General features: G+C 41.6%; 1 protein-coding gene across 12 annotated transcripts; it reads right to left on the bottom strand.

Annotated features, from left to right (window-relative positions):
- Positions 1 to 49,024: 49,024 nt before the first annotated feature.
- On the bottom strand, positions 49,025 to 131,904 carry ZNF438 (zinc finger protein 438). Of its 12 annotated transcripts, none has more exons than XM_030550229.1 (7): positions 131,250 to 131,904; positions 128,062 to 128,146; positions 127,482 to 127,551; positions 58,362 to 58,666; positions 56,362 to 56,718; positions 54,558 to 56,217; positions 49,025 to 51,658 (listed from the first exon to the last, which is right to left on the bottom strand). In XM_030550229.1, the coding sequence occupies exons 4-7, from the start codon at positions 58,408 to 58,410 to the stop codon at positions 51,049 to 51,051; spliced, it is 2,676 nt and encodes an 891-aa protein (XP_030406089.1). In that variant the 5' UTR covers positions 58,411 to 58,666; positions 127,482 to 127,551; positions 128,062 to 128,146; positions 131,250 to 131,904; the 3' UTR covers positions 49,025 to 51,048. The 12 variants fall into 12 exon arrangements, with proteins under 12 accessions (XP_030406089.1, XP_030406084.1, XP_030406083.1 ...); XM_030550224.1 differs by lacking the exon at positions 58,362 to 58,666 and adding exons at positions 107,944 to 108,063; positions 108,281 to 108,393 and having other exon boundaries at positions 54,558 to 56,718; positions 131,250 to 131,902; XM_030550223.1 differs by lacking the exon at positions 58,362 to 58,666 and adding exons at positions 107,944 to 108,063; positions 108,288 to 108,393 and having other exon boundaries at positions 54,558 to 56,718; positions 131,250 to 131,902.
- Positions 131,905 to 144,179: the final 12,275 nt, after the last annotated feature.

Here is a 144,179-nt window from a genome sequence, read left to right as displayed (position 1 = left end):
ATGTTGGGACAATGTTCAGTATAGGAGCCCCTGGCAGTTTTTGGCTCTCCCCAAGGCACAGAAACCCAGAAGACAGCACAGGCGTGAAACAATCAGTCCCCCTTGACCCTGTGCTTACTCACCATTTTGGGGCTCCCATGGGTTATGTGCGCTCGCTTTGGGATGCGCAAATTATGTTATTGTGTAGACTGTACTTGCCCTCCTTAAGTACGGGGGAATCATTGCTCTGTCTGGTGTGAACAATGCTGCCTCTGTTAAGTGTTGTGTTTTACCTTCACAGATGCAACCTTGAGATTTCAGCTGTCCGTGTTATCACCAGCCAAGAGACTGCAAAGAATCAGGAAGAGGCCACGTAGAAGCAAAGAGGACATGCTGCATGAAGTAATGCAGCAGTCACTTAACGAGAATCTAAAAGTGCAGGAGTGGAGGGAGCATGAAAGTAGGATCTGCCAACAGAATGCGTATCGCCAGCACAAAAGTGCGGAGCTCCGGCAGCAAAGCACAGATCGGCTGATAAGCATCATGGAGTGCCAAGCAGACTCAATCCAGGCACTCATAGCCATGCAGGTGGAACACTACCGCGACCCCCCCGCTTGCAGCCCTTGTCCCAAAACTCTTTCCCTTGTCCCTCCATGTCACTTCCAACCCACTTTCCCCAACATCCGGGTTCTTATTGCCATCAGCTGCCTCCAACACCTGTAGCTTCACCACCCAGCCCTAAAAACTATGACCCGTAACCGCTGCACTCATCCCCCATCCTGAAGTGCAGCACTCATTGCACAGTACTCCAGACAGGAAGGCTGGGCATGATAACAGGACATACGCAAATCTGTGATTGTACTGTTTCTCACCGCAGGCCCTTGCCCTTTCTGATTTCCAAACAATTGTGTTTCTTTCAATAAATAAATTTTCTTTTCAATAAATGGATTTTTTGGCTTTGAAAACATTCTTTATTATTGCATAAAGTAAAAGATACTTTAGCCCAGGAAAGAAACAGGCACTGCAAATCAGTTTAGCAAAACACAGATTCCTACTAAAATTGAAACCACTGCACTTCACTCCCGTGCAGAGCACCAGACATTACTGGTGGCTTTCAGCCTCAAATTGCTCCCTCAAGGCATCCCTAATCCTTGCAGCCCCACACTGGGCCCCTCTAATAGCCCTGCTCTCTGGCTGTTCAAATTCAGCCTCCAGATGTTGAACCTCCAAGGTCCATGCCTGAGTGAAGCTTTCATCTTTCTCTTCACAAATGTTATAGAGGGTACAGCACGCAGATATAACTGTGGGGATGTTGTGATTGGCCAGGTCCAGCTTCCTATACAAAGAGCACCAACGGCCCTTTAAATGGCCAAAAGCACACTCCACGGTCATTCTGCACTGGCTCAGCCTGTTGTTGAACCGCTCCTTGCTGCTGTCAAGGCTCCTTGTGTAGGGTTTCATGAACCACAGCATTAAAGGGTAAGCGGGGTCTCCAAGGATCACAATGGGCATTTCGACTTTCCTGTGATGATCTTCTGGTCTGGGAAAAAAGTCCCAGCTTGCAGCTTCCTGAACAGGCCAGTGTTCCAAAAGATGCGCGCATCATGCACCTTTCTGGGCCAGCCTGCGTTAATGTCAATGAAACACCCACAAGTGCCTGGAGAATCATAGACGAATACCTCTTCTGATTAACGTACTCGGAGGCTAGGTAGGCTGGTGCCAGAACTGGAATATGAATCCCATCTATCGCCCCTCCAATTAGGGAAACCCATTTGTGCAAAGCCAGCCACAATGTCATGCATATTACCCAGAGTCATGGTTCTTCTGAGCAGGATGCGATTAATGGCCCTGCAAACTTGCATCAACACGATTCCAATGATCGACTTTCCCACTCCATTCCCGCAGACCGAAAGGGAAGACAGAGCGCACAGCACAAAAAACATTGAAAGATGGCGGCAAATGTGGACGGAAGCAGAGGGATTGCTGGGATGTGTACTGATGCATCACTGGGTGTTGGGACAAGACTCAGAATGCCCTACACCCCTCGCCCCCTTCCCATAAGCCACAGAGCCAGAATGGGAAGAAGTGATCTGTGGGATAGCTGCCTATAATGCACTGCTCCCAATGCCGCTGCAAGTGCCGCAAATGTGGCCACACCAGTGCGCTTGCAGCTGTCAGTGTGGACAGACTGCAGCACTTTCCCTACTGTCCTCTACGAAGGCTGGTTTAACTCAAAGCGCTCTACATCTGCAAGTGTAGCCATGCCCTACATCTCACAATGAGTTGCCTAAAGCAGGATGCAAATCGCTCTACACTGTCCCTTATTCAGCCATTGGCAGCGATCCTTCAGTAGTTCATGGCAAGGACTTTGCCTTTATTAAGCTAGAAAACAGAGGTAAGTCTTGCATCCTGCTCTTTACAACATAGCAAGACTCAGGACCAGTCTGCACTAGGAAATTAGGTCAGTATAACTACATCGCACAAGGGTATGAAAAATCCACATCCCTCAGCAACGCAGATAAACTGACCAAACCCCAGTGTAGACAGCGGTAGGTTGACAGGAGAATTCTCCAGTGGATCTATCCACCATCTGTTGGGGAGGTGGATTAAGTAAGCTGACTAGAGAAGTGCTCCTATAAGCATAGCTAGCCCCTACACTGAAGTGCTGTAGCTGCGCTACTGCAGTGTTTTAAGTGTAGACAAGCCCTCAGGCTCATCCTGATCTCTTCCATCTTGCTTTTCAAATTCAAAGGCTTGACTCTCACTCCAAGGAAGGAAATAAAACACTGTGGAATTGGGGCTGTCGATTAATCACAATTAACTCATGCAATTAACGCAAAAAATTAATCGTGATTAAAAAAATTGTGATCATTCGCAGTTTTAATCACCCTGTTAAACAATAGAGTACCAATTTAAATGTATTAACTATTTTTGGATGTTTCTCTACATTTTCAAATATATTGATTTCAATTACAACACAGTGCTCACTTTATATTATTATTTTTATTACAAATATTTGCATTGTTTAACAGAGCAATTAATCACGAGATTAATTTTTTTAATCACTTGACAGCCTTATATGGAATATCAGCAAAATAAAGTGGGTGAAATCCTGGCCCCACTGAAATAAAAGCAAGATGCCACTGGACCATAATTTCACCCTTATAGTCTGCTCCTGCTTTAATGGGAGAAGAATGGGGGCTTCCAATGTGTCAGCTGACATGAAAAAGAACCTGAAATGTAAAAAATAAAAGCGTACAAATACCCACAAGTTAAACGTGTTAAACTCCTGAAAAAGCAAATAGCAGTAGCACCATGCAAAAGCAATTAATGATATTCTAAGGAAGGTTTTTGTTTGTCCCCAACAGTAAATGTCAGTATAGTTACAACACGTAAGCAAGCATTCTACAAATGTCAGTGATATTTTATAGATTCATAGATATTAAAGTCTGAAGGACCCATTTACGATAATCCGATCTGAGTATCACAAGCTATAACATTTCAACCAATAATTCCTGTATCATATTCATCTGAATAGGGAGAAAAAGTGGATCATTGACAAAAAGGGACAGGAGAATCCAAAACTGAGTACTTTCAGCATTTCAACTCTAAAGTATTTTCCAGAAATAACTCACATCTACTTACGCTATTAATGAAATTCTACTGATCTGAATCATAACCCTAATTTGACTGGGTTTTTAAGTCGAATTCTACTTGTGCCATCTATATATGCAGGCATATACATACACATGTGTGCATATATCTCTAGACATGTGTGTATAGATACACATATTCACATATATCATCAGTAGTTTGTCATGTTAAGAAAATTATTATAGATATAATTCTGGATCTGATTTTAAGACATGATATGCACACACACACACACACAGCATTGGAATTAATGATGCAGAGATAGGCAAATACAACTTTTTATCTGTAGCTCCCTAAGACATGACGTTGAAGAACAGGATGCATCTTTATTTACCAGACTTTAAAACTAGTAGGTTTCAGTTCATTATTTTTTAAAAAAATCAGCTCCCAAAAATCACTAGGACACACTGGGGCATCCATTTTAGAATCAATGCATAATTTGAGATGACTTTCCCCAAAATTCGCCAACTTGATTACTAAAAGATTAGACCTAGACCATAGTTTTGACTTTAAAAAAAAAGCCATATAAGTTACCATTTAAATGAGCAGTAGCATATCCACAATATCCTTTTTAAACATAACTTTTCAAAATCGGATTCTGGATTATATCCTCCAACATTTGTCACATCTCCAAACTACAGAGTGACTTGATATATTGGAACAGACCCAGTCATGACAAAGTTTTGCGTCAAAGATTCACTTATTAAAGTGTTTGTGTGCCTGACAGCTCTGTTACAATCTTATGTTTTCATTACATCTCTGCATTATGAGGTAGACCTGATAAATCTTAGCTGCTGTTAAGAATCTGTTCTGATGTTTTTTGTCAGTGTTTTTTGTTACTTTCACTTGCAACTATCTCCATTTTAATTCATGCTGCCATGTTTGGAGGATGCATTATTTTGCACCAAAGCTTGGCATCATTGTCGGAGTTTAAACTAGGGTGCTTGAAACTTTCTTTGCAGCTAACATGTAATAATGTTAAAAATTAATCAGTTGTTTGTAACTAACAAGAAATACGTGAAACCAATAATGTGTATGATTGGCACTATGCAAGATATCTTTTCTTCCCAAAGAACAGTATCCTTCTTCCATTGCCTGTTAGCCACCCTTAACTTTCATCAGTTTTGATATGTTTGAAGTTTGTTATGTAAAATTTTCAGGACTAGGACATTATCTTTATACTTGCCTGTAAAGCATCATGGACATCTACTGTGCTCAATACACAACAATAAGACTAATAACAAACAGCCAGGTTACAATTCTTTCACATTATACTGTTAAAAGTAAAACACTGCCTCATACTTTACTATGGACCCATTATCAGTGCTGCCATAATACAACTGGGCCCAATTCCAATCTCTCAGTGACAGAAGAACACATGGAAATAAAGGCAAAATAACAATAAGACCAACAAATAAGAATTAGGTCTGCTAGGTTTAAGGCAGCATGCGCAAGTTTTGGTGCTTGTGGGGATTTCCTCTTTTAATTAAAAATAATGATTTATAGGCTCTGAGTTATTTAACAAATAGTTGAGTGTAACCAATGTCCTAGAATAACTTCATCTATGCCACTATTGTCTTCTCACACGTCTCTGGAGGTCAAAGAAGAGAAGGGGGATAATGATTTAATCAAAGCAAACTCAAATGACAGTTATCCTGTGCAGACATAAACAGAATTTTGGATATCTTTTTTCATGTGTCCTTTTTAGAAACCGTGAAGAAAATACAGCACTTAAGAAAGCTGAGTTAATGCATACTTTTACCAAGTACTTTTATATTTGAATGAAGGACTAAAATCTAATAGGTTATTGGATGGATCTTAACCTATTTATGACATTGTGAAAACAAAGTTTTTATTCTGCATTTGATTCTCACATTTCACAGAGTAAAATCAAATAATTAGTGCTAGCTCAACATTTGCTGCTGTAAAATGGTCCCTCAATCACATATACAAATAGAAAATTACTAAAATAACATATGGACCTAAGAGACTGGATCTTAATCAAATAGAACAGTATAGTAGGTACTAACTAAAAGTCTAATTTTTCTCAGTTCAAACTGAACAGGAGTACTTGTGGCACCTTAGAGACTAACAAATTTATTTCAGCATAAGCTTTCATGGGCTACAGCCCACTTCATTGGAACATTCAGCAAGAAGATATTTATACATACAGAGAACATGAAAAGGTGGAAATAGCCATACCAACTGAAAGAGGCCAATCAACTGAGATGAGCTATCATCTGCTACTCTGAAATCAGTTGAAACTGTTATTGAAATTAAAAAATAGCCAATATGTTCATGCAGCTTCTGGACCATAACTACCACAGGGCACTGGTGTTTTCAAACTGGATTTCCTACATGCCCATCTCCCACAAAGGAAAATTATATGACCAAAGCTACTGTACTAGGGGTATATAACATCAGGCATTTGTTTGTATATCATCATTGACTTGGACAAGTTTGTTTCAAAACCCTTTTCGTACTAATTCTTATGGAGTTAATTTAAATTTATTACAGTTCTTCTAAGTGTAAATTTGTTCCCAATTGTTGAAGACTGCTAAGTTGAAAGGTGTTTTTAGAGTAAAAAATAGTATAAGCAGCTTAAAGGCTTATAACTATAGATGAAAGATTATATTCTGCTACAGAAATTTCACAGGGCGATTCAAGCAGAAAGTGCTCAACGCCACTGACAAACTCATCTTTTTCCATCACAAATATACACACTTCCAAGTTGAGAAATGTAAGCATAAGGATGGAAATGTCACAGGCTGGGTAGCGTGTAACCTTAACTCCATAACATTCTGCAAGTATTTTGATTTTCTTTTAAGTAAAGAAAAACCTGATAGTGGCACTTAATAGCAGGAAGAACATCAGTCTGCTCTGCCTGCTAGATCAGGATCAAACACTCCAGATCAAAAAGAATATAAATTTACCTGATAGTCCAACTTCTCCAGAAATAATCTGCATGCATTGGGAGGGGTGGAGGGAAAGAGATTTTATTTCCAAGTGTTCTTTCACAGTTACGGGATTACCTTGACCTTCATCCCTTCTTTATTCATTCAGTTCTTGACTCCTTTATCCTCTGCTGGCAAATTGAAGGTCTGCCTGGTGGTCATAGGTCACTGAATTAATCACTTTAAATAAGAGCTTTGCTGATGTTCCAGAATTTCTAGTGTGACCTACTTCTCCCTTTCTATTTTTCATAACTTTCCCATTTTCCTCTGTTGTTTATAAAGGAAAATACATGGAATAAGATCACGAGACAGACCATACCAAGGAACAAGAAAGACAGCAAGAGCCTACTGATAGCAAAGTAATGGAATTGGCAACTGAATATGAATACACAAAGCTGGAATAGCTGACTGATTAATGAGCTCCAACTAGAATTGAATTGAACCAAAGTACCATGTAGCGACTCATAAATATTATCAATGTGGCATTTGGGGAGACCAGAAGGCTAAATGATTAAGGCTACAGTGCTAAACCCCAGCCCACAAGTCTCTTCCTAATGTTGACAGTGACATCCCCACTTTGAATCATGGGAAGCAGAGATGAAAAAGCCTTATTAGATTATTCAGCCCATCTCTCTGCAAATGCAAGATTGTTTCCTAATGTTTTGCCCAGTATAGTTTTTGAATTTCCATGGTGATACCGTTTCAATTCCTTATGAATTATGCTTTATTAGGCACCAACAATAGACTCTGTAGTGAACAAGTCACAAAAATAAGCACAGTCCTGGGACCAAAAGCTTAAAAAGGCAAAAGAGCAATAAAATAAGATGCATTGGGGGTGACCCAGGACCAGTCTGTAACACTGGCAAACCAGGTGCACTAATATAGATCCAAGTGATTGTTAAATGTGTAAGAGTATATTTGGTGTTTAAACTTCATAAAAACTAGGGAGTTGTTACTTGCAATATTTTCACTTATCAATATCCCATTATAATGTAGTAGCAAATATTTAAATTGTATATACCCCTGTAACTAATTAAGCCACCAAATAAGCCATCAAATGAGAAAAAGACCTTGTGGAATGAAAAATGAAGAACTTTAACATGAAAGTGCTAATTTGAAAGCAAGTGGTCATTGTGTGTGATGATCTGAGGTCAAAGACTCAAAATGCATTCCTCGCTCTCCCTCATCAAAGGAAAAACCCTTGTGGGTAGTGCCACTGTCAGGAAGGCATTTAGCAAATGCTTAATTTGCATTGATTTACACACCCTTCCTGAATAGGGATGCTTTCCTGTATGGGGGCCAGTCTTCTCTCATGTAATATTGGGAATGGCGTGACTACTGACATTAATTAATGTGTGTATGCATCACAAGAGGAGAAAATCTTTTAGAAGATTAGAAGAGCACTTTACAGACACTTCCTTCTGAGAGGTTATTCCACGGCACAGCCAAAGATGTGGCTGGGATATAAACACTGTAACAACTGTACATTGACTAGTTGACATATTGTAATGGGGAACCTGGTTCAGTAGGGTACTTGCATCAGTGCTTAAATCCATTGGCTCTAATGGGATTTAAGCAAGTGTGTAAGTGCTTTGCTGAATCACGGCTACGGTAAGGAGAGTGATGAGTTCAGCTGAATTGTTGGGTGTTTAGTCTCTCTCATATGTGCAGCTAACACCAAAAATCCCACACCTCACTCACATGCCTGGTCCCAATAAAGTCAGCATCAGGGAAATTAGGGAATTGCAAAAAACATGCACTTTTCTATTACGCTTTATAACCCAGCGGCACTTATCACACCCTCTGACTTCCTTCTTGCGGACACTTCAGTAGAACATTTTCTTGATCAGATTAACTTAACATTATCTGCTCCTTAGATTTAAAGTACACCTTGAGAGATTGCATTTATAATGTGAAATAAAAAGGAACTAATTACTCATAGACTCATAGACTCATAGACTAATAGGTCAGAAGGGACCAATCTGATCATCTAGTCTGACCTCCTGCACAAGGCAGGCCACAGAACCCCACCCATCCAATTTTATAACAACCCCTATCCCAGGATCGAGTTATTGAAATCTTCAAAACTGGTTTGAAGACCTCAAGCTGCAGAGAAACCACCAGCAAGCGACCAGTGCCCCATGCTGCAGGGGAAGGCGAAAAACCTCCAGGGCCCCTGCCAATCCGCCCTGGAGGAAAATTCCTTCCCGACCCCAAATATGGCGATCAGCTAAACCCTGAGCATGTGGGCAAGACTCACCAGCCAGCGCCCAAGAAGGAATTCTCTGCAGTAACTCAGTTCCCATGTCATCCAACATCTCCCCGCAGATCATTGAGCAGACCTATCTGGTGGTAATCCAAGATCAATTGCCCAAATTAACAATCCTATCATAACATCCCCTCCATATACTTATCAAGCTTTGTCTTAAAGCCAGGAAAGTCTTTTGCCCCGACTACTTCCCTCGGAAGGCTGTTCCAGAACTTCACTCCCCTAATGGTTAGAAACCTTCGTCTAATTTCAAGTCTAAACTTCCTAATGTCCAGTTTATACCCATTCGTCCTCGTGCCTACATTAGTACTAAACTTAAATAATTCCTCTCCCTCCCTAACGTTAACCCCCCTGATATATTTATATAGAGCAAGCATATCCCCCCGCAGCCTTCTTTTGGCCAGGCTAAACAAGCCAAGCTCTTTGAGTCTCCTTTCATAAGGCAGTTTTTCCATTCCTCGGATCATCCTTGTAGCCCGTCTCTGAACCTGTTCCAGTTTGAATTCATCCTTCTTGTACATGGGACACCAGAACTGCACACAGTATTCCAGATGGGGTCTCACCAATGCCTTGTATAATGGTACTAACACCTCCTTATCCTTGCAGGACATACCCCGCCTGATGCATCCCAAAATCGCATTCGCTTTTTTAACAGCCGTATCACATTGGCGACTCATAGTCATCCTGCTATCAACCAGCACCCCAAGGTCCTTCTCCTCCTCCGTCGCTTCCAACTGATGCGCCCCCAACGTATATCCAAAATTCTTATTATTAGTTCCTAAATGCATAACCTTGCACTTTTCACTATTGTATTTCATCCTGTTCCTATTACTCCAGTTAACAAGGTGGTTCAGATCTTCCTGAATAGTATCCCTGTCCTTCTCCGTGTTAGCAATACCCCCCAGCTTCGTGTCATCCGCAAACTTTATTAGCACATTCCCGCTCTTTGTGCCAAGGTCAGTAATAAAAAGGTTAAATAAGATCGGTCCCAAAACCGATCCTTGAGGGACTCCACTAGTGACCTCCTTCCAGCCTGACAATTCACCTTTCAATACGACCCTCTGGAGTCTCCCCTTTAACCAGTTCCTTATCCAACTAACAACTTTCGTATTCATTCCCATCTTTTGCAATTTGACTAACAGTTCCCCGTGCGGAACCGTGTCGAACGCCTTACTGAAATCTAGGTAAATTATATCTACCGCATTTCCTTTATCTAAGTAATCCGTCACCTTCTCAAAGAAGGAGATCAGATTGGTTTGGCACGATCTACCTTTAGTAAATCCATGTTGCAATTTGTCCCAATTACCATTGACCTCTATGTCCTTGACTACTTTCTCCCTTAAAATTTTTTCCAAGACCTTGCATACTACAGACGTCAAGCTAACAGGCCTATAATTACCCGGATCACTTTTATTCCCTTTCTTAAAAATAGGAACTACATTAGCAATCCTCCAATCATACGGCACAACCCCCGAGTTTACCGACTGCTTAAAAATTTTCGCTAACGGGCTCGCAATTTCACGCGCCAGTTCCTTTAATATCCTCGGATGGAGATTGTCCGGGCCCTCCGACTTCGTCCCATCGAGCTGTTCAAGTACGGCCTCTACCTCAGTTGCGGTAATATCCACTTCCATATCCACATTCCCGTTTATCATCCCTCCATCATCCCAAGGTTCACTAGTCTTATTAAAAACTGAAGCAAAGTACTTGTTTAGATGTTGGGCCATGCCTAGGTTATCCTTGATCTCCATTCCATCCTCAGTGTATAGCGGCCCCACTTCTTCTTTCTTTGTTTTCTTCTTATTTATGTGGCTGTAGAACCTTTTACTATTGGTTTTGATTCCCTTTGCAAGGTCCAGTTCAATGCGGCTTTTAGCCTTCCTCACTTTATCCCTACACGTTCTGACCTCACCAAGGTAGCTTTCCTTGCTGATCCTGCCTTTCTTCCACTCCCTGTAAGCTGTCTGCTTTTGTCTAATCCCCTCTCTGAGTTGTTTGCTCATCCAGTTTGGCCTACGACTCCTGCCCATGGTTTTTTTCCCCTTTCTCGGGATGCAGGCTTCCGACAGTCTCCGCAGCTGCGACTTAAAATAATTCCAGGCCTCCTCCGCATTCAAATCCACTAATTCCTCCGTCCAATCCACTTCCCTAACTAATTTCCTTAACTCTTTAAAATTAGCCCTCGAGAAGTCAAAAACCCTAATCCCAGATCTACATTTGTTTATCCTTCCGTCTAGTTTGAACTGAATCAGCTCATGATCACTCGAACCAAGGTTGTCCCCTACCACCATTTCTTCTATGAGGTCCTCACTGCTCACCAACACCAAATCTAAAATGGCATCTCCTCTCGTAGGTACTTCAACTACTTGATGAAGAAATCCATCCGCTATCACATCCAGAAAAATCTGACCCCTATTATTCTTGCAAGTACTCGTCCTCCAGTCTATATCCGGAAAGTTGAAGTCCCCCATAATCACACATTTCCCCTTTGTGTTTACTTCATTAAAGACATTAAAGAGGTCTCTATCCATATCCCAATCAGATCCCGGCGGTCTGTAGCACACGCCAAGCACTATCTCAGGGGAAGCTCTAGTTGCTTTTTTACCCAATGTGATTTTCGCCCAGACAGACTCCGTCTTATCCATTCCATCGCTTCTTATTTCGCTACAGTTAATGTCATCATTGATGTACAAGGCTACTCCACCACCTTTGCCTTTCTTTCTGTCTTTCCTAAACAGCACATAGCCTTCAATACCCGTGCTCCAGTCATGAGTACTATTCCACCAGGTTTCAGTTATCCCTATAATATCCGGTTTCACTTCCTGCACTAGTAACCCCAGTTCCTCCATCTTGTTACCTAGACTCCTCGCATTAGTGTACAGGCCTTTTAATTTTAGGCGTTTTGCGTCAGTGACATTCTTTCCCCCGTCGTGCAGAGACCTTTTACCACCAGCATCACCCGCTACTCTGGTTTCTCCACTATTCCTCCTTGGATCAAATCTTGGGACCACAAGGGTATCCCCTCTCACTTTGTTTACTTTCCTTTCCAGGTTACATTCCGGCGTGGAGATCTCCCGAACATCTCCCAACCATCTCCCCCAACTTCCTAGTTTAAAGCTCTCTTGATGAGGTCGGCGAGCCTCCATCCTAGAATTCTATTTCCCTCCTTGCTTAGATGAAGTCCATCCTGAGCGAACAGTCGTCTATCCGTAAACGCTTCCCAGTGACCGTACATCCCAAAGCCCTCCTTATAACACCACTCCCTAAGCCATCTGTTGATCGCCATAATCTTGTCACTCCTTCGTCGCCCCGCTCTAGGAACCGGCAGAATCCCACTGAAGATCACCTGAGCCTCGATGTCTTTGAGCCTCTTCCCCAGTCTGGCATAGTCCTCCTTGATACAGTCCAGCGAGTAACTAGCCGTATCATTCGTTCCCACATGAAGGATAATCATTCCATTAACTCAAAGTAGGTCGCTAATTGACCTTTCAATACAGTGTATTTAACATGACACTATGCCATTTTAATATGCAAAGAGGCTGATCCTTAATAATTTAATACTTTTTATTTCCTCCCTACAGAACATGTCTTCCAAGTGACTCAGGGAAAGAAGCTGTGAATTTGCTTCAGTTATTACTATACCACAGGAGCGAGATTGCCTAATATACCATCCTTTAAACATATCCTCCTGTTAATTACTTTTACAATGTCACATGACAAAAAACACTGTGTGGTTATTAATAAACCCACATGAATACACATACACACACCATAATCTACTTTTCCCCCTTTTCACCAATACAATGGTTCTTCATACCCCACATTCTATACACAGACAATGATCACTTCCAACTGCAGAGCTCAGCTGGAATTCGCTAATTCTCTGATCAATAAATTCATATGTAGTAAAATGTGTTACAGTGATTATTTGTGTGTGCCCATGTGTATCTTCCCCCCCACACACACAGAAAACACAGGGATATATTCCCATTTAATCTGGTCTACACTACACATTTATGTTGGTATAACTACGATGCTCAGGGGGTGGAAAATCCACACACCTGAATGATATAGTTACACTGACCTAACTTCTGTTGTAGACAGAGCTATGTAGACAGGAAGGTTTCTCCCATCAGCCTAGCTGCTGCCTCCTGGGGAGGTGGAGTGCCTATACCGACAGGAGCAGCTTTCCCCTCAGCATAGGTAGCGTCTTCTCTAAGCACTACAGAGGTGCAGCTGCATTGGTACAACTGTGCCGCTGCAGCGCTGTAAGGGCAGACTAGCCCTAAGACTCCTTTATATTGCTCAGGCATGTCATTTACTCCCACGTTACAGCTCATTCACTCTGAAAAAGTGGTGTGAAGGGGCCTTTGTGTGAATAAGAATGTTTTGTAATGGGAATCACGTGTTGTATTGTCTGATATCTTATTATCATTTGGTAGATTCAAATATATAAACTGAGAACAACTCACAACTGTTTGTTGTGTAAGAGATATGTTATATTTCTGCCATCTGTGTTTTCAAGAATCTGACACTAAAAGCCATGTCTACACTACCACTTATATTGGCAAAACTTATGTTGCTTTTGGGGTGGGAGGGTGTGAAAAAAACACACCCCTGAGTGACAATAAGTTTCACCAGCATAAGACATAGTGTGCACAGTGCTATATCGGCAGGAAGGCTTCTGTCAGCATAGAGCGGCTACATGAGCAAACTTACAATGGTGCAGCTGCATCAGTTCAGCTATGCCATTGTAAGCTCGCCAGCATAGACATGGCCTAAGACAATTATCAAATGGTAGTTTAAGAAATCATCTCCTTTGCTTTCTGTACATCTTAATATAAAAATAAAGAAACAAATCAATATCCTTTACGCAAGTGAGCACATTTAAAGTGTCCCCATATTTGCTACATTTTTAAAATTCTTTCATCCACTAGCATTTCTTTTTAGGGTGCATAACAGCACAAATGGGGGATAACAGATGATGAAAGCTGGATATATCTTTAGAATTCAAATGTCAACTACAGTTAAGATAAGCTGCTGCATTTTAAGACCTAGCTAGTTAACTTGTGGTTCACTGGAAAACTCAGCAACAGTACGAGTAAGGAAACTGGAAAGAATGTTGGTCTTCACTGGGATTGAGTCTGACAGGTTTCTGGCTACAGTTACTCTGGCACGATTAATTCCCCATTTTGAAATACTATGAAATAGCAGCTTTGTTATAGAACATGCAATTTAAAGCACCAATGTCAGATTTGCAGCATTTCCTCTTTTCACAGATTTTGTATTTTACACAATTGATAGAATGTATGTTACAGTCCTGTCTTCACAGAAGTGCCAGGAGAACATACTGTAAATTGTCAGATCAGATCACATAATTTCTTAGCCATAGGCCTCCAACATATGCTGCACACTTGTTGCATGGCTGAAACGTTAACAGAGCTTTTAATTTTGCTTTTTGAAATTTTCATTCATATTTTTGATGCTGATTGTGTAATTCATGCCTTGCAAGTTCACAAAGATTTCTTAAAAGAGAACCTCTTTTTAAATTTAAATTCTCTAGAGTTCTCTTTTGGCTTCATATTTTTCCTCCCTCCCCCTTCCCCAAAGCTAATTTATTGTCATCTGACAAATTGGATACATTCTTCCTTTCCAGTAAGTTATTTGCCCATGAATTTGTAGCAATGTTTTTACTAACAGCACAGCCTTAAGATAATTTCATTGCTTCTTTATGTGCCAGATGTGGTTGTTCCACACAGCTGGAGCATTAAGGGAATGTTGTATAACACTCATTTCAAATAGAAATTAAAATCTTCAATTAAAAGCAACTGTGTCTCTGAATCACTTCTAGAGTTCAATACTGGTCTATTTCACTTTTCTGTTTATTCTGCAATAAATTCAGGCTTGAAATCTCATGTCTGCCAAAACACAAGTTCATTTCTCATTTTCACTGTCTCTTGGCATCCTCAAGCAATTTGGTCCTATATCTTTAATTGACTGCCTTAGAGCCAATGTATTTATGGACCAAATTTTGGAACATTGCAAAAACCAATTTTAATGTAAACCCTTAATGCAACTGAGCCCATTAAACATTCCTTAGATTGCTCTTCATTGATTAGTAACATCCTGTTAACAGATTTGTGTTTAATAAGCAGAATTTAATTAATAGCTTTGATGTGCTCCAAAGTTTATTCACATATTACCTCTTTTTAGTTGCTTCTTTAGGGACCTATTACACAAAGTGGTAGACAATGTATTTAACTTATTACAAAGGGCTCTGAATGAACTAGCTTCTCAGTGCTGCATATTAACACATGAACCATTGCTGAATGTATTACAGATGTCTGGCAAATGGTTGTGGCTTATGCTGCCAAACATAGCTGGTATATCCTAACCTATTCGTATAAAGTTGGGAAGCAGCAGAGGGGTTGAGATTAGCAATGGGAAGGTTAAAAGCAAACACCAAACTTCCACCTGGAAAGCTATCAGAGATGGACAGAGGAGCCTTGATTTAGCGTTTCATCTGAAGGAGTGCACCTCTCATAGTGTGGCACCCACATACCATAGCAGAACTTACATTTGTGTGAGACTAGAATCCAGAGCTTTCAGGCTCAGAGGTGACAGTGGTGTCAGGTGAGCCATACTCAGCCTTACTCACTCAAATACCAGAAGCTACTGTTTAGGTGCCCTACCCCGGGGTAAGAAAAATGACAGTTTACAGAATTGCTAGATATGATCCTTAGTTCTGAGGCTGACATTCTGCAAAACTATTAAAAAAAGAGAGAGAGAATTAGTGCATGAAACCCACAAAGATTACTTTGGAGTGAGTTTGTGATCAGCTAATGATTCATTATTACAAATAGCTCAAGAAGAAAAATGTTAAATACTTTGCACTCCCGTAAGAAATTTAATCTGTGGTGCTCAAGATGTTACAAAAAATCATTTTAGAGACAGCCCAGAGGGCACTGAAAAATTAAGTGTTTTAACTAGTTTAGGATTTTTAAACCATCATTTCAAAACCTCACAGGGTTACCAAATAATGGGGATTACTACACTAGTACAACAATTGTTACTTCCTGCTAATAATCCAACACTACAACTAATCATGTGAGGAACGATAGTATTACCTGAATGCTTCTTTAATAGCATTGTGCAAAGGCACTTCAGAGATGACCTGTATCTATCTGTACTGCCATAAATTCAGAGACACTGTTGAGATTCATATTACTGAGCTACAATCATACTGGTCAATAAATTATTTGATTTTGATGCTAAACTTTACAATATTCCTCTTGAAAATATTATCATAAGCATTAACTTGTAGTTGAGTATTAAACAAGTGCTGCTATGTGCTACCCAAATCTTTCTAAATTAAAATCGCTTGAAAAAATGTTATATTAAGGAGTTCAGACAAACTAGAGGATTCAAGAATAGAAATGATTATAAGTAGCTTCTCTGATTCAAATCCTATCCAGTATTTTGCAATCAAATATAAAATCTTGCTCTTGGTCCTGAACATGCCATTTGCACAATATATATGGCAAACATTTATTTTAAAGAAAGGTTCCACTGGATGCTGAACTAGTATGTGCCTCATAGTCTGCTATAAATTTAAAGAATGAAGAAGCCAGGGGAAATAATTGCATAACCACTGAGAAATGATACATAAAGCATGAATATAAAAGAGCGGAACATTCTGAGTGTACATATTTAAATGTTCCCTAGTTACCACTGATTACAGCTTGCCACACTGACAAAACATCTGGTCTGATATTTTTTACATTGAAATCTCCTGGCAGAGAAGAAATCTTTATCTTAAAACTAACTGAGACCTTTGTTTATTACCTAATATTAAATACTGACACACTCTTATACTGAGGATCTTGCCTTTAACGATACGCTTGATAGAAGAGAACAGTCAACGTTCACTAGCTTTCACCTTAAGTATTTAATAACAGTACTGTTCCTATCTGAAATGTCTTTGATAATTGTGTAATTACACACCTCATTTATCCAATTGTTAAGCCAAGAGTCTGATTAAATATTAACAACTGCTTGGTTCTTCTAGTGTCATTAGTTGGAAAGCAACCCTGTAATCTCAGGTAACACATGATGGTAATTATCCTTCACAGTCACACTTAGCTGAAAATCCAGTACAATCAGTGCAGATAAGGTTGCTAGTAGAAAACACATTACCTTTATATTCTTTGTTATCTTAGTGCCCAAGCAATGTACATTTCATGCAGACTACCCAAGAATATAAAGTAAACCATAATATGCTTATAGCATGGGAGAATTTTAATAAGCAGCTCATTCTCTCTTACGCCTACTTGCCAAAATCCACAGCTGAAAATTGCATCTTGGCTTCAAAAGTCATAATGGAATTTTTACATAAAGAAATGGCCAGTTTGTTTTTGTCCACATATCCTTCCAGAAAACAAGCTGGAATTCTCAGCAGCTTGGATGACTTTTGCAATGGAAAAGCCTGGAACTATGATCTGGTTCTCTAGGACTAGGACAATGAAGAGTGTACCCTGTGCATTCTATGAATTACACAAATGTAGCTGAGTTATATAAAAGAGAGATGACCCTAAACTAGAACCAGTGCATTACGTAGCAGTGTGTATGGGGATGTCGCATGGTGATTTCCAAAAAAACATTGCTAAGGAGAGCATTCAAATGTTATAAACAATCCATAGCAATGGCAAACAGATGTTTCTTTAGTTGAGTAACAGCATGGGCCCGATGAATAGAAACAGGAAGTGAGACTCTGAGCATAGTTTCTAAAGGCTCTCTCCCTCCCAGAGAACTCAACTTGTAACACAGGACCCATTCTGACTTCAGTGAGGTGCCTAGGATCAGACGCAGATTAAGGCAATCTAGGGCCCTAGCCACAACGCAACCTGGGGCCTTTGTGGCTCCACTTTCCTTGGGGTGCGAAAATCAACCCATGTTGGGGTGGGAAAATCAACCATCTGCTAGGCTGGTAGGAGTCTTGCCTCCACTTCTGTTTGAGTATGTTGACTCCCCCACCCCCACTTCCCTGGTCTGTCCTGGAGCAGACAAGACTCAGTTCTCACCCACATAAGCAGAAAAGTTTGTATGAGGTCCTTGCTGACACCAGCATAGCAGAGCCATAATGGTAGGGCAGCAACATCCCCTTTTGCTCCCAAGTTGCTGGCAAGGTGCTGATGTGAGCAGTGGTTTCTCTGTTAACCTCTCATTATGACAAATGGTGCAGTTTACCCCTCTTGTAGCTATGTGCTTCCAGGCTGTCTCAAAAGTCAGGTTGGCATCACTGGATCCACTGCATCCAGTTCATGTTTTCAAGCTTTTCTTTGCAATCATGCAGGCTAGAAACATAATTTTTTTTAAAGGAAAGCTGAGATGTTTGCTAACTTGTAGAACTCTAAGGTGCATCCTGGGACCCACTTACAAATCCTCTGGGAGGATATGACTTGCCCACCCAACCTCTCTGCTTTGGCGATAAAGAATCTGTGCTTGATTCTTTGCAGGTAGAACACCAGGGTACACTGGACATTGAGAGAGTGAAATTTCTTGTCTTCAGAGGACGCATGGGGTTTCAGGAAAAATACAGGTAAGTGTGGAACTCAGAAACAATCCTAAGGAGAAACCTACAGTATAATAAAAGAGAAACCTTTTCTTTGTGAAGCACTGTATAAGGAGGGTTTGCCATGATGGCTCCTTGTTCGCTGACCATCCTAGCTGAGTTGATAGTGAATGTTGGTGTAGTTGTGCCCAGGCTGAAAAGTATCTCCATTTACCTTGATAGCAGGTTCTAGTAGACTCTTTTCTACTGTGGTTAAGGATCACCTGAGGAGAGGCTGAATATTTTCTTTGTAACCAATTCTGACTTTTATGCCTCATTACTTGTAATCACTTAAAATCTATATTTCCATAGTTAATAAACTTGTTTTATTGTTTTATCTAAACCAGTATTGTTTGCATTGAAGTGTATGAGTAACTTTTGAGATAACAAGGTTTGTGCATATCATTCTCTATTTATGAAATGACAAACTTTATATGAGCTTGTATTATTCAGGAGGGTGCTGGGCAATGCAAGACACACATTTCCAGGGGGAAGTCTGGGACTGGGAGTTTGCTGGTGTTCCCTGTAATGGAATTCATTCAATGTAGCTGGGACTGATTTACATGCTCGAGGCTGCGCGTGAGCAGGCTAGGAGTGGTTGCTCTCATAGCAAAGCAGTGCAAGAGGCACTCCAGGCTGGAAAATTGAGGGACACAGCTGGCCATCTGTCCAGATTTTACCCTGGGAAATGTCACACACTATAGGATTGCCTCTGATGTTTCCTCCTGAGGGCCAGAGTAAAAATCCTCAGGGAACACAGAGTTGAACTTGAGTCTTAGTGAATGTAGGGACTTGCCCGTTTTCTCACTGAAAAGATTTGGCTCATCAAAAGAGAGGTCCTGGGTGGTGTTTTGGACCTCCCTAGGAAGCCCCAATGAATGCCGTCAGGAATACCTCCTCTCAACTAATCCAGTGGCCAAATTTCTGGAAGCCCTGTCCACCAAGTCCATTGCAGTCTGGAGAGCTATTTTTGCCACTAACTGAAAGAGACTGAAACTGGGCCCTGTCTTCTGTGGAAAGCTTGTCTGTGAAGTCTGCAAGCCTGGAATAGGTATTAAAATAATATTTTGTTATCACCAGTTGGTAGTCAGTGACAATTGCAGGCCTGTGGAGACCTTCCTCCCCAGAAGGTCCAGTCTCTTAGAACCTTTATCTGCTGCAGTGGCCCTTTGGTAGTGCAACCGAGCCCTTTCAGCAGCTGTCTGAACCACCAGCTAGTTGGGGGTGGGATGGGAGAACAAGAATTCCACCCCGTAGCAGAAACAAAATACTGTCTTTCTGCCCTTTTTAGTGTAGGGGATCAGGTTGCTGGAGTGTGCCAGCTCTAGCCAGTTCTAGTATGGCCTCATTGATGGGCAGGGCCACTATTCCATGGTCTCTGTGGCTGCAAGATGTCTGGAGCTGGTGTTGAGTGTCCTAGATCTCATCTAATGGGATCTGTAGATCACTGGCAACTCTTTGTAACAGCTTCTGGTATTGGCGGTGGCCATTCAGCGGAGAAAGCAAAGCTGGAGTGACCGCCTTATCCAGGGATGACGAAGAGGAACTCGTTGGAACTGTCAGTACCTGTGAATCTGGTTCCAACTCTATCCCCTCGTACACTGATGGAACCAGCTAGCGAGAGAGAGAGAAGTGGTATGACTTTAGAGAGGGGCCTGGATACTTGCCATAAGGATCCTATGGACCCTAATAAGGTCAGAAAGAGGGATCAATTGGTTGTGGGGGACCCCAAGGAAATTGGTACCAGGGAAACGCTGAGCATAACTTCTTAACTGTCTATCAGAGCAGTTCTCAACGTGGAGTCCACAGCCCCCTAGCAGTCCACGAGCCTTCTGAGGGGGTCAGCGGGGCCCCGCAACTGAAACCTGATGCCCCAAGCCCCAATGGCCCTCCTGGGGCTGAAGTCTGGAGTCCCGGTGCTCACCTGCAGGGCTGAAGCTGGGAGTGGCGCAGGGCTGAAACCAACAAACCCCCTTTCAACCCCTGCCCCTCCCCCAAAGCAGCCCAGGGGTGAAGCCAGGAGCTGCATGGGACTGAAGCCTTGAGCCCTGGTGCTCCCCGCAGGTAGAAGCCCTCAGCCCATGGCTAGAGATTGGGGGCACAAGGGTGTTGCCACTCTCAACTGCAGCACCTTACCCAGAGTGGGGCAGCTCCAAACCCCCACCACTCCCAGCCTCCCTCAGACCCAGCCCTATGGCCAGACTGTAGGTGGGAACCCAGGGCCAGGCAGTGCAGGGATGCTGCTCCTCCGGCTGGTGGTGCCATTGAGCCGGCAGCCTTGGCATTCCCCCGTCTGCTGCTGGTGTCCGGAGTTGCATCTGCACCTCAGCTCCCAGCCCCCTTTGTCTGCTCACGCAGCCAGTAAGAGCCACGCATGTGGGGGGACCCGGCTCTGGGTCCAGCAGAGCCCTCGGGGAGTAGCCACCATGAAGGGAGCCCTCCTGGCACACATCCCATAGCTATCCTTCTCCCAGAAACCTGAGTTAGCCCCCTGCCCACACATAGCCCCTAGCTACCGCCTGCCTGCACCTTGAGCTACCCCCCATTCCCGCACACAGCCCTAGCCTCCCCCCTAGCTGCACCCTGAATGGTTTTCAAACTTTTTGATCTGAGTCCCCACTTTGAGTTATATTTTTTGGTTGCAGCCCCCCATAACCCAGACAGGCTGGGTGGTCTGTTGAGGTGAGTCAGGGAGGAGGTGGTGCTCCCACCCTGGACCCCACTATGTGGAGTTGGCACAAGCCCCACCAGCCCTTGACTCCTCAAAAGAGAAGTCAAACTACATGTATGCCCAACAGTCTCTCCCCCTGCCCAGCCTGGAGCCCTGAGTCTCCCTCCCACCCCTGCTGGGCACTGGAGTTTTTATAGAATGTTGAGGGGGGCCTCAACAAGAACAAGGTTGAGAAACCCTGGTCTATTGGATCTCAACTGCCTCTGCAGAGATATCAGTGTGGCCATCTCCTCCGAGTCCAGAAACTGCTCCACTGCCCTTGGCACTGGGGCACTCTTGCCAGATGCTTGGAGGTGAGATGGCTTCTGGGACAGTCATGTAGACTCCTCCTCTGGAGTAGGGACATCCCTCAGGAAGGCCAGGCTGGAAAGAAGTGTAGACTATGGATAAGGAAGGAATATATTTGCTGCTGTTATGTAAGTCTCAGTATGACCTGGTATCCAAGGGATTGGAATCATAGAAGATTAGGGTTGGAAGGGACCTCAGAAGGTCATTTAGTCCAATCCCCTGCTCAAAGCAGGACCAATCCCCAGACAGATTTTTACCCCAGTTCCCTAAATGGCCCCCTCAAGGATTGAACTCACAAACCTGGGTTTAGGAGGCCAATACTCAAACCACTGAGCTATTCCCTCCCCTTCCACAAAGAAAATTCCCACAATTAAGTCTGATGGATCCGGTGCATCTACAGTGACCAGACAATCTTTAGATAGATGAGGTGATATCAACAATGAGACCAGACCAGCACTCGTAGATGGAACCAGCGAACATCTATCCTGATGCTTCAGTACCAAGGTAACCATTAGAATCAGCAGATCTTTCTTTTTAAGCATCTTGCCCTCTGATTTGGGGATCCTTATCAGAACCAGTTCCTTAGGTTCCATAGGCAAGATCTCACCATACCAGGACAGACTCAAAGAGGAAGTCTGTTTCTTATGGACAGTCCTCAGTGGGATCTGTCCTGCTCATAAGTGTGTCCCCTACTCCCATGGGGAGTCCTAGAACAGGGTTTAGATGCTGAGGGCTCCACTCCAAAGCATGTGCTTGGAGGGGCACTGCTGGTCAGCTGGAGCTAATGTACAGGGGTAACCTGGCCCAGATTGAAAAGAGGCCTGACAACCTTCTCCATCAGATGCTTCTGCAGGCAAATCGCCTGGGCTTCTCAAGTTCTAAGTGGGAAGGAGCCACAGATATTGCACTTTGCAGAGAGATGTGCCTCTTCCAGACAGTACAGATCATGTTGATTTTCATCACTGGGGTGGAGAAGGATTGAGGGCCGACTTCTGTGAAGCATTTGACATGGTACTGCATGACATTTTGATTAAAAAATGAGAATGATATCCATTCAACATAAGACAAGGTGGGTGAGGTAGTATCTTCTATTGGACCAGCTACTGTTAGTGAAAGAGACATGCTTTCAAGCTACACAGAGCTCTTCTTCAGGTCTGGGAAAGGTACTCAGAATGTCAGAGCTAAATACTAGGTGGAATAGGTTGTTTACCATAAATAGTTAACACATATTGTAAGAGGCCATTCAAGGTGAAGTGGCCAGTTAATAACGCTGCAGTCACAGGGCAAAAAAGGGGGGTTAGTGGATTACAGATTTCTGTAATAATGAAGACACTGGTTTTGTGGTTTAAGATCATGATTTTCAGTATCTAGCAAAGTTATGACTTTGTGCTCCCAGGCTTGTCTTTTGAAGGTGTTATGCAGGTTTTCTTTGAGGAAAAGGACTGAGAGGACAGATATAGAGTGATTGTTTGTGAAAAGTGTTTGCCCACCTGTCATAAACAGATAGCTAAGGGTTAATGTCTCTTTCACCTGGAAAGGAGTAACCTGAAATACCTGACCAGAGGACCAATCAGGAAACAAGACTTTTTCAAATCTGGGTGGATGGAAGTTTTGGGTGTGAATTCTTTGTCTTGTGTCTGACCCTCTCGGCTATGAGAGTGATTTTTCTGTCTCCAGCTTTCTAATCTTCTGTTTCCAAGTTGTAAGTACAAAAATAGGAAGACCATAGGTTTATATTGTTTTCTTTTGTATTTACATGTGTATAGTTGCTGGAATGTGTTAAATTGTATTGTTTTTGGATAAGGCTGTTTATTCATTTTTTTCTTTTAAGCAAATGACCCTGTATTTGTCACCTTAATACAGAGAGACCATTTTTATGTCCTTTTCTTTCTTTTTATATAAAGCTTTCTTTTTAAGACCTGTTGGAGTTTTTCTTTAGTGGGGACTCCAGGGAATTGAGTCTGCAACTCACCAGAGAATTGGTGGAAGGAAGAAGTCAGAGGGGAAAATCTCTTTTGTTAGATTTATTAACCTGACTTTGCATACCCTCTGGGTGAGGGAGGAAGAGGAGAGATTAGCTCTCTCTCGGTACTTATGTTTTCCAGGACTGGAAATAGGGAGGGTGGAGTCCCTCTGTTTAGATTCACGGAGCTTTCTTCTGTATCTCTCTCCAGGAACCCAAGGAGGGAACACCTGGAGGGGGGAAGGGAAATGGTTTATTCCCCTTTATTGTGAGACTCAAGGAATTTGGGTCATGGGGTCCCCAGGGAAGGTTGTTGGGGGGACCAAAGTGCCCCAAAACACTCTAATTTTTTGGGTGGTGGCAGCTTTACCAGGTCCAAGCCGGTAACTAAGCTTGGAGGTTTTCATGCTAACACCCATATTTTGGACGCTAAGGTCCAAATCTGGGAAATATGTTATGACATGGTGTGCAGCTTTGTGGGAAAGATAGAATCCAGAAGCCAGAAGGAATATTATATTTTTCTTTTCTCTGCTAGGGGTTTTTAAGCAGAGAGAAATAGCTTGGTTTCAAAAGGAACCAGAGAGAATTTTTTTTTCCTCTGCTCTCTCTGGCAGTTGTGGCTTGCATATTAAGCAAGGAACCATTAAGGAACTATTAAGGGTCTTTTGTGACAATAGCACTCCCATTGAGAGTCAGTATCCAGCAATACACGTGCAAATACAGTGGTTTTTCTGGTTTACTTTACATTTAAAAGATTAGCTAGAGGAAGAAAGGGAAAAAGGCATTGTTGCTAGGCAGACCGCAGGAGGCAACAGAGAAGCTGCAGTTCAGACAATAAACACCAGAGGGCGCCTCAGCAAAAGAAAGCAGAAAACATGAGTTCCAAGGAAAGCCTTAGGCAGGAGCGAGCACGGCAACAAGCCATAGACAAAGAAAATGAACATAAGAGATGGATAGAAATAATTAATGCAGAACTAGCCAAGGAAGAGGCAGCCCACAAAAGAAAACAAGAAGAAGAAGAGGCGGCTCACAGAGGAAACAAGAAGAAGAAGACATGGCCCACGGCCGAGAAATGGAAAAACAACAAAAAGAAAGTGAAGAGAGGGAAAAACAGAGAAAACATGAACTGGACTTAGCACAGGCTAGGCAGCAGGCTCCAGCCAATCCTAACAACCCTCCGCCAATTATGGTTCCACATCCCAAGAAATTTCCCACCTACAAGGCAGGTGATGACACTGAGGCTTTCTTGGAAAATTTTGAAAGAGCCTGTCTTGGGTACCACATCCCTGAAGACCAGTACATGGTAGAATTGAGGCCACAGCTCAGTGGACCTTTAGCAGAGGTGGCGGCTGAAATGCCTAAGGAGAAAATGAACGACTATAAACTTTTTCAAACCAAGGCCAGATAGAGAATGGGGATAACCCCGGATCATGCCCGTCAGCGTTTCAGAACCCAAAAGTGGAAACTAGATGTGTCATTTCCCAAACACGCCTACTACGTTGGGAAAAATTATAAGGCCTGGATATCAGGACACAATGTTAAATCCTTGGAAGAACTGCACCTCCTCATACAAATGGAGCAGTTCTTGGATGGTGTTCCTGAGGACATAACACGGTACATACAAGATGGAAAACCCAAAAATCTCACCGAGGTGAAGGAGATTGGAGCTAGATGGATGGAAGCGGCAGAAAGCAAGAAAGCTACTGTCAAGGGGAGCGAATACCCCAGAGGGCACACCGACAATAAACCCTACAACCGAGGGCAACCAAAGACCCCACCTACAACCCAAGTAAAGCCACAGATGCCCTATTCTTCTACCTCACCAGTGTCCAGTAACCCACCTCGACCCAGTGACCAGTCAGCTGGAAGATGCTTTAAGTGTAATGAACTGGGACATATAAAGACCAACTGACCAAGGAACACTGAGTGCAGTTCATTACACCACCCTCACACCAAAGATCCCCAGGCCCAGATGCCTCTCAAATACCCTTGGAGTGAAGGGAAATTTTGAGAGTGAGCGGAAAAAAGGTTACTGCGTGGAGAGACACAGGGGCACAAGTGTCAGCTATCCACTAATCCTTCGTCGACCCCAAATTCATCAACCCAAAGGCCCAAGTGACAATTTACCCCTTCATGTCACAAGCTGTAGACTTGCCTACAGCTGAACTGCCTGTCCAGTACAAAGGCTGGTCAGGAATGTGGACTTTTGCAGTCTATGACAACTATCTCATCCCCATGCTACTGGGGGAAGACTTGGCCAACCAGGTGAAGCGGGCCAAGAGAGTGGGAATGGTTACACGCAGCCAAACCAGGCAAGCTTCCAGACCCATTCCTGTTCCTGAGCCGTCCACAGACACCCCGTCTGTGTTATCAGAGACCCAGACAGAGGTAGTGGACCTGGATTCCATGCCAACCACTGAAACAGCCACAGCACCTCCAGTCCCAGGCCCGGAACTGGAACAGCAACCAGCACCAGCAATTGCAACCACATCTTCTAACTCAACGCCAGAGGGCGCCAGCGAGCCAAAACTGGCAGAAGCAACAGACAGCCATACCCAAAAGGCTCAGCCAGAGCCTGAAATACCCTCAGGTGTGCCAGAGGAGAGCGGTTCACCAGCAACGGAAACAACCCCATCACCTACATCGCTTCCAGAGGGACCAAGCCCAAGTCCACAGTCTGAGGAAGAACTGGTGACCCCAGCCTCAAGGGAACAGTTCCAAACTGAGCAGGAAGCAGATGACAGCCTTCAGAAAGCTTGGGCGGCAGCACGGAGCACCCCACCGCCTCCCAGCTCTTCTAATCGATCCCGGTTTGTTATAGACCAAGGACTTTTATACAAGGAGATTCTTTCTGGTGGACACCGGGAAGAATGGCAGCCGCAAAAACAGTTGGTGGTTCCAACTTAGTACCGGGGAAAGCTCTTAAGCTTAGCCCATGATCATCCCAGTGGCCATGCTGGGGTGAACAGAACCAAGGACCGGTTGAGGAAGTCCTTCCACTGGGAGGGGATGGGCAAGGACGTTGCCAAGTATGTCCGGTCTTGTGAGATATGCCAAAGAGTGGGAAAGCCCCAAGACCAGGTCAAGGCCCCTCTCCAGCCACTCCCCATAATTGAGGTCCCATTTCAGCGAGTAGCTATAGATATTCAGGGTCCTTTCCCAAAAAAGACGCCCAGAGGAAAGCAGTACGTACTGATTTTCGTGGACTTTGCAATCCGATGGCCGGAAGCAGTAGCTCTAGGCAACACCAGGGCTAACACTGTGTGCCTGGCCCTAACAGACATTTTTGCCAGGGTAGGTTGTGTCACGGAGTGTGGGGGAGTCCGGCCCTGCACCCCTCTTCCTGGGACCCACAGTGACTCTCAGCCAGCCAGTAAAACAGAAGGTTTATTGGACAACGGGAACACAGGTTACAGCAGAGCTTGCAGGCACAGTCAGGACCCCTCCACCGAGTCCTTCTGGGCTTTCAGGGTGCTTGGATCCTAGCTAGGATACCCTGAATTCCGCCCACACAGCCCCAAGCCCAAACTCAAACTGCTTCCCTCCTGCCACTCCCTTCCTTTGTTCCCCTTCCCGGGCAAAGGTGTTGACCTTTCCCCTCCCTTACCTAGCTCAGGTTACAGGCCCTGGCATCGTCCATCCCCTAAAGTCCTCCCCTGCTCTCCCACTCCCCACACAGACAGTCCCTACTGCATCACATCTCTCCCCCCTTCGAGACTGAACTGAGCAGGGTCACTCTGCCCAGTGACCTGGGGAAGTTCAGGGCCCCCTCTCCGGGACAACGCGTCCACTGTCAGGTTGGCACTTCCCTTCACATGGACCACGTCCATGTCATAGTCCTGCAGGAGCAGGCTCCACCTCAGGAGCTTGGCGTTGGCTCCTTTCATCTGGTGCAGCCAGGTCAGGGGAGAGTGGTCGGTGTACACGGTGAAGTGTCGCCCAAAGAGATATGGCTCTAGCTTCTTAAGGGCCCACACCATGGCCAGGCATTCCTTCTCGATGGCCGCGTAGCTTTGTTCCCGGGGTAGCAGCTTCTTACTCAGGTACACGATGGGGTGTCTCTCCCCCTTTTCATCCTCCTGCATTAACACTGCCCCCAGTCCCGTGTCTGAGGCATCAGTGAACACCATAAAGGGTTTGTCAAAATCTGGATTTGCCAGAACTGGGCCACTAACCAGAGCCTCCTTCAGCGCCCGGAAAGCCTCCTGGCACTGCTCAGTCCAGATCACCTTGTCTGGCTTCCCCTTCTTGCACAGTTCAGTGATGGGGCCGGCTATGGCACTAAAGTGGGGCACGAACCTTCGATAGTACCCCGCCATCCCAATAAAGGCCTGGACCTGCTTTTTGGTTTGGGGAGCAGGCCAGTCTCTGATCACCTCCACCTTGGCTGGTTCCGGCTTCAGGCAGCCGCTCCCCACCCGATGGCCCAGGTAAGATACTTCAGCCATCCCCACCTTGCACTTCTCAGCCTTTACTGTTAACCCAGCCTTTCGGAGTCGGTCCAGGACTTGTTTAACCTGGGACATGTGGTCCTCCCAGGTCTGGCTGAAGACGCAGATGTCGTCAATATACGCCACGGCAAAACTCTCCATCCCCCTCAGTAGCTGATCCACCAGGCGCTGGAAGGTGGCCGGCGCTCCCTTGAGGCCGAAGGGCAGGGTCAGAAACTCATAGAGCCCCAGAGGGGTGATAAAGGCCGATTTCAGCCTGGCATCTGCGTCCAGCGGCACTTGCCAGTAGCCTTTGGTAAGATCCATAGTGGTAAGGTACCGAGCACCTCCCAGCTTGTCTAGGAGCTCGTCAGGCCTGGGCATAGGGTAGGCATCAGATACAGTGATGGCATTGAGCTTTCGATAGTCCACACAGAACCGGATTGACCCATCCTTCTTGGGGACTAGCACCACTGGTGAGGCCCAAGGGCTGGAAGACGGCTGGATCACCCCCAAAGCCAGCATGTCCCTGACCTCTCTTTCAAGATCCTGGGCAGTTTTCCCAGTGACCCGAAAAGGGGAGCATCTTATAGGGGCATGTGACCCGGTCTCCACCCGGTGGACAGTCAAATTAGTGCGTCCAGGCTGGTTGGAAAACAGCTGTCGGTACAGATGCAGCACCCCTCTGATCTCAGCGTGCTGGGCCGGGGTCAATTGATCAGAGAGGGGAATCGCCTCCAGGGGGGAACCAGCTTTTGTCCCAGGGAATAGATCTACTAAGGGGTCATCTCCCTGCCCCTCCCAATGTCCACACACGGCCAACAGCACATTCCCCCTGTCATAGTATGGTTTCATCATGTTCACATGGTACACCCGACGGTGATGTGCCCGGTTTGACAGCTCCACCACATAGTTTACCTCATTCAGTTGCTTGATCACCTTGAAGGGCCCTTCCCAGGCGGCCTGGAGTTTGTTTCTCCTCACGGGGATGAGAACCATCACCTGATCCCCGGTGGCGAAGGCACGGGCTCGTGCTGTGCGGTCATACCAGACCTTCTGCCTCCTCTGGGCTCGGGCCAGATTCTCCCTGGCCAGGCCCATGAGCTCGGCCAGTCTTTCCCGGAAGGTCAGGACATACTCCACCACTGACTCTCCCTCGGGAGCGGCCTTCCCCTCCCATTCGTCCCTCATCAGGTCTAGGGGCCCCCTCACCCGCCTTCCATACAACAGTTCGAAAGGTGAAAACCCGGTAGATTCCTGGGGTACCTCCCTGTACGCAAACAGCAGGTGAGGTAAGTACTTGTCCCAATCTTGCGGGTGCTGGTTCATAAATGTTTTTAGCATCATCTTCAGCGTCCCGTTGAACCTTTCTACCAGCCCGTTGGACTGGGGGTGATACGCTGAGGCCCAGTTGTGCTGGACCCCACATTTCTGCCATAAGGACCGGAGCAGAGCCGACATGAAGTTGGACCCCTGGTCCGTTAAGACCTCCTTGGGGAACCCCACCCGGCTGAAAATTGTCAGCAGCGCATCTGCCACTGTGTCTGCTTCAATAGAGGACAAGGCCACCGCCTCGGGGTAGCGAGTGGCAAAATCCACCACCACCAGGATGTATTTCTTCCCTGACCGGGTCGTCTTGCTGAGGGGTCCCACTATGTCCATGGCCACCTTCTGGAAAGGTTCTTCTATGATGGGTAAAGGCCTCAAAGCTGCTTTCCCCTTGTCCCGGGCCTTCCCCACCCTCTGGCAGGGGTCACAGGATTGGCAGTACTGTCGGACATGGGTAAAGACCCCAGGCCAGTAAAAGTTCTGTAGCAGCCTCTGCCTGGTGCGCCGGATTCCCTGGTGCCCTGCGAGAGGGATGTCATGAGCCAGGTACAGCAGCTTGTGACGAAACTTCTGGGGAACCACCAGCTGCCTCCTGATCCCCCATGACTCTACTTCCCCTGGGGGAGCCCATTCTCGGTACAGGAACCCCTTCTCCCACAGGAACCTCTCCTTGCAACCTCTCCTCATGGTCTGTACCGCACTAAGGTCAGCCCGGTCCCTGTGCTTCCGCAAGGAGGGATCTTTCTGCAACTCGGCCTGGAACTCAGCAGCTGGGACAGGGATGGGGACCGGCTCTCTCTTGCTGGCTGGGTCTGAGGCCGCAGCCTCTCTGAACCGTGCCCCTGGGCGTTCCCCGCTCCCTGGGTTAGGGTCCTGCACCTCGGGTCGAGTACCTTCCCCGTTGTTGGGGAGCAGTGCCCTTTGCCGACTCTGACTACGAGTCACGACCAGGGCACTCTGGGTGTTACTAGGCCAGTCCTCAAGGTCCCCTCCCATTAACACGTCAGTGGGCAAATATTGGTGTACCCCCACATCCTTGGGGCCCTCCATGGCCCCCCATTTCAGGTGTACCCTTGCCACGGGTACCTTGAATGGGGTCCCACCCACGCCCATCAGGGTCAGGTAGGTGTCGGGCACCATCCGATCTGAGGCCACCACCTCGGGCCGGGCCAGCGTCACCTCTGCGCCCGTGTCCCAGTACCCAGTGACCTTCCTCCCATCCACTTCCAGGGAAACAATGCACTCTTTCCGGAGGGGCAGCCCCGCGCCCACCCGGTAAACCAAAAACCCGGAACCTGGAGCATCCGCCGGTGGTATGTTGCCAACCCCCCTTTCCTGGGAATGTAGCCCCTCCTCCGATTGGGTTTTTACCTAGTCCACCCTCTGCGGGTTGGGTCTGCTTGGTCTGTCCCTGAGCTTGGGGCACTGGGCCCGTATGTGACCTCGTTGGCCACAGCGATAGCAGCCCATATCTCGTGGGTCCCCTTGAGTGGGTCGGAGGGACCTGCCACTGGATGTTCCCCTTTTGGGGGGGTTCTCTATAGGCCCCCTTTGGGAGGTCCCATGATGACTCTCTCTCTGCGTTGAGGCAGGCCTGCTCCTTCGAGACTCCTCCCTGCCATCCCCTGCCCGACTGTCCACAAATTGGTCGGCCAGCTGGCCTGCATGCTGCGGGTTCTCCGGCTTCTGGTCCATCAACCACAGCCTCAGGTCGGACGGGCACTGCTCGTACAGGTGCTCCAGTATGAATAGGTCAAGCAGGTCCTCTTTAGTTTGGGCCCCAGCCGTCCACTTGCGGGCATACCCCTGCGCCCGGTTGACCAGTTGTAGGTATGTGACCTCACGGGTTTTACGCTGGCTCCGGAACTTTTTCCGGTACATCTCAGGAGTCAGCCCAAACTCGCGGAGCAGGGCCTGTTTGAACAGTTCGTAGTCCCCTGCCTCCGCCCCTTTCAGTCGGCTGTACACCTCCACGGCTGTGGAGTCCAGTAAGGGGGTGAGAACTGCGATCCTGTCTGCAGGGTCAACCCTGTGCAGCTCGCAGGCATTCTCAAAGGCCGTCAGGAAGGTATCTATGTCCTCCCCCTCCTTACGCCGGGGCAGCAAGTGCTTATCAAAGCTCTTTGTAGGCTTGGGTCCCCCCTCACTCACCGCAGCCGGGGCCTCACTGCTCCTCAGCTGGGCCAGGTCCAGCTCATGTTTACGCTGTTTCTCCTTCTCCTCCCGCTCATGTTTACGCTGTTTCTCCTTCTCCTCCCGCTCATGGTTACGCTGTTTCGCCTTCTCCTCCAGCTCTCGCCTCTTTAACTCGAGCTCCTCCCGTCTCAGCTCCCTTTCATATTCCAGCCGCCTCCGCTCCACGGATGCCGAGCGTTGCCGGGAGGATCCCCTACTGGGGGGTGAGCTTCGCCGTGAGGCTCCCCTGCTGGCCGGGGGTGTCACGGTGCCCTCGGTATACACTGGGCTCCTCCCCGCCCTTCCCCTATGCCTAGGAGGGGGGGGTCTCGGGAAGCCCTCGTCCGCTGGCTGACCACTCCCAGCGGGGACAGACACTGGTGCCTGCGCTGCATCTGCTCGGCTGCTTCCCTCAGAGACAGGGCTCCGTTCATTCGTGCGGTCTCCCTGCTCCAGCTGGGCAATCAGCTGGTCCTTGGTGCATCTCCCTGGGCGCAACCCCCTCTGCTTGCATAGCTCCAGCAGGTCACACTTGCGCCGCTTGGCATACATCTTCCTGCTGGCCACTCACAGGCCGGGGTGCTCGCCGCTCCCCACGGTTTCCAGGGGGACCCCTAGTGCACCAGCCCTTCGTGAGGTCACCACCTCTCTGCCAGGGTCGAGCTGCCGACTCCTCCGCCCCTGGGACCGCTCGCTGCAATCCCCCGGGGGACCCTGTTACTGCAAAGTCCTTCTCACTGGGCACACACTCCCAGGGGTTAATCACCCCTTCGTTTTACTGCTCCCCAGTCACTTACTGCAGGAAGCGCCGTCCACGGGGTGCAGTATCTCCCGCCGCTGCCACCAGTTGTCACGGAGTGTGGGGGAGTCCGGCCCTGCACCCCTCTTCCTGGGACCCACAGTGACTCTCAGCCAGCCAGTAAAACAGAAGGTTTATTGGACAACGGGAACACAGGTTACAGCAGAGCTTGCAGGCACAGTCAGGACCCCTCCCTCAAGTCCTTCTGGGCTTTCGGGGTGCTTGGATCCTAGCTAGGATCCCCTGAATTCCGCCCACACAGCCCCAAGCCCAAACTCAAACTGCTTCCCTCCTGCCACTCCCTTCCTTTGTTCCCCTTCCCGGGCAAAGGTGTTGACCTTTCCCCTCCCTTACCTAGCTCAGGTTACAGGCCCTGGCATCGTCCATCCCCTAAAGTCCTCCCCTGCTCTCCCACTCCCCACACAGACAGTCCCTACTGCATCACAGGTTGGCCTTCCGACATCCTTACAGATTCAGGATCTAATTTCCTGGCAGGGACCATGAAAGAACTGTGGGAAACTCATGGGGTGAACCACTTGGTTGCCACTCCGTACCACTATCAAACCAATGGCCTGGTGGAAAGGTTTAATGGAACTTTGGGGGCCATGATATGTAAATTTGTCAACGAACACTCCAATAATTGGGACCTAGTGTTGCAGCAGTTGCTGTTTGCCTACAGGGCTGTACCACATCCCAGTTTAGGGTTTTCACCGTTTGAACTTGTGTATGGCCACGAGGTTAAGGGGCCATTACAGTTGGTGAAGCAGCAATGGGAGTGGTTTACCTCTTCTCCAGGGACTAACATTCTGGACTTTGTAAGTAACCTACAAAACACCCTCCGACACTCCTTAGCCCTTGCTAAAGAAAACCTAAAGAATGCTCTGGAAGAGCAAAAGGCCTGGTATGACAAACATACCAGAGAACGTTCCTTCAAGGTAGGAGACCAGGTTATGGTCTTGAAGGCGCAACAGGCCCATAAGATGGAAGCATCATGGGAAGGGCCATTCACGGTCCAAGAGCTCCTGGGAACTGTGAACTACCTCATAGCATTTCCCAATTCCTCACTAAAGCCCAGAGTGTACCATGTTAATTCTCTCAAGCCTTTCTATTCCAGAGACTTACAGGTTTGTCAGTTTACAGTCCAGGGAGATGATGCTGAGTGGCCTGAAGGTGTCTACTATGACGGAAAAGAAGACGGTGGCGTGGAAGAGGTGAACCTCTCCACCACCGTGGAACATCTGCAGCAGCGACAAATCAAGGAGCTGTGCACTAGTTTCGCCCCATTGTTCTCAGCCACCCCAGGACGGACTGAACGGGCATACCACTCCATTGACACAGGCAATGCTCACCCAATTAGAACCCCACCCTACCGGGTGTCTCCTCATGCCCAAGCTGCTATAGAACAGGAGATCCAGAACATGCTACAGATGAGTATAATCCGCACATCTACCAGTGCATGGGCACCTCCAGTGGTTCTGGTACCCAAACCAGATGGGGAAATACGCTTTTGCGTGGACTACCATAAGCTAAATGCGGTAACTCGTCCAGAGAACTATCCAATGCCATGCACCGATGAGCTATTGGAGAAGTTGGGACGTGCCCAGTTCATCTCTACAATAGACTTAACCAAGGGGTACAGGCAAGTACTGCTAGATGAACCTGCCAAGGAAAGGTCAGCATTCATCACCCATGCGGGGGTGTATGAATTTAATGTCCTTCCTTTCGGGCTTCGAAATGCACCCGCCACCTTCCAGAGGCTGGTAGATGGTTTACTAGCAGGACTGGGAGAATATGCAGTTGCCTACCTCGATCATGTGGCCATTTTTTCAGACTCCTGGCCCGAACACCTACTACACCTGGAAAAGGTCTTTGAGCGCATCAGGCAGGCAGGACTAATTGTTAAGGCCAAAAAGTGTCAAATAGGCCAAAACAGAGTAACTTACCTGGGACACCAGGTGGGTCGAGGAACCATAAACCCTCTACAGGCCAAGGTGGATGCTATCCCAAAGTGGACTGTCCCAAAGTCAAATAAACAGGTCCAATCCTTCTTAGGCTTGGCCGGGTACTACAGGCGATTTGTACCACACTACAGCCAAATCGCTGCCCCACTGACCGACCTGACCAAAAAGACCCAGCCAAATGCAGTTAAGTGGACTGATGAGTGTCAAAAGGCCTTTACCCAACTTAAGGCGACACTCATGTCTGACCCTGTGCTCAGGGCCCCGGACTTTGACAAGCCATTCCTAGTAACCACGGATACATCTGAGCGTGGTATAGGAGCAGTTCTCATGCAGGAAGCAACGGAACACAACTTCCATCCTGTCGTGTTTCTCAGCAAGAAACTGTCTGAGAGGGAAAGTCACTGGTCAGTGAGTGAAAAGGAATGCTATGCCATTGTGTACGCCCTGGAAAAGCTACGCCCATATGTTTGGGGATGGCGGTTCCAGCTACAAACTGACCATGCTGCGCTAAAATGGCTTCATACTGCCAAGGGGAACAAAAAGAAACTTCTTCGTTGGAGTTTAGCTCTCCAACATTTTGATTTTGAAATTCAGAACATTTCAGGAGCTTCTAACAAAGTAGCTGATGCTCTCTCCCACGAAAGTTTCCCAGAATCCAGTAGTTAAAAAGTGTTCTTAAAATGTACAAGTCTGTTAGTTATATACTTAGTGGTATATGTAAAAGTCCATGTGTGTATTAATCTGTTTATTTTAAAGTTCTAGGAGGAAATCGCCGCCAGTGAGATTCCCCACTGTCTGCAATTTGGGGGGCTTGTCATAAACAGATAGCTAAGGGTTAATGTCTCTTTCATCTGGAAAGGAGTAACCTGAAACACCTGACCAGAGGACCAATCAGGAAACAAGACTTTTTCAAATCTGGGTGGATGGAAGTTTTGGGTGTGAGTTCTTTGTTCTTTGTCTTGTGTCTGACCCTCTCGGCTATGAGAGTGATTTTTCTATCTCCAGCTTTCTAATCTTCTGTTTCCAAGTAGTAAGTACAAAGATAGGAAGACCATAGGTTTATATTGTTTTCTTTTGTATTTACATGTGTATAGTTGCTGGAATGTGTTAAATTGTATTGTTTTTGGATAAGGCTGTTTATTCATTTTTTTCTTTTAAGCAAATGACCCTGTATTTGTCACCTTAATACAGAGAGACCATTTTTATGTCTTTTTCTTTCTTTTTATATAAAGCTTTCTTTTTAAGACCTGTTGGAGTTTTTCTTTAGTAGGGACTCCAGGGAATTGAGTCTGCAACTCACCAGGGAATTGGTGGGAGGAAGAAGTCAGGGGGGAAAAATCTCTTTGTGTTAGATTTATTAACCTGACTTTGCATACCCTCTGGGTGAGGGAGGAAGAGGAGAGATTAGCTCTCTCTCGGTACTTGTGTTTCCAGGACTGGAAATAGGGAGGGTGGAGTCCCTCTGTTTAGATTCACGGAGCTTTCTTCTGTATCTCTCTCCAGGAACCCAGGGAGGGAACACCTGGAGGGGGGAAGTGAAATGGTTTATTCCCCTTTGTTGTGAGACTCAAGGAATTTGGGTCATGGGGTCCCCAGGGAAGGTTGTTGGGGGACCAGAGTGCCCCAAAACACTCTAATTTTTTGGGTGGTGGCAGCTTTACCAGGTCCAAGCCGGTAACTAAGCTTGGAGGTTTTCATGCTAACACCCATATTTTGGACGCTAAGGTCCAAATCTGGGAAATATGTTATGACACCACTGCTGATATGATGCTCGTCTTTTATCATTTTTCTCTGTGTTCATTAGAGACCACATTGATAGTCTAGTTCTACCCATATGTTGTTATTGGGGCATCTAGTGCACTGGATAACATGGCACATATTAAATGGATTAAAAAGTGGCTAACTGATAGGTCTCAAAATATAATTGTAAATGGAGAATCATCATCGTGCATTTCCAGTGTGGTCCCACAGGGATCTGTTCTTGGCCCTAAGCTATTTAATATTTTTATCAATGAACTGAAAAAAAAACAGATCAAAGTTTGCAGATGACACAAAAATTGGGGAAATGATAAGTAATGAAGAGGATAGGTCACTGGTATAGAGCTGTCTTGCTCACTTGGTAAGCTGGACTCAAACAATATGCATTTTAGTATGGTTAAATGAAACATACATCTAGGAATAAAGAACGTAGGCTATACTTACAGGATGGGGGACTCTATTCTTGGAAGCAGTGACTGTGAAAATGATTCATGAATGAGGGTGGATAATCAGCTGAACATGAGTTTCTAGCATAATGTTATGGCCAAAAAGGCTAATGAAATCCTGGGATGCATAAAGAGGAGTATCTTGAATAGGAGTGAAACCGTTACTTACAGTAAACTGTGGTTCTTTGAGACGTAATGCAGATGTATATTCCAAGTGGGTAGTGGAATACACATCTGCAGCTACTCGAAGAAAAAACAGATTATATTAACTCTATAGTTGGCACTGATGCGACTGCTGCTGGAATATTGTTCCAGTTCTAGTGTCCATAGTTCAAGGAGGATGTTGAAAAATTGGACAGGATTCAGAGACAAGCCACAACGATTAAAGGATTAGAAAACATGATATAGTGATAGACTCAAAGTGCTCAATCTAGTTAGCTTAACAAGGAGAAGGTTAAGGAATGACTTGATTACAATCTAGATGTAGCTACTTGGGGAGCAAATATTTGATAATGGGCTATTCGGTCTAGTGGAGAAAGGTATAAAATGTTCCAATGTCTGGAAGTTGAAGCTAGTCAAACTCAGACTGGAAATAAGGTGTAAGTTTTTAAAAGGGTAATTAACCATTGGAACAATTTAACGAGTGTCACAGTGGATTCTCCTTCATTGCAGTTTTAAAATCATGATTAGATTTTTTCTACAAGATATGCTCTAGGAATTATTTTGGGTAAATTCTCTGGCCTATATTACACAGGAGGTCAGACTAGACGATCACAATGGTCCCTTCTGGCCTTGAAAACTTCCAATCTATAATAGTGTCACTGGTAGCCAAAAGCTCCTCAGAGCCTGAAGAAATTGCCCTGGGCCAATCTAGCAATAGCTCAGCCCCAGTGTACAAGACACTTAACTGGAGCCATTTTATGCCCAACAGCAGAACTCCTGGTTTCCTTTGAACTCCCAGTGGCAGACTTCCCGTAGCACTCGCACAGCTGGAGCCAGTTCCCTGGAAGGTGGAGCACTCCTATCAGCAGTTCCACTTCCAGAAGATACGACTGCTTTCACGAGTACTGAAGCAGCACCAACTGGACTCCTCTACACATGGAACAGACTGACACAGGTCCTCCCCTTCGGCAGTGGGTAAGTACATTACACAAAGAAAACAAGAAGCACCTCTGTAACCTCTTGAATTCTAATTCCTGCACTGACTCATGTACTCCTTCTGAGGTAATTACCTTACTGGCTTATTAGTGAATTCCATCTGCTATCATGTTGTCCAAAGTCTTGCTAACCTTTGTAATTTTGTGCCATCTGCAATTGTTGCTATCTCACTGTTCTACCCCTTCTCCAAATTATAAATATATTAAATGCCAGTTCTAATACCTGTCTTAATGGCATCTAACTATTAATTTTCAATAGGGAAAGTTAAGTATTTATTCTTACTCTTTTTTTAGTAGTTCATAATAGAACTTCACCTCTCTTCATACAACTACTTAGTTTCCTGTAAAGTTCACTGGCTGCTCAGAAATTCCCCTTGTTCATTTGGCATTGTAAACTCTTGAGTGGCACAGCTGTGTTGTGTAAATAGTTGCTATGTTCCAGAGGTAGATTAATTTCAGGAGTGAGCGAGAGATTCCATTATATTCCATTGATTTACACTGGACTACTCACAGTGCACAAAGTGAATCAGGGCCATACTTTGTAAAGTCTAGATTTCCAGTTCAGGAATGCACCTCTAACTAGGACAGCACTTACATGTGCTTAATTTTCAATAAATGGGACTGAAAAACCAGTACAATAGTCACATGGTAATGACTCCATCAGTACCCTACTGCATGAGTTGTGGTGTTGAGGCATATCAGCCCTCAGCAGTCTATTAAAACTATATGTTTTAGAAATAATGTTAAATGTTCTACTACTAGAGCTGTGCTCTATCTAGTTGCCAGGGCTGGCTTTAGGCCAATATGCCCAATTCCCCCAAATCAGGCCCCGCGCCTGAAGGGGCCCCGTGCTCGCTGTCTCCCGGAAGCAGCAGTTGTTGCTGCTAGGCAACGAGAGATGCTGGCCGGCACAGGGCTGAGCAGAGGCAGCTGCGTGGGTGTTGCAGGTCAGGAGGGGGAAGGGGGAGGTGGGAGAAGGCACACGTTTTGCAGCCTTCTTTCCCCTCCCCTCCCCCCAGCACTCACCTGGGGGAGACGTTGAGGGAGCTTCTGGTCCAGTGGGAGACAGGAATCTCTGCAGTGGACCTCACCTACCTGAGCAGCTGCTGGGGCTTCCAATGGTGAGTGTTTGACTCTGTGATTCCCCGTAGGTTTGTAATATTGGGTTGGTTTTGTGGTTTTTGTGGTGTTGCTGCTTGAGGGTGAGTTTGTGCCTGCCTGTGTCTGTTTCGAAACTAAAGTTGGGATCATGTAACGTAACCCAGGAAAAAAGCCCCCTGCTGTGAACTCCAGGTGAGAGTGAGAGGGACGTTTGGAGGAGGAAATAAAATACAGTAAGAGAGAAGGCCAAAGGTCTGCAACATGGCACGGCATGGAAAAGGTCTCTTATCTCTCCCCCCCCCACCACGTGGGGGGAACTGAGGCACGGCATGATCTGATTCCCTCTCCAAATTATTTTGCAAAGGAAGGGGAGCCCTAGCTCTTATCCAAACCAGTTCCCTTCCCATCAACTCTGCTTTCCCTGCTGCAAGACCGCTGTAGGGGCTGAATATTTCCATTAAACTATGGCTCCTTCATTTGCCCTGCAACAATAAAATAGACTGGCTTTTCGGGGGGGGTGAATAGCCCCCCCCAAGCTGTGTGGATATTAAGGTTTTTTTGAGGAGGGGCACGATAATATTCTAGATCAATCAAATGCCCAGCTCAGCTTTCTAGCCATCCAGCAGCTCTAGGGCAGGGAAGGAAGGTGCTCTTGGTGCAGAGCGGTCGCAAAACAGGGGTGAATTTAGCAGGAGGTTGGGGGGGGGTCTGCTTGAAATCCCACCCAATGCAGCCACACAGAATCACTGGCAGCGCTGGGAGAGGTCAGGAGTGGAAGCAAGTGGCCTGGGGGTGAGGGGACATTGCCTTCAGTCCCGGGCTCTGGGATGGACTAGGCTGGGCGGTGGGTTCAGTCTAGAGTTCCAGCCTGTTGCTCTCACTGGAGTTTGTGGTTTTCATCTGGCTCCTCTGAAAAGATCAAAAAAGCCCAGTAGAAAAGGGGAGTGAGAGAGGCGGGAAGGAGTTTGTAAGGGGTTTAAGTGACCCATCAGCGAAAGAGCCCACGTCCAGACTAACCCGCGGCATCGGCGGGTTAAAATCGATTGCTCGGGGATCGATATATCGCGTCTAGTCTGGACGCGATGTATCGATCCCCGAGCGCGCTTACATCGATTCTGGAACTCCATCAAACCGAACGGAGTTCCGGAATCGACATGGAGAGCCGCGGACATCGATGCTGCGCCGTCTGGACGGGTGAGTACCTCGATTTTAGAAATTCGACTTCAGCTACGTTATTCACGTAGCTGAAGTTGCGTATCTAAAATCGATTTTAATACCCTAGTCTGGACGTGGCCAGAGTAAAACCAGAGTTTGACTGGGTTTCCCCCCCAGCCACCACTCCTGCAAACACTGGGGAAGGAGCAGCTCCATCCCCCACTGAGGCTATGGTGAGGGGCATCAGGGGAGGAAGGAAGCCACATGGCAGTCCCTTCCCACCTGTACTCCCTCCAGCCCCCAAACTCTGTCCCAAAGCCTGCACTCACCCCTCCACACTCTCTCCCAGAGCCTGCACCCCTCCACCCAAATTCCGTCCCACTCAGCACTGGGCAAAGCTCCTTGGTCTGGCTCCCAGCCCCTCTCCAAGGGTTGCAACTGTTTGGAGGTGCCTGCCTTCCACACCTTCCTCATTCACACCTCATTCATTCAATAGGGCAATTGATTACAAAGTAGAGGAAAGATCTTATTCTACTTCTAGCAAAAAGACATTTTTCTTTTATCTTATATACTACCTTAGGGGCCCGCTATAACATATTACCAAGGTTCAATACAAAGTCATGTAAAAGTTACACAAAAATGCATAATGCAGAGATTTATCTACAACTGCATTGACTGCTGTGTGCAGTAATATAGTGACCCCTGGGTCTCTGAATGAGGCTATATACTTGGGGGAGAGGGGGGCGATGCAGCGGCGAGTCAAGGGCGAGCGGGTGGGCAAGCAGCAGGTGAGCAAAGAGGCAAGCAGTGAGCCAGCAGGGGTTCTAGGGGCAGGCATGGGGGTTTCTGGCAGGGGAGGGAGAAAGTGAAAGGAGATGAGTGGTGGGGGGGGACTGACTAGGAGGAATGCAGCAAGTCAGCGGGGGACTAGGAGGTGAAGAGGGATGTGATGATGGGGCCGAGCAGAGAGGGGGCGGGTCCTATTTTACTGCTGTGATCTGGTCACCGTGTGTGTGCCAGGTTTCAGAGTAGCAGCCGTGTTAGTCTGTATCTGCAAAAAGAACAGGAGTAATAGAGGCACCTTAGAGACTAACACATTTATTTCAACATAAGCTTTCATGGGCTACAGCCCACTTCTTCGGATGAATAGAATGGAATACTTCTTTTTGTCTATGTGTGCCGTTTCTCTCTCCCCCTCAACCTTCCTCTTTGGCCCACAGCTGTTTCGACAGGGTGGTGCTGAGGAAGGAGGATTTGTTTTGCGAGGCGGGCAGTGCTGGGGGGAAGGAGGGGGCATAAAATAAACATTATTGAAGAAAATCAATTGTACAACTATCGAAACAAATTATTTTCCTAATATGAAAATGAAAATCTATAATTAATATTCTTTTAGAATGTGGTGACTTCTATCAATATGGGCAAGAGATCAAGAGATATTGGTAGAAAGTACCCAAGTGGGAGTAAGAAAAGAGCCATATACAATATGATGTAATGTATGTAATATATAATTTTGTTATTATGTATACAGTCATGGAAAGTAAATAATACATGGAAGAAATGAAGGGGTTTGTTTTTTTTAAGTCATCCCTGCCGGGGCCCCGTCGAAACTGTTCGAATTGGGCCCTGCACTTGCTAAAGCCGGCCCTGCTAGTTGCATATTCTACCATCCAGTTAGTATTCTGGTACTTAGTATAGTGAGATATTAAAATTGGGAAGTTTAAAAACAGGAAATGTTGCTTTTACTTTATTTCTTAAAGCTTGGTACTTAAAAATAAACTTGGACAACTAATCACTTCAATTTGAAAGTCAACTAAGTACTGCTATTTGCTATAGTTTCTGCAAGTCTTTGGAAGGATTTGGATACATTTAAAGATTTATTAAAACATTGACGTACTTTGCCTATTACAAAGATAGAGGACGAATGGTAGAAGGCTGTGCAGAAGAGATACCAGAGAGTATTAAATCTAACCTTGATATCCTGAATGGCAGGTAACCTGAAAGGTGAATGACAAGCTACTTAAGACTTCATTATAACTGCAACATTCATGTTTTTTGACTTGATACCTGTCACTGTAAACTGCAGATTCAACTGCTTTGTAGACTTAACAGTGATTAAAATTCTAGCATCTATTTTCCACATCAAAGTCGTACTAGCATATTAGGTCAGGAAAATATGCAAAAAACAAACACTGCATATAGAATAAATGACAATTCCAGATGACAAAATTCATGCTTGCTCTCTTTTCCTTCTCTTTCTACCAATGAGAACAGATCTTCTTAAATTTTCAAAAGCAAAACAATATTCCTCCAACTATTATAAAGACCATTTTGATAGCTCTTAATTATACTGTAGATACTTTGTTACAGCTGCAGGATTATGAAAATCTAAATCAGGCACAATCACAGAGCAATACTTTTATCTGGAGGAAGTGGTCTACATTCACATAGCTTGTAGATATTAGAGAGGATTTTTTTTTAAAGAGACTTCTTTATGCAGTGCTCACAGTTCACTAACTTTTTATTTGGAATTGTACTCACTGTGGGATTCCTCAAAACATTGATTATATGTTTTAGACACTAGCAGAAGATTTTGACCGAAGAAAAAACATCTATATTTTCTTTCTTTATATATTTATAATTTGAGTGAAGTAAACCTGAATTCTCTTAACTTTGAGCTAGAAAGCTTTAAACATTAGAAGAGCTTTCCCATAACTTGTAACAGATCAGCTTCAAAAGGACAAAACCCCGTCCAACACTGAGTAAACTAAACAGTAATACACTTAAAAAAAAACCCTTTAAATCTAGATTGGGGATTTACCATCTTACTTTCCTTGTATGCAACTGTAAAAAGGGAATTATTTTTCACAGCTGACAGTGGGTATGCTGAGCCTAGGAAGCATATAGCTCAAGAGACGTGACAGCGTGCTTGAACTGTGCCTGAAAAATGTGACTCATCTAAATGTTGCACAGAAAGAGAGAGAGGGGATAAGTTTAATTGGTTCTGACTACAGAAGTCAGATCTCAGTTTTCTCTAGAGATGTGCATTGCAGGAAACACTTCCTGAACCTGGATCTTTTATAAAAGGCTTAATTTAATCATGCCTCAAGATCATTTTATAATGCAAAAATGTAGGACACTATTAGAAGATTTAATTATAATATTTTGTAACTAGTAAAAATTATGAAACGTTCATTATTAGAGGCCACAGAGTGAATTATTTGGGAGAAAAATATTATGCAATGGCAAAACACAAAAGCAAAATGCATTCTCTCTTTTTAAAAAAAAAGCTTGAAAACAGACAATTTATGAATAAATTATACTATTATGCTCAAAATGAAAACATAGGAGAAAAATGCATTGAATAAAGTAAGTCTACTTACAATGAAGACTTGGAAACAAATTTGTCTTAGGCGACAGGTGACAAGAGTTCAGTGGTTAAAATATTTTCTTGCTCAGTGGATAACGTTAAACATTTCAAAGTGCAAACAATTAGATACAATTAGCAATCCTTGCTCAACAAAGCCCACAGAACTGCAAACTAAGGAGCTTATATTATCCTCCCATTCTAAGGTTAAACTGCAAACATAGTTCCTGGTTGATATGAATTGGTATAGAAACAGTATGAAATTTGTCCTGTATTCTTTTATCCAGCTACAGATTGCAGATAGATACACTAAGCACTTCAGGCTTCTAATGTTTTCAATCTCTCAACTTACATAAAGACCTAATTTATCAAAAAGAAATAAAAGGGAAAAAAATCCATTCAGTGTTGAAACAGACAGACTGCCACCTGGACTGCTTCCTAACATAAGAAAATCCCAGTGGTAAAATTTAATACCAGATTTTTGTGCTGTACTAATATATCACTATCAGAAATTTTGAGTCCTACATGTGTTGTTAACCAGCCACCTTAATATGCTTTATAAGAAACTCAAACAATTCAATAATTAATCCAGTTTCCTGGAGGAACTCAGATGGCCATTGTCTGTTTCAGGTTTTAGAGCAGCCATAAATATATTGGTACTATGGTAAGCACAGCTTTACATCACTTTAATAAGTCGTAAAGTAAAATAACTGTCCTGGAATACAGTGTGTGTAGTTCGACATATACATTATTTTTACTAACACGGGGAGGTTTAAAAAATGCCATACATTTAACCCTTTTTCTTGATATAAAGACCTGGGAAATTCTGCCCTTGGCAGGCATTAGAATACTTACCTGTGCAGAAATGGTAGTTTGTCTCCTGGTATGCTGGTATCCCAACCATTTATCAGACTAGCTGTCTCACAAGGTAAAAATAAAATGGTGTTTGAATTTAACAGAATGCAATCAATTTACAAAGTATGGGCTTTGGTTTGGTCTAGTCAGAAGAGATAAGAAAAGTGGACTGGAAGAGCATCATGTAAAATAACACAGGAAATAAAGACTTTTCTTCCCTATAATTTTTTTTCATTCTCTCCAACTACACATATTGAAAAATCAAAATACAGATTAAAATGAAGGCATCTCTGGGGGAAAAAAAACAACTTTTTTCTGCTTTATAGTTTACTGCAGTGATGCAATTCATCTTATTTAATATGCCTAACTGAAATGGTCTTCTGGAGACTGCTATATTTAAAATATATTTTCACAAACTTTGATTAACTTGACAGAAAATATGGCAGATGACTTTTAATGGCAGGAAGGTGGATTTATTGGCAACAATGTCAGGGTTGCACTTAGCAAGAAATTGGCAGATAGTAGAAAATGATCTGGACCGGATCCAGACTCCAACAGATGCAAGAGCTAAGGATTGTAAAAGGATTTATTTTAATAGATAAATAGGGTAGAAAATATTTACTTTAAGTTAAAAATAATAAGTGCTTTAAATTAAAACATGTAGAAACTAACTTACAGTGAAAACAGACTGCACTGCTCCTGACATGTGGTCAGATATGTTCCCAAAAAGAATCACATTACCTTTAGCCCTAATCAGGTCATTTATTGCTTCTAGCTTATTGCTTTCCTTGATCAGTTATACATTGAAGGAGTCATATTAAAGGTGAAGCAGAGTAACATTATTTAACATACAGTAAAAGGTACTTCATTTTTATCCTAATTGGCTTAAATGACATTCAGAGCATTCAATATTCCTGAACTGTGACAGGATGGGCTGCTTAAGAGTCAGAAATTGCAGAAAAAGTACAGAACAGTCAGTGGCAGCACAAGCAATTGTACACCAACTGTGCCTAGGAAAGACCACTGTTCAGGCCTTGTTTTTACGCACTAGGGTGGCTTTTTGCCAAAAATTTCTCACTATTGCAGTTCCACCAGTTGTAGCCATGGCAGTTTTGCCAACTCTTGTGGTTTTATTGCCAAATGTTGTGATGCTTAATATTTTTAACCACCCCAGGTCATAAAACATCAGAATATCTACTTTCATTTAAAAAAAAGATTCTCTCTCTCATGGTTGCAAAGAAAACCTGAATGCTTAAAAATCAGAAAGCAAATAAAAGAGAACCCAAACTTCTTGTTATTAAAAAACTGTATATTTTAAGCCAATCTCATGTTTTTGAGGGGCCTGACTCATGATTTTTGAGCAATTGGGGTTGCCACTACTGCAAAAGTGGGAGTGCTAATGTAGACAAAGTTCCAACTAACGTCAGCATTTAAACCACCATTTCATATAGATCTGGTGGTGACTGCAGAATTAGATTTGGTGCTTAAAACATCATATGCTGCAATGGAGCCCTGACTCCACTAGAACTGCCACTACTGGAGCTCAGTTGGTGGTAATAACTTTGGATATTTTTACCAAGAAGCCTAGCATGGCCCATCCCCTAGTGCAAGTAGCTTACATACCTATTCAGGCCTACACTAAAACCGCAAAAAAGGGAGCCATTTGTGATGTCCGCTTTGCTGAGGCAGACATTTGATATTTAATAACTAAATATTTCATGTAGGCCACAGAACAGGCAGTGGGCCCTGTTTTAAAATTCTGTCAGAGTGGATCTGAACTACTGCATTGTACCCTCACATCTAGGTTCCTGAGACAGCTCTAGAGAAATTTAGGATTGTACAGTCCAGCCTGCTTTAAAGGCACACAAAGATTACAGGATCCTAGCTAATTACTGTACCTCCCTCTGTCACAGCTATAGTTCATTTGTGACTCCTCAACTCGTTTTTCCAACTATTTCTTGCTATTTTACCTCCAGGAGTCTTTGAAGGAGCTATTCCAATAATTTGCTACACATAAAAGTAACATTTTACCTTGACAGCAAGAACTAAAAGGTATTTTCCTCAATAAGGGTAAAAATTATATTTCTCAAAAACCTGTACCAATATTAAAGGCTGGACTGTGTGAAGTAGGAAGGTTTAGTTGGAAGGTGCAGAGAACCTCCACCTCCACGGTCTCAGGACTGTGTACAACAGAACTAGTACAATTTATGTCAATCTTCACTCCGACTACTTTATTTCCATGTTTCTTCTCCTATCAGCAATTTTACACCTTTGACTCAGCTCTTTGGAGCAATGACCATCTCTTCCTATATGTTTTTCTAGCATTAGCACAGTGACTCCCTAATCTGGATTCACTGTTACCACAATACAAATATGAATCAACACTCACATAAGAGAAAAACTAAGGGGGATCTGTATTCTGTGTTGGGCTACCAGAAGACTTAAATCTAGCACCATATATGGAACTATTAGCTGAACACTGATCATGTGACTGACATGTGTGTATCTGAAACCCCATGCACAGCCAAAACTGCAAAGTGACATGCCAGCCAGCAGTATTTGGTTTGATTTCCACTGCCCTGTTCATGTAGGGTAGATCACTCACATGTCCCACACAGTAGAATTTTGTCCCAAGTAGTGTAGACCTGGAAATATTTACTACAAATTAATGTGTTATTTTGACTATTTATTTTTAAAACAGTGACAAGTAATTTATAGCAACTGAAGCAATTTTTAATCTCTGTCATCCCAGTATAAACCTGGAGTATCTCCAAGGTAACTTCATGATAATTTCTCTAGATTAACCCCAGGTAAGAGAAATCACAATCACAACCCATTATTTCTAGGAAAAGCGAAGTGACAACACCCACCTGGAAAAGTTGGCCAGAAAAGTAAATGTGCATAGTCAGCCTCTTTCATGCTAAAGTAAACAGCGCTACACCATATCAATTTTCAGAGACTGAAGTCTAAACTAATAAAATTGTCACAGAGGTAAAAAAGCACATTATTGGTATTTACTGCAATTTTTGAAAACAAATATCAGCGAACTATTAGCAGCTTACTTAAATTTCTGAAAAATTTCTTAGTTTAACCACCAAAACCGTGCAATTTATACTTTGGAACCTAGCAGAAGAGTCAGCCATACACAGGCAGTCACATGCTAAGGCCCCAATCCTGCACTGCTCTATGCAGGCAGATACTCATGTAGAGTCTCACTGACTACTACGTGTCTCTATGCAGATGTGTGTATGTGTAGGACAGTGGGGTTTGCCCATGAAGACCAGCTTGCAGGATCAGGCCCCATTCATTATTACTAATAAAGAAAAAAAGAGAACAGTTTAAGAAACAGAGGGGAAACCCCCAAACTGTGATGAATCAGCTGCAAAACTATGCATTAAAATGAGATCAACCTTTGCCACTCTTTTTAAGCCATCATATATACTTTTCTTTAAGAGATCAGTTTTTCTTGTGTCATATTCAGTGCCCAGACATTTTCACACTTCAGAGCTATAGGGAATTTGACAAGTAAACCTATTAAAGTTATAGCATTTTAATCTTTATGTTTGATGAACACAAACCAACGTTACACAGGTCTGATAATGGTAAATTCAACATTAGTTGAATTTATAGTTATAAATGTCCTTCCAAAACAAATGTATATATAGGTGGATGTACTGTAGAAATATAATAAACTACATGGTTGGGCCTAGATAAACCGGTGAGTCTCAAACATCAGTACTATCTGCATAAAGTTAAAACTTAAATCTGCTCTCCTAAATTCCTGTTCATCCTTCTTATGACACGCAGTGAATGGTAGATAAAATAAGTATCTAACAAGGCACGACAGTAGCTCTGATGGAGCTAAAATAGCAGAGACCTACATTCTAATAAATAAATGAAGTTTAGCAATTATTGCCATAAATCATGTCAAGCAGGCCACAGGAAACTGTAGTGGTGCAGCTGGAGAAGGGCAAGATTCTGCAAGCCAGAGAAGGCAATGGAACTCATCCAGCTTTGATTATTTATGACATGCTGATGAAGGAACAATCTTCCATATGAGGAACAGCTTTAAAGTTGAAGAGTGAAGCTGAAACAGTTTTAGTAAGGAAGAAAACAAACAAAAAACAGAGTACCAAAAACTACAGCTACAAAAACAAAGACATTCATTTCAATAATTTAAAAAATCGTTTATGTGCAAAAACAGATGTTAGCTTGTCCAACTTTGAGATAAACAGTAAACTGTATTCATGACAATCACTTTGTTTAGCAGTAAATATGCTCTATTTACTGGTGCTGTAAATAGGTTTCCACATGTTGCTTCCGATTATTATCATATTGGATACAAATTCAAAGCAAAAGCACATGTAAAGCAAAGTATATAACTGTAATTAATACTGAACTACTTTCAAATACCCAAAACTTTGTATTTCCTTGCACAGGCTATCATAATCATAAAACCCTGAAATTTATAAAATATGTCTCAACCTTTTTGTTTTAGTGTCTGATAAGCACTCAAGAGGACACTGAGAAGTTAGAACCATGGTCTCATCTGCCTTTAAACTGATGAAATATGAGGATCTTTTATGGCTCTCTGGCTTTTACTCAGTGTCAAGGGACTGAATGAAGAGGGAGTGAGGATCTCATGGCTTGTGAAGAATTCTAATTCTTACTTTAAAAGAAAAATCACCACAGATACTAATTTTATTATATAAATAAATATAATAAAATTAGTATCTGTGGGGATTTTTCTTTTAAAGAAAAAATATATAATAAGTGTTTGTAATTGTTTGGTGAACAAAAAAAAGGGTAAATGTGTGTGCTTGCCCTTCCATCTTTCCGGCTCTGTTGCAGCAGCATTTTGTCAAATATTTTCTTATGGTTTTTCCAAGAACTGCCCTGACATCACTGATGCTACTCCTGAACACAAGGAAGAGAACAATAAAGCTGCATCTATATAAACTCCTTTAAAAATACATTAGAAGGAAAGAGGATTTTTTGGGGGGTGTGGGGAATTAGTATTTGCAATAAAAAAACATGAGCAGAACAGAAAGGAAGATTTTTTTATTTGCAAGGTTTTGGCTAGATCTTAAAACAAAGGGAGGACAAAAAAATTAAAACCCATGTCCTTTTAAACATGACATGGTTGTAACATCTTTAAATTATTATTTAATGAAAACAGAAAGTGAGTGTTACACAATTTCCTTTGATGTGTTTCAACTATATAACTAGAGGAGGGATTATTCTTATATTCTAGAATTTAATCTCAAAGACACCAGTCTAAGCAGTTTGAATTTGAAAATTAGCAAAGGCTAATTCAGAAGTATCCTTCTCAATGAAAACATGCTAATTCAGGAAAGAATACTTCTTAGTGTAAATATACTGTACTAAATGAAAGATACTCCTTGTTTGAAAAGAAACACTCAACTTTAAAAGTATTCCTTTCTACATGTTCTGCACACGTTTACTTCACCTATTCAGTAAGAGTACATGTGAAAGGTACAATATGGATACACATGTTAGCATCAGAGTATGAACAATTTTTATATCTCCAGGCAGTAGAGATTTACAAGTCATCAAAACAACCGACCAGAACATAAAATAAAGTATTTCAGAACTAGTTTGGCATATGAAAATAGTATCTTTCTGACAAAAGTAAAAGTAATGAAACAACCAAGCATTTGAATCCATGGGAATTTGAAAGAAGTTGTCAAATTCTTCAGGGACTTTTCCCCTTCCTCAAACAACTGCAGTTTCTGTGATATTTTTCCTTTTTGTTTTCTGTTTTATTTGGCTTCAGTCTCATACTTAAACACCAAACAGCATTACAGAATAAGGAATGTCATTCTAAGTTATCAGCTTATCAGACTTTTACTGATATTACAGAAAACAGAAAAATCGTGTAATATCTTCCAGGATCTCACTATGAGAATCCAACACTTTTTAGGCCTTATCTTCCTATGTTCCCATAATCAGGCTAAAGTCTTGGACTTTTCAGAGTTTTAGCAAGTTATGTGCCTACCTCAGACTTTCTCTGGATAATTCTTCCATGACTGCACTACCACAGGTACAGCTTGACAGATGGTAGAAATGGAGGAAACAATAGGGTAAAAGGAGCACCATCATTTTCATCACTGTGTCATCTTACCTCCTTTGAGCACTGTTAGACAACATAGCAGTGAGTATCTACGCCATCTACATTAGTGTCCCCCAAAAAGTCTAGGTGTAGACAAGGTTTTAGCTCATAGTAGCATAACTTTTAGTCAGTGTCTACATTTGCTGGCCAAACAATATGGGAACCCTATTTGGTCACAACAGACTTTAAACAAGGCTTATAATCTTGATTCAAAGAGCCAGCAGTGAGAAGGCTATCTTTACAATCAGAATATCTAACTTTTTTTTTTTTTTTTTTTTTTTTTTTTTTTTTTTTTTTTAAAAGAAAGCTTAAGTTCTGAAGACTTCTAGAGAAATCCATAGGAACTCCTTGGAGTTCATTAATACATTTTCTTGTGGTTTTCTACTGTCCCACTGTACAACTGTGCTCCATATTTATAAGCATAAAAGCATGTACATTGAATCTTAACATGCATCCAGAGAACTGAATGCATATATACATTTCCCATAAAATCTGGAGGCACTGTTAAGACTGAAAATTATATTTTCAATCTGGTTGTCATTCTGTACAAGAACATTTGTACACCATTACTTTACAAAGGGCAACATTAATGTCTCTGAGTACAGCATAATATAATATCAGTTCCTCCCTTTTTCTTCTTAATTTCAATCTCTAACATTCTGCATACTTGTTTCTGTGAAGGTCCTTGTGCATCAATATTAAGTATGGCATTATATAACAGATTTGTGTGTATTATATATATGAAAAGGCCTATGGTGAGAATTGAGAGTTTTGTATTCAGCAAACAAACCTAAACTACATGTAAAACCACTGCAACTGATCATCAAAAAGAGAATGAGTGCATTAATTGTACATTTTTGTGACACTGAAAATCAGACACAAATAAATCAGTAACCTTGGAAATGGAATACTTTTCTAGCTGAATTTTGCCACTGCTTCATTTTTCAGCGTTATTAGAAAGTTCAATAACTCCCTGTTTGGAGAATGAATTAAAAATAGTCCAAAGAACAGAGGGGTCTTCACAATTATGATGATTCTGCCAATGACTGAAAAGCCCCTCTTTTCTTCCAAATATCTGCTTGCATAAAATGCAGTTATAATCAGCTTTACACCAAATTTGAATTTTTTTATTTTGTGTGGCACAGCCAAAATTTTGCAGCTCCTTTCCTGGTTCACTGTTACCTGATGGAATAACCTCATTTTTGGTTAAAGTATTAAAATTATTTTGATGAATATATATTTGCCTTTTCAGTTTTGGAAAAGCATAACACTCTTCCTCACAAGTGCCATGTTTGACTGGATTTCGTCTCTCTTTGCGCTGCTTCCAGAAATGAGCTGCATGTTTCATCAGTTCTTCCTGAGCTCCCTTGCCTGCCTGTAGAATTCCTTCTTTTATTCTTCCTGGGAGCTCCTCGCCATGAAAACACAACAAATGAAACTTCATCTCAGCAAAAGATTGTGCAGTAAACTGGCATCTGCCACATTTGATCTGTAATTTGACTTCTGCTTGACTCTGAAATAAATCTTCAAAATTGCATTTATTTCTCCTAAAACAGGAAAAAAAAAAAAAAAGGAACATGTACGCTACTTCAATACTAGCCATGTTTGGAATTAGAACGGAAATTTCTAATCTTCTAAATTTTAAGAAGTGGAAAAGGCGGAGGAATTTATGGAACATTATATTTACTTTATTAAAACCAGGCATTTTTACTGCAATTAATAAAATATCTGGTTATAAGGACTGAGAAGAAAAATAAAGTGATAAACTAGTGGGCAGTATGGGGTGAACAAAACAAATTATATGAAATTATACAAAAACGGAAACTATCAGGAAAATAATTGTCTCCAAAATCAGGTTTTGTAAAACTTTTACCAACCCCTAGATGAATTTAAATGAAATGTTAAAACACAACACAAACCATATCCCAGCATATTTTGGCAACCCAAATATTACAGCACTGTGCTAATAAGAAGGAAGTGAAAATTACTAGATATTTACTTTCAAAAGAGAAATTCATTAGTCTATTTTCATTTATTGACATGAGAAAAATCCAAGTTGTTTTTTTTTAAAGGCAAAAATAGGAAAAATAAAACAGAGGGCATTCTGCCTGTGGGCATTCTGTGCCAAAAAATTTAAAATTCTGCACAAAATATTTTAAAATTCTGCAAATTTTATTTGTCAAATAAATGTGGAGGCTCCAGTATAGCACTGGGGAGCACAGGCCACTAGCTGCACAGAGGTGGGAGATCACTGTGCAGCGCCCCCAGGACATGGATTTAGCAATGAGGCTGCACCAAACTCTGACAAGTGCAAGGTCCTGGCCTGCCCCTCTGTGTGGGCAGGCAAGCTCAGCAAGGCAGGATCCAAGTGTGGAAGAGCTTACTATGGGGGGAACCAGGTGTGGGTTGAGGGGGTTCTGTGTGGGGCAATCTGGGTGTGGGCGGCTCAGTGGGGATCCGGGTGTAACCTGGATGCAAAGGGGCTTGTTGGGGGTTCTGGGTACAACAGTATGGGACTCTGCAGTGGGGTCCAGATGAAGGTGGTTGGGGCTCGGGGAGGGTAGGAGGGAGGAGCAGAGGAGTATCAGTGTGTGTGTGGGGGACAGAGCTCAGCAGGAAGGTATGGGTGTGGGGTTCCAGATGCTAGGGGAGTGGGGTTCAGTGGGCTGGGAATCCAGGTGCAGCTGATTGGGGCTTGGTGGGGTGGGGGTGGTTCGCCAGGGCAGTCCAGGTGCAGGGGGAGTGGGGCTCATCAAGGAGGAAGAGGGTTCTGAGTGTGGGGGAGGGAGAGGCTCAGCAGAAGGGTCTGCTGAGCAGTATGAGGGGGTCTGGATGCCCGGGGGTTGGGCAGATGGGGGAGCAGCTCCCTGTACAGGGATCCTTCCCCGTGTAGCTGAGGAGCGATGGGTGCAGAAAGCGAGGAGTTTGCAGAGCTTCCTGCAGCCGCGGTAGAAATCTGTGGGTGGGTCCGACCCGGCCCCAGATGCCATGCAGGAGAAGAGAAAGTCCCGTCCCCCACAGCCAAGCTGTGACTAGCAGCTGAGCCTGGAGTAGGAGCAACCAGCCGGGTCTTCATCAGTACTGCCCTCCTGCCCCACCTCTCTCTGGCTGCTCTGAGCACCCGAAACATACTGCTGGGGAGGCTCGCATGACCGCACTTGCAGCTTCCCTTTGCTTCCCTGTCAGAAAGTCATTTTTCTACAGGGAAACAAAGAAATCTGTGGGGGACATAAATTCTGCACATGCGCAGTGGCGTAGAATTACCCCAGGAGTAGTCTATGAAACTGTTGATTACATAGGTACAGATATTTTAAAAATATATAATTTATAACCAGTTAATGCCCTTTCAATTTCTTTCTGTAATTGGATACCAAACATGAAAGATAAAGGAAACAGATGTACAGACAGACAGCATCGCTTTGATTTGAATAAGGTTTTTGACAGGGCTCCACACAACACTTTCCCATAGTAGCTGAAGAAATATGGATTAGATGGAATTTCTATACAGTGATACAAATCTGACTAAAAAATTCAAACTAACAGGGTAACTATAAATGATTCATCGTAAGCTGGATAGTGAAAATGAATGAGGTGTTGCAGTGTCCACTTAGGTCCAATGCTATTAAAACTTTAATTAACAGTTCAGAGGATAAAGAAGTCACTAATCAAACTCACAATAGTATAAAGCAGAGAGGGGTCAAATTAAAACACAGTATAGTATTGACACAGTAGAGAAACAAAATGAACTTAATAAACTACATTTTAATAAATACAAACGCATAGTAATACAAACTAAAAAGTCAGCATTTATCCGACCATGGAAAGATTAGTTCACCACAAATCATAAAGGTAGGAGCAGGAGCATTTTGTACCTTCTATGATAGATAGTAGAAAGCAGTAATCAAATGCATGAATATGGACTAGATAGCAGCACTTCTGAGAAAAAATAGGGTAACAATACATAACATGGTAAACAGAGTACAAGTAAACAATGCAACACCATTTGATGTTTTGAAATGTTGTGTTCAGTTTTGAATACCATTCTTTTTAAAAATATAAACTGGAAAGAATACAGATGAGAACAGGGCTAAAAAGTAAGATTAAATATTAGGAAACACTTTTTAACTGTAAGAAGTCAGGGAATGAAAAAAAATCCCAGCTCCACTATCGGTTATGGTATTATTTTAACAGGAAATATTCAGGACTAGACTAGACACCAATCGGTCAATGATAATTTAGGATTAATAAATCCTGATGGATTATAGGAGGAAAGGGATGGACTAGATGACTGACTAGAGAGGTCTAACAAAATTTGCAAGCAGCTCTGAATCTCACCTTGGAAGAAAAAGTTAATAAAAATAAAAAAACTTTTATAATAGAAGTCCATAAATGACACAAATAATGAAATCATTTTCTTATTGACATTTAACTTGTATATGCACTCACCTCTCTACTGTTTCTTCTGCTCCTTTTACATTTATGTCTCTATTCTTTAAAGCATCTTGCAGTTGCTGTTCGCCTGTGGAGGGCTCGGTGCTGATAACAACCCTGTGTACTTCCTTCAGATGGCCAAAGTATACTCTTGCATGGCCAAATACTTTGGCACAAATCTCACAACACACAAGTTTCTTGAGTCTGCCTTCGTTGTGATGAAGCTTCATGTGAGTGCTTAGGCTTCCTGAATGAACATATGCTTTCTGGCAAATTCGACAGCTATAAGGCCGTCTATTTGTGTGTGTGTTCATGTGGTCCTGAAGATGGTGTTTAAATTGAAAGTTGTGGTTACAGACATGGCACTTATGCCATGGCTTAGATACAGTAGAAAATAAATTTCTACACAGATCACTTTGTTTAGCAGGAGTGCCATCACTCTGCTTACAGCTTAAATATTTATTTGGAAGTGTATCATTTAAGAAAATGTCTTGTTCTGTGCAGTCAGGAGTCTGAGTCTCTATTATAGCTGCAGAAGTCAGTGGAGCTAAAGCCTGCATAACTACAGGTTTTGGTCTGATACTACGGTATTTTTTAACTGACTCAGCCCTACTGCCTTTTGATTCATGGGGATCAACTTTTACTCTCTTTTTACCCTCTCTACATTTATTAATAATGCACTTTCTTCTTTTGGTCTGAAATGCCAATCTATCATCTGGGGTTCTTCGTTTTCTACCTCTTCTTTTAGAGGCTACACCATTCAATTTCTTTAGATTATCAACATCCAGTTTAGTGGCTGGACTGAAGGTATTTTCACAGGGGGCGTGTTTGGAGATTTGTGCAAAAGATATCGCTAGTAGTTTATCATAAACTCTGGTAGAAACGTTAAAGGTTTTTACCAAAGGTGGTATTTTTTCACATTCAGGTCTTCGCCCAGGAGTAGATGCAGCCACAGTGTTAGAATTTTGTTTAGATTTACAGAATATTGCATTTTTCATTCTTGAATATGGCAAAATAGGAAGCTTTCCTTTTGGTGCGGACTGAGTCAATTGAACTTCATTGCCAAATATTGCCGGTGACAGGACAGTGACAGAATTTGCAGAATTCACCAGTTTTTCTTTAAGTTTCTCAGATGTTATGAGTGAGCCTTTTGTGGCTTCAATAGTTGATTTCATGGAATGTAGACTCATTTTCACAGGATTACTTGGATTCACTGGCTTGGACAAACATTCCTTAATGACAGATAGTCCCGAAATACTATCTTCAGCAGTTTCTGTTTTCTTTAATAAAGGAGATCCAGATTCTACACAGTTGTTTTCACTGAGTAAAGTACCAACTGTAATTTCAGTAGAACCATGATCAATTAAAATAACTTGTTCAGATGAATCTGTAGTAGAATGAGCTTCAGGAAGGTCTCCAGTTGAAGTAGTCATTGCTGATGTCTGTGATGAAATTTGTACCTTGCTGGAAATCTTGTTATGTGTTCTTGAAGAAGAGGTTTGAAATGTTTTTTTGTCAATCAACAATTTATCTGTAGTAGAATGAGCGTCAGGAAGGTCTCCAGTTGAAGTAGTCATTGCTGGTGTCTGTGTTGAAGTTTGCATCTTGCTGGAAATCTTGTTATGTGCACTTGAAGAAGAGGTTTGAAATGTTTTTTTGTCAATCAACAATTTATCTGTAGTAGAATGAGCGTCAGGAAGGTCTCCAGTTGAAGTAGTCATTGCTGGTGTCTGTGTTGAAGTTTGCATCTTGCTGGAAATCTTGTTATGTGCACTTGAAGAAGAGGTTTGAAATGTTTTTTTGTCAATCAACAATTTATTTTTTACAGATTGATACCTAGGAATGGGTAGTTTGAGGTTTTCAGGAGGGGGCACATTTGATTGTTGGATTCGTTGTGCTGCCAGTGCAGGAGTGATATGTGGTAAAGCTACAAGAGAAAAAGTTCCCTCATGACCAGCAACTTGCATTAGAGTATAGTTTTGCGCTGGCATTATAAGTGGTTTAGAGCTTGCAGATGAAATAGAATTAGTTTGTTCAGGAAGAACAGGTGGAAGACAAGACACCACCCTTGATGTTATAACTTTAGGTACCATCTTTGGTGCAATTGTCCTAAACTGACTTTTATTCTGAGAACCTTTTCCATTTCTTATTATCCCAGAAGAGGATTTCCATTTATCTGAAATAAAACACACAAACATGTAATATGATGTATAACAACCTTTTTTTTTTTAAGATTACTTTATCAAAAAAGAACTTGTTTAGGAGGGATTCCATTTCACAAAAACTTACTAGAAATATCTAGATATGTAAACCACCACTCATTTATGTATGGAACTGTTCAATTCTCATAGACAAACTGAAAGGCTAATAAACCTGAGAAGATTCAAGTAATGTGTTTGGCTATACTTAAGCCCATCCATTTTCAGTTTAAAAATATTTTTACTGAAAAATTCCTTGGTTTTACAAAAAGTATTATTTTTTTTCTGATTTTTACCCTACTTTTGTATCATTCAAATATATTAAAAATAACTTGTTTTATTAGGAAAATACAATACATTGCATGAAATATATGTATTATGATAAAACATTAGTCTGCGTGTATATGCAAAACTGCCTGTTGAAGTAAGGCTACATATTAGTCTAGAAAATACACACAAACAAGCTCTGAAGTGCATGTGCATCTGAGAGTGGTGACAAATCTCACGCCCACCACGTACACATTTCAAGCTGTTAGCAGATAATGATATAAAGATTTGACACACTAAAATGGGAAGAAAATGAAAGTATATCAGAATACGTTTCAGAACACAAGGAATAAAACAGGAGAAAGGATGAAGTTGACTGTGTGCACTATAAATGGTGTTGCCCAATTATTAAATGTAAATATTTCTAAGCGTAAGTCTACAATAGTAAACTGTTTATTCAAATGAAAAATTTTATTTGGGGATTAGGGATATAATAAACTGAAAAATTCCAAGGAAAAATTAAATAAAAGAACAACTGAAAACGAAGGGCCCTAGCTATACTTAACACCTGCAAACAAAAACGTTAGTTTCTCTTCATCTGATCAATAATTCTAAAACATTTTCCACTCTACGTCATACACTCTCTTTACTTCCAGCACTCATCTTCAGCCTTTTCTACACTAGAAAAAATGGTATTAATATTCCAGCAATAATACTGCTGCACTGGTATTAGGAATGTTGTAAATGCTTGTGTAGACAGGGCTCAGGTCTTTTTGGTGCTGTTGCACGAAAATCTGCTCAGAGCCATTCCAATTGTTGTGGACTCTGTCTACAATAAGAGTAAAAAAAAAACCGGTAATGCAAACACACCTATGTTGAGCATGCCTTTCTACCTGTCATGCCATCCTGCAATTCCTTTTTAACACTTGTGGGTTTTTTTACATATAGACAGAAACTCATCTAACATTTCAAAAATTATGGCTACAAAACTGTAAATGTAACTTGGGATAAAATGTACTGCCAGCAAAAAATTTATAATCACTCTTATTTCTGCCTGTTGAAATGATATGCACTTTGGTTGCATAGCACCGTAGTTCCATTTAAAGCTATGGTTGTAGTTCTAGTCTCTTGTGGGACTCTTTTTTAAAAAGCTTTCCTCAGACTTTTGTAATGTTTTTACATGTTTTTACAATTAAAATCACAGACATTTTAAAAGTGAGTCAACTCCTTTTTTTAAGTGTTAATAGAGGAAGAAAGAAAAACATGTTGACAAAGAATAAAGCTAATAAACAACAGAAGAAAGTTAAAATATACAAAAGGCAATGGACATGGATCAGCAGAGGCATAAGCCTACCTTTCAGATAGTATATGGAAAGATGTGTATTGCACTGCACCACTGCCATTTTCACATTGCCTATCAATAAATAAACTCATCTTCTGACACCTCAAATTAGCACAGCCTGAGGTTATTGCAGAAAAACTACTCTCACTTTCTAGGCAGGAGGATGAACCACGTGTTGCTCTAGATTTCCTGCTTGCTGATTTAAGTCATTTCTGTTTAAATTAATCCATCCTGTAACTTGGGATAGCTCTCGTTCAGATCACTAGATGCTCCCAAAATACAATCTGGTCAGGTCCATCACCTATAAGTTCCTAGGCCTTCAAGTAATATTGGGAAAAGAGCAAGGTGTGGTGTTAGGAAAATTCAGTCTTAAACAGAAGGATGTCAAACAGAAAATGTAAAAAATAAAGTAATACTGAAGGCTACAAGACACCAAAAATGTTCACAGTGAATGACTATGAAGTTGTTTAGTAGAGAAGTTTCTATGTACATCATTACAAATGTGCAAAGACTGAGTGTACCTTTCTTCTAATACTTTTATCCTTAGATAGCATATTCACCACATACACCTCTACCTTGATATAACGCTGTCCTCAGAAGCCAAAAAATCTTACTATGTTATAGGTGAAACAGCATATCAAACTTGCTTTGATCCACCGGAGTGCACAGCCCCACCTCCCCGCAGCACTGCTTTACTGCATTATATCCAAATTCGTGTTATATCAGCTCGCGTTATATCGAGGTAGAGGTGTATGTGGAATACCTTACCAATTCATATTACAAGTTACACACATTTTTAAAAATACATTTCATTTTAATCTCCCCCTAAAGGCAGTAATACAGAGGGATTTTCATTAGAACCCACTGATCTTCCAGAGTCCCTGGGCACAGAATCAAAGTAAAAAACCTATTCTTAGCTCTTAAACCCTAAGCTCTCAGCTGTTAATATTATTGGTAGTATTCAGGCTTTTTGCTTCTTACATACAATTTTTGTTTTTAAGGTAAGATTTTATGTGAGATTTGAGAAGAAGTACAACATGACTATGTGGATTAATGTAATCATTAGCCCAGGCACATAATTCTGAGCTGTAGGCTAGATTCTGAAATTGAAAGTTAACAGTGTAGGTCAAAATGCCTATTTTATTTAATGACAGGAGATTAAAGGACGACTATATTTTTCTTTTATGGTATAGAATCTGCTCTTATTTACTATGTTACCTTCACCATGTATAACAAGGAGTCTGGTGGCACTTTTAAGACTAACGGATTTATTTGGGCATAAACTTTTGTGGGAAAAAACCTCACTTCTTCAGATGCATCAACAACAAGGCTATCGCAACACTGATGCATCTGAAGAAGTGAGGTTTTTTTTACTCACGAAAGCTTATGCCCAAATAAATCCGTCCGAAGTGCACATTCTGAGATGGATGACAACTAGCTTTTTGTTTGCAGTGATGCTATAGCCTCATTGGTCCCAGGTGAGCTAAGGTGGGAAGCCAATATCTTTTATTGGACCAACTTATGTTAGTGAAAGAGACAAGTTCTGAGCTTATACAGAGCTCTACCAAATAAGTACTTTCCCTTTGACTAAAAAAAAAAAAAAGACATATCAGAGACAAAAATCCCAATAACTCCTTGTGACAGACTGACAAACCTTATTGAATCAAGTTAAACTTTACTGAGTTAAGTTTAGCATCTTTGGAGTTCACTGTATTACAAACGCAAATATTTATGAACTATTGTGGGATTGTATGGAACCTCTTTAGTAGGTACTCAAGATTAATGCACTCTCCAGAAAGGACTGTATCTTCACAGTGATGTGAATGTGAATTTTTTAAGATTAAGGGGGTTTCTCTTGGAGGAGGGGGAATATGCTAATATAATTCCTCTTTTTATCAACCCTTTGAAGCCTCCCCCTGGGGAGCGAGAGACCACTGCATACTAATTATCTGCTTCTGGGAACTCCAGTTCAAAGAGCTTTGATCTGTATAAAAAGATGGACTAAACTTATCATTTGAGTGTGTTTGTTCTGAGCTGAAGCTCTGATGAACTTAAAGTCACAAGGAAGCCCCTAAGGTGGGGTGCTGAAAGAATGTTCTGGCCAGAGCCCATGTGAGAGTTAGGAAGAACTCTGGTAAGCTTATTAGGATGCGTGTACGTTTACAAAATTTTTTTAATATGTTTTCTCTGTAATGCTTTTTACCTTAAGAATAAAGTAGGCTTGCCTAGAAAACTCAAGTGGTAACTTATATCTGTAGGAATCACTCTATTATCAGTCTCTGAAGGGAAAGCAAGCAGATCTCTTTAGGCAGACTGCCTTTGTTGGGAAAAAGAACAGGAGTACTTGTGGCACCTTAGAGACTAACAAGGGAGTGAGATGCGGCTCTCCAACCAGAAAGGCAACGGCTGGAGATCTGGAAACTGAATTGGGTGCCATTGCTGGATCACTGAGGGGAAATACAAGTGGAGTGGCCCTGAACACTCTAGGACCCAGGAGTCCAGAAATGTCGGGCACCACAAGAACTATTAATTTTGGGGGATGAGGCACCATTTGTGGAAACAGATGTACTAGATAGTGGGTATTTTTACATATTGTCCTTTTGTGAAACTCATGTATTTTCTTTATTGCAAACTTAGAAGATAGTAAAATGGTATTTATTAAAAGGAATCCTCTATACAATTCATCATTCTGAAGTGACAGTCTCATGAAGTTCTTAGCCAAAAAAATAACAACTCTTGAAACGGCCGTTAAAATAATGGATTTTTTTAATCAACTTTTCATATTATGCAGTATATTGTACTGTTAAGCAATGATTTAGCTGAGTTTGAGACAGAGTTTCTATACAAACACTTTTTTCAACTGGCCAAAATTTTATCAAATATTCCTTCCAAGCTGAACCATCCCATGTTTGGTCTCAGTACTGAATGCTGATTTTTTTTTTGCCAAGCTTGCATTAGATAGTCTACTGAAGAAGTGTGGGTTGCAGTCTCTTTGGTCCAAGTCCCTTACCTGGGAGCTCTCAAGATATGTCTGTCTTCCTCCCCAGCTTCCCCTTCTGAACTGAGTGGCCCCCATTTAAGCTTCCTCTCCAGTTGGAGCATACACTACAGGTCTGAAGGGGTGAGACTAACTGGGCTCAGTGCTGCACCCCTTTGGGCCAGTGTGGGGTCTGCACAGATATGCAGAGGATACCCAGCTTTAGATTTCTCTCTCATGCAGCTGCTAGTGTAATTAAGATTCTTATCTAATAATAGAGAGACTGGAGCATCAAAGCCTGTCTCAGATAGCCACAGCAGCAAATGGAACAACAGGGGGAGCTATGGGTAGCCTGCTAGAACAGATGTGACCCACTGCCAGGGGAGCTGCTGCTTCTCCATGGCTCCCTTCAGCCCCCATCATGGGCCATTTTACCTCTTCCAGGTAAAAGGGGGAATGGTGGATGCTCTCTCTCCTCCCTTGGCCTCCTCCCCTCCTTTCTCCTTTTCGATTAGTGCTGGTGGTGGTGGTGGCAACAGAAAGATGGAATGGCAAGGGGATGACTAGGGAGACACACAAGTGACACCACTGGGAACTGTTCATAGGTAGTGCTGTAGGTGGAGACTGTATGAATTTAACCAAGGAGTACCTGAAACTTGCTATTTTACATATGGCTGAAAGCACCAAGCTGTCAGAAACACAGTTGATTGACAAATGTTAATTTTTAATGGCAACAACTGTATTATGGAAGTATTATATAAGAGGTAGGTATACGTAGATTGACAGGTAATGCAAAGAGCATAGCTCTCAACATGCCAGGTGTGATAGTTTTTTTAATTGCATTTACTGATAAAGAAAGCATTGCAAGCACTGGGGCCACACAGAGAGGTGCTGAATGACAGAGGAGTTCTGTGGAGAAAATAGTATGTGATCGTGTAATTAAAGACTGTATCATAATGGATATGCACTAGGGGGTTGAATTAAATTGTATAAGCAGCCTTAATTCTAGCAATTCTTAACTTTCATGTGCTTGAGTTTTCAATCTAAATAACGCTTTTAACTTTTAAATATATTTGTATTATAGTTGTATCTGAAGATCCTACGGGGGCCTTATTGTACTAGGCACTATACAAACACAAGAAAATGCAGTCCTTGCATTGACTTGCTTACAGCTTTAAAAAAAAAAGCCACATATCACACTTAGATACAGTACATAAGGCTATGGATTCAAAACTGTGTGACAGTATGCATGTTAGAGGCAACTATGTCAGGTAAGGTACTATAGGAGTCTGGATTAGAAGCCATAATGTTCACTATTCTCATTAAGGAATTAGAGGAAGGCTTAAAATCAGTACAGAATACACTTGATCCACACCAAAAGCAGAGGCACAGCAAACACACAGGAGGACAGCACTAAGTGCTAAAGTGATCTGGAGAGATTAGCATAATGGATACATGGGATTAAATAAGATTTAATGCTTATAAACATAATGTCATCTACTTGGAAAAAAGATGCAAACAGATACTAGTTGGAAGAGAAATCATATAGATAGCAGGAAAACAGAAATAATTATGGGTGACAAGAAAGAAATTGAAAGGAATTGTCTTTGAAAAAATAAATCCAACATTATTTTTTATTCATATGAACAGACAGATATCTTGTATAATGCCATAATAAGGTGATAATGCTTCTATCAGTACCTCTGTTACAAATTACCAATATCTAAAATACTGGGTGCTATTCTGGTCTTCAAAGTTTATAAAGGATATTGAAAAGCTAGAGAAAATACAGAGAAAAACAAATATATAAGAGTTGGCTATTATTATGTACATGTATAAAGATTAGAAGATAATATACGAGGAAAGAAAGCAATGTATACAATATTTAAAAACTCAAGGGGGACATGATTGCTGTATATAGACACACTAAAGGAAATAAGATGTGAAAAAAGATTATTCACAAAAAGGTAGTACAAGGAGGAAAGGTCTAAAATTTAAAAACAAACAAAACAAAACACCTTTTAGACTATCATTTGCTATGTTTTTTGTCAAACTGGAGAAATTGGGCAGACAGTTTTCTCAGGGCTCAATCATAAGCCTTCTTCCACAGCCACACGGAAGAGTAAGGGGATTTAGGACTCTCTTCTGTATGGGCTATACAGGAGGAGGAGAAAAGAGATCACCACTGTCACTGGGCTGCTTAGGTTCCAGCTCATGCAAATTGGACTTCCCCCACGAAACAAGGAGGAAGCGTCAGACTCTCAGAGTAAATTTGATCCAGGACTTGTTATCTCTTACTACAGTCGTAATAGAACAATACTGTCCTGTCCCTAACTAGCTACCTGGTAGGCCATGAGTCCTGATAATGTAGGCCAACATCCAGGAAACTGGATGACACAAGGTGGTCTCTTCTGGCTCTACTATCTATAAATTTTACAGAAGAATGAGTTTTTGATGTCTGCATGAAATCAAGGCAGCAAAATAAAAAAAAATATACCTCTCTCATAGAACTGGAAGGGACCTTGGAAGGTCATTGAGTCCAGACCCCTGCCTTCACTAGCAGGACAAAGAACTGATTTTGCCCAAGATCCTTAAGTGGCCCCCTCAAGGATTTAACTCACAACCCTGGGTTTAGCAGTCCAATGCTCAAACCACTGAGTTAAAAAGATTTGAGAGCTGGAGAAAATGTTTTACAGGAGATTTAGAGAGCTCAATCTGTTTAGTTTATCAAAAAGAAGACAAGAGATGATTTGGTTACAATGCAGAAGTATCTTCTAGGGGAGAAAATATCAGGTACTAAAGGACCCTTTCTTCTAGCACAAGGACCAATAGCTGGAAAATGAAGGACGTCAAATTCAAATGAGGAATCTGTGGTAGATTCTGCATCTCTTGATGTCTTTAAATCAAGACTGGATGCCTTTTTTGGACGATATGCTTAACGCATATAAATTATGCTTTAGCAAAACAGAAGTTACTAGGTTTTATACAGAGATAACTGGATAAAATGAAATGGTATGTGATATACAGGCTAAAGTAGGGTACAAAATATGTAGGAATGACAGAGTAGGTCATGGTGGTGGGGGAATTGCACTTTATGTGAAAGAAAGCGTAGAGTCAAACATAGTAAAAATCTTAAATGAATCGAATTGTACCACAGAATCTCTATGGAGAGAAATTCCATGATTGAATAGTAAGAGTAAAGCAGGAGGAATATACAAGTGACAACTAGACCAGGATAGTGATGGTGACTGTGAAATGCTCAAGGAGGTTAGAGAGGCTAGAAAACTCAACAGTAATGGAGGATTTAAACTATGCCCATATTGACTGAGTACACGTCATCTCAGGATGGGATGCAAAGATAAACTTTCTAGACACCATTTGTGATAAAGGAAGGAGGGGAGGTAGCTCCCTTTTATGACACCCCGCCAGCCAGTTAACTATAAAATCCCAGTTAGTAGCTGTTCTCTACTTGCTTTATGTGTGAGGAGTTAAAAAGTCCATAGGTAAAAGGAAGGGAGTGGGCACCTGCCCAAAAGAGCCAATGGGAAGGCTAGAGCTTTTTAAAATAGGGAAAAAACTCTCCCTTTGTCTGTTTGTGTTGTTCTCCTGGAGAGCAGGATAAGCCTGGAGCTATGCTGGAAAAGCTTGAGCCAGGAATGAAAATCATCAGATCATACCTAGAACTACCCATTTGAAACCCCAGATATGTAAGTAGATTGTCTAGGAAGATGTGATTAGGTTTATCTCTTTTACATCTTTATGGTTTGGGGACTCCTCTGTGTTGACCCCAGGTGCTTTTGCTTTGCTTGTAACCTTTAAACTGGACCTCAACAAGCTATCTTGATGCTTAATCCCTGTAATTGTTTTTTTAAAACTTAGCAAAAAGCCTAAATTCCAAATATATTTCCTTTCTTTTTGTTTTTAATAAAATTTGCTTTTTTTTTTTTTTTTTTTTTTTTTAAGAATAGGATTGGATTTTTGTGTCCCAAGAGGTTTGTGCATAGATTGTTTAAGTAGCTGGTGGCAACAGCTGATTTCCTTTGTTTTCTCTCTCATGGTGGCAGAGAAAAGCTGTAACCTTGGAAGTTTAATACAAGCCTGGAGTGGCCAGTATTAATTTTTGGAATCCTTGCAGGCCACTACCTTCCACACTCAAAGTGTCAGAGTGGGGAAATCAGCCTTGACACCATTAATGACTAGTTTTATGGACCCGCTAGTCCTGGAACCCACAAGGAGAGAGGCAAATCTTGATTTAGTCCTAAGTCAGTCCTGAACTGCTTGAAAATAGGGACCACAATACAATTAGATTTAACATCCTTGTGGGAGTGCAGGGGAAATACCAAAGAAGCCCACCACAATAGCATTTAACTTCAGCAAGGGGGACTACACAGAAATAAGAAACTTAGTTAAACTGAAATTAAAAGGAACAATGACAAGAATGAAATGCCTTCAAGCTGCAGGGAAACTTTTTAAAAACATCATAAAAGAGGCTCAAATTAAATGTATACCCCAAATTTAAAAAAAACAGTAAGGGGACAAAAAAAATGCCACAATGGCAAAACAATAGATTAAAAGAGGCAGTTAGAGGCAAAAATGCATCCTTTAAAAAATGGAAGTCAAATCCTACTGAGGAAAATAGAAGAAAACAAATCCCAGCAAGTAAAGTGTAAAAGTATAATTAGTCAGGATAAAAAACCCACTCAAAACTAACAGCAATATTTTTTTAAGTACATTAGAAGCATAAAGGCCTGCCAAACAATCAGAGGGGCCAATGGACAATCAAGGTACTAAAGGAGCACTCAAGGAAGACAAGGCCATTACAGAGAAGTTCACTGAAGAGGATGTGAGAGAGATTTCCAAATCGTTGCCATTCTTTTTAGGTGGCAAATCTGAGGAACTGTCCCAGATCAGTGTGTCAACAGAGGAGGATTTGGAATGAATTGATAAATTAAATGGTATTAAGGCTCCAGAGCCAGATGGTATTCACCCAAGAGTTCGGAAGGAACCCAAGTTTAACTACTAACTATGATATATAACCTATTACTTAAATCACCTTCTGTACCAGATGACTGGTAGTTAGCTAATGTGACACCAGTTTTTAAAAAAGGCTCCATAGTACACCCACACCTTGAATACTGCATGCAATTCTGATTGGCCCATCTCAAAAAAGATACATTAGAAATGGAAAACATACAGAGAAGGGCAACAAAAATTATTAAAGTAAGAGCTTCTATATGAGGAGCGATTAAAAAAACTGGAATTCTTCATCTTAGAAAAGATATGACTAAGGGGGGGAAGGATAGCTCAGTGGTTTGAGCATTTGGCCTGCTAAACCTAGGGCTGTAAGTTCAATCCTTGAGGGGGCCACTTAGGGATCTGGGGCAAAATCAGTACTTGGTCCTGCTAGTGAAGGCAGGGGACAGGACTCAATGACCTTTTGGGGTCCCTTCCAGCTCTATGAGATAGGTATATCTCCATATAAGAGGGGTTTATAAAATCATGAATGGTGTAGAGCAAGTGAATAAGAAAGTGTTATTTTCCCCCTCACATATCACAAGACCCAGGGGTCACCCACTTAAATGAATATGCAGCAGGTTTAAAAACAAACAAAATGAAGCACTTCTTTACACAACACACAATCAACCTGCAGTACTTGTTGCCAAAGGATATTGTGAAAGTCAAAACCATAACAAGGTTCTGAAAGGTATCAGATAAGCTCATGGAGGATAGATGCATCAATGGCTATTAGCCAAGATGGTCAGGTATGCAACCCATATTCTGGGTGTCCCCAGGCCTCTGACTGCCATATGTTGGGACTGGACAACAGGAGATGGATCACTTGATAATGGCCCTGTTCTTTTCATTCTCTATGAAACATTTGGCACTGGCCATTGTTAGAATACAGATTTCAGAGAGGAAACCATGTTAGTCTGTATCAGCAAAAACGAGGAGTCCTTGTGGCACCTTATCCCAAATATATTTGTTAGTCTTTAAGGTGCCACAAGGACTCCTCATTGTTTTTGTTAGAAGACAGGATACTAGTCTAGATGGACCATTGGTCTGACCCAGTCTGGCCGTTCTTATATTCTTAGATAATCTAATGGGCCCTTCTGACCTTGAACTCTAGAAAACTAGGAAACTTTAATCTCTGTGCTTCAGCCCCTTCTCTAAATTGCTGATAACACCACCTTCTCATCTTATAGGTGTTAAAAATCAGGGCTTGCAGTCCCCGGGGCAACCTAATGAGCGTAGTCAGCCTATAATAGGCTGCCTGGTTGGCTATGCCACCTAATTGGTGGAAAAAATCAGCAGACCAGCTCTTAAACCCAGCGCAGTTTGGAAGCTATGCAAAGCATTTGCTCACAGATGCATTAGCTCCTGTGCCTCCTTGTTCCCAGCCCTGCTCCTAACTTGGCCCCAGTCTTGGCCTAGTCTTACCTCATTCCAGGTAACCCAGCTCTGTAACTTGGCTCTGACTTCTGGCCTCTAACTCCAGCTCTAACCACTAGGCATGATTGCACACGTCCTGGTTTCTGACAATAGGAGTGTTGTGAAAAATTCATTAATATTTGTGAAGCACTCATACTAAAAGTGATGAAGGCCATAAAACAGCCCATTTGGAAATTAGTTTGAAGTATGAATAGTCTTCAGTAAATAAGGCATGAGACCACACACACAGAACAACGAGGAGGAAACAAAATATTGAATAGCTGCTCATTAAGTGAGCGCCACCTATTCTGTGCACTGAATGAGGCCGCAGTACTGTGTGGAAAAAAAACAGTAACACATAAATCCTGCATATGTATGGGGTGACTTAAGGTTGTTCAGGCAACCTTAGTTCTGGTATTTCCTAAGTTCTGAGTTCTTAACTTTGCACCCTTAATAATGTTCTTTTAACATAGGGATTCTTTTTGTTTCTGTGTACGTAATTCAACATAGGTTTGAAAAATAAACTGAACACAACATTTAAACTATTGTTATAATACAGGGATAGAGAACAAAGATGTGTAATTAGCACGGAATCTCAGAGGTGCAGAATACAAATATGTATAGAAAACAGCATGTATTTAGGGTCATAGCGGGAAAAAGCTTTAAATAATTTGTTAGAATTCCACAAGTCAAAAAGAGAGCTCTTTTAGAGTTACATCAATTATCTCTGATTTAAGCATCAAGGTGCTCTCCAGGCTGAGGTATTTTTAAGCTGCTCAATATTTTACCGCTGAGAATAGCAAGGACTGTCCCTGGTTTAAGTCTGAATGAGGCAGGTGTTTTTTTTCTATAGAGGAGTGGAGTAATAGTGGATTACAAGGAATGATATGACGGTGGGGAACTTCCTGGATCTCTTGAGTATTCATTTCCATACCTTTCTTCTTAATGGGTAGAATGTTACAAAGAAAATATATTTTTTGTGTAGTAACTGGAATCCATTGAAAAATGCTCTCAAACTTAAATATTTTTATGGAAATGTTTAGGTTGGGAATAAATTAAATCTGATTTTGGCAGAATCTATTCATAGTATCGTCCAGCACCACTTAAGTACTTTGGGCAAGTTTCTCCTATTTCCTGTCCAACCCAGTTCTTTTTTCGTGACATATATCCTCCTTGCACTGCCAAGCAGATCTTGGCATATAACATGAGCTACAAAATTTATGCCCAACTTAATTTACACATGAAAAGTATAAAAAAGGTGAATTCTCAATGAAGGCTAACCCTGCCTTTCTTGTTGCCTTCCTCTTTTGTTAGAAAGTGCCCAATGGATTCTGTTCCCTATTTTCAGTTTCTTTCTCCAGGCAAAGACTCCTCCTGACAATACAAAGTTATCCAGCCCCCAAAATCTCCACAGCTTTGCTACCAGAGAAAGACTGGCAAAAGGACAGAATCTTTTGCCAGAAGTTAACACATCAAGTGTGGATAAACATTCATAAGATCTTTCTGTCATATTATCATCATCAAATATAATGAACCCAAGCCATCATTCTGAATGTGTCCCTCAGAGAAACAAACACTTGCACTAGATTTTAAATATCTAAATGTTTTGTATTTAACTTGAAAATTCATATCTGTGTATTGTTCAAACTCAAATATTTTAAAAATACATGAAGTGCTACCTCTTGGGGGACTTATTAATTGCCAACAGTTTGGACAAACATTTTGGGGGTCTGGCATAAAAAATAAACATTAAAATATTGCACCACATATTAGCAAATCAAAATTTTAAAATAACTCATTTTATACATATAAAATAGGCAAATCAATTAGAATTAAATTTGGTCATCTTAAACAAAGCCATCTTTGAGCTACTGAATAGAGAAGTAAGTCTGAAGTCCCTGACAGGAAAAATCAGTTCCTTCTCTAAAATACCTTTGCTTCTAAGAATGGAGGGATCCATTGCCTGGACATGATTGCTGGGAGAGTGCTACTCATGTCACAGCAACAGGAAGAATTTGGAATGTACTTCTGGAGTGAGGGGATGGCAGAGTTGATTTCCTCCCCATCCCTACTGGACTACAACAACAGTCCTAAGCCCTGCTGTTGATTTCCAAAGCTGATAATTACATAAACTTAGTAGAAACACTGCTAATAACATTATAGATAACACTATTAATAAAAAAAATCTATAACTTGTACAAACTTAATTTTATCAAAACCATTCTTATGTACAAGGAAAGTGTTCAGACAGAGGATGTTACATTATGATAAACTATAGAAAAATTAACTTCTTTTTCTACTAGAAGTTCAAAAGGAGAGGGCCTACAGAACCAGGTAAAAGTACCAGTGAGTTTTCGTAGAGGTTTCTCTTGCCTGGTTTCTTGATTAATTATCCAGAGGTAAGAAGTCCAAATCTTGAAATTTGAGCTTGGGTTTTTAAACAACCATTTGCAGTGGATTAAAGAAAAGGTATAAGGCACCAAATCCTCTTGTATCATTTGATCATAGATGATTTTGAGATTTAAAAAGAAAGTTCCCTTTTGTTGAAGGCTCAGCCTCTCATATTCAAAACTATCAATTTCAATCTCCAATGGTTAAAATAATTGAGAAGTTTCAGATGAAATGTAAATGCCTTCAAATCAACTGCTGAAAACCACTTTAAGAGTGCTAGATACAAAATACTTAATTATTAATATCATTGACATCTGTATCAGCTTGGGAAAATAGTCTGTGAAACCAGTAAGACACGATCAACATACAGCTATTCAGCCCTTATTTTTCATGCCACTCTGACAATAAGAGAGCCACGAGGAAACTATATATGTTCAATTCAAATCATGAACAGGAGCTGGTGTCTATCTTCCACATCCAAGGATGCTGATATCAAAGGAAAAATATTGGTATTTTCCTGTTTGAAAACAAACAAACAGTCTACCTCACGGAGAAACTGTTTGGTGGACACATTATCAAAGATATATTCAAAGATATATATCTCAGCTTCCACATGCCTCTGCCAGTTTGCAGCAACTGACTGTCAACCTTAAAGTTAGTCTTACCTTGAGAATATGCTGTTCCAATACATGGGGCCCAACTGTGCAGGAAGGGAATGACTGTGATAGCATTACAATTCAATTTTTTAAATCTTTCTTCCTCTTGCTTCTGTTCAGTTGTCACACAATGCAGGTGGTCATCCCTGGGGATTAGTGAATGGCAAAACTGCTTTGGACGGACTATCAAAAGTTCTAATTGTTCAGAAGAACTAACAATGGATGGAGATGCAGCACCGGCCACTGAATTCATACAAGCATGGCACCAACATGAATGTGAACTAGACACACAGGAAGGTGGCTATTGAGAAGAACGTTTGAAAGAAAAAGTTGAAACTGAATGTTAAAATTGTCTCTTCTGGAAGAAGAGATTTCTCAAAATGAGTTCCAAGAGGGATAAGACCCTAACTAGCAGTTCATTCATTCCTTGTGAAGCAACTGTAAATGCCTTTTAAAAAAGGACTATCAAGGTCACATCAACTTGGACAAAGTTCTGGGAGTAGAAGATATACTGAATAATATGGTAATTAATAAACAATGTGCTCCCTGACCTGCAGGAAATGACAGTGTCCAGGTCTGAGGATAAATGAAGGTAGAATTCTTGAGAACTGTGGAGCACAGAAAGGTCAAGTGGTGCCATTTCATGAATAAGTCATGGAATGTCTTCTGTGCTGAATCTTGCTTCCCTTAAAAATAAGCTGAGGATAAAATCTTTTTGTCTTTGTATTGAGTAAAAACCCCTCAAAATACACCTGGATGATACTTCAAGTGTAGTAGGAGGAGAAGATCTCTTAATTCCAAAATATATTTTTAACACAGAAGCGCTGGAATAGACAATAGAATGAAGACAATGGGGAAATATCTTGACATTTTATAAAGTACACCTTCTTATATGACATTTAAAACCCTTCTGTCTAGAGCGGAACCAGTTCAGAGGAGAACAGAAAATGTTTAATTTACCAGTTAGGCTTAAGGCCTCTCGCAGCAGCAAATACATATTATATGGTGTTATTTGAGTTGCTGAAAAAGTATGTGTGTTGACTTCCATATTGCAAACTTGGAAAAATGCTTTCTGGTTCCAGATAAACAAAAGAGCTGCAAGATTGACTGTTGAGATGTCGCCTGAAAAATGTTGGTCTTGTACAGTGGTTTATTATCCCTAATGGAAGGACTAGACTGCTAAACAGACTGCTAAATCTGGATGATTAGCAGGAGAACCTTTACTTAGGGTTTTTGTAAATAAACTCAGTTCCACTGAACATAGCCTAGGTGATTTAACTTCTGAATGTGGTAACTACTGCTTGGGTTTTTATACTTCTCTTGGATCTATTCCCTTCCCTTTTCTTCTTTTATGATAAGCAATTTATTTGCAGTAAAAACATATAGTTTTGGCTGAGATTATACAAGACACTGACACCTATAGCCAATTTGGCTGTAACACAAAACATTAAAGTTCAAAGAAGCTTCACTATATTCTATATAGGCACGTCATTTTCCTTTCCAAAGACATTCAGAGAACCTGCACCATATATTAGAATTAAAATCTCTCTGGAACGATCGTGGTTCTGGTTAAGAGAAGATCTGAAGTTTTCAGAACATATGAAAGTTCCAACTTTCTGTGGGATCTGAACCTGGCTGGGTCTCTCTGGCACATGTACTGAAGGATCCAGTAGAAAAGAAATCAGATTACAGCATCGTCATGTTTACCTTTTCCTGCATGATTCCACCTATTTGGAAGGTTTGCTGACATTGGTAGAACAGTGGAAGCTTCTAGACCAACAGCTGCACTAATGAAGGATGTCACTGGCAGGTATGGTAAAATGGGAGGCTGGGACTGCTCTAGGATACTCTTTGAGGAAGGTGCATACATACTGTGGTGATAAGTGCTAATTTACCATACAACATAGAAGCTTTAGCTAAACCTACAGGAACCAGTAGAAATGCAGAGTCAGCAGGCAGTCTTGTCAAACTGCCCTAAGCAGCGAGATCAAATATTGTATTTATTTGAAGTATCCAACAGTTTTGTGACAGGATATTCTCTCACTCCCAAGCACACTGTTTTGGAGAGCAGTGAGCTTGAAACTGCTCTCTCTCAGACAAAACAAACAAACTGTGGTCAGAATACTATGTTGCAGCAGTCCAGCAGGGGGAGTCTGAACTAAAATAAAGCTCCTATTTAAACTCCCTTTGTTGGTATGAAATGGGCAGTCCTAGCTCAGCAATAAAGTCCAGGCCTATGCTCATTGATTATAAATCCATTCTTTTCATTAATGTGCCATCTCAACTAAGTACAGTTGTGCAAATGGACAATCCTACAATATTCCAGAAACAACTGAAATTCTAAACTAAAAATCTAGTAACTTTGTAATGCTGCGTTTTTACTGAGATATACGATCTATCTTGAATGACTTATGACAAATCATACATAATTAAAATAAATTAATGTTTGAAAGTAATCTCTTTCAAAATGTATGTTAATATTCAATGTTTGCACATTTGAAACTTTTCCAAATCAATCAAGATATTTTGCATAACTGAGTGCGTATATGTATATTTTAAAGCATGACAGTCAAACTTGCCTGTTAAAAGTAAAAGTAATCTATTTAGCATCTTTTGTAAATAAACTGGAATTATTGTTCTGAAGTGGGACATTTTTGTAGTGTTTATGGTTTTTGTGCCAATACACTAAATGTGTAAAACAATGTGCCTTGTTTTATGAAAAGCATCAGTATGTTTACATGGATTTCTGTTCTTGTTTGTGGTAGATATTTGAAAACAAAATATAGATGTTTGGCCAACACTCAAAAAATCTTTGTCTAACTTTCTTGCTTTCATCATTGCTCAGCTCATCACACAAGCCATCTGCATAAATAAAGATGTAAGCATCTGTTATATGGAAAGTGGTCTCAGGGGCAGATGTTTCTATCCTTGCATTTATGTCACTGGGCTTGGATACATTATTTGAACAGATGTACACAATCTGAAAGCGATGTGTCCCACAGTGAAACATCTCCAACTGCTTTCTATCAAAGTACATAAATGTTATTTGCATCTGCATTTATACTAATGATAGAAAGGCAGTGGGAGTTCTGACAAAGTTCTATGAAATACATTTACATGGTTAATTGAAGTTTGAGACCTTCAAGCTCTAAATGACTCTACTGACATTGATATACACTGAACTATATTGTATAAATGATTTTTTTTAACATGAATGAATTGATGGTACAACCATGCCCAGCAGGAAACTTGTGATTCCAGTTTAGCATTAGTAAGATTTTATGCATTGTATATTATAAAAATAATAGAAAAACATATGATAATATATTCCTGGATCTACCTGACCTGTTTCATGTTGTAAGACTAGTTCATATTATCCGTGTTTAGAGGACAAGATTTATAAATCATGCATTTCCCCATCTGAAGCTTTGTTTGCCCTCCAATAGGCTGATACTCCACAATGGTATTTTGCATGGCTATTAAGCATTAGAAAAATCTCAGTTTCCAAAGTTAAGGGGACAAATTATACACTTGCAAGTGAAATTATGTGTATAATGTAAGATCAAAATATATTATGGTTTAACAATTTACTAACCTATGACGTTTCAGTAGGGATTTCAAAATTATAGGAAAAAATCAAAATCTAGCAAGTTTAAATATTCACCACAAAAACAATTCTTTTGTCACATGAGCAAACTCCCTTTGAAAAGTTCTGTTAATAAAATAGTGTTTTCCTGACCAGTATATATGTGCCAGGCAGGAATACATATAAAATTACAGTAGTACTACTAGTATTATGTAACAAACATAAAAGAGTGAGGGTTTTCGGTAGTCAGTCAAGGAACTTGCACTAAGTTATTGCTGTGACTTTCTATAGTTGAAAAATAATCGGCACTTTCAATGAATAGATTTATAGGCTGATAAACCAACAGTATATTGTATGTGTAATTGACTGAGAGGTTCCACTTCCAATATCATTTGTTTTCTCACCACCTATTTAAAAGAAATGTATCTGCTTATCCTTGCACATAAATCATTAAGAACTGTTAATGTAATCATAGAATTTTCACAGTTCAACAGCGTGCTTAAGAAACAAATCTGATTTTTGATTAAAAAGGACAAAATGCTATTGATGGCAAAATACAATAGGTCACACCAAGACTAATATATTTTTAGAATATTACAGTTTCACACTGATGTAACTTTAGCCAGAGTCCTGTCAGCATTTCCATCATAACCTTTCATTTCCAAGTTTTATACCTAGGCTGTTATACTTCACTCTGGGCTGAAACGTGGCACACACCATTAGCCTGGGATGAATTTTTCTTTTAAAAACAATTTTTAAAAATGGTTCTGCAATTTCCAAGTTTTGCCAGGTTAAGATTTTTTTCCTATTACTCAAATACGTGATTTCCAATATGCTCAAATCCTTTTTATTATTTAAAAAAAATGATAGCAGAGACTTTTCAGTTTAAGGACCAAGAGCCCACACAAAACAGATAAAATATATCTCCAAAGGAATAATGGTTCCATCAGGCCTAGGATCTGCCAATGGAGAGGAATTTACAGGACTACCATAATGGCATCTTCAGAATCTTTACAGCATTAAATAAAATATCCACTCTTTAAAAAAATGTCAAAATACAAACATGACAGTAATAGCGCTATACTTCCAGCTAAATAAGAAAACTATTTTTTTTAAATTAGCATGACCACTACACAATGCATATTTAACAAGTCCCTTCTAAGCCACTGCAGACTATTATGGCCTATCATGTCACATACATGACACTTCTCTCAGGTTTTAATACTACTGTTAAAAAGAAAGTAATTCAGAAGTTAAAAACAATCTTTAAATGTTAGTTTTATGACCAAATTTACATAGAAAAGGAATTGAAGTTAAAGATGAAAATGCATTCAAAATTCTCAGTATAGCGAAGATGCATTACAGCACATATATATACACACCTACCGATATTGGGGGAGTCAAAACAGACACACTTTTTAACCCTACCGAAATACAAATTGACAAGAAAAAAGACTTTTGAAGGAACAAAGTAGAAATACAATAAATTAAATACAGGGACTGTCTCTCCTAAGTGCAACAATAGGCACATACAGTATCACCAAGCATTGATCTCAGCATACTTGAATACAAGTTTACAATTTTTTGTTTGTACTAGTTATGTCCAGTAACTTTAAAATGACTACAAAATAGTTAATAGTGTGGATAAGGTTTTGTAAAATTTTTCTTTCCAAATTCCACTATAAAAGTTCAAAGAAAAAATTTCTAATAAGTTTAATAATCTTCAAATAACGTAGAACAAAAGAAGATCAGAATTATTTTCATAGTATAGGAAAGTACAGTTTTCAGCCTTGCTGAACAAGCAGTTATTAGGTTCCATTTTCCATCATAGCTAGTGAATGTATATAAATTACATCTACCAGTTCTCTTCAACAACAAAAAAAACCTCAACTATTCCATTTGAAATCGTGATTCTAGTACCTATGAACAAAATAAAGGTAGAATATTATAAATCTGAGCTCATTTTAGTGTCATTCTACTAATTTTACACCACATTCCAAATCACAAAACTAGTTTCTCATAAAATTGCTTAGAGCACATAGTGTACCTTCAGAAAGAGTTAAAGGATTCTGCATTGTGCCCTCTGATAGTCACAGTAACTTTCCTGAAGAGGAGTAACAAATACAAGTATTTAAAATTCTTGATGCTATTTCTCAGATTCTTAAAAGAAAGCATCAATACAACACACTCAAATATAAGATTATGAACAGATTTACAAAAAGTCATTGATTTTTGGGAGGACCACTTGTCTATCTTTCTTGAGTTCTTGTTTATAAATGCAAGGGTCAACAGAATTGGCCAAAATACAGGCTATTTAGTTCTGAATGTAAAAGTCAACTTATTTTTCCCCATAACTTTCATCTTACCAAACCTAACTACTTGTACAGATAGATAGAACCATGAATGAACTTTCACAGGATACCTTGCATCTTGAGAGCTACGAAAGCATTTTGGGAACACTGTGCAAATAAGCAGCCACTTTAAGCACAACTATCTTTAAGGCCAATGAAGCTGACACTGTGTTCCAGAATGGAACATAAAAGCCTCACTGTGATTTTTTCTTGCTAGTAATTTTCCAAATATTCCAAGGCATAAGGAATCAAAGCACTAAGCATCCACCTAAAGAACTAGCAATACAAAGCAAAATAAATTATGAGTAAATCATACCATAGTATACATTAAGGGTATGACCCAACACCCATCAAAGTAAACTGAAAGCATTCAATTTTTTCAGAAGACTTTGGACCAGGCTCTAAAGAACTAACATATATAAATCATACTATTACTTTTACTGCTTATTTTTGTGTTAATATTTTAAATGGATAGATTGCTATTTTAACTTAATTTGGTGCTTACAAGAAGTGCCAGAGTAACAACTCTGGAAGCTGATATCCTTTGTATAACAGTTACAACAATGAAAGCTTCCTTATATTTCCCAGTCATGCCATGCTCCAATCTTGACCTGCAGGAGCTACCTCTAGAAATAATAGTTCAGTTGTTATGGCTCATTTAGTCACTTACTTCTCTAGTGAGACTTTCAACAAGGGTGCCAAGTGTGGCATTATACTTAACACTTATATAGCATATAGACACCTGTGTACTAAGTAGAGACACTGCAGAAAATTTGCATAAGGTCACGGAACAGTACTCAAGAGCATTGACCCCAGTCCTGATTTATGTGTGACTGTCCAAGTTTCTGATGGGACTCTACTGAAAAGTTTTCCAACCAACTCCCTGTCAGATTGTGGTGATATTGCACCACAGTGCAAATGTAACTGCATCACAAAAATGCCAACAAGTTATGATGCCATGTTTACTCTGAAGGCTAAACATTTAACAGTGCGGGAATCCTGCTTAGATGGTGGTCACTTTTGGTCATGAACTTCCTATGTCCTACAGTAAATGTAAAAATCTTTGAATCCCATTATCCTACTAATCCTCTGAATTATCCAACTCCCCCAATGTCATCAAGCTCAGTGGTCATGCATATATTCAGTCTTCAATTTTATTTTCAAAGTGTATTTGTATTGGTTAAGTCTTCATACATACAACCAAGTTAGCATTCATGCTCTTAAGGTTTTTAATTTAGTAAAATACAAAGAGGCTCTTAGTCAAATTATCAATAACACTCCTAGCATTGGTAGTCTATGTTGTTGACCTCCTCCTCTGCGACAGACGTTTCTGAGTGCACATGGGAGACAGAGTTAGCACACAAAAAAAGAGAAAACAATGGTGTACCCCAACGCGCTCTGCTAGCACTGACACTTTTCAATCTATACACAAACAACTTCCCACTGACCCAATACTGTAAGTTCACGTATGCAGATTACATTTGCTTAAGCATCCAAGCACAGTCACTCAGAACTTGAAGAAACCCTAAATGCTGACTTGACTAAAATGTCCAAATACTGTAATCGACAGCATTTACAACTAAATGTGACCAAGACAGTTTTGAGTGTGTTCCATCTTACTACCACCAGAGCAGTCCAAGAACCGAATATCCTTCTCAATGGACATCACTTGAAACACAAATCCCACCCAGTCTATCTCCGAATAGCCCTAGATAGATCTCTCACATATCTTAACCACCAGAGAAAAACTGGAGTTCAGGTGAAGTTGCGCAACAACCTCCTAAGCAAATTGGCCAGCATTTCATGTGCAGCAAATGCTCAAACTCTCTAACAGAAGACATCAGAGGAGAGAATGATTATTCTGCGGGAGAATACTGTGCTCCATTTATCATACATCAAGTTGGCTGACACACAACTACACTCACCCAACCTCATTGTAACTGGGACAGTTCGGCCCACACCAGTACTATTGCTTCCTGTATTAAACAACACCATTCCTTCACACATTTGTTGTGAGGTTGCTAGAACCAGAATATTGAGAAGATCAGGGCAAAGCTGAGCCTACCATTATACACAGACCTCTTTGACCACCCAAAAGCGTACCTGTTGTCAAACTGGTACGCTTTCATCTGCATCTATTGTGGCTGTGACAGTCTACACCTTGGGGAGCATCCTGGAAACCCCAAATTTCTCATTTGTATATTGATTGTGGTCTTAAATATAAAGCATGCCTTGTAAGGTATCAGGGAAAAGGTTATGATCTGCTGAAAGTCATTACTCTATCCATATACTGTATATACTTGTTCATAAGCCAAATATTTTTGGTTAAAAAAAAGATGCATCAAAGAGCGGGAGTCAGCTTAGAAATGGGTCTACATCAAAATTTGATGATTTTAAACTCATAGACTCATAGACTTTAGGGTCAGAAGGGACCAATGTGATCATCTAGTCTAACCTCCTGCACAAAGCAGGCCACAGAACCCTATCCATCCACTTCTATAACAAACCCCTAACCTATGTCCGAGTTATTTGGATTGGATATCTAATACATTGTAATTTTGTTTACCTGGAGCGTCTGCCGGCATGGAGCCCCTCAGCTCCGTGTGGCCGCAGTTCACAGCTCCCATTGGCTGGGAACGTCAAACCGCGAACACTGGGAGCTGAGGGACTTCATGCCCGTGAATGTTCCAGGTAAACAAAACATCCAGGCCCGCTAGAAGCTTATCCTAACAGGCCAGGGGCCAAAGTTTGCCAACCCCTGAAATATAGAGTTGGCTTATGAAAGGGTAATACAGTTTTTGCTATTTTTACCTAACCATCTTAGGGGGGTCAGCTTATAAACGAACAGGCTAATGAACGAATACATACGGTATGTATATCATTAATGCATATGAAGTTATGAGAATCATGTTATATGGTTGTCATTAAAACATGCTGTAAATTGGGGAATCAACCAGATATTAGCTCCCCAGAAGCAAACAGCAAGGAAAGTAACCAACACCCGGGTGGGGTTTCTAACAGCCCATCAACAACCATTGTCCAGCAAGGGAGCTACAATTCAATGACTCACCTGCATAAAGCCACACCACAGGAATTGCTCAACCTTGTCTGGAGACTCAGCGATGCCCCCAGACATGCATGGACTTGTTTTCCAAGCACATGGAATGAGGATATAAGAGAGACAGAGTGGAGATATACTGGGCCCTTCTCCTGCTCCCACTACACTGCAAGCAACTCAGATAATGAGAAAAAGACAAGACTCCAACAGAGGAGATTGGCCCATGTTCAAGGAACAAACCTACATATTAAGGACTGCAATATCCAGTGGGGTGAGAAAACTGTTTAATCTAGATGTTGCCCAGTCTAACAGGGTTGAGAGTTTAGACTGCATGTTGGTATTTCATTTCTTTTGGTAACTAACTCTGACTTTTTGCTTATCACTTAAAATCTATTTTTATAGTCAATAAATTTGTTTAATTTTACCAGTGAGTTTGTATGATGCATGAGGCAAATCTGCTCAGTTTTGCTAAGGCTGGTGTATGTTCACTTTCCATTGTTGAAGTGGTGAACCAATAAATAATTTGCGCTGCCATCTTGAGCAGTGCAAGACAGTATATTCTTGAGGTACAGTGCTAGAAGCTGGGGGTATTTGGTTCTGGTGCCTTTCTCTGTGTGGCTCTGGGAGCATTTATGCAATATTGCTGGGTGTGGGGCTCCACATGTTGTGCTGAGTGATCTTGGAGGGGTTTGCTGCTGGTCACTAGCAAGGCATTGTGACAGAGAGCTCAGGCTGGAGAGAATTAAGGGGGCACAGTGGTCCCACAGTTCCAGGCTGCACTCCGGGGGATCTCGTCACAGTGGCCCACTTGCCCTGCCCAGATTTTTCTGCAATGACGAAGTGGTGTGAAGAATGGTCTGCAGATGATATCAGAAACCAGTCTCTTATAACTGACCCAACCATGCATGTACCCAGCTTTGATTTGTCACACCTCTCCTGGACCCTTCTGAACTGATTTTTAAGCAGCCAGGGTCAATGTGCAACTAGCCTTCACACCTGAGGCCAACGAGAGGATCCCACACGCAGCTGTGGCCAAAAACAGATATCACCACACATTACTGACGACTGCCTTCTGACCACATTTGATGGTGGCCTGAGGGCTCTGCATTTTGCTGATGATGCTGTCGCAAATGGGCTTGGCAATCTCAGGGGTGCAGGCTCAGAGCAGCGCTTACCTCAAGCAGCTCCCAGAAGAAGCGGCATGTCCCCCCTCTGGCTCCTGTGCAGAGGCACAGCCAGGCGGCTCTGCGCTCTGCCCTGTCCGCAGGCATCTTTCCTTAAGCTCACATTGGCTGAGGTTCCAGGACAATAGGCGTTGCGGGGACAGCACTTGGGGTGGGGTCAGCATGCAGAGCCCCTTGGCTGCCCATACATGTAGGAACCGGAGGGGGGGACATGTAACTGCTTCTGGGAGCAGTGTGGAGCAGGGCAGGCCCCCGATCCCCAGCTGGAGTGCCAGAGCAGGGCAAGCCCAGGACCCTGCTCCCTGGTGGGAGCTTGAGGGCTGGATTAAAACGTCTGGAAGGCCAGATGCGGCCCCGAGGCAGTAGTTTGCCCACCCCTGCCATAGAACTTCCCCAAAATAATTCCTAGCATATCTTTTAGAAAAATATCCAATCTTGACTTAAAATGGTCAGTGATGGTGAACTGTTCCAATGGTTAATTACCCTTACTGTCAAAAAATTATATCTTATTTTCTGACTGAATTTACCTAGCTTCAACTTCCAGACACTGGATCAGGTTATACCTTTAGCTGTTAAACAGAAAAGCCTATTAAATATTTGTTCCCCATGTAGGTACATACAGACTGTAATAAAGTCACCCCTTAACCCTCTCTTTGTTAAGCTAAATAGATTGAGCTCTTTAAGTCTATCACTATAGATAGTGTTATTCTCATCTTATAATCATTCTTGTGGCTCTTCTCTTAGCCCTCTCCAATTTAGTCTTGTTTTATTCTGTGCTTTGCTTTACCATTATCATCACTGATAATGCACTTTGTATTTTACTAAATTAAAAACTTTAAGAGCATGAATGTTAACTCAGTTGTATGTATGAAGAGACTTAACCAATACAAAGACACTTTAAGTCTCTCACACTAATGGATTTTCTCTAGTCCTCAAAACATTTTTGTGGCTCTTTTCTGTATCTCCAATTTTTCAACATCTTTTCTTAAAATGTGGAAGAAGCACTGGACTCAGTATTCCAATATCAGTCTCACCAATGCCATATACACAGGTAAAATCATTTCCCTACTCCTACTCACTACTCTCCTACTTATATATCCAAGGCAGACAATAGCTGTTTTTTTTGCAACAGAGTTGCACTGTGAGCTCATATTGTTTGCCCACTATGACCCCTAAATCCTTTTCAGAGTTACTGCTTTCCAGGATGTAGGTATAACCTGCATTGCTTGTTCTTAGATCAGGGATCAGCATGTGGCCTGCCAGGGTAAGCACCCTGGTGGGCCGGGCCAGTTTGTTTACCTGCTGCATCCGCATGTTCGACTGATCGTGGATCCCACTGGCCACAGTTCACCACTGCAGGCCAATGAGGACTGCGGGAAGTGGTGTGGGCTGAGGGATGTGCTGGCCGCCACTTCCTGCAGCCCCCATTGGCATGGGGCAACGAACTCCGGCCAGTGGGAGCCACAATCAGCCAAAGCTGAAGACATGACAGGTAAATAAACCAGCCCGGCCAGCCAGGGTGCTTACCCTGGCGGGCGCGGGGCCAAAGGTTGCTGAGCCTGGTCCTAGATGTACAATTTTACATCTGGCCTAATTAAAATACATTTTGTTTGAATGGGCTCATTTCCCCAAACATTTCACATTGCTTTGTATGGCTTCCATATTCTTTTCATTTACCATTATGCCAATCTTTGCATCATACATACATTTTATCAGCAGTGATTTTACATTTACTTCTAAGTCATGGGTGAAAAAGTTGAATAGCATCAGGCCTGGTACCAATCCCCGTGAAGCCACACTAGAAACACACTACTAGATGATGATTTCCCACTGACTACTTTTTGAAATCTTTTAGTTAGCCAATTCCTAGTCCATTTAACATGTGATCTCATTAATATTGTATATTGAGCTAACTTGTTAATAAGAATATCACATAAATGCCCTACAAAAGTATATCATCTCTATACAGTTACCTTTAAACCGATGAAACTTGTAGTTTCAAAGAATTAAAACAGGTTTGTTTCACAAGGCCTATTTTCCATTAAGCCATCTTGACTGACATTAATTATACTCGTATCCTCTAATTCTTTGTCAACTGAATCTTGTATCAGCTTTTTCCATTATCTTATCCAGGATTGATGTCAAGCCAGGTCATCCCACTTGTCCTTTCTGAATATTGGCACAATATTAGCACTCTTCCAGTCTTCAGTACTTGCTCCAGCATTCCAAGATTGATTAAAAATGTACATCAGCAGGCCAGAGATCTCATCAGCCAACTCTTTGAGGACTCTTGGGAGCAAGTTATCTAGGCTTGCTGACATATAAATGTTTATCCCTAGTGGATTTTGTCCAACATCCTCCTTGGTTACTTATGGACTAGAAAGTATTTCTACATCCTCATAACATGAGTCCACCATTCTGCTTCTTTTCAAACACAGAACAGAAATATTTATTGGATATTTTCTGTATTATTAAATTTTATCACCACCATGTAGTAAAGGGCCCATACCATTGCTGAAGCTTTTAAAATTTGATACAGTCTTGATTCTGTTTTGCTCACCTTAAAAAAAAAAAACATTAAATAAAAAGGATCAAGATCTGGGCCTCATGAACTTAGAATGGCTCCCTTGTAAGCTTATTACTAACTGGTTACAGAAGGAAAGAAGAAATCTATCATTAGAAGTCCAGCTAAACTGGAGTCATAGCAATCTTTGACAGGACTCTACTAGAAGAAAAATATATATCAGTGTCACGGAACATGTTCTATCAATGGGTGTTGCTTTGTAGTTTCCACAAAAATGAAAAGACAAATTGATTTCATTACTGAAAAGGACAAAGTAGATTAACCAAACTGAAAAAGTCCCAAACTACATCATAAATTAGTCTTCCAGAGGCAGTAGTCCCAAGGAAGTAGAGTGTATGCACACCATAATTTAAAAGATAATTTAAATGAAAAAAATAGCAGCAACTCTTTTTCTAAGTATGAAACGGGTGTCCTGACAGATGCTCTAACATCTGAATATCAGGTGAACCCAATTAACCTATTTTTTTCTTGTCCATACTAAGTGGTTACTTTAGTTGTTACACTATTCCACAAAATCCTTTAGGGTACTACACAGAAAACTATTAACAGGCTGTAAAAGGTTATGACATTAATTTTGCTGTCATTCTCACGCCTTAAGTAGGCATCAAAACTCAAAACCTTGTCCTTTGGGAAGGAAGAGTCTGAAACTAATTATGGTACTTATTATTAAATTAAGCCACTATGACCCTAACTGAATTTATTCTTAGTGTCTTTTGTTAAAAGGACAAAGCTTCTCAAATAAGATGGCTGTGCCTTCTAATACACAGAACATCATCAGTTCAGACTCCTGAAAGGAAGCAGTTAATCAAACCTTGCAATTTCACTCGGATTAAGTTTAATTATCAAACAATTTAAAAGTAGGCATATAAAAATATTACGAGCTAATGTATTTATTACATAATTTCACTTCAGAAGTACAACGTTCAAAAGAAAAGGGAAATTTAAGACTGAGTGCAGTTTAGAAAATGGGTTACATGAACTACGGTCAATGAGATGTTCATTAATACTTCAAGAAGTAATTTCGGTCATTTTATTTTTCTTAATTGTTTTCTTTCAAGTACTGTGTCATCTCATAGGTTAGGATTTTATGTAATAGTTGGAACTATTATTGCAAAACTGTTTGCATTGATTATTGGCTTGGGAAAAAAGGTAGTCTTATTTGTGCCACGCTTACACCTCTCTATGGACCCAATTCTTTCACCATTTTGCAAAGATTGAGAACGAAGTCAAGAGACATCACACGTGTGGAGCAAATATTATATCTGGCCTTAATTTATTAAAACACAATAGTAAAGATTAAACTACTGTTGCTGCTCAAAGAATAATCAACTCTGCAGTAAATTTACATATTAATAATTCTGCGGGCTCATGTCTTTTCAATCGTTCATCACTAGTGTGTTGAAACTTCAAAATAATATAAACTCTCCCTCAGATGTTCCATAGGAGAAGCAGATCAATTCTAAGTATCAGACAGTGAGCAGGGTCTAGTCCAAGCAACAGTTACTGTAATAATTATCACTAGCTAATAATGAAATAAGTACGTCTTATCTTAATAGCATCACTTCACCATTACACAGGATTTTGTAGTGATGCCTTTTTTTTTAAATGCCTTTTATTACCGTTATGAGAAAACAGAAGCTTTTGCCTAAGGATCTCCAAACTAGAGTTTCAATTTCAGATTCTATCATAGGTGACTAGACTGCGTATTAGCCACTTCAACCTGTATTATGTAAAGATAACTGAGATCAGAAGTTTTGCTCAGTATTACTACGAGCTGCAACTGAAATCAATGACTGGAACTGCTGCTTGTAACTTTACTTTTCTTGTGTCCACTCATTCTTGGTAACTGTCCCATATTATGATGCATATCAGGACACAGAAGAATTGGTAATTATGGATCTTATCCTGAAAGTTTTTAAAAAATATTTGATTAAAAATGTTTCTCAAAACTGATTTTTATAACATCTAGAAGTGAAGAAAGAGCAGGGGGATGGTGAAGGGAGGCTTACACAAAAGATACAGCAGACAACCCTTTCATAAGCTCCTTTTCTGTATTTTGTTCATAACGCTGAAAAAAAACCTTTCAGCTGAAAAAGTGACTTGTGCATATGCACATGAAGAAAGGGATCAATAATAAAATTCTCCATCAGGCAAAGCCCATAGTTTTTAATAAGCACTTAAAGCACACCAAAATAACTGCATTCTCATCATATACACCTCTACCCCGATATAACACAACCCGATATAACATGAATTCGGATATAATGCGGTAAAGCAGCACTCCGGAAGGGCAGGGCTGCGCACTCCGGCGGATCAAAGCAAATTCAATATAACGTGGGTTCACCTATAACGCAGTAAGATTTTTTGGCTCTGAAGGACAGCGTTATATCAGGGTAGAGGTGTATGCAGATCTTGAAACAATAGACTATAATAAAACTGAAGATGGATTTTTATTAATTTTTCATATCAAATGACAGTATTTTCATCAACAGAAGATACTTCATCCAGTTTCCCTACTGCAGTAACCTAGCAATGCAGAAAACCTGAGGTTAGGTTGAACAGATTTTTTAAATGTAATTTTGCCATTTGCTGGAAAGTTATCAGAAAAGTATTTCACAGGAAGTTACTCACCTTGTGCAGTAACAATGGTTCTTCGAGATGTGTCCCTGTGGGTTCTCAACTCTAGGTGTGTCTGCGTCCCTGCACTGCTGATCAGAGAACTTTGGTAGCAGTGTTTGTTAGGCCTGCACATGTGCTGTCTCTCCTTGTGCTGTGCCACGAGGCTAGCCAGCGCATGCGAACTAACCCCCCTCTGTTCATTTTCTCGCACAGTCATAGACAAGAGCTCTGAAGTAGAGGGGAGGAGGGAGGGTTGTGCAGCACCCATAGGGATCCACTTCTCAAAGAACCATTATTACTGCACAAGATGAGTAACTTCTTCGAGTATGTCCCTATCGATGCTCCACTGTAGGTGACTTCTGAGCAGTATCCCTTCTGCAGGGCTGGGACTTCAGAGTCTGGTCAGTTACAGATGACAGCACCATGGAGCCTAAAATGGCATCAGAGGCAGATTCCCAGTGATCGCATAGTGTTCTGTGAAAATGAGGACTGACACCGATGTCACTGTTCTACAGATCTCTGAGATAGGGACATTCTTGAAGAAGAGACTGACCTTGTGGAGAATGTACGAAGAGAGTCTGGAGGGGTCATGTTGTGAAGTTGGTAATTCAATCTGATGGAATTTGAGACCCACTTGGAAAGCCTTTGGGCTGACATTGCTGAGCCCTTGGATCTTTCAGCAATGGAGAAGAAAAGCCTAGGGGACTTCCTGAAGGCCTTTGTCCTGTCCAGGTAGAAAGCAAGAGTTCTTTTGACATCTAGGATACGTAATATAGTCTCCCTGTTGTCTTGGTGAGAATAGGGTAGAAGACTGGAAGGTAAATCAACTGATTCATGTGAAATGGAGAGGTTATCTTAGGGATGAATTATGTATGCGGCCTGTGTGTCCCGGTCACCAGAGCTGCTATCTTTCTGATTCTCCTGGCTGAGGTAACTGCTATCACATCAGCAATCAGGTGGCCATGGTTCAAAGGGAGGTCTAATCAGTCCTTTCAGTAACAGATTTAGGTCCCATACAGGGGTAGGAAGTCAAGGTTGAGGGAAGAGGTTTACCCTTGGGGAACCTTTTAGTAGTTGGGTGTGACAGCACCGAGTACCTTTCTATAGGTTGGTGGAAAGCTGTTATAGCTGCTAGGTGAACCCAAAGAGAGCCTTTACTCCTTGTTCTGTCATCTGGTACCACTGAGAACCATCTAGATCAGGGGTCGTCAACCTTTCAGAAGTGGTGTGTCAAGTCTTCATTTATTCACTCTAATTTAAGGTTTCACATGCCAGTAATACATTTTAACATTTTTAGAAGGTCTCTTTCTATAAGTCTATAATATATACATACATATTGTATGTAAAATATATAAGGTTTTTAAAATGTTTAAGAAGCTTCATTTAAAATTAAATTAAAATGCAGAGCCCACTGGACCAATGGCCAGGACCCAGCAGTGTGAGTGCCACTGAAAATCAGTTCACGTGCTGCCTTTGGCACACGTGCCATAGGTTGCCTACCCCTGGTCTAGATCCATCCTCTTTGGAACCCCCTTTCAGGTAGTTAAAAGCAGCTATCAAATCCCCCCTCATTTTTCTGCAGACTAAACAATCCAAGTTCCCTCAGCCTCTCCTCATAAGTCATGTGATCCAGCCCCCTCACCATTTTTGTTGCCTTCTGCTGGACTCTTTCCAATTTTTCCACATCCTTCTTGTAGTGAGAGGCCCAAAACTGGACACAGTACTCCAGATGAGGCCTCACTAATGCCAAATAGAGGGGAATGATCACATCCCTCGATCTACTGGCAATACTCCTACTTATACAGCCCAAAATACCGTTAGCCTTCTTGGCAACAAGGGCACACTGTTGACTCATATCCAGCTTCACGTCCACTGTAACCCCTAGGTCCTTTTCTGAAGAACTGCTGTCTAGCCACTCGGTCCGTAGTCTGTAGCAGTGCATGAGATTCTTCTGTCCTAAGTGCAGGACTCTGCACTTGTCCCTACCCTCCAGCATATCTACCACTCCTCCCAGTTTAGTGTCATCTGTAAACTTGCTGAGGGTGAATCCACACCATTCTCCAGATCATTAATGAAGATACTGAACAAAACTGGACCCAGGACCCACCCTTGGGGCACTCCACTTGATACCGGCTGCCAACTAGACATGAAGCCATTGATCACTACCTGTTGAGCCCGATGATCTAGCCAGCTTTCTATCCACCTTATAGTCCATTCATGCAGCCCATACTTCTTCAACTTGCTTGCAAGAATTCTGTGGGAGACCATAGCAAAAGCTTTGCTAAAGTCAAGGAACAACACATCCACTGCTTTCCCTTCATTCACAGAGCAAGTTATCTCATCACAGAAGGCAATTAGGTTAGTCAGGCATGACTTGTCCTTGGAGAATCCATGTGGACTGTTCCTGATCAGTTTTCCTCTTTTCAAAGTGCTTCAGAATTTTGATTCCTTGAGGACCTGCTTCATGATTTTTCCAGGGACTGAGGTGAGGCTGACCGGCCTGTAGTTCCCCGGATCCTCCTCCTTCCCTTTTTTAAAGATGGGCACTACATTAGCCTTTTTCCAGTGACCCAGGACCTCCCCCAATCGCCATGAGTTTTCAAAGAATGGCCAATGGCTTTGCAATCACATCAGCGAGCTCCTTTAGCACCCTCGGATGCAGTGCATCCGGCCCCATGGGCTTGTGCGCCTCCAGCTTTTCCAAGTAGTCCTGAACCCCTTTTTTCTCCACAGAGGGTTGGTCAGCTCCTCCCCATACAGTGCTGCCCAGTGCAATTGTCTGGGAGCTGATCTTGTTCATGAAGACACAGGCAAAAAAAAATCATTGAGTACATTTGCTTTTTCCACATTCTCTGTCACTAGGTTTTCTCCCCCATTCAGTAAGAGGCCCACACTTTCCCTGGCCTTCTTCTTGTTGCTAACATAGTTGTAGAAATCCTTCTTGTTACTCTTAACATCCCTTGCTAGCTGTAATTCCAACTGTGATTTGGCCTTCCTGATTTCACTCCTGCATGCCTAAGCAATATTTTTACACTCCTCCTGGTTCATTTGTCCAAGCTTCCACTTCTTGTGAGCATCTTTTTTGTGTTTAATATCAGCAAGGATTTCACTGTCAAGCCAAGGTGGTCGCCTGCCATATTTACTATTCTTTCTACACATCAGGATGGTTTGTTCCTGCAATCTCAATAAGGATTCTTCAAAATACAGCCAGCTCTCCTGGACTCCTTACCCCCCAATATTATTTTCCCAGAAGATCCTGCCCATCAGTTCCCTGAGGGAGTCAAAGTCTGCTTTTCTGAAGTCCAGGGACTGTATTCTGCTGCTTTCCTTACTTCCTTTTGTCAGGATCCTGAACTCAACCATCTCATGGTCACTGCCTCCCAGGTTCCCATCCACTTTTGCTTCCCCCTACTAATTCTTCTCTGTTTGTGAGCAGCAGGTCAAGAAGAGTTCTGCCCCTAGTTGGTTCCTCCAGCACTTGCACCAGGAAATTGTCCCCTACACATTCCAAAAACTTCCTGGATTGTCTGTGCACTGCTGTATTGCTCTCCCAGCAGATATCGGGGTGACTGAAGTCCCCCATGAGAACCAGGGCCTATGATCTCATAACTTCTGTTAGTTGCCTGAAGAAAGCCTCGTCCACCTCATCCCCTCTGTCTGGTGGTCTATAGCAGACTCCCATCATGATATCAATCTTGTTGCTCACACTTCTAAACTTAATCCAGAGACTCTGAGGTTTTTCTGCAGTTTCATGTTGGAGCTCTGAGCAGTCATACTGCTCTCTTACATACAATGCAACTCCTCTACCTTCTCTGCCCTGCCTGTCCTTCCTGAACAGTTTATACCCATCCATGACAGTACTCCAGTCATGTGAGTTATCCCACCAAGTCTCTGTTATTCCAATCACATCACAGTTCCTTGACTGTGCTAGGACTTCCAGTGCTCCCTGCTTGTTTCCCAGGCTTCTTGCATTTGTGTATAGGCACTTAAGATAACTCACTGATTGTCCTGCTTTCTCAGTATGAGGCATATGCTTCTCTGTTCTAAGAGAAGGTATAGGCAAGCATGTTGGGACCTGTGCCAAGTAAGGGTGGGAGCAATGAAAATGACATGAGCCCCGTCCCTTTTTATTTTCAGCAAGACCTTTGACAGTAGAGGAAAAGAAGGAAAGGTGTAGAGAAGGTCCTTCTCCCAAGGGAGGAGGAAAGCACCACCCAAGGAACGTTGTCTAATCCCCACTCTGGAGCAGTAGCATGGACATTTCTTCTTCAGATGAGTGGAGAAAAGGTCTGTGGACTGTCCCCCCATCATCTGAATAAGCTGTGAAGCATTATTGGGTGTACTTTCCACTTGTGTAGGAATTTGTGACTGAGACTGTCCACTATCGAGTTGTGCGCGCCCAGGAGGTAAATTGCAAACAGCATGAAGTTGTGGGAGATCCACCAATTCCATGGCCTCATAGCTTCTGCACATAAGGAGGGCGATCTGGCTCACCCCTACTGATTGATGTAGTACATACAGGCTATATTGTCTGTTAGAATCTTTGTGTGTGATCCTGTGATCAGCGGGAGGAAATGGGCGCAGGCATTCCTGACCGCTCTTAACTTGAAGAGATTGATGTGAAGGGATATCTTCACGGGTGAGCATTTGCCTTGTGTCATGAGGCCATTTAGATGCACGTCCCACTCTGAGTGATGAACTGATGGTGAAGATCAACAATGGTGTTGTTTGTGAGAAGAGGACTTCTTCGCAAACATTCCATTCAACTGTCTAAGGAGTTTTTGATCCTGGTGGGTGGTGACTGGGATTTGTCCAGCCTGTAAACCGAGCTGAACCACATTTGGAGGCACTGCATGTGAAGCCTGGCATGTGGTATTACTGCTGTGTGGCATATAACAGTGGACAAGAGTTGGAGGCAAAGCCTGACTGATATTTGTGGGATATTTTGAATGGTGTCTATGAGTGTGATTAAGCATAAGAACCTGCACTGAGGTAAGAAGGCTTTGGCCTGTAATGAATCAAAGTTGGCCCCTATGAATTCCACGTGTTGCACTGGTGTTAATTGACTTCTGGGTGTTGATCCCGTTCCATAAACAAGTATATCATAGCATCAGTGACTTGGTGAGCCTCTCAGAGAGATCGGGCTATGAGGAGGCAATCGTCCAGGTAAGGGTAGATCATTATCCCTTGAGAATGTAAATGAGCAGCCACCACTAAGAGAACCTTGGAAAATACTTTTGGGGCTGATACCCCTCCCAAAAGGGAGCACTCTGTATTGGTAGTGGTTGTGTCCCAGAGTGAATCTGAGAAATTGTCTGTGAGCCAGTAAGATTGAGATATGAAAATAGGCATCCTGGAGATCAAGAGCCAAAAACCAGTCTCTCTGTTCTAATGTTGGAATGGTCATTGATAAGGTGACTAGCTTGAACTTTTGAGGCTTGACAAACTTGTTGAGAGCTCTGAGATCTAGGATGGATCTCCAACCTTCCTTCTGTTTAGGTATTAGGAAATAACGAACATAGAACTCTTTCCCTGGTAGATTTTGAGGTATTGGTTCTATGGCTCCTAACTAGAGGCGGCAATCTCTCTCTAGTCATAGTAAACTCTTGTGAGAAGGATTCCTGATGAGGAATGGGGAAGGGTGTTGTGGAGGGAGTAGGGAAGTAAAATGGATGGAGTACCCAGTTTGAACAATCTCTAAGAGCCATCAGTCCGATGTTATGTGTTCCCAAGCACTGCAGAACACCACCAATCAGTGGCCAAATGGGTCTGGAACAATGTTCAGCTGTGTAAATCGGGAGGAGTGACCTAACAATGAAGATTGAGGGCCAGATGGTTTATATTAAAGGAATTTTCCTTTTTGTTTTTTTTTGCAGCTCGTAATGGCCCTGAGTTTGGAACTGATGCACATGTTTTCTATGCTGGGATTGGGGACTAAATAGTATCTCTACAAGACAAAAGACGAAGTGAGTGGAGGATAGCTCTGGAGTTGTTCAGGGTGTGAAGAGAGGTGTCAGTCTTCTTGATGAAGAGCTTCGTGCCCTCAAATGGAAGGTCCTCAGCTGTGGACTGTATCTCTTTCGAGAAGCCCGACAAATGGAGCCATGATGCTAGTCACATCACCACAATCATGGAGATGGACGTAGCCACCCTGTTGCCTGCTTCGAGGGCAGACTGCAGCGATGTCTTTGCCATTAGTTGACCCTTCTGGATAATGGCATCGAAGAAGCAATGTGCTTCTGGCATTTTTTTTTTCAATAAAAGTCATTCACTTTTGAGTAATGTATATAATCATATTTTGCCATGAGGGCCTGATAATTGTCAATACGGAATTGTAGAGCAGCTAAAGAGTATGCTTTTGTATCCAAAAGGTCAAGGCGCTTCCAATCCCTATCACAGGGAGTAGCCCTTGACTAGTGTTGTTGGCTGTAGGAGTTGACAGCATCCACCATGATGGAGTTGGGTGGCAGGTGGGATAACAGGAATTCAGATACCTTGGCGGGGACATAGTATTTTTGTCTGCCTGCTTGCAGGGTGGTTCTACTGATGCTGGGGTTTGCCACACTGTCTGCCATTTGTTAGCCTTCTTAAGTTTACAGAATAGATGAGCACAAACTTTACACAACAGGTCTAAAAAAGGTCTAGTTTAATACCACTTAGAAAAGGATAAAATGTTCTTTAGACCGAATAAATTACAGGTGAAGTTCTTCAGATTTCCCTCATTATTACATTTTCAGCAGCTCATATGATGCACACCTATGGCTTGTTGTAGATGCTATATGCTGGCAGGAGAGCGCTCTCCCGCTGGCATAATTAAACCACCCCCAAAGTGGTGGTAGCTATGTTGGCAGGAGATGATCTCCTGCTGACACAGCACTGTACACGCCGATGCTTTTCCCAGTGAAACTTATGTCAGTCAGGGGTGTGTTCTTCTGGGTTTAGGGGGAAAAAACCAGTGCTTCCCCCATTTTGTGATGGTTTATGTCACTCCAAAACATTTACATGAACTGGAACACTTTTTGCAACTAGAAACATTAGATTCTAATTTCAATCTGTGAATGAAAATTGAAACTATTCTAAAAATTTAAAAGGGAAGATTTGAGAATACCAAGGTTGTTGTTATGCCTAGAATGGCAACAATATGAATGTCAATAAACTACATCATTTTCTTCATGTTTCCATAGACTAGCATTTCATCTGTTTCCTTTGCAAAAGCTACCTCAGTAGTGCTGTTTTTAACATCATTGGCTATAGCCCTGTGATTGTTGCAGTTCTGCAGCAGTGAAATCCATCCTTGCCACTAAATTGTGTTACAAAATCTCATCTTACATTTAAAAAATACATCTAACTTTTACAGTTGTGAAGATAACTCTGAAACCACGAATCAAGCGTAAACCAATCCACTGTTTTCTTCCTGAGTCCGCAGACAACCTGAAACAATAGCTCTGAAAAATGTAAACTGCTCATTACATCTCAGTAGGCTCACGGAATATATAATGACAATCACAACAATACTTAACTGATTCAATTACGATCAACTTAACAGAAACATCAAGCTAATGTTCTTGACCCACAATCTCTCATTGCTTCACATCAATGTTCCTTCTCATTTTTTATCTCTGCAAAATGAATGACTACATAAGGTCTAGTTTAAAATCATCTGAACACACTACCATGTTTCCCTTTTTCCTCATACTAGCTTACCCTTTCATTCATTCATTCCAAATTCTTTACTGTGTCTTCTCAGTCACTCACAGTCTACCCACTCTACCTCTTCTCTCTACCTCATACACCTTCTTGCTACTTTCAAAAATAAATGCTACCACCAAAACAGAATTTGGAAAGTAGCATTCAAAGCAGTATTTATGTTTTGTCCAACATATATTTAAAATAGAATATGCCTATGTTGGAAAAAAGTACAAAGAAATTTTCTAATGACATTTCTTTATTATTCTTGTATATTTTCTATTTGTTAAAATTAGTACAGACTACAGAATTTGTTGACCTTTCTGTCATATATCTGTAAACAAACATAATAAATCAGTTTTTCAAAGGATAAACACATTTTCAGATATCAAAATACGGTTAGGAATAGTTTATAATGTTAAATGACACATTTATGTTAAAGTAATTTTTGTAAAAAAAAGTTTAGCTTTGAAAATGACCTTCACCTTTCATGCATTTTCATTCCCTAATTCTTATATTTTCTCCTTATTCTGATGAACAGTAGTCATCAACTCATATTGCATATACATGCAAGATAAAAAGTATATTCCTTTCTAACTAATACCAATGCCATTTTCTGTATCCATCAGTATGTGAACTTGCACACAGCAATATAAATAATAATGTTTCCCATAAACAAAGCATTCTCACTGCTTGAATAATAAAGCAAGGAAAAGTTATGTTACATCATGGGAATAACTTTGGGCATGATCCTACAAGATTCTGAACACCCTCAGCACCCACTGACAGTATATTTTCAACACTGTAGAGGATCAGGCCCAAAGTTATTGCCAGAAGTACAGTATACTGCAAAATATCTACAACTGTTTTAACACAAATTTGGATTAGATTATAAATAGTAGTTGATTGAAACATAAGAAGACTGCCCAAGTTTTAAGCCAAAAACACACTGGGCTAGATCCTCATCTGGTACAAACTGTCATAGCATTCAAGTCGAACACGCAAAAGAAATAACCAGGTCAATGCAGCATGAATTCAATCTCACATGTCCTTAGCCCCAAAACTACTCCGAATAAAACTAAATTTTAGGTGCTCTCTTGTGGGAGAGGAGTTAAATGTTAAGGAGGTTGAGATGAAGACAAGTTGCAAGAGGAAGAAACAACTTATGCTCACTTGCTACATTATGCATCCATTTTTCACTTGTACTTTTATTACAGATATAACAGAGGAACTAAAGAGTAGGAAGGATAGCAGTACCTCAGAGAACAAAAGGCAAAATTTCCAAGGAGAAGAAAGAATTAAAGACTAGTTATCTGTTGGAAAAAGACCAAGAAGCGGTCTTTTATTTATCTGCTATTGGCATCTTCTCCATCTTTACCAGCTGAATGAGCTATTAAGAGATAGAAAGACATATTTCGGGTGGAAATATGCTTTAAGGATACTGCTAACTTATCCATCTGGATGATGTTTGTGATGAGAAAGACTGACCCAGATCATATAGCTGAAAGGACACTAAGGCCCAGATTTTTAAAGGTATTTCGATGTTGCCATGCTCAATATTGCTTGCCTAACTGATTTAGGAGGCTAAATCATTTTCAAAAGGGATTTAGGCATTTAGGAGCCAAAAATCCCATGGACAGTTAATAGGTTTTAAGCATTTAGGAATTCTGAAAATGAGAGTCTCCTAAATCAGTTAGATTTTGCATTACTTAGAACAAGAATGCCTAAATACCTTTAAAAATCTGGGTCTAAAAGCTTATTTGTTTTCCTAATTAACAGGTTCCTCTGAACATAACATTTTAAAGGTCTTTGACATTATGACAGGGTCTATTTACATCACATTTGTTGAGTTTGAGTGTAAAGACTTAAAGCTGTATTTGAGATCTGAGCTCATGCCAGCATAAAAGACCATTAATAGCCTAAGAAAAAACAAACTCCTTTGCCATTACAAAAAAAAGTTGGACTCCACAATTAAGGCATGAACTTCACCTATTCCTCTGCTGATACAATTGACAATACTCCAGACAAACAGTGTAACCCTAAAGTTTTAACAGTTTCAAAGATGATGCCAAAATTCTCAGAAAAGCAAATGAACCATGGAAAAACATGAACCAGTTCTTCTGCTTGGACTTAATCATTCTGGGCCATTAATAAAAGGAACTACAAAGGCCATTTTATCAGGACACTAACTTCAATTCTTACAAACAAAATGATAAAATATTGTAGGCCATTTGCGTGAGATTATGTGCAGGGTTTAATTATCTTTTTTGACAAACTGAGCAATGAGTTTGGACATTAAGGCCCTTCTACAAGTAGGTAAATCATCATGTGCTGGCTATCCAGCAATCCAAAAAAAATGTTTGAAAACTTGGAAAGGTGAATTTCCTTGTGCAAGACCTTTGACTCAAAACATGGAATCTTGCCCACTTTGTAGCTCTAAAGTTGACTATTCAAACAGATTTTGCCAATTTATCAACTTTCACCTTTCTGACTGAAATTTTCTAGGTGTGACCTGTGCCTAAAAATGTACAATATTTAGAAAGTTTGAGCAACAGGGTTTCAGCTGTTTTCAAATGAGATAGACAGAATAGATCAAGATACCACATATGAAACTCAGTAGCACATATCAAAAGATATAACTTCAAAGTATCTATTAGCATTCATGAACAAATAAAACAATAATTCAGGTATTGTTAATTTAGGTAGAAGGAGCTCTCTGCTATACTATGTAGAAGATCCAGGTTGGAAGCCAAATTCATGACTGCCAAACAAGACTCCAAAAGGTGAGTTGTATTGCTTTCATGGCTACCAACCCAAAGAGTGGTATTGATGGTAGATTTTTACAAAGCTTACTGAATCCCAAATAGATCAAACACAAGTTCAACAAGTACCTGGTTGTGACATTAGTGGATAGAATGAAGGGGAAGGGAGTATGAAAGAAATAGAAGGTAATCGTATCAAAAATGGCCATATCTAAGAAACAAGTAATATTTTCCACTGCATAAGCAAATCTAAGTGCAGCTACATTCCAATACCTTTGATTTCCCTCCTTCGACATTAATTTGCATTGTATTACTGATGATTTTAATATATTAAAATTCACCCCAATTTTCTTCAACTAAACCCCTCAACTTCTATTTGCTGTCATTCTGAGGAGCAGATGGGACTCACCTGTGAACTGCTCACCAACAACTCTCCTAATTCAGCCAATGGTAATCATGTTTACATATGGCATGTCCTCTTCCTTACATTGTAATGTACGGGGCGGGGGGAAGCACAGAACTATAAGTCGTGATAAAAATCATCTTTATTATTTTGGTTCGTGTTGAGTTCCTTTCCTCCATCTTGTGTCTGTATTTTGCCTACCTAGATTGTAAGCTTTTCATGGCAAGAAATCTTTTTTTCTGGATGGTTACATGCTTAGTGCTGTTTGTGCACAAAAACATATTAAAATAATTTGTTTCCTATAACAGAACCAGTGATGTAAATATAATAGGTAAATTCCCCTTTGTGACGTTGGGTACAAAAAAAACCCCAAGAAGATTCAAATTATGAATTATAACCTTTTGGGGTTTTTTATACACTTATGACTAAGACTTCCTAGACCTCATTACACTAATTCACAATGACTTGCTAAGAAAATCTGTTGCCTTTGTTACATCCCCACCACTCCTAACAGCCTCATTATAAACTGTGCTCTGAAAGAACTAGAAACCTCAAATACTAGCTGTTAGAGGACTATATAACTAGAATGTCATCTTAAAATTCAATGTAGCAAATTCACACTACACAGAACAGGTTAGCAACCTTTCAGAAGTGGTGTGCCGAGTCTTCACTTATTCACTTTCATTTAAGGTTTTGCGTGCCAGTAATACATTTTAACTTTTTTAGAAGGCCTCTTTCTATAAGTCTATAATATATAACTAAACTATTGTTGTATGTAAAATAAATAAGGTTTCAAAATGTTTAAGAAGTTAAATTTAAAATTAAACTAACATGCAGAACCCCCCAGACCGGTAAGCAGGACTTGGGCAGTGTGAGTGCCACTGAAAATCAGCTCACGTGCCGCCTTCGACACGCGTGCCATAGGTTGCCTACCCCTGCTATACAGTATATCGGGGTGGCCAATCTGCGGTTCTGGAGCCACATGTGGCTCTTCAGAAGTTAATATACAGCTCCTTGTATAGGCACCAACTCTGGGGCTGGAGCTACATGCGCCAACTTTCCAGTGTGCTGGGTAGTGCTCATTGCTCAACCCCAGCTCTGCTACAGGCCCTGCCCCCACTCCACCCTTTCCTCCCCAACACCCCTACCCCTTCCCCCGAACTTGCTGTGCCCTCCTTCCCCCTACTCTTCAGGGCCTCCTGTAAGCCATGAAACAGCTGATCAGGAGTTCTGGAGAGGAAGGGGGAGGTGCTGATCAGCAAGGTTGGTGGTGGGCGGGAGGCACTGGGAGCAAGGGGTGGCTGCTGACATATTACTGTGGCTCCTTGGCAATGTACATTGGTAAATGCTGGCACCTTCTCTGGCTCAGGTTGACCACCCCTGCAGTATACCCTTGCTATAACTCCCTTCATAATAGCGAACTTGGTCCCACGATTCTACCTCCAGCCCAGCCACTGAGGAGGGGGCTAAGAGCTCCTCGGACTTCAGGGCTGCAAGAGGTGGGGTGGGGATGGGAGAGAAGGAGAGAACAGGACACTGATACTCTGACACATCCTCTGGCCCGAGGTAGGCGGAGGGGCAACAGCTCCTCCAATCCCAGGGCCGCAGCCGGGGCAGACTGCTTCTCTGGCCCCAGGGCTGGAGGAGCAATCTGTTCTGTGCAGGGATTCAGGTGTCAGCCACTCACCCTCCCTGCAGCAGAGCTCTTTCCCTATAACAAACCTCTGGCTATAACAAACAAATGGCTTAGATCCCCAGGGGTTTGTTATAGCAAGGATGTATTGTATTTAAAATAATGCACAATTCAGAATGCTATGTTTTACCCACAGATTATAGTGATAGTGCTTTAAATATTCAGTATTATTGTACAAACATCACTGTAAATAAAAAACCCTAAACACAACTCATTTAGTCAAAATTATGCTCTAAAAGTTCAACTATTTATTTTAAGACCAACTAAAAATAATCAGCTGTCTCTACATGCAATGTTTAACAACACACATTTCTTTTATGTAAATAAATATCAATCTTAAAATTGGATAAGAGAGAGTACATGTCTTATCTGACACTGCTTGAATGGCTTGTATCCGTGAAACACTTTAACTCATTATTAAAGCTGGTAAGCCATTTGCCATATGGCACAAATGACAACCAATGAGAGACAGAATGGATATACTGCAAAGATTTAAATAAAAATATTTAATATTTGATAAATATTTGTGACTGAGTGCTGGGCAACAGCACCTGATCCAACACTCTGATCACTGCAACTCCAGGTAGTTGCCCCAGAGCACATCTGACCATGGGAACTGATCCCAATTGATAGATTGGGATAGGCTGGATGGAGTTAAAAGGCTAATTAACTCATTAGCACAGATGGTGCAAAAGTCACAGGAAGTGCGTCCAGGAGGAGGAAAGTGAGAATTGAGTGAGAGAAAAAGAGCTAGGCTTGTAGACAAAGCCATGAGAGATTTCTCCCCTTCTTGGCTCAAGAGCTGAGGGCTCCATATTACTGCTGGTATGAGGTGACAGTCTGAAAAGGTGGTGGAAAAGAACATTGAAAACACATTGAACAAAGTGTTTTACCCGAAGGTCTCTGAACTGTTTGTGGGGATAGAAATAGGTAGGACTGAGTCTGCCCTGCCACACTGTTCTTTAGAAATGAATCCCGGACAGCACAGCATAACTGACAAATACACATTTTTATTCTGAAAGAATATTCTTCATATAAATGTGTAAAGAATAAATCAAACAATAACCTTATCCTTGTGCTCTGCATTTCTTCTTTGTATTACTGTGTTATTTTTATTGTACAAATAATCCCTGCCAATATAACTACCACATCTGAATTTTCACCCATTTTGTTGTTTTACATACGTCAAGGACACTGAGTTTTAAAGAACAACAGACATAATATAAGTATCCTCAAATCATTTTCACTGCAAAAAATATGAAATAAACATGTCAAAATTATCTCTGGCTATTCTCCAGGAACAGCTGTGACACTCTGACAAAGTTATCCCTGGGAACATTTTTCTTGCTCTGCAGGCCTCCAACTTTTCTTTAGATTTGTTAAAGAATATGTATCTTGCTAATTCATTCAGCAAGATCTCAAGCTGAACACAACTGGACCAAAGCAGCACTTTGATAAAAATAAATAAGGGGTCCAAGGTGCTGAAAATGCTAGGTGCTCATGATTTTATAGACAGGACCTTTATCTCCAAGTCCTGAGAACTGTGTTAGGAGACAACCTGCTAGTTACAAATCCCATCTTTCAGACGGATAATGTCAGGAATAAGGGTCTGCATCACAGCTAATATCTAAGCAGCCTCATCAGTACAGCTGGTCTGCTGCAGGCTACCTGACTGGCCAAGCTACATGGTTCGCTGGAGGGACCAGCAGCCCGCAGGCTGCTCAATGCTCATGCCCACTGCTTTTCCTGCTTCTGTGTTACTTTGCTCCAATCTTGCACCCAGGCTTGCCTCTGTCCTGCCCCGGCCTTGAACTCTCTTGCCTGCTCCCCTGCTCATTCCAGTTCCTGACCTCCAGTTTAACCACTAGCTCCAGCTTCTGACTACTAACTCTGGCTTGATATCTAGCTTCTGATCTCCAGCTTGACCCCTGGCTCCAGCTTCCAACTACTGACACTAGTCCTTGGCTCACGACACCAGCTCCAACCACTAAGCCTGAAGCCTGCTCTGACCACTACACTAGACCACCCTCACCACGATCAGCTGATAGATAAAACCAAAGTGCCACTTTAGTGATTAAGTGTCCCAGGTAACTCTACTTCCCACTAATGGTATTAGACCCTCCATTTTGTCCAAACTAAAACTTTAGCAATTATGTTCAGACTTCATAAATCCTGCCTAAAATTACCCACCTATTAGATCTCATGCTTTTTTTCCTGCTACATTAAAGAACCATTTAGCATCAGAAATCTCTTCCCCCTGTAGGTACTTACAGACTGAAAAAAAAAATCACAACTTAATTTTGTCTTGGATATATTACATAGAGTTTCTTAAATCTCTCACCATAAAGCATATTTTCCAGATAACAAATCATTTTTGTAGCTCTTCTCTGAACACCTTCCAAAATCCTGTCACCATTCTTTTTGAAGTGCAATCTCTGGATCTGTACACAGTATTCTAGTAATGGTGATGCTGTACACAGAGGCAAAATCACCTCTCTCTGGGCAATCTCATCTACAAATTTAACTACCCTCTCTATTCTGAGGACTCACAGATCCATCTCTCTAGTCCAGACTCATGGATGTCTACCATCAGCACAAGCTCAACATGGCTAAACAGAGCTCTTAATCTTACCCTCCATGCCCTTCCTGCCACCTCCTCTCTCAATCACTGTTGATATCACCATTTGCCTGTCATTCAGCCTGGGTGTCATTTTCAACTCGGACCTTCTTGAGATCCTCACATTCAGCTATGTTTAAATCTTGCCAATTCGTTTTATACAACATCTGTAAGACCCAGCCTTTCCCATCCATTCACACAGCTAAAACTTGTATCCAGACTCTCACCATCTCACCTTTCAATTACAGCCACATCCTTTTCGCTACCTTTGACAAATGCAATCTTGCCCCACTTATATTCATTCAAAATCCTGCAAAGATAGTTTTCCTACCCATCACTTTGACCATGTTAGCCCTCTCTTTGCAATCCCTTTACTGGCTTCCGCTTCTCTATCACATCAAACATGAGCAACTTGCCTTCACTTTCAAAGCCAATCTCCACTCTACCTATCATCTCTCATTTACTATCAAGATATCAACTCCTGCCTCATCATCCACTTAATTTTTCAAATGAGCACCTTCTCACTTCCTCCCATACTGCCTCTCATTCTTGGCAGGAGTTTCCCATAAACATCTGCAAATATACCTCATTCTATTTCAAACACTTCTTAAAACACATTTTTCCCCACAATGTCTAAAAAAAAAACTTGACAACAGTTGGACCGCTGTATGTGGAGGTCATTGCTAACCATGCTGACCAATAGTCTCATTGTTTCCTTATACTCCTTACCTAAACTGTCTGTACCTATCTTCGGTCTCATTTTATACTTAGATGATAAGCCTTTGGGGCAGAAATCTTTTTCTTCTGTGTTTGTATAACACCTAACATAACAGAGTCATAGAATATTAGGGTTGGAAGAGACCTCAGGAGGTCATCTAATTGAATCCCCTGCTCAAAGCAGGACCAACACAAACTAAATCATTCCAGCCAGGGCTTTGTCAATCCAGGCCTTAAAAAACCTCTAAGAATGGAGATTCCACCACCTCCCTAGGTAACCCATTCCAGTGCTTCAGCACCCTCCTAGGGAAATAGTGTTCCCTAATATCCAGCCTAGACCTCCCCCACTGCAACTTGAGACCACTGCTTCTTGATCTGTCATCTGCCACCACTGAGAACAGCCTAGCTCCATCCTCTTTGGAATCCCCCCTCACTCTTCTCTTCTGCAGACTAAATAACGCCAGTTCCTTCAGCCTCTCCTCGTAAGTCATGTGCCCTAGCCCCCTAATCATTTTTGTTGCCCTCCACCGGGCACTGTCCAATTTGTCCACATTCCTTCTGTAGTGGGGGGACCAAAACTGGACAGGATCCAGGGATGTGACTATGGGTCCTACACACTACAGTAATTTAAATAATACGTAATACTACTACTACTTTATATTCCCCTGCTTATATTTCCAAGGATTGCATACATTTTCTTAGCTGTAGAACGAGCTGATGTTCAATTGGTTATCTACCATGGTCCTTAATCCTTTTCAAAGTCACCAATTTCCAGAATACAATTCTCCATCTCATAAATGATATCTACATTCTCTGTTCCTAGATTAATTATCTTGCATTTGGGTATATTAAAATGAATGTTGTTCAAAGACACCTTGCCAAGCAATTCATGTCAATCTGTATAACGGACTTGTTCCGATCATTTTTTAATCACTCCACAATTTGTGTCATCTACCAGTTTTACCAGCAAGAATTTCGTATTTCCTTTAGCTCTTTGATGAAAATATTGACTAACATTGGGACAAGAACAGATCCCTACAGGACCCCACTAGCTATATTTCTATTGGATGACAGTTTCCCCATCTACAATTGCTTCTTATGATCTATCAGTTAACCAGTTTTTTTAAATATATTTGCTATGGACTGCATTGACTTTGTATAATGCTATTTTTTTTTAAATCAGAATGTCATGTGTGCATAAGTAAAAATGCCTTACAGAAATTTGTCAACATAATATCAATCAAACTTCATTGCATCAAAAAAAGATAGTTCTTTGATAAGACCTATTTTCCATAAAACCAAGTTGATTGGCATCAATTATGCTACCACTCTCTCTCTTTACTGATTGCATCTCATATCAGTCTTTCCACGATTTTCCTGCAGATCAATGACAGGTTAATTGGCCTATAGTTACCTGAGTCATCCCCTTTAGACTTTTTGAATATTGGCACATTAAAAAAAAAAAGCGCTAAACAGTCCGTTGGACCTTTCCCAGTGTTCCAAGGCTGTTTAAAATCAAAATTAATGATTCAGAGAACTCCTTGGTCAATTGTCTTACTAGCCATGGTTGCCACTCCTGCAGATTTAAAAATGTTTAATAGCTGCTGATTAACATCCTTCCTCATTACTGACAGGATTGAAAGTATTTCATCATCACTGTAAAATATAATACACCATCCTACCTCTTTCTGAATAAAAACAAATATTTATTGAATACTTATGCCTTTTCTGTATCATGATTGATAATTATACCATCCTTGTCTAATATCGGACTTATAACAGACAGGATTTTGTTTGATACACACACAGTCCTTGTTGTCCTTAATTCTAAGGATCATAGATTTTATTGACACTTTTAGCTTCCCTTACAAAGCAGTTAGGAAATAATCAGTATGCACTGCTATCAGCTTCTCCAGTTTTTCCATTTTTCAAAATTATTTTATTTTGTATTGGTACCTTTCACCACACCTCTTAACCAGAATGTTTTTTTAACCAAAGAAGCCTTCTTTCATAACTCAAAGAGCATATTTTGGGAGTATCTAATCTCTCTTGTGCATCTGTAGAGTAACATTCTATACATGCAGTTGTAGGTCCATAAGACATTTCCAAGAACTCCCTTGTGACACTTCACATTTTCCAATTCACATTTGAATCTAAATTTGGGGCACTGCATTATGTGCTCAATTATCTGGATGCTCTCACCACAGTCACACGAATGGGAGTTCTTTGATTTTCCACTTTTGGCTCAAGTAGCCACATTATTCATGGTTTGTTCAGATGTGGTTCAATGAAGTCCGAAGTCTGTGTGACAGGTTGAAACCAGGAGGGCAGCCTCTTGGGTTAGCAATAATGTGCTTGTTTGGAATGGTAGACGAAGATGGCCAGATCCAGAGACATGAGGTGGTCACTTGCGGTACACAGCGGTTTTTGTGATTTCAGGCACTGTTGGGAATGTAGCTGGATGGGAAGTTCTGCAGAGTCTTCAGCATATTTAAGTTCTCATGCTCTGGCTATATTCACACAGTCCACTCTGTTAAGTGGGAAACCACAACTAATGTCATCAAACCAGTAAGTGAATGTCAACTATCGACCTTCTGCTCAAAAGAGTAAAAAATAAGCGTACCTTTTCAGGGTTTCTAATAAAGCATTCTTCACTAATTTCCAATTATCATTCACATTTGTATGTTTAAACATTTCCTGAGACTTAATTTTGCTCTGAATTATTTTCAGCTTTGGAAAATTAGGCCATTACTAATTAAGACTATATTCTGTTTGCACATAGCAAATGAAATTAGATACCCAACGCTTGCATCTATGCAACCATCAGTTGTTAGTTCAGTGATCAATTAAACTTTATCCATCAGAATAAAGTCTAATGCAGAATTACCCCAAGTTGCGTGTAATATTTTTGTATTAGAAAGTTGTGTGTGATTTTTAGAAATTCTATGGACGTTTTACCAGTGCAGCATGAGACCTCTAGCATGTGTTTCCCATACTGAAATCCACATAACACGTTTTTCTTCCTATACATTACAAACAGATGTTTAAGTAACTGCTCATCTTCTTCCATTGTGCCATGTGGACATGTATAGCAGACCCCCATCAGTACTCTGTCTTGTGATTTATCAATTAGCACATTGATCCTTATGCATTCTATGTTCTGTTCTGCTGAATTTTCTGCATCTCCCAAGGGTACGTCTACCCTTCAAGCAAGAAGTATAAATTTCCAGTTTGAGAAGATAATTACACTAGAATGCTAGAAACAGTTTAGATCCAGAAAAAAGTCCTGAAATGAAATGGAATACTATTGAAAGTCTCCATATTAAAAAAAAAAAAAGTGGGGAGGGGTGGGGGACAAATGTTTCCTCTGAAGCAAATTTTTTTCTATGAAAACGTAATTGTACCTTTCAATAATATATAAACAAAATTTAAGATATATTTTGTAAAGTTGATCCCAGTTTTGGGGATCTACATTGATACTGATGGTTGGCTTGCTCCCAAGCTGTGCTATCATCTTGTACAAGAGAAAAGAAGAGTTAGTCCTGTTTTATGTGCTAAAGATTAATCCCCCATCCCTTCTTGGGGTTTTTTGAGGAGGGAGGAGGAATGAGTCACTGTGGCTCCCTTCCTCCATAAGTGCCAAAGACATTTATCACCTCTCTCTTGTGGATATTTTTTTACCTGCATAAATTTGCTTACTTTATGGAAGCCTCTTGATACATAGCATGTACATGTCAGCAATCATGCTAGAATCTTGCATATTTCTATTTAAGTTTAACCTGCTTCAGTGCTGATGACAAAGCTCTATTCTCAATTCCACTGTCCTTAAACTTAATGTCAGTTTTCCTCTCGGCGAATGCTTAGTTGCATGAATGACAACTGTCTTTATAGAGGCTGAATAGGTAAAACCTCCCAAAAATAAGTTTCCATAGTTTGACTACTTTGTGCCAGATAAATGTATTATTTATAAGGATTTCAGAATAAGCTGTTTTCTTCAGATATTACACTAAGTCAAAAGTATCTAAAAACCTACAGAAGAAAGACCAAATTCATTTATAAGGTTAAATAGCTGAACTTCTTTATAATTGTTTCTGTAAGCAAACTTTTGTACAGATCAATTTTATAAGTAGTTGAACAACATTTACAAGTTTAACCCTTTATTTTAAATTGAAAATATTCTATAGAAAGCACAAGACTTATTAAATTCAATACCACACTAAACATCAAAAATGAAACTCTCCCTCCAGAAAACAGCCATAAATATGTACCATTTGGATTTCATGGCATATAAATCATGAAACAATAAACTCTTCAAATTTGTTTTAGAGTAGATTCCCTAAAAAGACAAACTAATACTAAAGCTCAAGAACTATACAATATGGAAAAAAGAAAGTAAGTGACAGAGAGGAAAAATCAGAAAAATAATAGAAGTCAAGGAAAAAATTCAGGAGTAGGACAAACTAAATATATTTTTAATGAGAAAAAAAGTGAGTTTCATTCTAAGGATTTCTCACAAGACAGTTTATAAAGGATCTGAGTGTTTTCTAGATAGCCCTTTCAGTTTACTATTACCTCCTGCACTCCTTTAACATAGCAAAATACTTCAGAAGTACAACATTCCAGGCAGCAAGAATTTGTGAAGATTTGTATTTTGTAAACACACACAATTTAAATAAGTACAATTAAATAGGCAAAATAAAAAGAACCAGATAACTGTGAAATTTCTGAAAATATTTTGTCATCTCAAATGTCAAAAAGAACACAGGATTTATTTTTCTTTGGCACAGAAGAACACCTGAACATCAAGACTAACACTGTGCTTATCTTTTTATTTAGCTTTCCCCACCCCCCTTCCCCAAAGACATATCCTCTAATTCAGGGACGGGCAAACTTTTTGGCCTGAGGGCCACACAGGGTTTCGTAAATCATATGGAGGGCCACTTAGGGCAGGGGGTTGTGACTCGGCCCCCACCTCCTATCTGCCCCCCGCCAGACTCCTGCTCCATCCAACCCCCCGTTCCCTAACGGCCCCTCTGGGGCCCCTGCCCCATCCACACACACCCCGCTCCCTGTCCCCTCACTGCCCCTGGACCCCTGCCACCCCATCCAACCCCGCCTCTCATCCCTGATGGCCCCTCCCAGGACTCCTGCCCCATACCTCCTCCTTTCATTCCTGACTACTCCAACCACCCCTTCTCCCTGTGCCCTGACAGCCCCCAGAATCCCTGTCCGACTGCCCCATCCAAATCCCCCTCCTTCCTGATTGGCCCCCAGGACCTCTGCCCCTATTCAATCCTGTTTCCCCCCTGACCACCATCCACACCCCTTAACCACCCTCCTGAAGTCCCCTGCCCTGTATCCATCCCCCTACCCCACCCCCTTACCGCACTGCCTGGAGCACCGGTGGCTGGCGGTGCTACAGACAGGCCACGCCACCGCCATGCGGCACAGAGCCGGGTCAGGCCAGGCTGTGCAGCTGCACTGCCCTAGGAGCAGACAGCCCCGCCATCCAGAGCATTGTGTGGGTGGTGGAGCGAGTGAGCTGAGGCTGCAGCCAAGGAGGAACCAAGGGGGAAGGGCCGGGGGTGAGCCTCCTGGGCCAGGAGCTCGGGGGCCAGACAGGACTGGCTGTGGGCCAGATGTGGCCCACAGGCTGTAGTTTGCCCACCCTTGCTCTAATTATTGCTGGCAGCAATAATTTAGCAACAGCTAAGTCCATCTGAAATCCTTGATTCCCAATAACATGCAAGTCTCAGTACACTGAAAATTTCCCAACTAGATAATAGAAAACAAATACTGTGAAGGAGCTATTTTAACCACTATACTGGCATTTTTTCTGCAGTTTCTGAAATTGAACTAATAATGTAAATTATTAACCTGCCCACTACTGAAGAAGTTGGCATGCTCTCTTCTTCAATCAGGGAATCTGGATTCTGGGAGCAAAAACTCAATAGTGATCAGTGAATGATTCCCCTGAGAAAAGAGTATGAGGTTCCTGAGCCTGCATGAGATGATGTTACAAATATATTAGAATCATTTTGTTGTTTGCTTGCTGTCAGTATTTAGAGTCTAGTTAGAAATAAGAGTTACTTGGGATCTTGACAGTTAAACTGCTGTGAACGTTAACAAAACACAACACACTGGATATATTGATGGGGTAATGGAGAGCAAGGGCTTTTACAGTCTAGTTTTTTAAAAAGAGGTAAGACACTGCCCACCTAGTACCTTGTTCAACATTTTTTCTTCGTTAAAATCCAGTGAAGCAGTAAGCAGAAAGCAGATTTCGTGAGGCTGAAAACATGTCTACTGGAGTGTGCAAACTTCACAAAAACTGTTCAGAAACAGAAAAAAATGGAGCTGTCAACATCTTGAGGATCAATGGCAAACCTATGACATTGATGGCACAGTCTTTCTTTTAGCTTCACATTGTAAAATAAAACATTGCAGTCTGAAAGGTGAAACAAAAATGAACTCATGCACAAGATTAAATTATTTAAGGATAAAGACCTGCCTCCCTCCACTGGTATGGAGTGTCTTAAGTACAGCAGAAAGGCTAGATTTCCATTGCAAGGGGTGAAAGTGGAAGAAGCAGGCTGTAAAAAGGCAACCTTCTTTACACCCTTTAATACTAAGGGGAAAAAATGTACCTCAGTAGCTCTGAGACAATATGAGAAAAACACTCTGCATCTTCTTTTTCACAGTCAAGAGGATCCTACTCAACACTTCCCATTAACCTCAAATGTAGCAGTACAGAAATGAGAGCAACAGTATCTCAAATATGAAGGTCCCAGGCCACATAAAGCTTTATAAATCAAAACCACCACCACAAACTTCACCCAGAAGCCAAAAGACAGCCAATCCTGTACACGTGGATCATCATGGCAGGTCTGAGTCTGACAGAGGCAAATGTCTAGGCTGCTGTGATGGAACTGGGCATTTTTTGCCACCATGTTATTTGGCTTTCCATCATCATTTTCCATCGTCCAGGACAGCGGTCACCAACTTGTCAATCGCAACTGACTGATCAATCCTGGACCCACGGCCAGTTGATCACAATCTGTGGGCCGCTAAAAGTCCGACGGTGCAGCAGGGCTCAGAGGCTGCCTCCCCGACATGGCCCCATGGCACTCCATTGGCCAACAGGAGCTGCGGGGGTGGCACTTGCAGGCACGGTCCGTGCATGGAGACCTGCTCCCCTCCCTGCCCCCTACAGGGAACGCACACAGAGATGTGCCAGCAGCCAGCTGCTTCCTGGAGCAGAGTGGGGCTACAGCACAATTACACCCAATGTATGTGTGTAAAAGGTTTAAATGTTAGTATCAAAAGAGTTATAAAAAAGTAAATGAGGCACCTTTGCCTTAGATAAGTGAAATGACTTAATTACTGTTGCTGTTTTATTTTAGGTATATTTGTCATAACAGTAATCTACATGTCTGCTTAAGTGGAGGGCTTGTACCCTTTATGCACAAAACTCAATTAATTACATTTGTGTAGAAGCTTGAAAAAAAAACAAAACACCACAAATTATTTAACTTAAGAATAGTTGTTTAATGTTTTCAAACAAAATGATGGGCTCAATTCTTTCCTGGAATGCCCTGGATCTGCATGAGTTAGAGAAGCCTAGGGCACTTAGAGGATGCTTTAACTTAAACCAACAAAGGATCAGCAGAACCATCACCTCAGCCCCTCCCTACCCAATACACCTTCTACTCAAAGAAGCTACCGTTAGTCACAATACAAAGGTAGTTGCTTTGAGTTTACTTCTACTTTTTATGCAACTGATTCTCTAGAAAACGTAAGACCAAGTTCTCCATTATGCGCTTGCCTCTTTGCACTGGAAACAATTTTTAAATCAAGACTGTATGTTTCTTTGAAAGATAGGTTCTATGAATTAATTTGGGGAAGTTCTATGGCCTGTGTTATACAGGAGGTCAACCAGATGATCACAATAGTCCCTTCTGTTCTTCAAATCTATGACCATGCATTACGTAAAAACAAAAACAGCAGCAGTCAATTAAATGGATAACAAGCTATAGATGTACAAAACGTGAACAGATAAACATGAAAGTTGTGTCCATAATCTATTATATAACTTTACTGATATTTAAACCGGTGAACGTCTATCTGTAACTCAGGGTATAAAAAGGGGACATAAAGAACTCATTATGAAAAAATGCTACAAACAAAGTGGGCTTCTTTATTTCTTAGTTTATTGATTCAAACATGACCCCAAAAACAAAGTTGCTACTGTCTGACAGCTATTTAGTGACATAGAAATAATGAGCTGGCAGTCTGAATTCAGTTCTCAGTGAACAAGTGTTCACATCACAAAAAAAAAACAAAAAACACCACCACTCTTCATGCCCTTATTGGCAGCATCACAAACTCAATGAAGGGCATGGAGTGAACTCCATTCTCACCCCTACAGGCAGTCCCTCGAGATCAGGGTTGTGGAGCAGTTGTGAGATAGTCTAGAGAAGCTTGTAATACCATTGACCTTTCTGCACCAGTTCTGTGGACAGTCAGAGGATTTCAGTCTCCAAGACTCTGAATCTAGCATCTTTCACCAGTACTACACATTTTAAAAAGGTAGAAATAAGTAATAATCCCCCTTTTTCTGCAAACTACACAGTTTCTGCAAAGAATACAAAAGAAATGAAAATCCCACACTTTCAACTAAGCACATTTATATTCTAGGCATCTTAAAATGATTTGCCAATTATATGGGCAAAAGTGAAATGCTACAGTTAAAAATCTGCCTTCTTTTGGTATCACAACCTGTTTTCCAAACTTGTTTAAGAAAAGAATCTTTAATGTGAACCCGAAATCAAACAGGATTCAAAAAATTCAACACCCCCTACCCCTAGTTGATCTGTCAACTACTTGGCTGCAAAATCTGACTTTAAAAGACTAATGTGCTACCTTATTATTACTTTTAAAAGGGATTTCTTCTGGGATTGCACAGCAAAGGAATGAGCATTAGCCTCTCTTATACAGGAAGGAGGAGAGATTTTTATCCTTAAAAACAGGCGATTCGCCCACATGATCACCTGGGACAAACTTGGCCAGTGCAAGCAGGCTAGAAGGTTATAGGAGCCTGGGAATGTTTAACATCAAGAAAGTAATTACAGCCCAGCAAGATCAGAAGGAATTACACAGGAAATGTGAATAGTAACCCTTTCATGCCACAAAAAAAAACCCATGAAAAACTGAATTTTTCTGCTGCCAGCCTATGACACTATACAAACCAACTGCAAAATGCAGGAATGGAAAAAACATGATATATAAATAGACTATAAATTCATAATGATGTGATAAAAGTGTACTTCCAAGAAAAGAACAGAATCTTTGATCTTTCTTGTTACCATATATATGCTGTACCATTAAGAGTCCAGAAGACACATGACAACCTTTCAAACACCGTATTAGAAGGGACTGAGAGGTCAGTAGTATTTTTAGAAGTTTTTCATTTTATGCTGACCAAACAGTGTCTGCCCTAGAAAGTTGTTAAACATCTTGTTCTTATTCAATCAGGGACATTTTCCTTCCAAAATAAATAGTAAATTATCTAAGCAAAAATGCTAACTCTTATTTATCCATTTTATAAAAATTTATCTCCCAAACTCCAAAATAAACTATGTAGCTCATAAGAATGGGTTCAAGCTGCCTTATGTATTGACATCAGAAGAGAAAAGCTTTAATTTCCTGGAATCACAAGGAAATCTGAACAGTCTAACTGTGGCTGCACCAAGTTACAAAGTCCTCCAGTTCCAATGTTTTTGGCGGTAGAGAGCATTAGACCATAGATACTCTTCATTATGCCCCTGAGAATAATTGGAGTGGTAGTGGGCAGGAATTTCGTTCTTGTACTTTGCTGAAGGACTTGGCAAGAGCCGCCCTATGAGCCAAAGCAGGTACTGCAGTTCTGGCCACTAAGCAGCAGCTGAGTGGAGGCGTGGCTGGGACAAGCAATATTGGATTCTTTATACATACATTCATAACCCTATCTGTATACATATCTAATGACCATCAAGTTCAGAACATTGCAAGCTTTCATAAAATATCTTTGTTGACATTTTTATATAAGGGGGGGAGGGAAGAGGATAGCTCAGTGGTTTGAGCATTGGCCTCCTAAAACCAGAGTTTTGAGTTTAATCCTTGAGGAGGCCATTTAGGGATTGGGGGCAAAAATCTGTCAGAGGATTGGTCCTGCTTTGAGCAGGGGATTGGTCCTGCTTTGAGCAGGGGGTTGGACTAGATGGTCTCCTGAGGTCCCTTCCAACCCTGATAGTCTATGATCATATACAACCAAGTTGCTTCAATTGCTCCTCTTTGTGGTTCATACCCTTTGTTCTCCCCTTGAGGTGTCTCGACGCTGACTGTCAGATCTCTCTTGTGAATTTGATGCTGGAGTTTCTGAACTTTCAGAGTTAGGAGTACACAACTGAGAACAATTCTAATCAAGCAAGATGCTACTAAGTGATTATTTTAAAGCTTTCTAATGCAGAAAAAAATGCATTTCTCTGTATCCACCAGCAAGTGACACTGTAAGAGATTAACAAAAAACCCTAAGGGGATAAAACATGACATAAGAGTCAAGTATTAACAGATTTTGTAGGGATTTGCTGTTAGAATTATCTATTGAGAGTCTCTTCTAGGTGTCATATTAAACAAAAAGACTGTGCCACTTAAAATAAATATATTTTTTAAAAGTACACTAATTAGCTTGCAACCTTGATTCTCCCAATAACTGAAGCACATAAGGTTGTTGTTGTTTCCCCCACAATAAAAGTGCCCCAAATCTAACATTTCAGGATATGCAAGCACAGGAAAGAAAGGACTGCAGGGAAGCACACAGTGTTGCCAAAATTCTCATATGAAGTATACATTTATATTCAAAGAAAATTATTTATTTCTTCAAATTGTTATTAATTTTTTGTCTCTTTGAAATGAATACTTTTCTATTTCTCACACACACCAGGGAGGGAGTTAGCCACCATTCTAGGGAGCCTAGGGTGCTCGGGGGAATAGGGACTATCGTGTCTATTGGGTCCCTGCCCGGGCGGTATACCGAGTTGAGCCTAACTTGGAGAGGATGGAGGCGGAGCCTGGAGTGTTTGGTTACAAACGTGCAGGCAGCCATGTGACCCAGGATACCGAGACAAGTGCGAGCCGAGGTAGTTGGGAAATTCTGTAGACCTCGGATGATTGTTGCCATCACATGAAACCACTGCTGTGGTAAGCAGGCTCTGGCTAGACTGGGGTCCAGGATAGCTCCTATGAAGTCTAACCTCTGCGTGGGAACCAGAGTAGATTTTTCTATATTGATCGGGCCTAGACGTGTGAATAGGTCCTTGACGATGCCCCCATGCTGAGTGACTTGCATCTCAGAGGCCCCTCGGATGAGTCAATCGTACAGATATGGAAAAACGTTTATCCGATGTCGGCAGAGGTAGGCGGCGACTACGGCCATACACTTTTTAAATACCCTTGGGGCTGTGGAAAGGCCAAACGGCAGGACAGTAAACTGGAAGTGCTGACGGTTGGCTACAAAGCAGAGGTATCTTCTGTGCGGAGGAAAGGTGGCGATGTGAAAGTACACGTCCTTCATATCGAGGGCGGCATACCAGTCCCCAGGGATACCATCCCGAACTTCAACTTTATCATAAACTGGTTGAGTTCTCGCAGGTCTAGGATAGGTCTGAGACCTCCCTTCGACTTGGGGATTAGGAAATAACGGGAGTAAAACCCCTTGCCCCTTTCGTCCATCAGTACCTCCTCTATAGCTCCTATGGTGAGGAGCATCCGCACCTCTTCTAAGAGGAATTGCTCGTGAGAGGGGTCCCTGAAGAGGGAAAGGTTGGAGGGTGGGAGGGCGGGGTTGAAATAAACTAGGGGTGGTACCCATACTCCACCGTGCGTAGGACCCAGCGATCTGAAGTTAACTGGGACCACGCCGAGAGGAAGTAGGAGAGACTGTTGGAGAAGGGAGGAGAGGGATCCTGGCCTGTAACTGGTACGCCGCCCTCGGGCGCACCTTCAAAAGTTCGTCTTTGGTCCCAGTGGTGGTTTCGAGGGACCTTGATTTTGGCCCCCTTGGGGTCCTGACAGTCATCTGCAACCACCTCTGCTGCGCCGCCTGCCAAAGTCCTGTCTTTGTCTAGGCACAATGTATGGGCGGTGAGGCTGGGGATGGAAAAGGCCTGCATTGGGTCACCGGCGTATGCATGCTGAGAGAGCGCATTATGACCCTGTTGTCCTTCAGGCTTTGCAGTCTGGGGTCAGTCTTTTCCGAGAAGAGGCCCTTACCATCAAATGGCAAGTCCTGAATGGTATACTGCAGCTCCGGTGGAAGGCTTGAAACTTGAAGCTATGAAATGCGCCTCATGGCAACACCCGAGGCCAGAGTCCTGGCTGCTGAGTCTGCTGCATCCAACGAGGCCTGGAGGGAAGTTCTGGCCACCTTTTTCCCTTCCTCCAAGAGGGCAGCAAACTCTTGGCGGGAGTCTTGAGGGAGAAGCTCCGTAAACTTACCCACCGCCACCCAGGTGTTATAACTGTAGCAGCTAAGCAAGGCTTGTTGATTTGCCACCCGGAGCTGTAGGGCCCCTGCTGAGTACACTTTGCAGCCGAGTAGGTCCATTCGCCTAGGCTCCTTTGATTTCGGGGCTGGCGCCTGCTGGCCGTGGCATTCTCTCTCATTAACGGACTGAACAACTAGCGAGCAGGGAGGAGGATGGACATACAAGTACTCGTACCCTTTAGAGGGCACCATATATTTACGCTCGACTCTCCTGGCCGCAGGAGGGACAGAGGCTGGGGACTGCCATATAGTATCAGCATTCGCCTGGATGGTCCAAATAAACGGTAGGGCCACTCTAGTGGGGGCATCCGCCGATAGAATGTCCACTACCGGGTCCTCTACCTCCGGAACCTCCTCCACCTGGAGGTTCATACTGAGTGCTACCCTCCTTAGGAGGTCCTGATGGGCTCTCAGGTCAATTGGAGGAGGGTCGGAGGAGGATGTTCCTGCCACCGCCTCATCTGGAGAAGAGGAAGAGGAGATGCCGGCAACAAGTGGGTCTTGCGTGGCCTCTTGTTCCTGGGTGACCACCTGCTCCAGTGGAACCTGGGTGGGTGGGTGAACTGGGGCTTCCTCCGTAGCAGTCGGAGGGGGACGGCTAACCGTCGCCTCTGGTACTCGGTGCTCTGATGAGACAGAGCGGGACGGAACTACTGGTACGCCTTGGGCCTGGTGGTACGCCCAAGGTGTCCAGAAAGACCACTGATGGGGTCCTTGGTCCTGGGCCTGGGTCTCTTGGAAAACTCTGGTGGGCACATCAGAATCGCAGTCCTGAGCATAAGAGCTGTCCGTGTGGGATAACACTGATGCATGTCTGGATGGCCATGGAGATGCTGAAAAACCCTGGGCAGAGTCTCTGTCTCTAGCAGACCTTGCTCTACTCGGCACCGGGGACCAGTACCGGGAACATCAGGACCTCCAACTGGAGCGGTGCCGGGAGGTCGACTGAGATCTTGAGGCTCGACGTCGGAAGCGACTACGGGAGTCACGGTGTCTGGAGCAGTGCCAGGAGCTGGAACGGTGCCGAGAGTAGCGGGCCGGCAAACGGGATACCAACCGGTGCCGTGAGCACGATCGGTACCAAGGAGAACAGTACAGGGACTGCGAGCGACGTTGGGAGCGAGAGCACAGATGGGACCTGGAATGTCTGCGGGACCGTGATCATGAACGGTGCCACTCTGCTGTGCCGACAGAGGATGGTCTTATCAAGGCAGGCTTGCCGATAGACTATTACCTGCACCGGCGGTGCCGGGGGTTGAGGTAGCATCGACTCTGCCATGGCAATCAGATCCCTTGCCGTTGAGAATGTCTCCGGTGTGGATGGAATAGTAAACTCAACCATGGCTCGCACCAGGGAGCTGACAGGGACTGGGCTTGACGGCCTTTGTGGGACCAGACTCAACGGTGCCGATGTCATCGGTGCCACGGCAGGTGTCAGTGCAGGGCGATCCGACTTAGACGAGCTCTCTGGCTGCAGCACAGGTGGCATGGAAGCGGCAGAAATCTTAGGCTCTCTCGACCTCGGGGAGAGGAGGCGGTGCCGAGTCGACTTCGGTGCCGACGACGGCCGGTGCCGAGAGGCCTTGGCAGTACCTGCGCGGTCCGATGCCGAGGAGGCGCTTCTGCCCGCCGAATGACCAGCGCTCGGTGCAGAAGGCGGAGGGGTAAGAGCCGCCTCCATGAGGAGGTGCTTTAGCCAAAAGTCCCGCTCCTTTTTTGTTCTCGGCTTGAAAGCCTTGCTAATGCGACACTTATCTGTCAGGTGAGATTCCCCGAGGCACTTAAGGCAGGAGTCGTGTGGATCTCCCGTCGGCATCGGCTTATGATAGACTGAGCACGGTTTGAAACCCAGTGAACCGGGCATGGGCCCCGGAACCGGGTGCGGGGAAGGGGCCAATCCCCGAACCCCTCTTAACTATACACTAACTATGAATGATAAAAGTTAACTATATACACAAAAAAATACCTAGAGAACTACGAGTAGCTAGGGAGGTGGAGGTTAGTACAACCGCACTCCACCGTTCCAAAGACCGACATGGGCGGTAAGAAGGAACTGAGGGGTGGTTGGGTCGGCAGGGCTATATATCCGGCGCCATAGCGGCGCCACTCCAGGAGGCGCCCAGCCGACCCACCGAGTGTTGCTAGGGTAAAAATCTTCCGACGAAAGCGTACGCGGTGCGTGCACGCCTAACTGGAATGGATATGAGCAAGCACTCGAAGAAGAAGTACTATTCCAGTTTGGAGTATGGAGCAAATTTTTACATGAACCTTATACAGTCATTAAAATTGGAAATAAGGGTACTTTATTGAAAATTAAACAAATTTAGGATTTTCAAAAACATAAGATTTGATGCACATGGTTGGAGCATCAAATAGCCTTTAAAACCATCATACATGTGAAATAATTCTTGGCATAATAAGCCATAACAACCACAATAAAACATAATTCCAAACAAGCAAGCACAGGCTATGTGGCAAATAAAATATATTTAAAACATATGCAATTACATATTACACAAAAGAGTAAAGCTGCTGACATAGCAAGCTGCCTGAAGATGTGACCTTACTCTTTGCTTGATTCTTACCCTAACTTTACTCTATTCACATGCAAAACATTCAGTGCTGGGCTCTTTTCCTTCCTCTGCCCTATTAACTTTGAACAAAATTAGAAGCAGATGATTATACACAAATGCTGTGCAGCATGAAAGAATCACAGATACAAGAAAATACAAAAAATTAAAATGTGATGACTATTATAATACATTGTTCCATTTCTCTGAATGGAATGGACTTTAATGCTTCATTGAAGCATGGCTGACAACTTCAACTATATCTCGTATGCTAAAAATCTTAACATTTATAAAAGTTTTACCCAGGGCTTATTTACAGGGATCAAGATGAGCCTTCAAATCATCACCCGAGGGGAAAAACACTCAACTTAAATTTGGTGGTCAGTTTGGGGTATGAGTGTGTTTAGCACAATGTGATTATTTTACACCCTTTAAAGTATATAAGTGGTTGTATACAGGTGTTAGGAAGTGGGAATGTTCTTAATGTTTTCTCTGAATACTGTGTGGGTGTCTCAGTTTCCCCTATGCATTTCTTAAGGATCTAGATGGTGGGATAAGGGGGTGTGATTGTAGAGCCCTAGAGGGCCAGTGTGATGCTGTCTGCACAGAGAATGGCTGACACCCTGTCTCCAGGCAACTGATGGCCTGGGCCGCTCTCCCGCAAGGTGCCAACTGAAGGTGTTGGAGAACAAAGATCAGGTGGCCTCTGAATGCTTGAAAAAGAGACCAAGGCCAGAGGAGGGGCTGGAGGAAGTGTCAGTGCCTATGCGGACTCCCAGGAAGTGCACGGTGTGGAAGAGGATCCATACGAAGCCAGTCAGGACTCTGGGAGAGCATGTCTCCTCTCTGAACATACTCTCTCCACAGCAAGCAGCTTACATCTTCCTGGGTCTGACCTCGGAGCATTCAGCATGGCCTTCCACACTGTGCACTTTCCGTAGCGAGTCCACAAAGGCAGAGCTCCTGGGGAAGCCAGAGGGTCTTGCACCCCAACTTCACAGTCAGACGTGACTCTCAGCCAGCTGGTAAAACAGAAGGTTTATTAGACGATACAAACACAGTTTAAAAGCTTATAGGTACAGAAAACAAGACCCCTCAGTCAGGTCCATCTTGGGGTGTGGGGAGCCCAGACCCAAGTTCCGGGCCTCTCCCCTTTTCCCCAGCCACCTCCAAACTGACACTCCTTTCAGCCCCTCCTCTGGCCTGTGTCTCTTTTCCGGACAAGGCAGCTAACTGATCTCTTTGTTTTCCAACACCTTCAGTTGGCACCTGGCAGAGAAAACAGACACCCACACAGTATTCAGAAAAAACATTAAGAACAGTCTCACTTTGTCACAACAGGTACAACAAAATATAATATATCGAAGCAGGCGTGTGCTGCTTCTGGCTTTCCACTTTTAATTGGCACTTCTAATCTTGTGGCGTTGACGTGCTGTAGCTTCATTTTATCCCAGCAACAAATTCTTGATTTGTAGGACCACTAAAAATCAACAATGGATAAAATTCTTAATAAAAAGGAAAAGAAGAAAACAGTAATTCATCATCAAGTGATAGCCAAGATTGCTGAGAAATCTTTTTTCTTATTTTGTAGATTTGCCTCATCTTACTTTTGTGTAACTTCAGTTTGAAAGCTGGATGTCGAACTCAGGCTATCAAGATTTAAGTGGTTGGAGTACAACAGCAAATTAAACAGATCTTTTTGTTCAGTCTGCAAAAAATGTTATGAAAAGAAGATCTTAACATTTTCTACAAAGGCCAAACCAACATTTATTTTGTATGCATTTCAAGATTTGAGACACACACTGCGTCGTTTTACATCAAATGAAAAATCCTCCTGTCACAAGAAAGCAGTAATAAAGTATGCTGCTCTGCAATCACAGGTAAATGTTTCTGCACTACTGTTAGCCAGTCGCAGAAAAGAATCACAATCAGCTAGGATTGCACTGCACAACATTTTTACCAGTGTTCAGTACCTAGGTCAACAAGGAATAGCATAACGTGGACATAATGAGAGTGATTCAAATTTGAGGCAGCTCTTATTGCTACACAGTACAGATTCTGAAGTGAGACAGTGGCTTAAATCGCACAAAATACAAGTGGCTGTCACATGCAGTTATTAACGAAATAATCAAAATGATGGCAATGATGGTGCTAAGAAAAATTGTGCAAAAAGATAAATGCCTCTAAGGTTTATGCCACCGTAACGAATAAGACCACCGATTTGGCAAGAACAGAACAAGTATGTTTTTCTTTAAGGTTCTTTTCTAGTGAAGACTGGGAGATTTATGAGGAGTTCATTGGGTTTTACCAAAACTGACACAATGGATGCTGCTTCTCTTTTCAAAATTGTGGAAGATACACTTCTCAGGTGTGATGATTGCCGGAGGCAGTGTTACGATGGAGCGAGCAATGCGTCCAGCAAGTTTACTGGGGTCCAAGACAGAGTAGAGGATCGAGAGCTGAGAGCAGAATTTGTGCACTGTGCTGCACATTCCCTTAACCTTGCCACGCAGGATGCCCTGCATAATATTCAAGAGTGTCATATGTTTTCAATGGTGAAAGATCTCATCAATGCCTTCAGGGAGTCACCAAAACATATGACAGCATTCAGAGAGTTTCAGGGTGAAGTGGAACATTCTTTACGACCATTATGCACAACGAGATGGACACTAAGGATCAGTAGCATTAAATCACTGCTCCACAACTACAAGGCCACAATGAACTGCCTAGGTGAACTTAGTTACTCTTCCAATGAATTTGGCTTAAAACATAGTTGCTTCGAGAATCTGCTTCAATCTTTTTCAATGTACTTTACAGTAACAGTTCTTGTGAAGCCATGAGTTCTGTAGAAGCTAATGCAAAAATTCAAAGCCCAAACGTGTCGTTGACAAGCGTTATGAAGAAAGTTGGCCTGCTGCAAGAGGTGTTGAGTAGGATGCGCACCGACTCATTGTACAGTCACGTCTGGGAAGCAACAGTAGAGAGGGCAAGAAATCTTTATTTAGATGATCCTACACTCCAGAGAAAACACAAGCCGCTGAGATGGCTCTACCATGGAAGCCTTCCTCACATCTTCAGTGATCCCAAAGAGTATTTTCATCAAATATATGTTGAGATCATTGATGCTTGCAAAGTTGCCATTGAACAGAGATTTTCAACAGAGAGCTTTACATTCACAGTAAAATTGGAGAAGCTTATAACTGAGGCAGCAAATGGCTCGAAACAGGACATTGTCCCAATAAGTGAAGCTTTCCACAGTGACATTAACACTTCATTTAAAAATGTCGAGAGATAGTTGCAGATCGAGATATTGCCAGCTTAATTCAGTGAGTGATGTGAAGCAATTTCTAAAACAAAACGAAGGCTTGAGTGACATGTTGTCAGAAGTTACAATTCTCCTGAAATTATTCTATACAATTCCGACTACAACCTGCACTGCTGAGCGATCATTCAGTTGCTTGCGCCGACAGAAAAATTATTTGCAAACGACAATGAGCCACGAACATCTAAATCACTTGGCATTTCTGTATGTTCAGAAGAACTCTACCTCTGAATTGGACATTGCAAGTCCCCTGGATAACTTCATTTCAAGAACCAAACAATGATGAAAAGTGTTTGCTGCCTCCTGAAGAACATCGCAAAAGAAGGGGCTACATTTGTTTTAATTTTAGAAAGTATTTGCTTTTGAAGGTTATTGATCAAAGAGTATATGGTCGTTTCCGTATTCAAAAAAGTTAATAATGTTGATATTCTTAAATTTTTTTTCTTATGATAGTGATACTGTGCAATAAAGAGAAACTTAAACGCTTACGGTTTCCAGTCCAGTTTTACACTATTTAATAAAATATATATCAGCTTACAAGCAGGGCCGGTGCAAGGATGTTTCACGCCCTAGGCAAAACTTCCATCTTGCGCACTTCTCCATCCCCGAGCCCCCGCCCTGAGGCACCCCTCACCCCCATGGCAGCTCCCCCCCTCCACCGAGGCACCCCCCCCCGTGGCAGCTCACCCCTGCTCTGCCTCCACCCCGAGCATGCCATCACTGCTTCACTTCTCCTGACTCCTAGGCTTGCGGCGCCCCCTTACTTGCTGCAGGCAGCCCTCCCTGCACTCCCATGCCCCAGCTCCCTCCGCCTAAATGCCGGTGGCAACCAGGGCGGCTGAAGATCCGGCCGCCGCAGTCACTGCCAAAGAAAATGCCGCCCCCCAAATCCTAGCAGTCACCTAAATGGTTGCACCGGCCCTGCTTACAAGGCAGGGACGTGATTAGACCCATTCTGGACCCCACCAAAAATTATACAAACTTGTTACTTATGCATGTATCTCAGTAGGATCATCCACTGAGCACTCCTGGGTGGTCTCATACTCCTGTTTTATAGCTTCTGCCTCTCTCGGCTCTGATTGATTCCGTTTTCAAATTATGAATATTTATGACTCCACCCACCCTAGAAACACTCCAGCGCCTGAAAAAACACTGATTTGCTCAGTAACTACCAGCCCTTATTTCTGGATAGTTCTGGGCACTTCAAGGAAATGGCCTAGCTCTGCCTCCTTGCATGTGCACACACACATATAAACAAACAGAAATCTGTTAATTTCTCAAATGCCTCCATCTCTAAACAAATAAAATTCTGCGGTGCAAAAGGCATGTGAGTTACATGAGCAGAAGTCTTGTAGGGTAGGGTGAGGTTGTTATGTAACAAGAGAGAGAGCATGATGTTCAACCGGAAAGGAGCAACACTAGTCTCAAAGCAGGACACTGTGGGAAGAAGGGACAGCTCTGGTGTTGATTTCAAAACCTTGGAACTGGAGGAAAAAACAGCCATGCCTGCAGATCATCAAAAAGACCCTATTTGAGAATGTTTTAAAAAAATTCCTGTACCTCGGGGTAAAAAAGGAACACATGTTCAAGGTAAACCATACAGCACAGAGCTGCAAGGCCTGGCTGTCAAAATGAAACATTAGGACAAACGCTCCTCAGAAGGCAATGACTTTGAGGAGGAGAAAGATAGACTCACAGACTTTAGGGTCAGAAGGGACCAATGTGATCATCTAGTCTGACCTCCTGCGGCTACATCTGAACAATCTGGATCAATTGGGTAGTAAAACTTATTTTTGCATTGTTAAAGAAATGCCTACCATGTCTTACTGTGCCAGTAAATGGTTATTTAGATTATTGTTTGCAGTGTTATTTTAAACATGCTGGTCCCATGATATGAGACAAGGTGAGTGAGAATCCGAATCTGAACCAGAGTCACAGCCCAGATGCCAGAGCCAATAGTCAGGGTCAGAGGCCAGGAATCTGAGCTGAGGGTCAGAACCAGAACAAGGCAAGGCAGCGGCAGGCTGTGGCCAAGACAGGTGCAGGGCTGGAACAAGACAGGAAAAAGCAGGCACAGAAGCCATCACAGCCATGGGCAAATGCTTTGAGCAGCCACCAAACTGTTGCTGCTGGCTTTAAGCCAATCATGCAGCCTACTACAAGTAAATGAGTTTTATACAAACTTCAGCAGCTGTACACTGATGTAACTTTCATTGACCAAAGGTGGTAGTGAAGATGTGCCCACCATGACTTCACTCATGGATCCTACTAAGTCTGCCAGACTTGGTTAACTTCCTCTGCAACTCTTAAGTCTTCTTGAACCAAATATACTTTGCCAGCTACCTTCCTACCTCCTTTATGTCTGCTACTCCTTGTCAAGTATTCAAGTCAGCCACAAGAATACCTTGGTCTCCTCCACCTTCCTTTCTCCTCTGATGTTTGTGGTTGTACGGGATTGAAACTTTAATGAGTGCCCCTGGGCATTATCACCTCTACATACACACAAATGGCTTGGGTAGAGAAGGGAGTGCTGTTGAAGGTGGTGCCAGAAAAGTGAAGGACAAAGGAAAAATTACAAGACCAGAAGGAACCACTATGATCATTTAGTCTGACCTCCTGTATAACACAGAACACAGAACTTCCCCAACATAATTTGTAGAGCACATATTTTTTAAAACATCCAGTGTTGATTTAAAAACTGCCAGTATGTCTCAGCACATATATACTTCCAGGCAATAAGTTGTTACATTGTTAATGTTTTTCAAAAGCCAACATTGTTCTTGAAAAACAGATGGTTCTGAACTTTAATAGTCCTCAATTATAAAATGAAATTGTAGATTTGTTGCAGAATAAAAATGTGTTAATGGACTAGACGATATACCAAATCAAGGTGAAGCTGCTATGCAATGAAATCATGAAAATATACACCATAATACATTCTGAACAATTCAACTGAAGAATCATTCCATTTCTTGCAATTGCAGTGCCATGCACTGTACAATGGTTTAAAATTAAATTAGTGACAACTCAAAATATTGCAGAAATCATTCTGTTTGTTTTTTACATAATTCCACAGATCAGTAATTCAACTCTTTCCAGATGCTATTGCAAAGAATATTTCCCAGGAAAATTACAAGTGTTTCACATCATGAGCCACAATCGGAAATGAAGAAACCACAACAGGGTGCAGCCCTGAATCATGTATCAACTTACTTATTACTATTTTCCTTTACATTACTGCAGTGGATAAAAGTACGGCAACAGTTGAATACAAAAGTTGTCATTTTCATAGATTAGCTAGCATCCCTCCAAGAGAGCATCTTGGTATAGCATCCTTATTATAAGTGATTTCAGATGGTAACCAATAATCCAAGGGCACTTTACAATTTAAGTGATGAAATAAAGTTCTCTCCTAAAGTGTTTAAAAGACAGAGTAAGCAAACATGAGATGATCTCTCATTAATTAAATATTTGCATAGTTTTGTATCTTTAAGAACATAAGTCATTTGCACCATGTTAATTGTTCTATAGTTAGTGTTCTATTGTAATTTGAATATACTTTTAATATTTATTAGCAAGATTTTCATCATGTTTCTCCCCAATGTGTGATGATATCCTCCTACAAGGTTTAACTATGCTAAATGTATCCATGACATCAGTTATTAAAAAAAACCCAAACCCTTATAATGATGACTCAAAGACACTTATAGGAGAGAACTCAGAACACCCAGAATACTGCTGTGACACCGAGTACCTCAAAATAACACTCTGCATTCCCATATTCACCAGTTATATATGGTTATGATACATTTTATACAAAGTATGCCTTGTGAGATATTGGAAAAATCATCTGTTGAACATTACTGTTCTGTTGAAATGTATGCATCATTGCTGTATAAAATTTTAATATGTATTTGTTACTGAAACAAGTTGAGAGTTTGGGAAAAAGCCACAGACCAATTCCTTAGAAATAACAAAGGAACTGTAAACACAAGCCTTACATATCAAGTCTCATGTATACAGAAACTGCAAGCAAGAATTTGCAATTCATACAAAGGACTGAGTGCTGTGCACCTAGGCACCTAGTCTATAAGTACCTACACCTGGGGAACAAATATTTAATAATGGGTACTTCAATCTAACAGAGAAAAGCATAACACAATCCCATGGCTGGAAGCTGAATCCAGACAAATCCAGACTAGAAGTCAGTCATACATTTTTAATGGTGATATTAATTAACTACTGGAATGATTTATCGGGGATCATGGTGGATTTTCCATGACCGACAAGTTTTAAGTCAAGATTGGATTTTTTCTAAAAGATATTGATCTAGGAATTGTTCTGGAGAATTTCTATGGCCTGTGCTAGGACATCATACTAGATCAGGGGTTGGCAGCCTTTCAGAAGTGGTGTGCCGAGTCTTCATTTATTCATTCTAATTTAAGGTTTCGTGTGCTAGTAATATATTAACGTTTTTAGAAGGTCTCTTTTATAAGTCTATAATATACAACTAAAACTATTATTGTATGTAAAGTAAATAAGGTTTTTTTAAATGAAGCTTCTTAAACGTTTTAAATTAAATTAAAATGCAGAGCCCCCCAGACCAGTGGACAGGACCCAGGCAGTGTGAGTGCCACTGAAAATCAGCTTGCATGCTGCCTTTGGTACGTGTGCCATAGGTTGCCTACCCCTGTACTAGATTATCACAATGGTCCGTTCTAGCCTTAGAATCTATGACAGCAACAAAATAGCTGAGATTAAACTATCTTGCTTTTCAGAAAGACTTGACCAGACTACAACAGCAGAGCTGCAAAGAACCAGGTACAATTCTCCAACACGATATATTAAATTAGCACTAACGACCTCACGTAATACTGACCACACAGAAAAGGAAGGCAGAGAAGAAAACATGAAATAATGACATTTGTATTTAATTTCAAAATTTAAAAGGAACCATTACAAAATAAAAAATTTTAAGTGTGATTTGTATCTTTTATTTGGTTGGGAAAGGTTTTCACTTCACTCAGCCTAGGTAATAAAAGTATACTAATATGTTTCATGCTGTGGTTCTCCCGTATTAACACAATAAATTTGTGTTTGGGTCTCCATTATAGGGGAATATTTTAATTATGTCTCATTAAAATGTTAAAAAATAATAATAAAGTAACAAAAAAAACCACATACAGAGGTCCATTATTCAGCATTTAAAAAAAAAATCAATGCAGTATTTAGTTCTGGCATGCAACAGCACAAGCCCAACATGAGTGCAGGTAATAACAAACACCAATGCTAATCTTTTCACTGCTGCTGAACAATAAACACTTTTGAATGGACTTCTTGTGAAGGGGCACAAACAAGTGGCACAAACAAGGGGCACAAACAAGGGGCAAGGGGACAAACTCTTCTGAGCTCATCCAACACTAACCAGGCACATCTGTAAGGCCTGCTTTGCCTGAATGCAGGGGGCAGAGTTTAAAAAGGGAAAACCTGCCACAGGGAGAGGACTGCTACACTTCAGAGACTGCTGACCTCAGATGGAGATCAGCTTCACTGCCCTTGGAGCTGCATGGACCAGTTGCAAAGAAGAATGTCTCAAAAGTAGAGGCTGGAGGTAGGCCTTAATTAAAGGCAACAGACCCACTGAAACATGGCTAAGAGATAGACCACCTCACCTTTCTTTTCTGTCACTTGAATTACTCTCTCATATAAGGGAAAGTGCCTTTCTTCTGTTTGTTTTGCTTAGAGAACCACTCATATGATATGAACTGAAGGAGAACATAAGAAACTTAAAGCAGGGTCTGGTGGGAACTTTGGGAGGATAGGGCCTACCCTCACTCCTGAATACAAGGACCTCACAATGTGGACTGGAGGAAATGGACATGCATCTGACGAAGTGGATATTCACCCACGAAAGCTCATGCTCCAAAACGTCTGTTAGTCTATAAGGTGCCACAGGACTCTTTGCTGTTTTGACTGGAGGAAAGTTTTTCTTAATATTACCTACTATATCCAAGAACACTAAAAAGCTAGACACCAAAAAAAAAAAAAAAACAACCACCACCCACCTGTGTATTTGAATAAAAAAATTAATGGATCAAATATATGCACAGTGAATCTTTCAAAGACATGACTTACAGAGAGAGGCTGAGGGAAGTGGGGTTATTTAGTCTACAGAAGAAAAGAGTGAGGGGCGATTTGATAGCAGCCTTCAACTACATGAAGGGGGGTTCCAAAGGGGATAGAGCTAGACTGTTCTCAGTGGTGGCAGATGACAGAACAAGAAGCAGTGGTCTCAAGTTGCAGTGGGGGAGGTCTAGGATGGATATTAGGAAACACTTTCACTAGGAGGGTGAAGCAGCACTGGAATGGGTTCCTTACGGAGGTAGTGGAATCTCGATCCTTAGAGCTTGACAAAGCCATGGCTGGGATGATTTAGTTGGTGTTGGTCCTGCTTTGAGGAGGGGCTTGGACTAGATGACCTCCTGAGGTCTCTTCCAACCCTAATATTCTACGATTCAAGGAAACACTGTGATATGTTCTCTAAGTTAAAAAAAAAAAGGCTTGGAATCCTGCAGTCTTTCATAGGAAGGCCATTTGTATGCTATCGGGGCAATAATGGCATTGCTACCATGCCACAGCTCTGCTGGTATAATCCTGTAGTGTAGATACGACCTACAGTGACAGAAGGGGTTTGTTCATCATTGAAGGAACATCAACTTCCTGAGGAAAAGAAGCTAGGTCAGTGGAAGCACATCTATACCAGGGGTTAGGTGAGCACAGTTACAGCGCTCAGAAGTATGGATTTTTCATACCCCTGAACGCTACAGCTACACTGTCCTAGATTTTAAGACCAGGCCTAAGCATCAGACCAGGCCTATGAATTAGCAAATTAAAATGTTTTATAACAATACTGATTTTTTTTTTTAACACTTTGAGGTACTTACCTTTATTCATCCTGCTGTGTTACAGCCAATAAAACATTCCATCCATGTCAAAAATCATCCCAGCAATTACCTTTAGTAAAATATAGAATATTGAAGTATTCTGGTCTACTGTTTATTCACAAAGGCACAAAATAATTCCTGGGCATTGTACAAAGGTACTGTGACATGTATTTTAGAAAGTAGTAAATACTGCTAAAGTAGAATCCCATTAAAATTTGTTTTCCTGAATGGTACTAACAGATAATTGATTTCTAGTCTAAAACTACTTTTAATGTACTTTAAGCAAATGTACTTCTAGCAAAATTACAGCAATAAGTACTTTGAATTAATATTGCTAAAAAATTAAAATCTAAAGCATCACAAGTTTTTTTCATTTTAAAAACAATACCTAACTTTTAATTCTATAGTTTCAATAATGTTTCCAACTAAAAACTTTTCAAATTAACATGGCATTCTCGCACAATAGTCACACATTCATATGATCTGACATTATACCTACCTGCCAGCAAAGAACACACAAAACTAAAGGTTTTGACCCACATGTTTAAACATTAAAATATTTCCATAAATGACACATTACCTCTTTAACGGCACATAAAAATCCATGAAACAGCTCAGGGTGCATATAAAGAATGTTCGAGTTTAATGGAGCATAATCATAATGCCTGTATGTTAAAAAAAACAAGAAACAGTCAACTGTATTTCTAAAACGTTACATGAAAATAAAGCCAGAAGTATACCCTATTTGCTTAATTGGCCAGTGTTCGTGTCCTTAACAAAACTACAATAAATATACAGGCTGCTCAAGAAACCAACATTTTTCTTCCTACAGGTTCGGAAAAAAATATTTTTACATTATGTAATATCAGGTACCTCAAATTCCCATTATTCTGACAAGCACCGAGAAGAGTTAACATCTGAATTGCAGTCATACAGCAATATCATTTTTTCCAAGCTCGTAAGTCATCCCCACCCAAGAAAAGTCTTATTCAACTATAATGCTATGTAAAAATATTACAAATGCACATTTTAGTACATCAGCATACATCTTATATTGCAAACTTAATGATAACAGTTGTATAACTGTCATCATAACTCATTTCCTCTCAGTTGCAACGTTCAGAAAAATTCTTTCCTGGCCAAAAATGTCCATGTTTGATGTCAGCCAAAAGGCTTCTGGGTTTTTTTTTAAGTCAGAAGAAAATAAGTTACCACAGCATGAAAAAAAACACACTTCTGCTTTGAAAAGAAATGTAAAATTTCATTCTGAATACAAATAAAGGGCTAAACTCTCAACTTCAAACAGGACTAGCACTCAATGAGGTGAGTTTGAGTTTGAAAAGGAAATACTGAGACAAGTTACTCTATCTAATGAATAGTCCAATTAAAAACCTATGACATTGCACACAATTATTCTATAACTCCATAGTGCCATAGTATTTAAAGGCTAGCTGGTTAATGTAAATTGATGTATTATATGGAAAACATTCAGTTAACATTAACAATGACAGCAAGATAGTAGCTGGGGGGAGAAAGCAAAATGACTGACATAAGAGATAAAAGTCTTAAAAGAAAAGACGTTGTATAGAATTTTTCTTCAGGCCTGGTACTGGTGTAATTTTTCCACCAAAGCAAAACATTCAGACAATAAAGCCAAACTGTTTGCTTTTCAAAAGTGTTTAATTCCAACTCCCCTCCCACTGAATACACTACTACAATCTCTCCAAAACTGCCTCTTCAACACTCCCTTTTAATTCTTCCATTTTCATTTTCAGGTCTTCCTCCATGGCAACTATTATACTTGGAATTCCCTCCTATTTATTTTTTAGTGAGGTAAAGACTATATACTCTCCTTTATGTGAATTCAAAAACTGGTGGGTTTCGAGCTTTGCAACATCCATGAATGCTATGTCCCTTCTGATAGCATGGCACAACTGAAAATCCTTAGGCTTTAGAGGAAACCTTATAAAGCTGTAAAAGCCTCACATCCATCTGGTGGCTTACAAATAATATTTATACTTTATGGGAGAACTGTCAGCGTGTAGTACTGTGGTCCCCAAACTTTGCATGGTGGCACCCCCGCTACCCCTGCCCATGGCCTCTCACCGCCAGGAACCAGGGCTGCAACTAAGGGAGGCATGTGGACAGGAGTAACGGGGCTGAGCCTGGGGTCACAGCTGGGAGTGGGAGCAGGGCCACAGTTGGCAGCAAGTGCCATGGCAGAGCTGAGGTGGAGCACAGCCAAGTGGCACTCCCTTCCCATCTCCTGTGGGGGCTGGCCCAGGCCCTGCCACACACAACCTGAATGTTCCTCTGCACTCATCTAGGGAGTGATAATACAGAGAGCTGGATCTTGCCACAGACTAGCTCTGTAATCTTATACAGCCCACATTCTCTTTCTGTACCCTAGTTTCACCAAATATAATGCATCCTTGCTTCTCACATGAGATTTAATTCAGTACCATTTGTAAAGCACTTTAAGATCCATGAATGAAAGCCACTGTACAAATCTCAATTACTATAACTTTTAAATACTGAATGCTAACATAGTGGATCTTTCCACATGACTTGAGTATAAACTTGCATCTGATGGCACTTAAGTATATTGGAGCACAGCAAGTTTCTTTCACATTTGCACATTATACACAACTCAAAATCTGACTTATACCAAGGTTTTTGTATAGCTGCATTATGGCTGGCATCAGCACTTTGGTGTGCATAGCAAAAATTCAGCAACTCTTAGCATTAGAAACTCAAATCTAAGAAGGTCTGTTCTACACCTATTCAAACTTCGGCAGAGCTAGCTATATTGTTTAGAGTGTGAAAAGGTCACATCCCCTGGGAGATGTGTTAAGCAGACAGAAACCCCAGTGCAGACTCTACTACTGACAAATTCTTCTGCAGACCTATCCTCTCTTGGAGAGATAGATTTACTACAGTAACCAGAAAAACCCCTTCTGTCACACCAGTATCTACACTACAGCTCTGCTGCAATTGTAACGTTACAAGTGTAGCTATACCCCAGAACTCAAGCACGTTGTAGATGTGATGCATTTCAGTGCCACTGCCAAGCAGCGTCACGCTGACCATATGCAACGCATGCATAGCCTGGAACCACTTCTAAAGTCACGCTGCTGTCTCCCTGGGAGAACCCTGTTGACCCACCCACAGCGCAACCACCCTGCCCATTAGAGGAGAAACCATTTGAAAATTGTTTTCTCAGACTTAAGAGTCCCACTCCTTGGCCCCGCCACGCCGGGCGGAAGCGAGGCCTGAGGCGGCACCCAACCCGCAGAGGGCAAGCTGGAAAGTACCGCCACGGCCAAAATGAGCGGCAACAGCAAAGGCAGCACGTGACGGAGGCAGGTCCCTCAGCCGTCCCGCCGTGACACAGAGCGGCTGGGCGGCGCAGGATCTGCCGGAGACCGCTCAGGCCCAGCAGCAGCCGCGCGGGCTCTGTCTTCGCAAGCTACAGCCGCACGTCAGGAATTAAACAACCGGGCAACCCACTGAGACGCCGGGCCCCGTGAGGAGGCGGGGCAGAGCCCTTCTCGGGCCGGGGTGTGTGGAGGGGCTCGTGCCCAGTAACCGGTCACCCCAGGGAACTCTGCCCCCGCTCACGGGCACCGCCCCCCGGGACCAGGGCCTGCAGGGCGCTGTCCGAGCGCGCACGCCCAGGAGCTGCCCTGCCACCCCATGCGCGAGGCCGCCACGTCCCATCCCCCAGACAGGACCCGTAATGCTAACAGCGGGGGGAAGGGAACTTACAGCTCTCCCTCTGCGTGCCTGCGTCACGCCGCCAGAGCTACGGCGCGCCTTGACGTCACGCCGCCCCGCCCCGCGGCGGCCTCCTCTTGTCTTTCCCCCTCTTCCACCGGCCATCCTCTTCTCCGGTACCCTTGTGCGCAGGCGCGACCTGTCATTTCTCGCCCTGCCCGGAGTTGGCGGGAAGATGAGGCCAGGCGGGGAGGGTGTCGCGTCGCCCTCGCTGAGGGAGGAGCGGCTGGGAAAGGGCTACTGAGTGTGGGGCCCGCCCGGGGGCGGGTAAGCAGACTGCAGCCGCGCTCCCTTACTGCTGAGGGAGTCAAGGAAGGTGGAGAGTAAGAAGGAGGTGGAAAAAGTGCAGGAGGGGTGGGCAAAGGGGTAGGACAGTAAAGAGAAAATAAAAACGTGAGGGTGGGTGGAGGTATAGGTAACTGGAAGCACATGCATAAGAGAAAGGCAGAAGGGGGGAGAGAGGGAAAAGTAGAGCCCCTTCTGAACAACCAGTAGAGAGGTGCACAATTTTTCATTAGGGCTGAATTTTTGCAAACTCCATTACAGGCTTAATAACCAAAAGGCAAATACATTTTTATTTATTTGCAGTTTGATTATTTTAATTTCATACCTTTCCCAAACCTAGAGAAGAGTTACATGTAATTCCAAAGCGTCTCCCTCGCCAACAGAAGTTCGTCCAATAAAATATATTACCTCACCCACCTTGCCTCTCTATTTTAATCTCAGAATTTTTAAACCAGTCTTATGATATTTTTATGTCTGACTCAAGCTTTTTGAAGGCTTGCGGGCTTGGTGGTACTGAGAAAACACACATTTCCAACCATCAGAAGGAAGAGAAGAGTGGTAATGTTCCCTACTGGAAAAACATAAAGTTGTGTGTTCAGCTTTCCTTTGGGAATGATGTGAACCAGAATTCATTATTTTGAGTGCTGATACAACAGGTACCTGTATCTTGGCAGAATAAACATGGGGTGACCAAAACATCAGTGTGACTGGCATCAAGAAGGCTGTTTTTACTCATCTCTGAAACCAAAGTTATGACAAGTCATATTTGTGTTGTCACATAACCCTTTCATCAGACTATTCTGCCAGAGTATTCTTTGGTTTAACTGAAATTATGCTTCAAAATTCTTAACATGCAGCATCAATGTCACCTAAGATTAGTGTTTAATAAATGTATTTATTTTGCACCTTTCCTCCCCAATAATTCCAAAATGCTTTGCAACTACAGAACCATTGAAATACAACTAATTTTGTAGAGAAGAGTGGGAATCAACTAACACACTACCCTGCAGGGAGAGCAAATTTTGGAGCACAAGAGCAGAGCAAATCCTTATCTTTATGAGTGTTAAGTAATCTTCACTATCCAGGCCAAATAGATAGGACTTTGGATTTTAAATTCTCAAAAGAATTATCATACGGTTCCAAAAAAATCTACTTTTTTTTTTTTAGTTCTTTGTATAAATCATAGAAATCCAGTTGGAGTTGTTTAATCAAGACCATTACTGCAATCAATACAGGTAAATTATCACCAGACTGAACAATGAATTAGTATAAGACAGTTATTAGATGCCATCCAGAAAAAAAGATTTTCTTATGACATGCAAGCTCAGTCCTGCATTTAACAGCTCTTTGTTTTTTAAAACAGTGGAACAGTAAATTATTTAAATCTTAAAGTGGTAGAAGGAATAATTATAACAAGTTGTAGATCGCACTCCTTAGGTTTCTCTAAGTTTCTGTGAAACAGTATTTCAACAGTGACTTTTCTGATTTTTTTTTTGTTAAAGTTGTATTTTTTTCTTGTAGGACTTTTTTTTTGGTAGCATGTAAGAAGTCCTTTATGTGCACTTCTTGGTTCTCTATGAGTTTGTGGTTCTGAGTTTGGAAGAGGTCAAGAAGTCATGAAAGTGAAGCAGTAACTTTAATTATAAAGTTTTTTGTAAGTGAATTTGTCTTAAAAACAACGTTGTAGAAGGGTGGAATTGAAGATAGACAAATCTTAGTAACCAATTAATGATTTATTGGATCACCAAAAGCAGCAACAATGAATGGCAGGGCACTTGATGCAAACATTATTTTCTATTGTTGCTTGTTCTACAGACCAAAGGGATCTTAATTAGACTTAACTGGTTACAATTTAGAATTCAGGGTTATCATAAAGTAAAATTACACGGAGCACATCATCCATGGGTCACTTGTAAATTAATAAAGAACTCCATGTCAGACTGTGCGAACTTATTTATTTAAAATTAAGTTTCAATTATGATTTTTGTGAATGAAAAATCAGTCTATACTATTTACATGAAATAGTTAGAAAATTAATCAAAAATCCTTCAGGGACTAAAATGAATTCAGGACTCATACAATACTAAAGCCTACTTTTTTTTGTTTGGCAAAGGAAGGACATTTGGAGAATTAAATCAATGCAATGAAGCCAGCACAGTAGTGCTTTCCTCATTACACCAGTACCAGCAGCAATTTCAAATACCTGGTAACAAAGGGATGCTCTGATGTGTTGGGGAGTACCTTAGAAAAAACATTCTGGAGAAAGTAACTTGGAGAGGTATATGAGCCAGTAGTCAGTAGACTCCCTAAATACTAATCCTGACACTGATTTCTGAGTGGATTCTACACTGATTACAGTGGAGACAAATACATACCTGTCCTCCAACATGTCTGCCCCCAGCCCACATGTAGCGCTCCTTCCCCACTAAAGGGCCTCCAGTAGGTACTTTGCAGAGGATGTGGCCAACTGGTTTTAGAAACCCAGAGAATAAGGGGAATTTAAAAAAAAACAGAACATGCCAGGTGGTTTTATTTTGATAATCAGTTCTTGGAACTGGGCATATAAGGGGAAATGTGCTCAGGCAGCTCTCCACCTGCATGCTATATATGCTCCTATCTGTGCCAACCCGACCTCATTTTCAATAGCCTCTTCTGTTTCTAACTCTCCCCTTGCTTGCCCTATCCAGATCCTAACAAAGCTTAGAAAATTAATTTGCTCTGTCTATCCTGCTCACCCATAATTTGGGGTGGGTGGGTGTAAATTGTGTTCAGAGAGTGCACATGTTGCAGGGCACCAAAAAGGGGTTGCTTGACCACCTTAACCTGCATATCCTGGCTTAGTTGTAGAGTAGACAACTAAGTCTGGAGCACCATAAATGCTTTTGAAAATACTGATTGAGCCCTTGCCACTAAAACCATGCTCTAAATTCATCTTCTTGGAGCCCAGAATGATTAGGTAACTTGGGCAAAATCAAACACCAGCTTTGAAAAGCCCCAGGGGTGCCCAACTTCTGGATTGGCCTAAGTTGCCACTTGTACATGTGAAAGATTTAAGAAAATTATATTTGGATCTCTTTACCTCACTTTATCTTTAAAATAGGGATACTAATTCTTACTACATATTATGAAGATACACTTTCAATTTATTAATCTAATGACTGCTAAGAATTATTAAATGTTGAAACAGTGGGTCAGGAAAAGGCAGATGCTAACCAAAACAATAAGGATGGGGAGGTCCAGATAGAAGAGAATGAGTGTAGAGAACCAAAGAACAGGATGGATGGAAAGGAACAGAGCTAAAAAGAAAAAGACACAAATGCTGCCAATAAATTTCAAAATTAAACTTAAAAAACATCTAATTTGTACCCAAATTTCAATATCACCCAGCACTTTCATGCATAGATCTCAAAGCACTTTACAAAGGATAACTATCCTTATTCCCAGTTTACAACTTAAGAGATCTTACTCCTCAGCATCCCAAAATGAAACTGCATACTCATCACCAGATTCATACCCAAGAAAAAGATAATTGGGGAGCTGTTAAAGATAATCTTTGTACCTTTGAAACAGTAGTATAGCTCATACTGATGGTAAGGTTAATGGTGATAAGAGAGGAACTGCAAACATTTTAAATATGAATTTTACTATGATGGATTTGGAATTAGATTTCTCTCAACCACTGGTGACTTCTATTATAAAAAGTAATAATAATACTCCTTGGGCTTTTGTAGTTTATAAGTCTACATTTAGATATAGGTACATAAAGTTAATGAATTCCTTGTCAAATACAATGTTAGTAAGGAAGTGGTATTAGTTACATTAGAAACTTTCAAACATCTGCAGTCTAAAGATCCTGAGGCATATTTTTGCTCTTTCCATTTTGTGCTGTAAGTTTACATATCTGAAACCTATCTAAATTATTCTTGTTCTAATTTAGATATCACATCTTCTGATAAGTCCATTTCAGTATATTCATACTAATTTAAATAGAACATCTATTACATGGAAATTTGTCTGGTCTTAATTTTCCTCTAGTTATTGAATGAAAAAAAATCAAAGTGACAAAAATATTCTTGCAATGCTATAGACAAAATCTGTGTTGTGGGAGCCTGGCTTATTGACATTCAAAAATAACTTCACAAGAATGTTGTAGTTATCAAATTAGCAAGCCTTAGAAAACAAGAGAATTCAGAGTTAAGATTGCATTTAAAAGAAACCCAATTTTTTTTTAAGTTTAGAAATTCATAGTTAAGACACAAGTAACCATATCCTTTCCCTCTGTTCCTATCTTCAGCCCCTACAATCTCTAATTTCCCTTATTCATTCCTTAGATTCTAGCCACTCTTCTTTCACCCAAGGTTCTCTTAGTCCAAATCCTTTACTAGTTCCCGGAGGACTCCTAGAATCCTTCAAGATCATTCAAAATAGTAACAAACAGATATGACGCTTCCCAGGAGAGTGAAATTGGCTTGTCTAACTTGATCCTTTTCTGTTTTCTCAGATCCTAGTTCATAGGATTACAATTCTTGTTAGGTCTTCTCTGGACAATGCCCCATGATTTAGAACTGTCCCTTTCCAAATTATAATTATAAAAAAATATATACGAGCTCAGAGAGCAGCATCTGTGTGTGAAGTCGAAGTTCTGAAAACCTACCACTAACACCAAGAACATGGGGGCTAAAATGGGACAACAGGACTAAAATTAACAGGCAATTTTTGATTAAGCTATCTATAATTGGAAACTAACTGATGCAGAATGCAGCATCCTAGTTGATAAGTCAGTTATCACACCTACAGGATCTGCATTGGCTGCTTGTTTGTCTCCAAAGACAGTTTAGGATACTGGTTGAGACCTATAAAGAGAGGCTGGTTCAGCCACTGCTCTCTAGCAGATACAGAGGAACTGGTTAGAAGGGATGATTCATAGATTCAGAAGTCAGAATGGATCATTTTGATCATCTAGCCTAAATAACTTCCCCAAAATAATTTCTCTGGCACATGTTTTAGGAAAACATCCAATCTCAATTAAAAAATTGTCAGTGATGGAGAATCCACCACAACCCTCGGTAAATTGTTCAAATAATTATTTACTCTCACCATTATTTCCAGTTTGAATTTGTCTAGCTTCAACTTCCAGCCCTTGGATTGTGTTATAGCTGTGTCTGATAGATTGAAGAGCCTATTATGAAATATTTGTTCCCCATGTAGATACATAGAGACTCTAATCAAGTCATCCTTTAACCTTCTCTTTGTTAAGTTAAATAGATTGAGTTCTTTGAGTCTGTCACTATAAGGCATGTTTTCTAATCCTTTAATCATTCTTGTGACTCTTTACTGAACCTCTCCAATTTATCAGCATCCCTCTTCAATTGTGGGCAGTAGAGTGGATACTGTATTCCAGAAGCAGTTGTAATGACAAATACAGAGGTAAAATAACCTCTCCGCACCTACTCAAGATTCCCCTGTTTATGCATCCCAGGATCACATTAGCTCTTTTGGCTACAGCATCACACTGTTCAGATGATTATCCACCATGACCCCCAAATCTTTTTTTTAGAGTCACTGCTTTTAAAAAAGTGACGTGGCATAAAACCTTTGATCTGTTGAATATGCCCCCTTCATTGCCAACTACTGCTCCAAAAGTTTTTGTAGCTGCATAGCCAGGAACATGGATATCATGATGGCCAAAAGTGTAACTGGTTCAAAAAAGAATAGCTAAGTTCATGGAGGATTGGTCTGTTAATGGCTATTAGCCAAGTTGGCCAGGGATGCAACCCTATACTCTGGGTGTCCCTAAATCTCTGATGGCTAGAAGGTAGGACTAGATGACATGGGGATGGATCACTCGATCAGTTGCCCTGTTCTGTTCACTCCCTCTGAAGCATCTGGCACTGGCCACTCTCAGAAGACAGGATACTGTGCTAGATGGATCATTGGTCCAACCCAATATGGCCATTCTTATGGACTCCTATGGTGTGTCTCTTTGTAGGCAATATCATAAATGAAAACTAATGTGATATTAATGTTGTGAGATCCATCTCTGCAAGAAAATTCTAAAAGTTAAAAGTTGCTTTAGCAGTATTACCAGCTGCATTCAACATGTATATTATATACATTAAACTTAGTTAAATAATGTTTAGTTTGTAAAGTTAAGCACTTGGAAATTAGGAAATGCCAACTTTATGGTTGCTTGTGCAATTTTAATTTTGCCCCTTGTTTTTCCATATGTACACTAAATGAGCCAGGATTCTGGGGGGATGGGGGGGAATAAGAGGGGAAGGATGATCATAGAAAAAGAAAGAAAGAATTGAAGGTATATCAATCTCCTAGAACTGGAAGGGACCTTGAAAGGTCATTGAGTCCAGCCCCCTGCCTTCACTAGCAGAACCAATTTTTGCTGCAGGTCCTTAAGTGGCCCCCTCAAGGATTGAATTCACAACCCTGGGTTTAGCAGGCCAGTGCTCAAACCACTGAGCTATACCTCCTCCTCCCCCCCATGTAATTAAAGACTGTTTCATAATGCATACACACAAGGAGGCTGAATTAAAGTTGCACAGGCCACAGAATTTTTAAATCTACCTTTAGAAACTTTAAAAAGGGGGTTGGACTACTAAGTAATGAAGAGCTTGTAAAAATTGCTGTTGCTGAAACACAGGTAAGAAAACATTTGGAAAATGTGAAGCATTACAAGTCAGCCAATCCAGCTGCTATGCACTGTAGGGCATACAGGGAATTTGTTAAACTTCCTGTAATGCTGACAATCTTAGAGAATAGTGGGGAGAACTACCAGAGGGCTGGAAAATGCAAAAGTAGAACCAGTTTCTAAAGGAAAAAAATCCCTTGTAAGTACAGTCCAATAAATATTTTGGGGGGCATTAAATACCTTAATCAAAAAAGTGTTGGATATCAAATATGAGCATAGATAACACAATTTCAAACATCCCTTATAAAGGTGAAGATTTTTACTTTAAATATTTGAATAATTTCATCCAAGCAGTCAAGTCTACAGTTAAATAAAACATATAAAAACAAGCTACGACTAATCAAGACAAAGAGGCACTGAGCTGAGTTTTGTGTTCACAGCATACAACCAGAAGTTAGATAAAAAGCAAATTACTCTTTCAGTATGCAACATATTACTTTATTGCTTAAAATCCAGAACCTTAACACAGAAGAACCAAAAAACAGGGAGAAAATAGGCTGCTCCCTAAGGCAGAGAGGCACAACTCAACTCACCTTGCTGTAGCCTGGCTCTTAGCAAATGATTGTTCATACTCATCCTAACAGAGGCCCCTAGCCTGCAAGCAGGACCAGTAAACCCCTTACAAATTAAAATGACAGCCTGCAGTACACCACACCAAGTGCTGGTGAAGGCAACTTATACCGTATTGATAGACTTCTCCTTTTAGTGTGTGAAGGTCCTGGGAAAAGATGATCATTAATCCCAGTACCAGCTCCTCTACTTTAAAAGTGATACAAGCAATGGGATATATATATTCACTACAGAGTTAGTAACTAAAATAAGTTGAATGTTATTAGTTAGGTCTGATTGTGTCATACATTTGTGCTGTGATACTTAAGCAAGTCTCTCTACTGCTTTAGTATAACAAGAGGTTTAAGACCTGATACTTTGCTGCTGTAACTTCAGCTGGGGGACTGGGCCAGACCACAGCTAGCACAGAATCAGGGGGAATACAAAGGTGCCTTAAAGCCTAGTCTCAGGGATGAGACTGAGGCCTCAATCCTGCAATGTGAGTTGTAGGGGCAGACCCCTGCAATTGTGCAGAGCCTCAGTGAAGTCAATGGAGCGCCATTTGATCACAAGGAGCTCATTAGCATGGGAATCATGCTTAAGACCATGTCTCTTCACACTCACCCATAATTTGCCTGCACCCTCTCTTTTCTACCTTGCCTACTCATAAGGAAATAGGTATACTAGAGGTTTGAGATTTGCCACCAGAGCACAGATTTCTAGAACTACCATAGCACTGCAAATTTCCTGTGCCCTCATATAGCCACTGCTTGCACTTCTTGCAGAGCACAACCACTCTGTTGTACTCCACACAAAGACAAGCAGGATCATGGCCTTAATATTATCAGTTTCTTGGATTATTTTAAATTTGTCAAAATCCGTGAATAAACTTAGTGATCATGAAACTGAAGGACTGAAAGAGCACTGGTACTGAAAAGCATAGTGCAGTCTGGTTCCATGCAAGTTTCCTTACAGAGTTCTCATAGGAGGAAATGGTGACAATTTTTAAAGAGCTGTATAATATAACACTAATAGCATAGTGTTTGTAGCAATACAAGTCAAGATAATGATGGGGGTAATGCAGTCATGTCCTCCAGGTCATATTCGGTGAGTTTGAAAAGGTATTATTTCCACCTATATACAGAACTGCACAGTTACCAAGTTCTAGTATTTAGGACAGGGGCATTGTCTTTAAAAATCACTACTGCAGACAGGATTCAAACTATTGGTCTATTTTGTTTTTCCATAGTAAATTCTTTGTTTCATCTCATCTTGATTTGCAAAACCCAATGGGCTCCTGACCCATGTATCGGGTGCCTATTTTAAACTACAATAAGAAATTTTAAAATATTAATTCCTGGTTATTTTTTCCTTTCTTTCAAACTAAATTTTAATCATTTATTTTTATGGTACCAAGTGATCGTGAAAGCCACGTTCTCCAACTCTTGACTGGAGAAGAAGCTAGGAAGTCTTGGAGATAAGAGTTGTTGCAGGGATTCTCAACCAGGAGGGTCACAACCACTCTGTCTTGCCCAGATTGCTAAATAGGAAGAAGGACTCTAATTAGATCCTGTAGATAGGAGGGGCATCTTGGTATGGAAAAAGGTTGAGAATCACTGAGCTACTGATAACCTTTTTTGAAAAGTACTTTGGTTTATCTTCAGCATATATGTAAACTGGGTTTGTTGTTTTTGTTTGCCATTACTGGTAATTTCTACTTCCCTGGTTTTCACCGCAAGAGAGCACTATAAATAAATCTAAATGTCTTCAGTTGCCTTCACTGTTTAGACAGTTCCCACTGAAATTAGGTCACTGAACTAGAGAACAGACTTCCCAACTGGCTCCCAAACCCACATTGCAGCAGTAGTGCCACATGGTCATTCTAGGCCACATGAGATATTACCTCTCATCCCACAGTGGTCAGGCATACTACCAAAAGGTTCTTCTGAGAGTCACTAACTCCCCACTTAATTAGTGATATTTTATCACATCAGTGTCAAGCATGGTAGTTTCCTATTTCATACCCATGAGTGCATGTATGGTTTGGAGATAGAAACATGAAATCAAAGCTCCTCTTAAGTGTTTTCATGTCAGGGGCCGGGGTAGGAAATCACATGAAATAGGATATTTAAGTTTTATGTTTCTGTTCCCAGACTAGATATAAAAAATTATAGGAACAAACTCTGGTCACAGTGTAGTATCATATGCTGAAACCTCATCACATTGCCACATCACCAACTAAATTGAGTAAAGATCTGGGTGCAGTAAAATGACAGACCCCTGGGCAAAAATCAGTCTTCAAATTTCATAGGGAAGTATATTAACCGATTCAAGACAAGGGTCTGCAGAGTTGAGCCTTGGAAGTGCTACAGCTAAAACCATGGAAATCCAATTTAAATTTGAATAGTAAGTATCTTTGTTGCAAATGGGTACAGACATAAGAGACCTTGATACACATCTCCTGCTAATTTAACCTTAATCTGGAGGATGGAGGGGGAGAAATCCATACAGCAGATTTCAGATAAAATATGCAGTCTATTTTTCCTCAGATATTGTTAACAAAGGGAAGTTAAACAGAACTTTAACCTTAATCTTTCTTATGAATATGTTCTGAGGGCCTGGCCCTGCATCTCTTACACTTTTATGATAGGTAAGGTTTCTCAGTCTGATGTCCATAAATTCAGCTCCAAGGAACAGAGAGCACCTGTTACTGGCCCAAAAAACACCTTAAAGCAAGAGTATGTCTTCAGAAATCAGAATGTTTAAAAAAATTCAGAATTCTCTCTTACTAGTAATGTGCATAAAATCATTTTCATAATTTTAAAACAATGAAATAGGAAAAGAAATTTCATAGTTAAATTATTTTATTTAACCTAAGTTATATTTATTCATATGCACATTGAACAAACAATAGAGTACTTGATCCATGCAAGGAAAATAATCTGAAGTTGTATTTTAAATACGTGGGGCCACCTATGTCAATTTACACAATTTCCTCACTGGTGAAATGGGGATTATGCTTACCTCAAAGGGTTGTTGTGAAGCTGATGGATTGTTAGTACAGTACATAGTTATCCTCAGATGAAAGTTGCTCTATAAATACAAAGTATTATTTTACCTTCCTAGTCACAACCAACGTTCTGTCCTTGACAAAAGAGAAAAGAGGAAAAAGAGGAGCTCAATGTAGGTCACCAACCCAGCTATTAGATATTAGTTGTTGAGCACTGAAAGGAAGGAAGAGACTAGCAATCTTGATTGGTGACTAGTGAACTTTGGCCAAGACATCTATGTACCGGATAAAAAGAAACAAAATACTTTTGCTATAGGGTAAAGTATGTCACAAAAAGGATGCTGGATACCCTAAAGAATTCCTACCATTTACAGTCCATATGGTAAAAATACAAAAAGGAAAGGAAGACTTGATGTGTTCATTGATCACTTAATGGACATGGGATGAAAAGAAGACAGGGGTGCCCTAGGTAATATCTGCGGTTCTTCTGTACTAACTACAAGCTAAGGAAGAAGATTGATACAGGACACCAACTGAGGAGGCAGCAGTGGTGAAGAGAAAAGGGATTTGAATTGATAAATACTGGCATAGCTTTATTGGTGACAGTCAGTTGGGATTTGACATCCTCCATTAACCTGAAGGAGTACCAACATCCTATAATCAAAAGCAATAGGGCCTGTTAGACAGAATTTAACTAAAGGTAGGAAAGGAATAGAAGAGATGCTTTTGCTTACTTCAGATAATCTAGCCAGTACTTAAAACACACAAAATAAAGCAGGAGATGGAGTTCTCCTGAAACAAATGGCAAATAAGACAAAAGGTCAAATATTAGCTCTAGTAAAATGTCTGTACCAGAAATGCAAGAAATTTAGCAAGCAGGCAAGAATGAAATACTGTACATAACTGAAACCTGGTGTGATGATTCTCATAAATAGAATGAGAGTTTTAGTTTGGTACAATATAAATAAAGAGACATAAAAAGGAAAGAAGTGGTAGCATTACACGTCAAAATATTTACAATACCAGCAATCTCCATTTCAACAATGAAGCATATTATGGGTGACATCCTTTCAGTTAGAATAGAAAGAATGAAGCATACAAGAGAAACTACAGTGAACATTATAATGAATGCATAAAGCCTATTAGAGACTTATCTGTATCTACATATTTGTCCAATGGCATGAAATAGACTTGGCTCAGATGACTCAATGCATCTGATACAGAGGTGGGCAAACTACAGCCCACAGGCCACATCCCGCTCACAGGACCCTCCTGTCAGGCCCCTGAGCTCCTGGCCGGGAAGGCTAGCCCCACCTCCCCCACAGCCTCAGCTCACAGTGGCAAGCTTCTGGGGCGGTGCAGCTTTAGAGCTGTGGCCTGACCCAGTGCTCTGTGCTGTGCGATGGCGTTGCTGACTCCACCTGGGCAACATGGCTGCCTGTCCTGGTGCTCTGGGTGACGTGGCTGTAGCACTGCCAGACACCGGTGCACCAGGCAGCGTGGTGAGGGGGCAAGGGTGGTTGGATAGAGGGCAGGGGAGTTCGGGATGGGGAGCAGGGGTGTGGATAGAGGTCAGGGCGGTCAGAGGGCAGAGAACAGGGGAGGTTAAATGGCAGGGTTGGGGAGCAGTCAAGAAGCAGAGGTGGGTTGGATGGGGTGGCAGGAGGTGATCAGGGGGAGGGGTGGTCAGGGACAGGGAGAAGGTGGTTGGATTGGCAGGGGTCCTGGGGGGGCAGTTAGGAAGTAGGGAGGAGTCCCAGGGGGTCATCAGGAGGCAAGAAGCAGGAAGGATAGATAGGGGGCAGGGCCAGGCCACACCTCACTGTCTCAGGAGGCACAGCCGCCCCTTACCAGCCCGCCATACAATTTTGGAAATTGGATGCAGCCCTCAGGCCAAAAATTTTGCCTGCCTCTGATCTGATTGGTTGATTAGACATTGTAGAAGTGCATGGCCATTCCTCCCTATCTATCTCCAAGAGAGGCCATACCGCCTCACCATCATGCACTTAGAATGATAACCTGTAAAAGGGGAGAAATTAGCTGTCTCTAAAGCCAAGGCTCTCTGGGCTGGGCCGAGCATTAGTCTGTCATCAGAGCTCAAGCCCTCAAGTAGGGTGATGCATCCAAACAATATAAGGGACTCTGGCCCTCAGGTAGAACAGAGTAGTAGACAGTCCCAGAGCCCAAGCCCTTCAGCAGGGCAGGGTACTAAACAGTCTAAGTCTCCAGCCCTCAGGCACAGCAGTAAAGGGTTGAGCATCCTAGCTCTGGCAGATGATAGACTAATACAGGCCTCCTGGTCTAAGGTGGGAAAGCTGCCACCCCAGGGATCAGGTGGATCTAGGCCCACCCTACTCCACCAGGTCCCAGCCAG

The sequence above is a fragment of the Gopherus evgoodei genome, chromosome 2 (assembly GCF_007399415.2).
Source record: "Gopherus evgoodei ecotype Sinaloan lineage chromosome 2, rGopEvg1_v1.p, whole genome shotgun sequence".
Taxonomy (NCBI): domain Eukaryota; kingdom Metazoa; phylum Chordata; order Testudines; family Testudinidae; genus Gopherus; species Gopherus evgoodei.
Note: the sequence above shows the minus strand (reverse complement) of the source record. Positions and strands in the feature narration are given on the sequence as shown.

Excerpts from the sequence above, each read along its gene's own strand:
- ZNF438 (XM_030550218.1), bottom strand. The coding sequence starts at position 58,410 with ATGGCAGTGGTGCAGTGCAATACACATCTTTCCATATACTATCTGAAA. Across the intron at positions 56,719-58,361 it reads TTCCATATACTATCTGAAAG|ATAAATGGAAATCCTCTTCT; the intron begins GTAGGCTTATGC and ends GTTTTATTTCAG. Across the intron at positions 51,659-54,557 it reads GCAGAAGAAACAGTAGAGAG|GAGAAATAAATGCAATTTTG; the intron begins GTGAGTGCATAT and ends TTCCTGTTTTAG.